The sequence below is a fragment of the Emydura macquarii genome, unplaced genomic scaffold (genome assembly GCF_026122565.2).
Source record: "Emydura macquarii macquarii isolate MOO-44397 ecotype Brisbane River unplaced genomic scaffold, CSIRO-AGI_Emac_v2 contig_1477, whole genome shotgun sequence".
In the NCBI taxonomy this organism is placed as follows: domain Eukaryota; kingdom Metazoa; phylum Chordata; order Testudines; family Chelidae; genus Emydura; species Emydura macquarii.
The window spans coordinates 15,285,648-15,410,624 of record NW_027131614.1 but is presented as its reverse complement, the minus strand read 5'-3'; the positions used below and the strand labels follow the sequence as shown (position 1 = coordinate 15,410,624).

Here is a 124,977-nt window from a genome sequence, read left to right as displayed (position 1 = left end):
CCTGCCTTATGCAAGGAGACTTAAAGAGCTTGGCTGATTTAGCCTAACGAAACGAAGGCTGAAGGGGGATACGATTGCTCTCTATAGATACATAAAAGAGATAAACACCAGGGATGAGGAAGAATTGTTTAAATTAAGGGCCAATGTTGGCACAAGAATAAATGGATATAAAATTGGCCGTCTACAAGTTTGGAGCAACTTTCCAAGGGGAGCAGTGGGAGCAAAAAAACCTAACTGGTTCCAAGACTGAGCTTGATACATTTATGATGAGGATGATATATGATGAGATTGCAAACAATGGCATATGACCCATCCGCAACTGCTATTAGCAAATATCTCCAACAACCAGAGATGGGACACTAGATGAGGAGGGCTCTGATTTACTACAGAGAATTCTTTACCAGGTGTCTTTCTGGTGGGTCTTGCTCATATGATCAGGGTCTACCTGATTGCCACATTGGGGTCAGGAAGGAATTTTCCCCCAGGTCAGACTGGCATAGGCCCTGGGGGTTTTCAACTGCCTCTGCAGCATTGGGCATGGGTCACTTGCTGGTTTTTACCAAAGTAACTGGTGGATTCTCTGTTACTTGGATCTTTAAATCAAGATTTGAGGACTTCAATAACGCATCTGGAGGATAAGGGACTACTACAAGAGTGGGTGGGTGAGGTTCTGTGGCCTGCAATGTGGAGCAGGTCAGACTAGATGATCATGATGGTCCTGTCTGGTGTTAAAGCCTATGAGTGAAAGTTCATCAGAGCTTCAGCTCAAAAAATCCCCCAAGAGTAATGGGGCCTCACTGAGCCAAATGCCTTCCAGACCTTCCCTAATTATTGAGCCCCCTTTAGGACCAGAGGTTTGTCTGTTTGTTGGCTTAGAAAGAAGGCCCTGAGTGAGTTTTAACTCAGGCTATTTAAATAAAAATCCTTTCTTTGTCTGTTGGTCCCTGGAGAATCAAGTTTGAACCAATGTATGCGAGCCTCTCTCCAGGTGTGGTAGCTCTATGAGGTGTTACAGCCTGGAGGAGAGAGGACTGTGTTCCTGGCTGTCTGAAAGAGCAGCAGGACCATAGACAGCTCAGTGCTGGCAGAGACAGGGAAGTGGGAGAGCTCCTGACTGGCTAATAGGATTGAGCCTAAGACAGTTGCTGGCAGGAAACAGGGGAGTAATGAAGGAGCTCCTGGCTGGTTGCTGGGACTGAGTAAGGACTGAGTCTGGAGAGGGCTGCAGGAAGATAGTGTCTCCAGGGAGGAAGCCCTAGGAGTATGGCCCTATACCAGAGCTGGAACTATTTAAAGAGTAAGCCTGTGGAGGGCTAAAGAGACGCCAACAGAGGCATACTGAGATAGGCCCCCTATACCTGAAAGGGGTTGTTCTATTTCACATACTGACAGTGTGTGTGATTTGGCTGGAGGGCCAAGTGACTGAAAAGCTGCTTGACAAACCACCAGCAGGGATCACCAGAACTGAAGGACTGTGGACATAGCTGACTATAAGGGGGTGATCGCGAGAGCTGGGTGCCGCCCCACTACAGCTTCAAAAATTGACTCATGGCCTGAAGCTTAGCTACAGTGGTGACATTATAATGACATTGGTTAAAACTGAAGGAAAAAAGAATATTGGTCCTTAATCAGAAATTTCTAAAAGAGACCCAGATTTTCCTATCAGTATTTTCATAGGCAAATTTCCATACTTGATGGCATCAAGTAAAAATACTTTACAGATGCATAATACAGCAGGGCTCAGTGAATCTGTGAGAACAGCAGATGTCTTATATACATCTGAGGAGCTTTTTAATATTAAACAAATAAATGAAGATTGGAGAGGAGTGTCACTCATGCATCTTGTCGGATGGTTAATCAGGCAGAAGAGACATCCCAAATTTTAATTGCCTCAGTTTTTTAGCACTCCAATCTAATTTAAAATTGCCTAAATGAAGCACTTTAGTTTTTCTTGTCTAGTTTAGAAGCCTCAGTATCTAGATTATAATTTAGCAATAAATTCTACAGTAACTACAGAATGAGGCAACTATCAAAAACACTGGTGGCAGTAAAACGATGGGATGGTGTTTATTTTTAATTACTTTTCCAATAGTTAATCATCCATCCGTCTGAGGTGTACTCTTCAATATGCCTTATATTACAGCCACGAGTAAAAAAATATGCCTTGAATTCATGCCAAGATCATTAAGAGAATAAGATGTGATACAACAGTAAAAGTGAAACTAATGCTGTTTGCTAGTGATCTGAAGATTACAGTACAACCCATATAGGCTTACATGGAAAACACAGGCTCACTCTTTCAGCTCCTCTGTGCTGAACAAAGCCGCCAACTCCTATTTTAAGGCAGTTTTTCCCAAATAGCTTTTTCTCAGTGTAAGCCCCAGGCCTGAAGAAATTGAGCAGACACTCGCTAACTCATCAACCTGATGGCAATTAATCCCATCAAGGCTCAGCCTAGTGCTATGCACAGCACTAAGTAGGCAGATATTTGTGACTTCAGAATGTACATGCCAGTTTTGTCAGCAAAGACACTCTTTGACTGAATATTCAGTTCTAATGAAATGCATGGAAGACTTGTCCTTGTTGCTGCCATGTTTTTATGGATAGAAGCAGTCCATAACTGTATTGGATATCCAAACAGAAAGAGACAGTTCAGGGGTCACATTACAGAAATGTGACAGTTCAGCTTCTTTACTGGTTGGCTGAGGCTGAAGATAGTGAAAAGGGGGTTAAAAGCTACGAAGATGGGAGGTGGAAGTTCACCTGACAAACCCCAAGCAGTGGGAGAGGAAGAAAACAACATTATTCTTGGCTGCAAAGCATAACTTCTAATTAAAACTATTGTACACTTCCCTGTGGCCATTTAGGTATAAATGTCAACATCTATTTAAATAGCCAGAAAAGAGACCGTTATAATCAACGCCTGTTTGAGCATCACCATAATTCCTCCATATTTGACATAGAAAGCTATAGCTAGAATGCTATGTGTATACATGCATGCACACTTATATAATGTTGTACATTGACTAGTCTATTTCAGATTTAAGTTTACTCTGTCCACTATGTAGGGAAAAAAACTAATTTAAAACAATACATAACATCCCGCAGGGTACAATCTGTACTGTTGAACCACTGTGTCCCTTTAACTCTCCAGCTGACGGTGCTTTTTACACCATTTTGCTAGTGACAAGCAGCATCTGTAGGCTCTGCTCATACACAGCAATTAGCATGTAGAGTCACTCCTAGTAAAGTTATATGAATGCTCTCCCAGTCACTCAGGAGCTACATACAGGGCAATACCCACAAATTCCCCAGCCTTGCACCTCAGGAATGTGCATCTTATACTGCTCAGTAGACCCCTGTGCTGTATAAGCTCACAATAGTCCGACATGCCAAGAAAGGGTAATTTTTATATGCACAAGTCTTGTTGTCCCAAGTGGAGTCCTCAAGCACTTCAATCCAAATACACACTGGATTAGGTAAAAGAATAAAACAAGTTTATTAATTAGAGAAAGATAGATTTTAAGTGATGATAAACTAATAAAAACATAAAAATCAGAATTGGTTACGAAAGAAATAAAAGATAAAATCACAATCTAATTCCTAAACTTTAGCAAGCTAGATAAGATTTGAAAGCAAAAAGGTTTCTCTCACCCAAAAGCTAACTGGAAAGCCTTCTACTTAGGACCACTACCCCCAGTTCAGTGATGGTTCCTTGTTTTTCTAACTATCTTGCTGCCATGAGTAGAAATGGTGGATGAGAGGTGGTCAGGGGCCTTTTCCCTCCTTCTTATATCCTGATCCTTTTTATTGGAAAGTCCTTGCAGGGTCAGCAATTCCATTGTGTGCATGAGCTGCCAGCTGTTCTTCAGGTGAATTGTAAATGTCTTTTTTACAACTACCCTGCTGGTGAGTCTCCATTTAAACAGGTGATGGCCTTTTAACACCTAGCTGGTGTGCCTTTGTCTTTGAGAAAATGGTCTGAGGGTATTACCCAGAACTACAGTATATTTCAGTAGCAATCATAAGTAAAATCTCATACGCCACTCGCAATGTTGATACACACATTTTAACAGGACAGTGATGTTCAGTAGATTATCCATTTTCAAATGCACTTCACAAGGCATATTTTGTACAAATTGTATCATAACCAAATAAAAGTGGTGAACATAGGGTACAGTATGTCACTATGACACATTAGGACTGATTTTTCACTGACATTTGTTATTGAAATGGTTTTGTGTACTTACTGTGACAAAATAGCAGTGTCAGAGCTAAACCACTGTAACTGGAATTGATCCACACTCTGCTTTGGTAGTGTAGAGAATTATATCCCTTTATGGTCCCTTTGCAAAGCCAGAGTGTTGTAAAGGGTCTCTAGTGTAAATGGGAATCAGGTCCATTGTTTCTAGAGCTATGAGAGTTAGACCTGGTCCTCACCTAAAACTTAGTTCAACTTAGCTACATGGCTCAGGGCTGTGAAAAATTTTGCACCCTGAGTACAATAGGTAGGTCAACTTAAGCCGATGTAGCTACATCAACATTGAGGGAAGGATTCTTCCGTCAACCTAGCTGCCACCTCTTGGAAAGATGCATTACTTCCCTCAATGGAAAAACCCCTTTCATTGACATAGAGAGTGACTATACTATGGTGCTACAGTAATTACTAATTCTCAGTTGATTGAATGAAACTTAGAAAGGTTCCACATAAATGACGAGAAAGGAGTTCTTAAATAATTATGAGAGTTATTCTCCCCTGTGTGTGCACACATATGTATGGAGTCTCCTTTAGTCTTACTGAGAGTTAAGCATCCACATCAAAGGTGAAATAAGCCCTATCTGTTCACTGCAGTGATTTCTCTTTTTTTATGGCTCTCCTTCATTCTCTAGACAGTACAAATCCAAGCAATTCTGAACTGGCCAACTGAGAGAACTTGTTTTTTCTATTACATGTCAGTTTATTCTACCAGAAAGGATGAAATCAAGTAAAGAATAATTTAGGCTGAACAGCTGGCAACGTTTTCTAAATGTGTGGATAAGTAAAACTGTGAAACAGCCTGAAGAAGGAAGTGATGGAAGCCACCTTGTTCAAGTAATTTAAAACAAGACTGAACACTTGTGTATACTGTATTATGAGACTGTTCTATATATGTAAATAGTTGCTAAATATGGTGCCAGTAGATGGTGCTCAAGAACACACATAGTTCCTTGGTTTTGCAGGATCACTACAACTTTTTGTTGTGTGTAATCCTGTTTTTGTTCTGATTTTTCATAGTTGGAGGTGCTGTCTCCCTTTAGTTCCTGCTGAGCAGAGCAGGCTAAGGGAGCAGACTGTTGTGATGGTTTAAAAACACCAACAAAGTAATGAGGGAAAGAATAGAAAAGTGGAGGGGACTGATGAGCTTGGCTGATGCCAAAAAGGTTCGTTAACTGTTCTCCAAGCCCTTGTCAAACTGGTCAAGCGAGAGCTGTGTAAAGCCAGATGCTCAGTCAGGAGTACTTATTGTCTGGGCTGGTCTTAGTGTAATTTTATTAAAATTTCATTTAAAAATGGATTAAATCATCTTATATAAATGCAACTACTTTTTCAAATACACTGGAATGTTTCTGCTCTTAAAGTGCATCTAAACATCACAGTTCTCATACTACAGCTGTGGTGTAACAATCCCACTTCCCTTTCAGCTGGGCAGACTGTTAAAAATGAGTCCAGCTTCACTATTAACTTGTCTCAGATCCTTTGGTACAAAAATCATAGTGAGCTGATCATGCAGAGGAAGGAGATGGCTGAGATTTTTTGAATAAGCCTACCACTTCTTCCTTAGCGGCTCCCCTCTTGCCAACCCCAAAAAGGTATGCTTGTTGATAGTTAAGAATATGAGACACAAAGAAGAACACTAAATCAAGTTTATATTAGAGTTTTGTCCCCAGATACAGGACAAAATCTTACCTCCGGCAGGTGAACTGGAGAAGAAGAGGGCACAGGCAGGTTCTCCTGTCCCCCATTGCTCTCTGCCCAGAATGAGCACCCGGTGCCCCCTTAAGCATTAGGCAGGATCCTATATTGCATATTGTGCTCTGCAGCCTCGGGATGTGGCATCTGGTGGTTTGGGGATATGGCTCCTCTGTGCATAAACTTCTGTTGGTAGCAGACACTTGAAGAGGAGCCGTTGACACTGCACCTTCCTGAAGGCTCAAGTAGTCCAGACGCCGGATTAGTCCAGCAACAGTCAGTGTTTGCTCGCCCAGGGAGAAGCCCGGCAGCCAGACCTCAACCCTATAGATGTCTGAAGATTTCACCAAAGGCCACATCTTCATGCCAGCTCATGGCTTCCTTTCAGCTCTATCTGACTCCTGGACAACATGGCTCTATTAGAGCTGTGCTGCTGGGATTTACTGCACTGCCGGTGGACCTCTGTGAAGGACATGTAGGTTCCCATAGTGTGCCGAGTGTTGCGGGCCTAGGGGGAAGGGCAGAGAGGTAATGCAGTCTAGGTCGTATCACCTTTACAGTGTCATTCTTGTGACTCTCCCATCCCTATGCACAGAGCCCAAAGCAATAGAGGGTGCTCCCTAGGGTTCAGTATAGGGGAAATAGGTTTATGGGGTGCACTGACACCATATTCTCCCACTGGGAGAAGTGAAAAATAGGCCCAGATCAAAAGAAATAATTCTCCCTTCCAAATGATGTTTTCCTTCGCTTGATAGTTTTAAATGATTAAGCCTTTGATAAAGCAGCTGTTTTTATGGATAACTAGGCCATATTCATCCACTGAGTTTGCCTTTACGCTATTATTTGTATTGAAGCCCTGTGATGGGGAGGTAGACCCCCCCATCCCTAGACTAGCAGGAAAGAGTTCATCCTTTTGGCCTAGTAAGGGCCACTGATGGTTGTAATTAGTGCAGACACTCAGGAGGGATCATGTGACTGTGGAACATATGACTGCCTATGAAGAATGTATAATGCCCTAGGCTACCTTGAGAGAGGTTCCAGTCTGGAATGACCTTGGGGTTTTGGTTTCCATGGAGACTGGCAAGGCAGCTGTCTAGGAATAGCGCAATGGCCATGGGTCTGGGGTGAGTTTGGAGAGCGCTAAATGGGCTGTAGTGAGCTGGGACAGGAGTAAGACGCATGAGCGACCTGACTAGAGAGACAGGGGAAAGCCTGATATACAAGTGTGACTGTGAACCTCTGGGGAAGGGCTAGTAAAAGCTATGAAACTGGAGCGGGTCTAAAAGTATTTGAGGAAAGTGGTTACAAGCATGAGGGGCTGAGTACACTTCTGTTCCACAGCATTGTATTTTCAGCTTCATGGCGTTGGACTCTGAAAAAAGGGAAACTGAATGCAGACGAGAATGTATGGCAATGCATTTAGAGGTCCCAAAGAAGGTGCAGGGGAGTATTGTGCTATGTCCTGTACCTACACATAGTAAGAAAAAGCTGCTGTCCCAAATAGCTTTCAGTCTTAACACACAAGAGAGACAAAGGGGGAGAATGAGGATAATGCTTCCTTAATACTGCTGAGAAACTGCGACAGAGAGATTAAGTGACATGCTCAAGGTTGCACAAGTATTTTGTGGCAGAGCTGGGAATCGGCATTCCAGCCCAGTGCCTTAGCCCTAAATCCATCCGTCCCTTCTTTATAGCTTACTTTGTGTGTTTTTTCTAACTTTTTTGTTTCACATACTGTATAATTATTTTGTACTTTGTACAATTTATTTTTGCTTTAGAAAAATGATATGAAATAAATTAATTGTATATTAAATCCCGTTTCTGCTAATGTAAAACACAGTGAAATACAGTGAGACTTCATATACACCCTAGAAACTTAAAGATGGGAAGCTACTATTGCTCCCCCAAAGTGCATACACTCATGCTAATTTTATTCAATCCACTTGCATTTAATTATCTAATGCTATGATTATTCTTGGTTAGAAATTACTGTTACATCCTTTTGTATTTGCTTTCTATTTTCACTTAGAGAACGCTTTGGATGTGAATAAAATGGTTTTATTCTTCTACCAATAACTACAAAGAAAAAGGAAATTGACTTTCTTAATTAAGTGTGGAGCAAACTCCTGCTCTATGGAGCACTTTCAAATTTTGATGAATATTTTCATGCAGTTTGAAATTTTTTGGATGAAAGGGTTTTACAGTTTTAGCTGCATAGAGACATGCAAGGAAAACTAGCTGCAGAAATGTACTTTATGTTGTGGAACAGAACTGAATTGGGTGAGGGAACCTGGACGCCACAACAAAATCCACCTGCTATTAAGGTCCCCTGTGCAAGGTTCTATCTACCACTGAACAAGCAAACCAGCTACAACTGCTGGAGTAGAAAACAAATAGTCCTTAAGATTTTGAGACCAAAAAACATAAAGGTCTTCCTTTAGCCTGAATGTCAGGCAGCTATCATGCTCACCAGCTTCAAAAAGATTTGTGACTGCCCATAGACTAATGATACACTCCCTGGGAGCCACTCAACCTCCATCATAACAGTATTAACTTTTCAGAACTGTAATTATTAGAAACAACTTCAAGACAAATTCTCTGCCCTGCTCTGCCAAGGGAGCAGAGACTGATGGAAGACCCCAACTCGAATTACCATAGATGTGAGATAGTCCCCAACAAGAGGGCAGCCAGAACAGTCTGCATCACCCTCTTCTGCCCCGTCATAGGTGAGCAAAAGATAGTGGCTGGAGAGCAATGAAGTCTGGAAATCCTCAGCTGTCAGTTGATCCTTGGGGACCATAGCCAATTGGTGCAAGTTAGATCAGTATCTGGACTGTTCTGTTCTGTGATTGCAGCAGGACTGGGCAGACAGTCAAGCTATAACTTTTTTTTAAAATAGTCTGTGTACACCTTGCAAAGAAGACACAAAACTGCTCATGTAAACTTTATTTCAAGTATTAAAGGAAATCATCAATCAGTTCAATGAAATGATGCTTTATAAAGCAGATCAAAGCAGCAAGGAAATAAACTTCCAAACTCATGAATAAATACACCGAGTTCTCATATTACACACACACACACACTCTTTGCATTTGCACACTTTGGCCTTGATCACTACCAGTAAAGTTAACAGAAATTCCACTTGTAGGATTGGTCTCCACTATATTAGGGATAAATCATGCATTCCTTACAGAGGCAAACTCTTATGGTATGTCTACACTACAAAAACTACAGTGGCACATCTTAACCACTGAAGCGTAGACACTATAGCAACAGAAAGGGCTTTTCTGTTACTGTAGTAAAACCACCCCTCAAGAGGTGGTAGCTGTGTCTACAGTGGTGTAAGGTCAACTTAACTTGATCGCATGGTGCATGAAATTTTTAACAGCCCAGAGCAATGTAGCTAGGTCAACCTGAGTTTTAGGTGTAGACAAGCCCTACCAGGCAAAACTACTGGGGATGTCTGAGTAAGCATTGCAGGACGTGGTCATCAATGTTTAAGCAGTGTAGCTGTATGTAGATACAGAGTCTCATTGTCTTCCTGTACTGGTGTAAGTCAAGAATCAGGAGTAACTTTATTGAAAACAGAGCTATGCTAATGTCACTTCTCACACTGGCAATCCAAGAATAGGAGTCACTCTATTGAACTCAAGACTATTCTAATGCAAAACTGGGATCAGAAGAGAATCGGGCTCACAGTATTCTATATAAGAGTCCAGGATTGTCACTCTGACTGTGTGTCACTCTGAAGCCTAGAATGTCCACTGAGTCAATGTGAAGTGATGGAAGCAACTACAAGCAGGGCTGAGAGTGCTTTTTGTTTAGAATATCAACAAGTTGAATCATCACTGGGATTCGTGCTCTGTTATCATCCAATTTTTAAGTTCTCAGCCACATGTCTTTACAAATTATACCTGTGCGACAGCATAGGCTTTCAGCTACTAGTAGATACATAATACAACACATAATTGTATTGCGCTGAATTGGGGTAGTCAAGCACTTGCAGAAGTAACCTAAAATGTCCTATGCCCACTAAGCTTTGCACAGTTTGACTGTAATAGTATCTAGAAACAATGAAATACAAATGCTGAATTTTACAGCCAAAATACACCACCCTTATGAGTATGCTGGGCTGGATTCTTGACAGTAACTACAGATCACAATTTTTGCTTTATAGAAATTAATGAACGCATTTCCAAACCTTTTTGTTAAGGGCTAAATTATAGCTGGCCTAGGTGGTCATGAGTAGTTAGGAAGGAATCTTCCACCCTCTTGAATGCCCTGAGAAATCCTGCACCTGTACTGCAGCCATGGTGCTGGAACTGCTGTGTGTTACTAACTTTCAGTTCTGAACACCTAAGGTTAAAAAGCTGCATTCCTCACACACCCAATATTCCCTCTGACTTCAGTGGGAAGTTTGGGCCTGTAGAAGAAAAGAGAAAAGAAAGTGATCGCCTCATCTTTGTCCCATTTTGACACATTACAAAACTACTGAACAAATTTTTCAGTAATTGAGAATTCAAATAAATAAATTCAAGTAAATTCAAATAAATGTGTTGCAAGGCAAAGCAAAAGGGAAAAGTACAGTAAATGCAGCTACATTACAATTATAATTACATTGTATCAGCATTAAAAGATTGGTCTTTGATATTCATTTTTGCTGTATAAGATCTCAGCTAGTAACTTTTCTGAAAGGCATCACATCAAAATGTTTAAAAACAAGAGATGAAATCCTGGCCCAATTGAAGTTAATGACAAAATTCCCCTTCAATGGAGTCAGGATTTCACAAATTTCACCAAAAATCAAATTATAGCATCATTAAAAACACTAAGCAATCATATTTGTTCAAAAAGCAAACTAACTCGGCGCCTATCCAAAATCTTTTCACTGACTTCATTGGGCTTTGGAACAGATTCTGTATGTGAAACTGAACGAGGGAGCAGGCGGTGAATCAATGTTTTAACTCAGGCCTCCAAATAGACTTACTTTAACTGATGTGTGCAATGCCTAAATTATACTGCACCTTAACTACTATGTAAATCCTACAAGGTACAGATGGTACTGCATACACACTTTTTTATGTCCGTTTGCAATAATGTTTCCCTATTATTTTGTCATGTTTCTAAAGGACAAATCCTTTTCTCTGCCAAAAGTTTGGTTATACAAGCACACATCTGTCAAGCTCAAGATCAAAAAATTATTTCATCCTTTAAATGTATTGTAATCTATTCAAGAGAACAGAATTATGCTAAAAGATTTGACTCAACTACCCAGCTGTTATCACAGAGCCCACAGTGTTTTGCAGAAGTAAACTCATTTCTTTCAAATATATGACCAGAGTATTGCTCAATTTATTTTTAATAAACCTGATTCTTTTCAAATTTATAAGTGCAATCAAGATGCCATCTCTAGAGGTAATCTGTATTACTCTGTAGCAGGTATTAAAATGAGATCCAGGACCATTATGATGTAATTGAATGGAAATCTGTCAGATTAATGAGCCAATCCTACAGAGGTAACATAGGATATATCACTGTAAGATAAACTAAGCATTCTGGCTTTCTGCCACTTGCAATGCACAACGTGAGTTTAATTATGAAACTTGCAGCAAATAACTCTGTTTACAGATATCTATCCTGCACCACGGGATGAATGTTCAATCAAAAAAATAGACTTGCTGAAATGAAGAAAATGTACCAGTAAAAACAGGGGTATAATTGTAAATCAATGCTTTGTTCTCTTCATCCTTACTGGGAAAATGGTGCAGGCTCTTCCGGGCTGTAAAACAGTTTAAAAGAACAAATTACTTCACTGTCATCATCCACGATAGTTTCTTTCTTGGTGAAATCAGTTATTCTACATAGGATTATAGAAACAGTGCTGTAATTATTTAAATTTGTGGGGAATATCATGGAACTAGCTTTTCAAAGGAATACTTTATTATCATGGAAGAATACATTAGTTTTTAAGAGCAATGACGGCTGCCAAAAATTTGATTCTTGCAGCACTGGAGACCTCTGCAGCACCAGTACTAATACATTGCAATACTAATCTATTAGAAATTGCAATGTTGGGAAAGATTGTATTTGCAAAGAAATCAAAATCCTACAATGCAGTTTTCCACATCTGGGACTAGGGACATGTTAAAATTAACATGCAGTCATAATAAATATCATTGATGAAAAATAAATTCTGTTTCAGCAGAATGTACTGGCTGTTAAATACTCATAGATCCTGAGTATAAGCATTGGTCAGCAAATATTTTGGGTTTCTTTTCCCACATTTTATTTTTATGGTAAGGAGGAATTAGGCAGGGATTCTGATATAAGAGTGTTCTGAAGGCAGTGTTGGTCTAAAGCATTGTGGTCAACCTGATCTGAGGACCCTTCTTGAGCTGCAGAAACGTTTTTAGCCAGCTGGAGTAATGGCTGTAAGAGAGGCTATGAGGATTAACTACTGTACCTTAAGGGACTAACACAGAAGAGTTTGTGATGTGACATAAGAGACAGAGAGATATAGCTAGGATGGACTGCACTGTTGCACTGCAAGAGGAAAGTGTACTGGTCTTTCTCTGAGCCTGGAGACAGTTTCTTACTTATTTTTGTCCATCCCTCTACTGGTCTACTGTAATTAACTGGAATAAAACAAAATTAAGGAAGCTTCTAGAAATAATGAATGGGAGATTTTATCTCATTCTACCTATTTTACCCAAGGGAGAGTGCGGCTGGAATGTGAATACGAGCTTTGCGTTCACTTAGAGTGCAGCCTTAATAATACCAAAGTTTCATCGGTTGTTGGTGTCCGTTCAAGAGTTTATGTCAAATTAAAAATTGACACTCTCCTGGCAAATTACTCTCTACTAAAAGGATTTTGTCTGCTTCTATCTGAATGCTTGACTTTTGTTGTTACTTTTGCTTAACCATTCTGTTTACAGTGTCCCTCCTTTTAATAAGGCTTTAAAGCTTGCATAGTATGTGTTCACAGATCAATCACAGGTATAATATTTTGACACTTTAAAAGAGAGCCCTTTCCCCCTCAAAGAACGTTCCACTGTTTCATCTCTCTGAAACTACATTTCATGTACATAAATGAAAAAAAGAACTATTTACCTTCATTCACTAAGAAGTCAGCTACGTAATAGGCAACTTTCATAGCTGATGGGGAATGTGGTATGCCTGATGAGTTCTTCCATTCAAAAGGATTTTTCTCTGGATGCCACTGCACACCATAAATTGGGTATTTATATGCTGTGTAAATAAATTTTCCATCAATGCATGTAACACCTAGACCTTTGCTTAAGTTGTGGCATGCACCATTTTATTACAATGAACACATTATTTGAGATCTCAGTATTTCTCACATATAATTCATGACTTCTATAATGGGACCAAAAAGCCTTAAACAGCTTGTAAAATGTATTCCTACCTAAAACTTCTCATACAAGGTTTCAGCCCAAGAACAATAATTATTTATATTTAAAAAATCATTTGACCAATTATACATTATGAGAAATTAAAAGTTACAGTATGATGTTAAATGAAAAAAGACTTAATTCTATGTCAACAAATTTCTGCAGGTCACTGTTCTGCCATTGTAATTTGATTGCTTTAGCTTCAATATTTAAAAAAATGAAAAAGAAATTGTTTCATTATAAAAAATAAGAAACTGCTAGGAGTGTTTTTATTGCAATTACTATCCACCTTCAATACTATACAATATATAATGTACATACACCATACATTTCACTTGCTGCATAGCTTCTAACAAAAAATGTAACAAAATCCTTTCTCTAGCACACTCTATTGAATCAAAACAGATGTTTCTGGAATTAACTATGCTAAGTGAAGGCACAGGTAATGCAAAAGTCTCTCGGAAGAAAGCAATTACCAGCACTGTGGCCAAAGGAATGGGTGGTACTGCAGGCACCTCACTACTATGAAGTCCTCCCTGTAATATAAGCACGGATAAAGAGAGCAACATGGAGAGGCAGTATCTGTAAGCAGTCAGCAGTGGAAGTGCAGAGTAGACACGTTGCACTGAGGAGTTGGAATGGGAATGGTGTTTGGGAATGGGAAAGCTACAGAAATGGGAATGATGTTTCCACGTCATGTCCCGCAGCTATGAAAATATTTCATGTGGTAAAGTGTGATAACATATCTGGGTATGGAGTAGTAGGATGAAAGAGAGACCAAACATATTCTGAGATGTGCACATCTAAAGCAAGTACTTCAGACAGAACACATTCTAATCAACTGGAAAACAGGCAGTGCTGACACACAATTCATTATCCTAATGTTAAATTTGTATTATAAATTAGTAAAACGACCACCATGCTCACTGAGATCTTCCATACAAAAGAACAAACACAAAACTTTATTTCATTACAATCACGTTACATATTAAACTGATCATTACCTTCCATTGTCGATATAAACTCCACATCTGCATGTGTGTTAGTTGTCAGAACCTTATAGAAATTGCGTAGTTTCTCATTCTGTGTGAAATTCTGCATTAAAAAGTGACAGAAAAAATGTTTTATTTCTAGATTTAACAGCATAAACTCATTTTGGTTCACTAAATCAAATGTTCAAATACCTGCATGGAGAGGCTCCAGTAGTGAAAGTTTGCTGTCAAAGGCTCAGTGGCAAGTTTTTGCAACAAGTCCTCTGGAAAATTCTTGAACATCTTGCTGTCTTTTGCAGCTTATACAAAAAAGACAAAGGAATATTCTCACTACTGTGATGCCACAGGAACATCATTATTCGGATGGGGATAAATCTGATAAAGTATTGGCTGAATTCATTTCAATTCCTTTTGATTCTGTACTTTCACTGAATTTTATTAATCAAAAACACAACACAAACATATCCCAGATATAAATCTGAAATACAGCTATGGCACAGTGCAGTCTAGCAATTCTTAATAGGACATATGTAGAGCTTAGCACAGATACAAAATTTGTATCCGCATCTGAGCCGCAATCCACAAACATGATATCTGCAGATTTTCAGGACTCCAACCATATTCTGCAGCCCTGAACCATTGAGGGTCCAATTCTGCCTCCTTTGTTCACATTGATTAGAACCATATTGTATCATTAATTTCAATGGTGTGATATGGTACTACTCTATGGAGTTAGGAACGGCAAAATTTGTCTAAATAAGGAAAGGCAATAGGATTTAGTCCATTGATTAATTGCTGGCAATCAATGGGAGAAATCGTATGTATTGCTGCTAAAGAAAAAGCCATAGAAAGCATCATTCAGAGCCAGTTTCTGCCACTTTTATGCTGAGCTGCATCTCATTCTGCAAGTAGTTCTACTGATTTCAATACTGTATGTTATAGCACCAAGCATCTGGACTTTTCATTTCGGCTCATTACAGAGTTAGGGAACTGGACATAAATTATGGATCTAGAACTAAACTTTTCCAAGACCTCTCTCTAATTGCCCATGACCTGCAATAGTTTGCTCTCAGACCTCTAATTTTTCAGTCATAGAATTTTATTGGCTTTCTTACAGAAGTAACAATATCAATATAATAAAAACAGAGTTATCTATTCCAAATCTTCAACCTTCTATGTTGGTTTATTATTAAAAAAAAAGAATCCTATGAATCCAGTGATATTAGCAGTGTAACAGGATTGTTCACCTGTAGTAAAGTTCAGTGGGAGTGCAAAATCCTCAGTATTAGTCCAAGCCAATAAAATCTCCCCACTGGTGAGGTATGTAAGTTCTTCATATCCCAGACATGTTCCCCATACAGGAAAATAGTCTCCTTTATCATTAGCCTTTAAAACAAGAAATAAAAAAGCCAAAGAAATGGGTCAACACATACAGGAAATTATGTACAGGTTAATATGCATTGAACCTTTCTAGGATATTGGCAGCTAATCTTGTGAGTGGCCTGGACATGAGAACCATGGAAGGAGGACATTCCTACCATAAGGCAACCTCAGCAATATACATTAACAAATTGTAAATCCTTTTACTTATATAGCATTTCTTCTGCAACATCTAGCCCTTTTATGTGCTTGATGCTTACATAGCCAGCAATTTTATGCCTCAGGTTCCTGGAGGAGAAATTTTGACTTTAAACAACATAAAATAGAAAGTGGCACTGTTATCTGAAAAACAACTAAACTGATGTTTGAAATCTGAGCTAAGGGCAAAACTGGGGGAAGGGAAGAAGGAGAGAAGAGCTAAGCAAAAGCAGAATGAAACCCACAACTTAAAGAAGCACATAAGGCTCCAAATAGAGAAGATCTGGACAGCGAGAAGGTGGTATTTTTACACAAGTAGTTTTTCTAACTGTAAGCACGGTTTAAAAGCTCTGTTGCTGCAGAACGTTATTTTTCGTTATGGCTGAGTGCATTTTCTTAATTTCTTTCTAAAACAAGTTCATTTCTGGGTTGTGACAAAGCTTCAGAACTTATTACTCAAAAGCTATTTTTCTGGAAAGCTCTAAGCAACTGAAACTAGGTGCCAGCTCCACCTTAATTATATCAATGATACTGTGACCCTAAAAACTCACATAGATCTTTACTCCGATAATAAAATATTGACATATAAAATATCTTTGCAAAGAAACTCCAATAACATTACAGTATCTTTATAGCCATCTGCCATGTAAGTGCTAGATATGTAAGGCTTGCTACTCTTCTCACTTACTCTGATGGAAATGAGGAGTAACTAATGTTAAAGGAGCTAGATCAGTTTCAGTGAAATTATAATCAAGCCTTTAACATATATTTATGCTGTGCCTAAAAATGCAGCCTAGAGGCTAACCATATATTTAGCAGCATTAAATTCCACAATTTTTTTATTTACTAATTTATAAGCTGAGGAAATAATCTTCAATTAAATCCTTGCCTCATTTAAAACAATGGCAAAACGCCCATTGACTTCAAAAGGACTACGATTTCACCCTTTGTGTACACATGTAATTTAAAAACACAATCACGCCAAGTAATCTCTTATTTTGAATTTGACAAGGCAAAGTGGGAAGAGACATTGACGTGAATATAAAAGAACAGTGGAAATTCCAGTCATTTTCGTACATGCATACATGGCCTTGACTTCTATAACTCGCTTTGCATTTATAAAATGTATCAGTATTTTATAATGCTAATTAAGTCTCAAAGGATGCAGTTCAGAGTATACGTTTATCAGGAGTAAAAGAGAGAAAAGCATGCCAGGAAGGGTTATCTATAAAAAACTGGAAATTACTTTCTAAATTTTCAATTATCTTAATTACATACAGCATGTCTAATAAGATTTTCTTTCAAATTCCGTATATGAAGTGATGACATGCAAGTTAATGAGTTGCTGTGAAATATTCATGCTATTTCATGATAACTATTGCTTATTGTAATGGTGCCCCCACCAGACACTGTGTCCTCAACCCTGCACTCTTACTTACATGCTTAAGAATACATCGTGTGTAGTTTCATAGCGGTATTTGGGGTTAAAGGTAAGCAAGTCTTTGCAATATCAGGGTCTATGATAACCAGATGGAAATGGCCATGAACAAACATGCAAGGTGAGAAAAACAAACTACACAGAAAAGTGACTCGTACCCTCAGTTTCATGTATACATCAGACCAAACACACATTGTACTGATCCCCAGTTATTTCATAGTGGCCTCCTGCGCAATGAAAAAGATCCAGCGCAAAGACAATCATACACAACACTATGCTCGGCAAAGCACCTACCATTTTGAAATAATCTCTATGAACAAATACCAGCAAGAAAATATCACTGTGTTTTCCTAGGCAGCTGAAGGCTATATTCTGCACAACAGGATATGTAGGAATACTGACTGCAAGTTATGTTCCCCCATGCAGCATTAGCTGATGCATTACTTTAGAGCTGGTCAATATTTTTTCTTCATTGAAATTTTGAATTTGGATGAAAATAATGCATAAAAATTGCATTTCTGACTAGCTCCACTATAAAGGTTCCCACCAAGTGAAAGAGAGACTGACCTCTGTAGATGTAAAAGATTAGTAAAATGAAAAGATTCACTGCCACCAGGAACTTGCAAGATCAGAGTTTTACTTCAAGATGGGCCAAGTGGGACACAACTAACCTTTAAAAAAACTGACACTTAGAAAAAAGAATTAATTATTTATCTTCAGTGATTAGTCAGAGTGTTGCTAACATATTCCAGAAGAAACAGCCTCATTATACATTCAAAATTATGTTATCAATATAAATCTAGATAATTCTTTATAAAGAGCCTTTTTCTACCCTGCTGCCTTACCGTGCAATGAATCAACCTCACTTCTAAGGTACAGTGTATTGATTTCATCCATTTGTAGTTGCTGGGTCAAATTCAAAGGAAATTTGTAAAATGAGTGACTCACATTAACTTAGACACCCACCCCATTCAGACACACTTAGACCTATTGACATCTATTTGCCTTATTGTGTAAGAATAAGTGGATTTAAGTTGGTGGCTGCCAAAAGAAGTTGTAAACAATACCACTTTAGACTGTCTTTACATTGCCTTCTCGATTTTACCCTTTAGCTCCATATAATGGTAAGACTTGAGCAAACTCTATATGTATAGAATTAATGTATTAAACGTTCAATTTTCTGCTCCAAATATTCCCTGGTTTTGAGTGGTATCCTTATTATTTATTATTTTTATTGCAGTTGTGCCTAGAAGCCCCAGTCAAGAATACAGGTTTCATTCTGCCAAGCCCTGTATACACATGTAACAAGACTGTTCCAACTCCCAGAGCTCAGAGTCTAGGACAATGAGGAAATGTAACAGGTGGAGGAAACAGGTAGGAAGAAGGATGAAACAGTAATATTCACACAGATAGAGTAAAGAGCAGTTTCAGCTTGCCATTGCACTGTTATGTATCATGCACCTAAACTTCTACTATAGGCACCTCTCCTTTCCCTGCTGGCTATGTCCCATTTTTGAAATACACAGCTTACTTCTTGCTGACTGATCTATTCCTGTTTTTTCCAGTGCCTTTCTTACAGTATCACCTTGTATGTCTTAGTCACTTTTTCTCATTGCGGTGTACTTACTATGCTATTTCCTTCATCACCGCTCATATCTGCCTTAATTAGGCATAGCAAACTCAAGAAGAGTGAGTAAAATGTCTATATTGCCAGGACAGATTTGTACAGTTAAATATACTGGGGGAAAGTATGTTAATCACAGTTAGCAAATAGTACAGCAAAGATTTTCAGAAGTGAACCATTATTTTGGGGTCCAACTTGAAACACTTCAAAAGGGCCTGATTTTCAGAAGGTGCTGAGCACTCACCCAGACCCCTGAAAATCTTGGCCTGAGTTAGTATTGTGCAGAACATAAAAACACCCACTCCTACTTTACAAAAAATACACTGGATACCAAGAAAGATTGTGTAAGTGTTGGCAGTAAGGGGAGGACCTAAGCTATATTTTACAAGTAATGCTGTACAAATAAAGAAATTAACAGTTGACTTCACTTAAATTATTTAGCGATAGGCATCAAATCTTGAAGTTGAGATTCTAATTTTCTGAAGTTTAGAGATATTCAGTTCAGACCTGCATCTAAAGCTGTTAGATTATTTGCTATACACACATACCAACAGTCAGCTGCTTATTAATAGACTAACAAAAATATACAGCACTCCAGTTGGAGATTGTCCAAATATAAGCCTCCCATGCCTTTGGTCCATGAACACTGACAATAACCAGAACAGTTTTTCCCTTATGTGGTTACCTCTAGTGCCTTGTTGTAAAACATCCTAGCAATCTTAGAATATTCTGAAGTCTTAAGATCAACACCACCTCCTGGGAAAAGTACCCTGAAAAACAACAATCAAAATATTATTACTCTTAGATAACTACAGGTCTAGGCATAATATATTGGGTAAACATGGACAGGACTGACAGAAGAACTCTGAGACCCACACTCACTAGAGGCATACACCAACCCACATGATCACAATGTCTATGTGATTCAGTAAATTTCAACGCTTAAACAAAAAAGAAAAAGGGCGGGGGGGAGGGAGGTAGGGTCTGCTAATAATTAAAGATAATATTTTCAGAGTGAGAAGACTCTGAAGCTAAAACATTCAAGCCTTACAGGTTAAAAGGCCATATATAGCTTTCTGACCCTAAACTTCCATATTACGATTCGGTGGATGCAGTTACATTCTTTTACTACTTTTATTTATTATTAATATAGGGGCAGATTCTCACAGCCCTTACTTAACAGAGCAGGGCAGTGATAAGGTGTGACCCGCCCTTACCCTCTTGTGAAGCCCTGCTCAGATTGCAACTTTGGTCACAGACAAGAAGGGATGAAAGGTAAGCAGCAGCTACTTGACCACTACTCCCCCTTGCAAGTATGTGGGTGGTGAAGGGATCAAGAGTGGGAAAAGACTTGGCTGTGCCCCCTCCAATAGCAGCCAGGTATGCTGGCTTGGTGACCAGCAGAGTCTTAACAAAAAAGGGTGAAGTAAGTTACTCCTCCTCCTCCTCCCCACAGGAGAGCAGGGAAGGAATTGTCATTCTGAGTCTTGCTCCTACCGATGGACAGCTACATGCCACCCTACTCAAGGCAGAAGGTGAAATTACCATCCAGGCCACAATGCATAAAGTGTGTTTGGCATTCTACAGAACATAATGACATTGTCCTTCTCACAAAGAGTCTGCAATCTAAGATCCCAGCACTGGCACCTTTGCTCACATAAGGTATAATTCAACATGAGCAAGGGGTGGCAGAATCAGACCCTCAGCTAACACAACATCATACGGGGTAAGTCGGGTGGAGCAAGGGAGAAGAAACTTCTAAGGGGAAGTGGGGAGAAAAAGGGGAAGTGACTAAGGGTAGAGGAAGCATGGAGAGGGTTAGAAGAGGATGCAGAGAAGGAATAAGGAGAGGAACAGTGAGTAGGCAAGCAGCAAGTGCTGGGAAATAGTGTTGGCAACATGAAGCTTGTCACTGAAAGGAGGTACAGACAACATGAGAAGAATGGAAGTGGGTTACTGGCTGAAAGTGGGTGACAAGATAAGTGCCTGTAGCCATGCAGCTATCTGATGGATACACATTTCTAAGGAATGGACACACATGATTTCCTCTTAAAGTAGAGGTGTGTGCATGTGCAGTACTCAGCACAACCTGCAAGAAAGATGAGGATTAGACTAACTGCATTTTTCTAAGTAGGGAATACAATTGAGTCTGGAATCACCGAAGGTAAAACCAAGAACTTAACAGTAAAACAACAGTGGCTCTGATAACATCTGTTTTAAAGAGTCTTTGTGTTAATGGATATTTCAAGAGGAGACTGGTGCACAAAACTTACCCATTAATAGACTGGAAAATCTTATCATACTCTTCTTCTGAGCGATTTAGTCTGAAATGCCAACAAAGATAGTTATAGGAGATATCTGAAACTTCAACACGTTTTACTATTAAATTACCAAAGATACTTAATACAAGCCATCTGCAACAGGAATGGAAAGTGTATAAGAAGCATGTATGAAAAGTAAGAAACAGAGTAATTCTAGGTCATTAAAAGGCAAAATCTGCCCCCCTTACTGCTATGAATGGTACCTTACTCTTCAGGTAGTCTACAAAAAGTGTATAGCTACAAAATGTGGAACAGCTGGCTAGACGGTAGCACTGCTGAAAAGGAGCTGGGGGTTACAGTGGACCAGAAATTGTCAACCTGATGCAGCTACGAAAAAAGCTAATATCATTCTGGGGTGTATTAATAGGATCGTCATACTTAAGACACAGGAGGTAATTGTCCTACTCTATTCAGTGCTGGTGAGACCTCAGCTGGAGTCCTGGGTCCAGTTCTGAGCGTTGCACTTTAGGAGAGAGATGGACAAACTGGAGAGAGTCCAAAGGAAAGCAACAAAAATGACAAAAGATTTAGAAAATCTGACCTAGGAGGACAGGTTAGAAAAACTGTGTATGTCTACTTGAGAAAAGAAGACTGAGTGGGGGACCCCTAATAATAGACTTCAAATATTCTAAAGGCCGTTATAAAGAGCACTGTGATCAATTGTTCTCCAGGGCCACTGAAGGTAGGACAAGAAGTAAGGGCCTTAATCTGTAGCAAGCAAGATTTAGGTTAGATATTAGGAAAAACTTTCTAACTATAAGAATAGTTAACAGGCTTCCAAGGAAGGTTGTGCAATCCCCATCACTGGACGTTTTTAAGAACAGATTGGATAAATACCTGTCAAGGATGATCTGGGTTTACCTAGTCCTGCCTCCCTGCAAGGGACTGGATAAGATGACCTTTTAAGGTCCCTTCCAGCCTTACATTTTTGATTCTATGAATGGACTTCAAGCGGTCTGACTGGGCCAGTTCATAACCCTAGAGCCAGGAACAGACAGGACTGTCTGCATGCAGAGCTCACCCTTTTCACCCAGAAGTGGGGGCTCCACCAACTTCTTGACTCCATCTCCTCACCTGTCAGCCTCAAAGAACTTAGTCGGAAAAGTCAATACAGACTGGGTGGCCCCCTCCCTCCAACCCAAGAGGCTTTGGGAACAAATCCTGTTAGTGTATCTCCTTGGCAGTCATGGTGCCAGAGCTAGGGCAGAGGCACAGGGCTGCCTTGCGAGTATGTCAAAAACAGTGATTTATAAACAAGGTCTTTATACCATTGTCACTCTGGTTTTACAGCTCACTTACTTCATTGTAGTTACTCCTGATTTACACCTGCATCAGCAAGGTCAGAATTGCCCCAATTGCTACACACACTCTCAGGCTATCGCCTGCCACATTCACAGTATTAGCTTTCTCAATTTGCCCCCCTCCACCTTTTTAGTTAAGAGCCAGTCTCTGGACATGGAGCACGTTTTGCCACAGGTTCTCAGAGCAAAGTCCTAAGGAGATTGTATGCAGACAGGTCCTTCATAACCAGTGTTTTGATGACCCCATTGGTCTTACACAGATTTCTCAATCTTAAATTGACCTAACCTAGGTTGACTTCAGCCACGGCAGTACTTACTACCCTCCTTCTGTCAGTGGCGAGTGTCCTCACCAGGAGCGCTTCTGCCAACTGAAGAGAGGCAGCGTGGCTCAGTCTCCTCTGCTGGGAACCCAGCTTCCTCCCCCCTACCCCCCGGGGCTTCTCGCTTCCAGCAGGGAACTGAGAGCCTGGGAGACAATCAGGCTCCATGCCGAGAGCCTTAGTGCAGCTTGGCTCTCTGCTGGGAGCAGGAAGCCAGGTCCCAGGGGGGCAGCAGAGCTGCCTGTGGGGAGCCCAGGTGGCTGCCTAAGCCTGGATGGCAGCTCCACTTGGAGCTGGGAGCCGGCTTTCTTGTCAATTTCACCAAAGCCCTGAAATTGCCAAGACAGCCAACAGCAGATGTGAGGAATGCAGTGTTTACACAGACACTGCCTCGCCCTAAGTACACTGACATAAGCCCTACACCTCTTGTGGAGGTGGCGTTATGATGTCGGTGTAGTAGGGCACTTATACCAGTGGGAGCAAGACTACAGTGTATACACTGACCTAATTAGGTCAACATAAGCTGCCTTATGTCAACCTAACTGTGTAGTGTAGACCAGGGCAAAGAGTGCTTTCATGCATGGTTGAAACTTGGTTGTGATTTTGTTTTGTAGCAACATTAAGGTACTATTTTAATCCCTAATAATACTGTATTTGCTGTTGTCATTTTACTGTTGGCCAAGAAGTGCTGTTTCTGGCATCAGCCCTGCTATTACCTGCAAAAGACCGAATGTTACTCTGATACAGTACCTGGAATAGTTGCAAAACACAGAGCTCGTTGTAGTAGTAGTTAGTGAGCCAGAGTATGAGAGGAATCAGTTCTGGACACTTCAAGTACTACTGGCTGTTTTCCTCCATTCCCTGAGTCCTAGCATTCTTTATGTACACATGGCAATATATGACACTGAAGGCAGTAGCATGCATTTGGAAACTCCACAGACCACAGCTAGCAATTGGCACATACGTTAAGTCTGAAGAAGAAGACACACTTTTAATGCACTTCATTGGCAGGTACCTGCTTGCAGTTAGTCTAGTCTCCATTCCTAAAGATCTTGCAAAGTGCTATACACCATGTACAGTCTGAGGAGTTACAAGCACAGAGTGACTTATGCATTCAGTACAAAAAGCCGGGAATTACCGCCTGCCTGTAACGATATGGGAGCCTACCGTATTGGCACAACGCGTGCACCAGCAGATTCTAGGAACTTCACATATGAAGCGACAATGTAGGAACTTCCAAATTCATGGCAACGTTTAAAGTCACACTCCTGTGTCAATATTCCTAAAATGTCCAGAAAAGAGAGACGATTGGTGTTATACAAATCACAATAATTATAGTCCAGAAGAAGGCAAATTAAATCAAAATCTCATTCCTTTCACCAACTGATTTGATTAATTCATTACATTGAGTAGTGTTATACTTAATGATTTACCACAAACTATGAGAAAATTGGAATAATAATAAGCTTGCTTAGAAATTTAGCGTCCAATAAAAACATTTTAACAGTTGGACTTTAAATTCCCTGCCTTAGTTGATTAGTGCCACAACTTCTTTAAAATATATTTTCTACATTTAATTTGTTTAGAGCTTAAATAAAGTATCCTTCTTTACCAGGGCACTTTAAAGACAAGGTCCCAGCTCCTTAAGGGTTTAAAATCAAAGCCCTGACCCTGAGGTCTAATCCCTGTAGTTGGACAACTGGCCCCACACAGAGTCCCACAGAATCAAGACAAGAGGATTCCATGAGAGTTCAGTCTCATCAGAGAGTGTAGGGCCCAAGCATAATTTTTTCCAGCCCTGTACAAACTTGTAACACAGGACCCCTCCCACACACATACCCATGGGGGTCGCAGTCTGGGCTGGGCCTCTGGGCCACGGTAAAGTGTACCCTTTCCCCCCGCCTCCCCATGTGGGGACCCTGAGAGACTGTCATCACTCCCACACTGGACTGCAAGATTGGGACCATACTTATCTGTAGCAGAGTTGAGATGGCAGGCAACACGGGTTATTTACTGTATGTTTAATGAATCTGTTGCAGGCTATTTTGTGGTGGCAGGCAGTGTTTTAAAATTTTCCATTTTCACCTTTTTATGGACTATTTCTATTTTCAAAAACAAACACACCTAACCAAGATACTAAAACTATATCTTATACATTAACCATACAAAAACCAACAGTAAAGTCTATTTGGAATTCTAGAATTAATACCATTTGGGGCTCTAATCCTTCAAACATTACTCCTGCCCTTCACTTTGAGAATGTGAATAGTCCCATTGCAATCACTATTTATGTGCTTCAAGTTAAGCACAGGCATGTCTGTGGGACTCGGGTCTTAGACAATACCTTTTCATGAGGATTTACACAAAGATATTTGGACATTTTCTAAATGTGCATTATGCCAGCCAAACCAGCCAAACCAGAACATTGCATTAGAACTTTTTCTAGACTGTTGTGTAACAGTGCCACATGACTCACGGCTTCTGAAAAAAGTGAAAGTGAAAAACTATTTTGCAGACTAATTTATCACTATTTACTTTAGACATGGAACGCAAAGCTAGCTGGGATCCTGACAGCAAGATCCGGTAACAAACATACCAGCTCTGGAAAAGGAAACTTTATTTTTTAAACAAAATCAAAACCTGCTCTTACTTCAAAAGGGGGCAGAGAGGCTTTTCTGAAAAGTTGTAGGGCTGGGAGGGTGGAGGGGAATCCTTAGTGTCTCTGTGCCTCAGTTCCTCATCCGTGAGATGGAGATAATTGTATGTCGTGATCTCTCCGGGGCGTTCTGAGGATGAATTCTCTAAAACATTATTTCTCAGGCTTTGTCTACACTGCGGCACAGCCAGCAGTGCAGAATAGATTTTGCGGGTTCAATTGAGCGGCAGTAAAGACTCAGCCTATCTCTTCACTGACAGCGGCAAATTCGCCGCCATCAGATCGACTTCTGGGGATCGACTGAGTGGTCAGTGAAGACCCACTCAATCAATCCAGAAATCGACGTATTAAGACCACCTTCTCAAGTGGTGTAGCGCTGCGTCGACAGGAACGTGGTTCCCGTCGGCACGGTGCAGTGAGGACAGCGCGCAGAAAAGAAGCAGAGCAGTCGACAGGAGTTATGCAAGTTTTTTGCATAGCTTGCGTAACTCCAGTCAACTGCTGCCGAATCTCAGAGGTAAGTGAAGGCAAGCCCTCACTCAATCAAACCCGGAAGTCGACTCCATAAATCCAGCCCGGCAAGTAGCATAGTGCTGCATCGATTGGAGGGCATTTCCCGTTGGCACAGCACAGTGGAGACGCCATGGTCAACAGATGCTAGGAAGTCGACGGGAGATACGTAAGGTACTGTACCTACCTTGCATATCTCCCGCCCATTGCCGCCGAAATCCACAGCCAGTGTAGACCAGGCCTCAACGACTGGTCCACGGACCGGCGCTCACCCCTGAGATCTCCCTGACACAGTTTAAGAAGGCAGCAAGCCAGTCCCTGGTATCAAAAAGGTTGAGAGACACGGCTCTAAGGATCCACGGTTTCTGAGCTGAGGAGGGGGAGAGGTTTTGGAGGGAGGAGAAGGTATTTTTACCTCATTTTAATGCATTGCCCCCAAGTGACCCTCTCCTGTTAGCATCTGCCCTGACTACCTTCTGCCCCCTAAAGTCTCCCTCTCTGCCTACGCCAGTGCGTCCACACAGGGCCAGGCCGGCACCAGCGCTGCGGCTGCTCCTCTTACCAATGATGGGTCTCTCGTTGCTGCCCGCCAGGCGGCTCCGCGGCCCCAAGGAGCTGGCCAGGGCATTGCCGCAGAGAAGGAGCAGCAAGAAGCAGGGGGCCGGCGAGGAGCGCGGCCCGGGGGAGCGCAGCATGGTCCCCTCCCCGCACGGGCTCGGCGCGGCGGCGGTGCGGGCGCTGCTGTACTGCAGTCGAGCGGCTGGTTCCTGCTGCGGCGGGCACCGCCTTCCTTCCCCGGGCAGCGGGCGGCACCCTGGGAAACGTAGTCCCGCTGCGGGGCTCGGCCGGGGAGGAGGGGACACGCCGGGATCGGAGGGGCCGGGTCTTGCAGGTGGTGCCCCCGGGGCCAGGAAAGAAAGGCAAGCTGGGGGTGGTGAGATGAGCCGGAGGCGGGTGTCAAGCTGGGAGCTGGAGCTGCACCCGCGCCCCCACCTCGCCGCTGTCCGGCTCCTCCCAGCTGTGCTCGGAGGGCCTGTCCTGCGGGAAGCTACGTCGCGGGCTCGCTCTGTTACTCGGGGAGCAAAAGCGGGAAATGTTTATTAGGTCAAAGGCGCCCTCACTTCCCTCACCCTGGGCTCTTCCGCCCAGCTTTGGGCCGTATTGTTTCTCTGCCTCAGGGCACGGATTTAGATCTGTGTTGGCGGGGGTTTCTTGGCAGACAAAACAAGGGCTTCGCAGGGATGCTGTCATTGGGGGGATGGGGGGACCTATCTAAGCCTTCTTGATGCTTTCCCAACTGGATGAGATGTTTAAACACAGCCCCAGCACTAAAAATAGCAGGTTCTTATTTAAAGGGTTGTGGTTTCTCTGTGTCTCTTTCCTGGCCGACCAGTGAGTGCAGTCAGATAAACTGCATGAAGTGGCTGGAACCTGGCACGCCTGCCCACCTAACGGCTCTTCACTTGTAGCTGAAAGTGCCATTGTTGTCTTTGTCGCCAACAAACCCTCAATGCAGCCTAAGAACACAGCCCTGAAATCTGCCGTGATGTTCTCCAGCCTCCGCTTTCACTTTGCCAGCTTATCTCTGTAAAAACTGATTAAAAGTGCTCCACGCCGAGCGACAGTGCGTGATACGCTAGCTGCTAATGCTGCGTGCACTGCCAGTGCCTCCAGGAAAGCTCGGGGCTACATTTGTTTACAATTTTTTCTTTTTTTCCTTTTGTGTTTTTTGTTTTTTTTTAAAGAGATTAAAGGTTTTGCCAATACAGATCTAAAACAATACACTCGCACAGAACAAAAGAAACAATACAAATATAGTACTAAGGCAAGTGGACTGATCCTGTGTCCTTTACAGTAAATGAAAAAACCACGGATAACAATAGGGATCAGTACTAATACCACACTGAAGAGCTGATACAATGCCCAGTGAACCTCTCAGTTCAACGGGTGCTATGGTTTCAATTCAGCAGTTCATGACTATTGACTTTAAATCAGATTTAGATCATATATTAAATGCTTTGCTGAACTGGGCCTGTGTCAAGGCCAGGAACATAGTTAATAAAACACTCACATGTTCCTCTCTCTACATCCCAGCCAGCTTGTGGGGGTTAGTTGCATCATGAGTCACTGCTACTCTCCCTTCCGTGCAGGTTGGCAGAAAGACTCTATCTCGTTCCTAATCTGCTGAGCTGGCATAAAGGGAGACATAATGTGTTCCAGGCAAAGGGCTTCCACAGATTACATCTCTCCCTGGAGCAAAGTGGGAATCAGGGATGGAATCTTGACTCTGAGACTCATTTCAATCTCTACGTAATATCCAGAGGAGTTGGGACCAATTAAACTCTGCCTTCCTGTTTTACTTTGCTGCTAGGAGATTAAGGAGTCACTAATGTTAAGTACTTAAAAGAAAATGAAATAATTCTTCACAGTTGTCCAAATGTTTGTCCTATGAGAACCTATGACACAATTCTGATTGACTTCAATGGGGTCCAGATTTGGCCTGCAGTACATACACAAAGTCAAATACTGTCGATGGAATTCCAAAGGGAGTTGATATTGTGTGACCAATAACAGCATTTGTAGCTTGTTAATGCTCTTACACTCAGCCCAAGGTCTATGATAGGAATGGAACAAATGGAAGGGTTCTATTAGAGACAGATGGCAAAAGGGAGAAGAGAGAGAGACTCGGGTATCTATGAAGCCAAAAAGACATGGCCATTGTCAACCCAGCCTCTCTGTATGTTGTAGCTCCTTTCCTCACCTTTCATCTGTCTTTTTAAATCTCTCTAGATTGCAAGATTTTGGGGACAGAGACTGCTTACCTTCTATGTCCATACAGCACATTTTGGATGCTATTGTAATGTCAGGGCTTGACTGTGGAGTCACTCCAAACCTTATGTAAAGAGCAGCACATACCTAAAGTGCCTCAGGAGCAAAGCAGAGACTGAAATGAGTCTCAGAGAGTCAAGATTCCATCCCTGATTCCCACTTTGCTCCAGGGAGAGATGTAATGTGTGGAAGCCCTTTACCTGGAACACATTATGTCTCCCTTTATGCCAGCTCAGCAGATTAGGAACGAGAGAGAGTCTTTCTGCCAACCTGCCTGGAAGGGAGAGTGGCAGTGACTCATGATGCAAGTAACTCACACAGGCAAGTAGTGGTGCTTAATGCTTCCTTGCTTCCCTGCTCAGATGCATCTGGAAACCCACAATCTTTCCCTAAATAAATAGGAAATGATGATAATACTTCCTGCAGTAAAATAAAGGTAACCAAGCCCCATGCTATCAGCTGACCTACCCAGATGACAAGGAGGAATTTCCCAGGGTCGATAATGCACGATTACCAGGGACAGCATTGCAACAAAGGGTATTTTGTTTTGTGTTATAATACTTTCTTCTGAAGCTTCATTTATAGGTCACTGCTGGAGATGGGTTACTGGACATTAGGAACTCTTGGTTCACTCCAATACTTTATTATTGACAAATGCTATGTTCCTATTTAATATTGGAATTTAATTCCTGTCCTGATTCATAAAGGAGAAAAGAAATCAGTAATTGGGATTTAATATTTATTCTTTCTCTATCTGTTAGACACTGCACGTAGTATATGGTTGGTCAAGTGACTGAAACTACTGTGAATTTGGTCAGATCAACAAAAATAAGAGCCAGCCAAGTAGCCAAATGCCTAAAGTCACTCACTGCATTAAGCAACTATGAGAAAAATGGTTTTGTGGTTGGACACTCACATTTAAATTTGCATTCTCTACAGAGGTGTTAGCCTCTCTTATGGTATTTACATATTTCTTCTTATTACTATATGTTGTTTGTATTAAAGCAGCTGATCTGGCATGTCCCAATATGCTTCGTACTGTACTAATATACCAAGAGATGTTAGTAAATATTAATCTTTATGATTCTTTTCTATACTGACCTCTCAACTTAGCCAAAAAATGCCAGAATCCTTTCTGTGTTAGCGAAAAGTGCCATCTAAATCCTAATATTAAAGAGTATTTTGTTTTGGACTAATGAATGTCTGTAATCATAGTAGGCTTGTTCTCAATTATCTGCTCTGTTTTTACTCTGAACTTTAGCTGATTCTAGTGTGTTATCAAGAAGCTAAATTTTAGCTGGACCTTAGTGTGTTATTAAATAATGGATTGTGTGTCCTTTTACTCTAACTATTGACCCTTAAGAAAATGTGTCCAGATGGCCAAAAAGGGACCATTTGTAATTAATGAAGACAGGTGTTCTCTGTGATTAATAAGATAATGATCTATTAAAAGATGCTTTTAGTTTATCAAAAACTACTCTAACAGATGCTTGTTGTCATAAATGAACCATAACTGATAAAATATTAGTAATTTACAAAAGGACAGGGAACATTTGGTATAGCAGATGTGTTCTATAATCGATATAACAGCAAACCATATATTGATTAATGTCTAAGAATTAAGAGCTAACTGAGATTACAGATGATCCCAGTAGTAATAAAATAGTTACAGATGTAATTGGCTTATTTGATTAGGTAAACTGAGAGATTTCAAAATAAGATCAAAGCATGAAAGAGAATGATTTTAAAGGATTTTCTTTGTCCTACACAATGTATACAGTGATGTAAATCTGAGAGCTAGTTAGAACAGTCCTATGCTGCTAACCTGCTCCCCAGACTGGTTTGGTAGCTATAATTTTCCTTTCCATATTGTGCGGTATTAGTCTTTGACTAATTACCTCTGATTAAATAATTCCAGTTGAACCAATTTTACTACAAACGAACAGCCCAACCTTTCAAATGCTTGTGAAGCTATGGAAGGGGCAGAGTGAAGCTTGCCCACCTCCTGGGATAATGCGATGGAGTCATAACTGCAGCACTGATATATCAAGGCGGGAAGCTAGGGTCCCACTGGCCAGCCTCAGCTTCTCACAGGGCAGGGGTGACAGATCAGAGCAGGGGTGCAGGAAGTAGGGGTGCTGGGGCCTGGAGGTGTGGCAGCACCTCCTAGCTTGAAGTGGTTTCTATCACATGCAGGGTTCCCAGTTTGGTTCAATGGCTCTAAGCAGCCTACTGTCCACATTGTTCCAGTGACCCGGGCCAAAAAGCACCAGGAACACCACCTCCGGTCTTGGAAAAGTGACGACGAAGGCCCTGCTGTGTCAGAGCCAGAACCAGAGCCGCGTGCTCAGGTCAAAAACAATTAACGCTGAGCTCTGGGCGGGCAGGGAACCCGTCTACAGGGTAAAAGGCTGTCCAGTGGGGCAAAAGGCCAGATAGCGCCCGCGGGGCTCGAACCCCCGAAGGGGCAAGGCTCTCAAGATATTGAACTCGCGAAGTAACCGCTGGGCTAAAGCCGGCCCGAAGATACATTGCGTCCGCAACCTATAAGAGATCTTGGGGGCGTGGCCATGTAAATGATCAAAATGATGTTTTAAACATCAGAGCTCACTTTATCTTCCCCTACTCCAGCTGGGTCCTGGCAGGAGAAAAGCGAAGCAGGCGCCTAGCGCAAGCGCCTGGCTGGAGGAGAGGAGGCATCCACTACTCAGCTGCCAGGACCAACCCGTGGCCCAGACATGCGAGCCAACAAGAAGTCCCGGCCCGGAAGGCAGGACTCCTCTCCCAGCAGGCACTGCTCAGACTCACACCGCGCCGCCTCCTCCTCCTCCTGTCACGGGCCGAGCTGCGGCCGCGCGCGCGCACGTTCACGTTCCCCACCGCCTCCGCTGCCTCGCCTCGCTGGGCCCGCGCCCCCAGGCGCCGTTGGGCTGGGTGGGCACTGGGGCACGCGGGCATTTGTACCAGCAGCGCCGGGAGTTAAACTGTAGCCGTGCGGGGCGCGTCCCCGACCCGATGTTCCCAGCCTGGCCCCACGGTCCCCAGCACTCCCGGGACCGCGACCCCCTCACGGCCAGCGGCCGGGGGCGATGCGCTTCGTTCGGTTTAAAAAACCGTCCATGGAAGTTGTTTACACGTACATCGCAGTGCAGTGACCTGATCCCTGAGGCATACCTCCATGCAGAGCTCCTTGTTGACATTTGTGCGTATAAACACAGAATTCTTTTGTCTTCATTGTCTGGGTTATTTAGCGGTGGTAAGCAGACAGCGATCATGCTTTATACAGCTTTTCATTTGACTAACCATTTTTCCCTTTGGTGTCTTTGTTTCATTTTGCAGAATGGTTTGTCCTAACCACTAACGAATTCTCTAGCATCTGATTCACTTGCACTACTTTAAACCAAATCAGAGTAGGAATTAGCTTTAGTCAAGCCTCACGTAATTGAGGGAGGAAAAGAAAGAAAATATTTTAAAAACCCCAACACATTTATTTTTGCTGCATAGTGTTTAATTAATTGCACAAATATTCACTGCCTCATTGAAGTAACATGTCCAAATTCATGAAGTAGGTCCGTGGAACAGGCAGAAATAAACCCCAGGTTAGAGTACATTCTCTCACCTGCCATACCCTCCCTGGAACTTGGCAATGTTAGCTCCGCTGAAGACACCACATGTTTCTTCAAGTCCAAGGTTGCTCTGAAGTCTGCCAACTGACCAAGGGCCCCATCACTAGCTAGGAACTGCCTGAGTGTGGTAGTAAGCTCAGTGCAAAGAAGCAGAACAAACTGCAGAAAAGATGGTCTGGAGACTGTAATTGTGACTGCCTATGCTGTGTATGACTCAAAAGTTGAATCATAGCTTGAGGCTTAGGTACAGTGGTGACATTACAAAGACATCAGCTAAAACTGAAAATCAAAAGAAGATTGGTCTTTTAATTAGAAATTTCTAAAAAGGACTCAGATTTTATTGCCGATACTTTTAATGCGTATATTTCCATTCTTGATGGCATCAAGTAAAAAGGCTTTGCACATACATAATACAGCAGGGCTCAGTGAATCTGTGAGAACAGCAGATGGCTTATCTACATCTGAGGAGTTTTTAAATATTAAACAAACGAAGGTTGGAGAGGAGTGTCACTCACGCATCTTGTTGGATGGTTAATCAGGCAGAGAAGAGGCATCCCAAAATTTAATTGACTCAATTTTTTTAGCACTCCAATCTAATTTAAAATTGCTTAAATGATGCACTTTTTTTTTCTGTCTGGTTAAGAAGCCTCAGGATCTTAGATAATAATTGATCAAAAAGTTCAACAGTAAGTACAGAATGAAGAAACTATCAAAAACACTGTTGGTAGTTAAACTATGAGATAGTGTTTATTTTTAATTACTTTTCATATAATTAATCATCCATCTGTCTGGGTCGTATTCCTCAATATATATTATAGCCATGAATAAAAAATATGCCTTGAATTCATGGCAAACTAACTAACCATATAAGCTATGATACAACAGTAAAAGTGTAGTTAGTGATGTTTGCTAGTGATTTGAAGATTGCAGTACAGTCCATGTAGGCTTAACTGAAAAATGCAGACTCCCCCCTTCAGTTACTGTCCACTGGACACCTGTCCATATTGGCGTGTTCCTCTGTACTGAACAAAGCCATCAATTCCCGTTTTAAGGCAGTTTTTCCCAAACTGCTTTTTCTCAGTGTAAGCCCTCGGCCTGAAAGAATTGAGCAGGCACTCTCTAACTCATGAACCTGATGATGATTAATCCCATGCACAGCACTTAGTAGGCTAATGTTTGTGACTTCAGAATGTATGCTCCAGATTTGTCACTAAAGAAGCTTATCGGCTGAATAGTCAGTTCTAATGAAATGCATGGAAGATTTGTCCTTGTTACTGCCATTCTTGTATGGACGGCAGTGATGGCAGAACTCAACCATAACTGGATTGGATGTCCAAACAGAAAAAGACAGTTAAGAAATCACACTATAGAAACCTGAGAGTTCAGCTTCTTTACAGGTTGGCTGGGGGAGAAGATAGTGAAATGAAGATGGGAGTTAAAAGCTGTGAAGGAGGGAGGTGCTGAAGTTTCAAACCTTGACAAACCTTGAGCAGTGGGAGAAAGTATTCTTGGCTACAAAGTGTAATTTTACCCTCTCCTATTGCTACACAGGTATAAAATTCAGTTTCTATTTAAATAGATAGGAGACCATTATAATCACTGTCTGTTAGAGCATCATCATAAATCCTTCCTATATGACATAGAAAACTATATTGTTTGCAGTATTGTTGTAGCTGTGTTGGTCCCAGGATATTAGAGAGATATGGTGGCTGAGGTAGTATCTTTTATTGGACCAACTTCCGCTGGTGAAAGAGACAAGCTTTTGAGCTACACAGAGCTTCTTCTTCAGGTCTGTGTATTTCAAAAGCTTGTCTCTTTCACCATCAGAAGTTGATCCAATAAAAGATATTACCTCACCCACCTTGTCTAATAGAAAACTATAGATTGATTGCTATGTATATATGTGCATGTGCATTTATATAATATACATTGAACAGTCTATTTCAGATTTAAGTTTACTTGTTCACTTTGTAGCGAAAAATAATTTAACAGTACATGACACATGGCTTAATTGTCACTGGCATTTGTTACTGACATGATTTTGTGTACTTACTGTTGTAAAGTAGTAATGTCAGAATTGAACCACTGTAACTGGAATTAGTGTTCACTTTATGGTCGCTTTACACATCTAGGTAAAGGGTCTCTAGTGTAAATGGGAATTAATATAATTGTTTCTAGAACTATGGGAGTTGGATACATTACTTAGTAATTCTCAGGTGATTGAAGAGATTTTCACAATTCACTACAGAAATCAGACCCTATTTTCATGCCTCAAGATACGAGTAATTGGGATCTCATTGGTATCAAAAGGAGTTATTTGTATCCTGCAGTGGAAGATTGGACCCCTGGATGTGTGCCATTCCAGCATTTTTACCATCAATGGACAATGAATACTTTAATGAAAAATAGGACTATGAAACAGAAAGGTTCCACATAGAAGCACAAGCTTCTCTCTTAATTATGAGAGCTGTTCTCCCATCTGCATGCACATGTGCGTACTGTGTCTCCTTTAGCCTTAGTGAGAGCTAAACATCCACATCAGGAGGTGAAAGAACCCCTGTCTCTTCACTGCAATGATTTCTCTTTTTCTGTGGAAATATTCTATTTCCATTCTTTGAAGAAATCATTTTATTACTGGTGTAGTCCACTGGAACCTCCCTTTTCTCTCATCTTGAAAGCTGGGACATTCTACTTCAATTCATGGATTTCAGAAGGAAACAACCAGTAAAAGAAAAAGAGCAAAGGATTTCTTGTTCTACCAGCATTTCCTTTTCTGACCAGGCTCTGATCAGTTTCACACTGCTCTGTCTTTTTGTACAGAAAGGAGACAAGACTCCAGACAGTACAAACCTAAACAGATCTGAAATAGCCAACTGAGACAATTTTTTCTTTCTGTGTCTTACATCCATCAGTTCATTCAACCCCAAAGGATGAAATCGAGCTAAGAAAAATGTAAGATGGACAACTGGCAACATTTCATAATTCTGTGGGTTAATAGATTGTGAAACAGTATCACAAAGGAAGTGATGGAAGCCGCATTGCTGAAGTGATTTAAAACTAGACTGAGCACTTGTGCATACTGTGTTGTGAGAGTGCGCTGTATTTGTAACTTACATAAATAGTTGATAAATACAGTGCCAGTAAATGGTGCTCAAAATGCACAGCATAGTACTCTGGTTTTGCAGGATCAATACAACTTTTTGTTGTGTGTAATCCTGTTTTTGTTCTGATTTTTTCATGGGTGGATGGTGCTCTCTCCCTTTAGTTCCTGCTAAGCAGACCAGGCTAAGGGAGCAGACTGTTGTGATCGTTTTAAACACACCAACAGAGCACTGAGGGAAAGAATGGAAAGGTGGAGGGGCCTGGTTAGATTGGCTGAAGGCAAAGAGGCTCATTAAAAGTTCTCCAGCCCCTTCTCAAACTGTTCGAATGAGAGCTGTGTAAGGCTGGAGGCTTCCAGAAAAAAACTGATGTTTGGTCAGGAATAGTTATTGTCTGGACTAGTGTTACCTGAATTTATATAAGATGATTCAATCAATTTTTCAATGAATTTTAAATAAAAATATAGTATTTTTTCAAATACACTAGAATTATTCTCCCTTTACTGCATTAAAGTGGGTCTAAAAACCACAGTTCTCATACTAGAGTTGTAGTGTAACAATCTCACTTCTCCTTCAGCCTAGCGACTGTTAAAAATGAGTCCAGCCTCACTGTTAACTTGTTTCAGCTCTCTTGGTGCAAAAATCACATTGAGCTGATCCTGCAGATGAAGGAGATGACTGACATTTTCATAGAATCACAGAAATGTAGGGCTGGAAGTCACCCTGAGAGGTCAGCAAGTCCAGCCCCCTGGACAGAGGCAGAACCAAGTAAACCTGGATCATCCCTGACAGGTGTTTGTCCAACCTGCTCATAAAAACCTCCAAGGACAAGGATTCTACAACCTCCCTTGGAAGCCCATTCCAGAGCTTAACTACTCTTATAGTTAGAAAGTTTTTTCCTAATACCTAACCTAATTTTCCCTTACTGCAGATTAAGCCCATTACTTCTTGTCCTATCTTCAGTGAACATGGAGAACAATTTTTCACTCTCCTCCTTACAACAGCCTTTGTGTAATGGAAGACTGTTAACAGGCGTCCCCTCAGTTTTCTTTCTTCAGGACTAAACATCCTCGGTTTCTTTAACTTTTTGTCACAGATCAGGTTTTCTAAAACTTTTATAATTTTTGTTGCTCTTCTCTGGACTCTCTCCAATTTATCTATGTCTCTCCTAAAGTGTGGCAACCAGAACTTGACACAATACTCCTACTGAGGTCTCCAAGATTTTCCTTAGGGGATATCCCTATATTCACACCAAAAAGATACAGTTGTTGATAGTTAAGAATATCAGACAAAAAGTAGGGCACCAAATCAAAGTTTTGTCCCCAGTGTGACCCGTCCGTGCCTAGGGTAGCCACCTGAAAATGCCAAGGTCAGGGCAGGCTGCAAAAGGAGAGCAGATTCTCCCAGCACTGGTGGCTGACACTGAAGTCAGACTTCCCAACCAGCCACAAACAGTGCTTCTGATTCCTCAAACTGGTTATCAAGAAGCTAAAATAAAAATATACACAGCCCCCTTTACTGCATTTTAGTCTCTGGCTCCCAATCAGCCACTAGGTCCAGTAAAGAGACCAGTTATTTAACTCTATGCTCTTTACCAAAAAGGTTTCTCTTGACCCCAAAGGGTCAGCCACAGTACCATATCAATATATGTTTAGGTCTTACCCAAAATACCACGCTGCCAGCTAATCCTTTAGTAACTAAAACTAAAGGTTTATTATAAAAGGAAAGAAACAAACTATAAGAGAAATGTTAAAGGATTAAAGCAATCAGATGCATACAAATGATTTGAAAGTCCATATATATCAGGTTTCTAGAAGAATTGTGGAGTTTGCAGGCTTGTACAGTCCCTCTGGTATACATCTAGTACCTGGATGGGTCTCAGTCCTTTATTTCACAGCTTCAGTTCAGTTGTAGATGAGCTGATCCAGAGGTAGGCTGAAGACTGGTGACTGAAGACAAAATGGATGTGCTGCAGCTGCCTTTTATGTCCTTTGGCCTTTGCCATGCTGCTTGTGGAAATTTACAAGAATAAGATGGAGTCCAGAGTCACATGAGTAAGTCCTGGTGACTCATCAGGTATATCCCTGGCTTCTCTACCTGGGCCCATTGTACCTGTGAATTTCTTTAATGGGCTATTAAGCAGGCTAGTGCTGCAGCCATCCTGTTTGGGGTGTCGCCCAGATACAGCACAATTTGAAATACAGATATATCAACCATATCCATAACTTCCATTACTCATATAATACATGAACATAAACATTATCATCTTACTTAGCACATTATAGCCTTTCTAACAGTACCTGACATGGCATATCTCACATGAATTATTATGATTCTGATGTATTGATGTTAAACACATAATAAATGGCCCCCCACAATCCAGCCAGCTTGACACCCAGATTCAGGGCAGCATCTTACCTCAGGCAGAAGCACTGGAGATGAAGAGGGCACAGGCAGCTTCTCCTGTCCGCCATAGCTCCCTGCCCAACACACCCACCTAGTGCTCCTTAGAGCACTAAGCAAAGTCCCATGTCGCATGTCTACTGTTCTTCCACAGACTCATGAGGTGGGGATATGGCTCGTCTGTACATAAATGTCAGATGACTGCGTGCACTTGAGGAGCAGCTGTTGACACTGCACCTCATGTAGTCCAGACTCCGGATTAGTCCATCATAAACCAGGGTTTGCTTCCCTTTGGTGCAACCCGGCAGCATGACCTCAACATTGTAGATCTCTGGAGATTCACCGTAGTTCGGATCACGGCTTTCTTGCTGTTCTAACTGGCTCTCTGACAGCATGGCTCCATTACAGCTGCGCTGCTGGGATTTATTCCACTTGTGGACCTCTGTGAAGGGCACTGGGAGAAGTGAAAAAGGTCCAGATCAAAATAAATAATTCTCCCTTCCAAATTATATTTTGCTTAGATAGACTATTTTAAACAATTAAGCCTTTGATAAGGCAGCTGTTTTTATGGATAACTAGGCCATATTCACCCCTGTGTAACTCCACTGAGTTTGCCTTTACGCTATTATTTTTATTGAAGCCCTGTGATGGGGAGGTAGACCCCCATCCCTAGACTAGCAGGAAAGAGTTTATCCTTTTGGCCTAGCAAAGGCCACAGTTGGTTGCAATTAGTGCAGACACTCCGGAGGGATCATGTGACTGGAACATATGACTGCCTGTGAGGACTGTACAAAGCAATGCCCTAGACTACCCTGAGAGAGGTTAGGGTCTGGAATGACCTTGGGGTTTTGGTTTTCAGGGAGACTGGCAGGAGGACAGCTGTCTTGGGAAAGATCAGTGGCTAAGGGTCTGGGGTGAGCTTGGGGACAGCTAAGTGGGCTGTAGTGAGCTGGGGCAAGGAGTACAGGAGGTGGGAGGCCTGGCTAGCAAGATGGAGGAAAGCCTGTTACAAGGCTGACCATGATACCCCAGGGAAGGGATAGAAAGAGCTATTGAGCCTAGAGCAGGACAAAAAGGATTTGAGGAATCTGGATCCAAGCATGAGGAAATTAGTACACTTTTATTCCATAACAGTGAGGGGAAACTTTCTTGTAAAATTCAACATTGTGTTTCCAGCTTCATCGAGTTGGGCCCAGAAAAAAAGATATACTGAGGCATCTGAACCCAGAAGGTTGAAATATTCCCCTCCACTAAAGGAAAAGGCAAAAGCAGGACAGGGAAAATTGTCTGAGTCCTCGTGATCCAACATTTCCCTTGCTGTAAAATACGCAAAGAGCAAGTTCCAGCTGAGACAAGTTTAACATGGCTTCTATTGGGTTGGCCTTTTGGCATCTCTGAAGGGGAGTTCTGGCAATGCACTTATAGGTCCCAAGTGAGGTGGTGGGGGAGCACTGTGTTATGTCCTGTGCAAACACTTAGTAAGAGAAAGCTCCTGCCCCAAAGATCTTACAGTCTAAACACACAAGAGCGACAAAAGGGGAGCATGGGGATCACACTTCCTTTCTATAGCTAAGGAACTGAGACAGAGAGAGATTAAAGGGCTTCCCTACATGAACAACTAGACTGCAGCAAGCTGGGGTATGAGTCTACGCCATGCTAACTGTCCATGTGGACCCTAATGATGCATGTTAGCATTTTGTTAATGTGCTTTCATCTAGTCCCGTTTCAGGGAGGACTAGATCAACAAATTGTTAATATGCATCAGCCTAGTGTACATGGACAGTTAAACCAGGATTGTTAGGCAAGATAGTGCAGAGTAGATTCACAGCAGCTTGCCGTGGTCCATTTGTTCATGTAAACAAGCCCTAAGTGACTTGCTCAAGGTTGCACAGGAATTTTGTGGCAGAGCTGGGAGATGGACTCAGACGATCTGAGTTTCAGCCCAGTGCCTCACCCCAAGCTCATTCTTCCTCTTTTTATAGCACACCTCTTTTGTTTTTTCTAACTTTTATCAAACACACAATGTATACTTATTTGGGATGTGTACAATTTCTTTTTGCTTTAGAAAAGTGGTAAGAAATGAATCATATATAATCTAGGACATCCAGTTCTCTGTTATCATACTAAACTACATAAAACACAATGAAATATAGTGAGACCTCATATACTATGTAGAATCTTAAAGAAGGGAAGCTTCTATTCCTCAGAGGTGCATATTCCATTCTAATTTTACTCAATCCAATTGTTTTAAATTATGTAATGCTACAATTATCCCTATTTAGAAATTTCTGTGTATATTCTTTTATATTTGCTTTGTTTTTCACGTAGAGAAAGAGAACACTTTTTTTTTTATTGCTCCTTCAGAGACTGGAAAGAGAAATTCTCTTTTAACTTTAAGTCTGGAAAAAACTCCTGGTTTAAGGAGCACTGTTAAATTTTGATTGATGTTTCATGTTGTTTGAAACTTTTTGGATGAAAGGGATTTTTTTTTTTTTTTTGGTAGTTTTTAGGAGCATAGGGACTTGCAAAGAAAACTAGCTCCAGAAATGCATTTTGTGTTGTGGAACAGAACTGAATTGGGTGAAGGAATGTGGAAAGCCAGAGCAAAATCCATTCCCCAGGAAGGTGCCATGGGTAAGACACAATCCACCACTTAGCAAGCAGATAGTTGCTGGAAAAGAAATCAAAATCTGAGACCAAAATCATAAAGGTTTTTATTACTCAAAATGAAAATTTAGAATTGTACCTGAAGCTGAATTGGAAGCCAGTGCAACTTTTGAAATAAAGGATCTAAGTTAGGGTTTGCTGTAGCACCCCTCATCATAGTATCTAAGCATTTATATTCTATATAAGAAAACATCTAAATCAGAAATCATTTTGGCTGGAATTTTCAAAATCTCCCTTATGAAGCCCACCCCAATTTACTTCTGACTAGTAGCAAGAAGGAAAACAAGAAGAACATATAGCTAAACACTTCAGAAGCAGGATGATGATTGTATTTAAGACTGTCTAATATCATCCCACCCCGTTTTTCACTCTGTATGCTTGAGAGCAAGGGAGAGGTATACGTGGGATTAGAGATATGCCCTCAGTGCAGAGGATATTGTGTCGTGCTGAACCTTATTAGCACTTGGGAATGGCCTCCATTCACACTTAGGAGAAAGTGCAGCCATTTTGTGCACCCTGCTGCATCAGTATTTCCCTCATAAGGACATGTTACCCTAGGTCCCATAGAGATGTGACCATGTGGTTTTCACGCAGTGTGGCTTCTTTAGGGATGGGAGAATGTTGTGGAAACACTGCTTCTCCTATGATATGTCCAAGACCTTTCCTCCTGATCCTCCTTCCTGTTGCTCTGTGCAGGGGATGGGAGCACGTCACTCTGTATATTTAATAAATTTAAGTCCCATTAATAACTATTAGCCAGGATGGGCAGGGATTGCTGTTTACCAGAAGCTGGGAACAGGCAACGGGATGGATGACTTGATGATTACCTGTTCTGTTAATTCCCTCTGAAGCACCTGGCATTGGCCACTGTCAGAAGACAGGATACTGGGCTAGATGGACCATTGAGAAAATGTGTCCAGATGGCCAAAAAGGGATCACTTGTAATTAATGAAGACAGGTGTTTTCTGTGATTAATAAGATAATGATCTATTAAAAGATGCTTTTAGTTTATCAAAAACTACTCTAACAGATGCTTGTTGTCATAAATGAACCATAACTGATAAAATATTAGTAATTTACAAAAGGACAGGGAACATTTGGTATAGCAGATGTGTTCTATAATCGATATAACAGCAAACCATCTATTGATTAATGTCTAAGAATTAAGAGCTAATTGAGATTACAGATGATCCCAGTAGTAATAAAATAGTTACAGATGTAATTGGCTTATTTGATTAGGTAAACTGAGAGATTTCAAAATAAGATCAAAGCATGACAGAGAATGATTTTAAAGGATTTTCTTTGTCCTACACAGTGTATACAGTGATGTAATCAGAGAGCTAGGTAGAACAGTCCAATGCTGCTAACCTGCTCCCCAGACTGGTTTGGTAGCTATAATTTTCCTTTCCATATTGTGCGGTATTAGTCTTTGACTAATTACCTCTGATTAAATAATTCCAGTTGAGCCAATTTTACTACAAACGAACAGCCCAACCTTTCAAATGTTTATGAAGCTATGGAAGGGGCAGAGTGAAGCTTGCCCACCTCCTGGGATAATGCGATGGAGTCATAACTGCAGCACTGATATGTCAAGGCGGGAAGCTAGGGTCCCACTGGCCAGCCTCAGCTTCTCACAGGGCAGGGGTGACGGACCAGAGCAGGGGTGCAGGAAGTAAGGGTGCTGGGGCCTGGAGGTGTGGCAGCACCTCCTAGCTTGAAGTGGTTTCCATCACAGGCAGGGTTCCCATGGCTCTGAGCAGCCTACTGTCCACATTGTTCCAGTGCCCCGGGCCAAAAAGCACCAGGACCACCACCTCCGGTCTTGGAAAAGTGACGACGAAGGCCCTGCTGTGTCAGAGCCAGAACCAGAGCCGCGTGCTCAGGTCAAAAGCAATTAACGCTGAGCTCTGGTCTACAGGGTAAAAGGCTGTCCAGTGGGGCAAAAGGCCAGATAGCGCCCGCGGGGCTCGAACCCCCGAAGGGGCAAGGCTCTCAAGATATTGAGCTCTCGAAGTAACCGCTGGGCTAAAGCCGGCCCGAAAATATTTTCCGTCCGCAACCTATAAGAGATCTTGGGGGCGTGGCCATGCAAATACTCAAAATGACGTTTTAAACATCAGAGCTCCCTTTATCTTCCCCTACTCCAGCTGGGTCCTGGCAGGAGAAAAGCGAAGCAGGCGCCTAGCGCAAGCGCAAGCGCCTGGCTGGAGGAGGGGAGGCATCCACTACTCAGCTGCCAGGACCAACCCGTGGCCCAGACATGCGAGCCAACAAGAAGTCCCGGCCCGGAAGGCAGGACTCCTCTCCCAGCAGGCACTGCTCAGACTCACACCGCGCCGCCTCCTCCTCCTCCTGTCACGGGCCGAGCTGCGCACGCGCACGTTCACGTTCACCACCGCCTCCGCTGCCTCGCCTCGCCGTGCCCCCGCCCCCAGGCGCCGTTAGGCGGGGTGGGCACTGGGGCACGCGGGCATTTGTACCAGCAGCGCCGGGAGTTAAACTGTAGCCGTGCGGGGCGCGTCCCCGACCCGATGTTCCCAGCCTGGCCCCACGGTCCCCAGCACTCCCGGGACCGCGACCCCCTCACGGCCAGCGGCCGGGGGCGATGCGCTTCGTTCGGTTTAAAAAACCGTCCATGGAAGGGATGGGAGAATGTTGTGGAAACACTGCTTCTCCTATGATATGTCCAAGACCTTTCCTCCTGATCCTCCTTCCTGTTGCTCTGTGCAGGGGATGGGAGCATGTCACTCTGTATATTTAATAAATTTAAGTCCCATTAATAACTATTAGCCAGGATGGGCAGGGATTGCTGTTTACCAGAAGCAGGGAACAGGCAACGGAACGGATGACTTGATGATTACCTGTTCTGTTAATTCCCTCTGAAGCACCTGGCATTGGCCACTGTCAGAAGACAGGATACTGGGCTAGATGGACCATTGGTCTGACCCAGTATAACATACTTAACTAGAAATGCCAAAAGCCTAATATACTCACTATAATTATTACTCACTACCTCATTCAGTCCCCCTTGGACTTAAATAAACATTTCACAGTACTATAACTATCCTGTCCAAACACTTTACGCTTTGGTATTAACCAGAAAGCAATGTTCAAACTTCAAAACTATCTGATGATACAAACTATACAATTGCATAAGAAATTGCAAGCTTAATAAACTGATCCTCTTAGGCCATCTAGTGTTAACAATGTAGTAGTACAACGTTAAAACCATTTATAAAATCTTGCTTACAAAGGTGTTGATGGAAAGAAGATCGATTTTCAAAATAGTGGGCCACTTTCTGATCTCAGTTACAACTGTCTGAACGAGATCAGAATCTGCCCATTCCCCTGCATCAATTCTGGAACACATTTTAACTGTATTTCAATAATGCAAATAGTGAGGTCCTTAAAACTGATTATTATATACACGTGCAAAGTAATTAAATAATAAAGTGATTAAGAGCCAACGCTATAGATTGGAAGATTTCTATTTTTAAAAATTACATCTTTTTTTCCTGAGCAGTTAGCCATTTCTCGGTCTTGAAGATTGTTTCCATTAAGTGGAGACATTAATGATAAAGCCTGGGATTTCTTAGATGAAATCCTGTTTATTTACAAAGAATGTGCACAAAGTCTTGTTTCCCCAAACACTAGGAATCAAATAACAGAAGACAGTTTCTTTGCTCACAGGTCGTAGCCTCTGTTCAGCTAGCAGTCAGCCCAATAAAAGCTCTCTTTTGGCTTTCTCTCAGAGATCCATTTTACCAGTGCTTCTGACACTCTGCTATTTCTGACTCACAAACACACACAGTTCCACCAAACAATGCCCAGCCCCTGTTCTTGCAATAAATCCCCAGTCAATTCCCCTGAGACTTCAAGGATCAGCTCCTACTTTGCCATATTGATCTGTGATTTGGGTAGTGGCTTCAGCTATCACTAAACAAATGGGCATTTAACCGCTCCTTCATTTAGTCTGAATGACAGGCAGCTATCTCATCCACCAGCTTCAGTGAAGTTTTTGACTGCCCATAGATGAAAGACACACTCCCTGTAAGTCACTCAACCTCTAGCATTACAATATTCATTTTTCAGAGCTGAGATTAGTTGTTAGAAACAAGGGAAATTCTCTGCCCTGCTCTGCTCCATTACACTGCCAGAAGGGTAAAAAGGGAGCAGAGACTGATGGCAACCCCCCACCTAAAATTATCACAGGTGTGGGACCATCCCTTGCAGGAGGGGAACCAGCACAGTCTTTGAACAAAGGGAGTGGCTGGAGATCAGTGTTTTCTGGCACTCCTCAAATGGTCACCAGGGATCATCATCAGCTGGTGCAGATTAGAGCAGCCTCCAGACTGCTGTGCTCTGTGATTGCATCAGGACAGAACAGGTCAGAGAATCACCTTTAACTTTTTTTTTTCTGGGTCTGTGTACACTTTGCAAGGAAGATACAAAACTGCTTGTAATAAACTGTATTTCAAGTATTAAAGGAAATCATTGACCAGTTCAAGCTTTATGAAGCAGAACAAAACAGCAAGGAAATAAACTTCCAAACTCGTGAATAAATACACTGATCTCTCTCATATTACATACACACACAATGTCACACTTTGGGCCTGATTACTACCATTAAAGTTAACAGGAATTCCACTTGCAGCTGGATGGGTCCCTGCTATGTTAGGGCCAAAACCTGCATTCTTTATCCAGGCAAAATCTTAGATCTTATCTACCTGGCAGCAGAGTTTGCACTATGGTGTGTGTGTGAATTGTAGAGGGCACTAACGTGTTGCACTCTACCTGCCCTGTATTGACCCAGAAAGCATGAATTAAAAGGTACCTATTTTGTGTTGAAGTAGTCCTGTTTAAAACAGGACTGTGTTAATGCAAATTAGGAACCTTTTAGTTCACAATAGCAGGGTCTACATGGGCATTTAGTTTGCAACACATTAGTGTGCTCTACAGCTCACACCCAATTAGTCTGGACTATGCTGCCATGTAGGAAAACCCTAAGAGACATTCCTAAGAGTTATGGCTGAGTCAGAACTGTAGGATTTTGTCCTTAGTGTGTAAAGAGTTTAGCTGCTGTGCTTGTATGCAGATATAGAGCCTGATTCTCTTCTCCCACTGGGGAGAGTCAGGACTCAGGACGAGTAACTTTATTGAAATCAGTGTTATACTAATGTAAAACTGGGATAAAAAGAGAATCAGGTTCACAGTATTCTGTATAAGAAGAGTCCAAGATTGTCACTCTGTCTGTGCATCACGCTGAAGCTTAGAATGTCTTTTGAGTCAGTGTGAAGCAATGGAAACAGCTGCAAGCACCATTGAGAGCTCTTTTTGTTTAGAATATCACCAGGTTGAACCATCACTGGGACTCATGGTCTGTTACTACCCAGGTTTTAAGTTCTCAGCCACATGATTTTATTAATTATACCTGTGTGATAGTATGGGCTTTCGGCTACCAGTAGCTATATAATATAATACAAAATTGCGTTGTGCTAAATGGAGATACTCAAACACTTGCAAAAGTAATCTACAATGTCCCATGTCAACTAAGCTTTGCTGAGTTTAAACTGTAATAGTATCCAGAAATAGTGAAATACAAACACTGAATTTTACAGCCAAACCACACCCATTCTTATGAGAGCACTGGACTGTATTCTTGAGAGTAGTTCCAGATAGCTATTACTGCTTTATAGAATGTTAATGAATGCATCTCAAGTCCTTTTTGTTAATGGCAAAACTGTAGTTGGCCAATGTGGCTGTGTGATCATGAGTAGTAAGGACACGTCGCCCTCTTGAATGACAAGAGAAATGCAGCACCTGTGATACAGATGTGGTGCCCAGAAGTACAGTATCTAACTAACTTTCAGTTCTGGAGACCTTAGGTTCAAAACCTGAATTCCTTATGCACGCAAAATGACTTCAATGAGGACCACATGGAATCTCCATCCTTAGAGGTTTTTAAGTTCCAGCTTCACAATGCCCTGGCAGGGATGATTGAGTTGGGGTTGGTCCTGCTTTGAGCAGGGGGTTGGACTAGATGACCCCCTCAGGTCCCTTCCATCCCTAATCTTCTATGATTCTATGACTATGGATTTCAATGAAAAAATGATAGGCAACAAAAGAGACCTAAACCTGAATTGCCTAAGCAGCTGAAGGGGGAAACCGCAAAGTCACATCAGAAACTAACCCACGATATTGCAGCACTGAAAGAAATCCTCACTGACTGACTGGATTGAATCTCAAAAGACATCTGTGGCCTCTCTCAAGATGTATGTGATATAAAATCCAAAATGGCTCACGTGGAAAATGAGCTACCAAAGACTGCCATTGAAACCAGGGAAATTAAAGAAGAAACTTCCTCCTTAAAACTAAGACTAGACAAAGTGGAAGAAAAACAGGATAACTTAAAAAACAGTTCTCAAAGAAACAGTCTTCACTTTTTGGGCATTTCTGAGGGTCTACAGGAGAAGGATATTATCAGCTTTCTTCAGAAGCTGCTCCTGACACATTTAAATTGGACCCACAGCTGTTCCCATTAGATATTGAAAGGGCTCATTGAATGCCTGGTACTAGAAGCCAGGAGTCTGATAAGCCCAGACCCATCATCTTCAAGCTGCTGAAAAAGCTTGAAATGAGAAAATAATGTTAATGAATGCTGCCAGAAAATTTATGTGCAAAGACCACAAAATGCCTCTGCCTTCTCAGCTGAGCTTAACAAAAAGAGGGAATTGAAGCCATCAGGGATTTGAACTTGCCCACACTGGCTTGTTTTGTTTGTATGTTTTCTGTTACAAATATACTTTGGAAGATACATGATATTTAACTATAGATCTTTTTGTATATCTGATACTGTTGAGACTCAATTGAAGGCATAAAGTCACTCAAAACTAACCAGTATCTAATATGTATCAATAGAGACGATATCCTAGAGACATAGTTTTACAATATCAGTGGGGAAATATGTATCTTAATATATCTTTTAAAACTTTGTCATGAATTTTCTTAAGAGTATGCTCCTGGAATATGAGGGAACTTAATCAATCTTCTAAGAGAATAAAAATCCTGTGACACTTCAGATCAAATAAGTGCCAAGTAGCTTTATTCCAGGAAACAGATATTGCAGAAATAGATGCTGATAGAATCAGGAAATGTGGGTAGCTGTTAAGTATCGTCAACGTTGAATTCTAAGAGCAGAGACACATCCATCTTAATTCATAAAAGTATAACTTTTCAATGTATTCAGTTTTGGTCTGATCCTCAAGGAATATACCTTTTTCTTGAAGGCTGTTTCAACTCAAAAAAAGTTAATTCGAGGAAGCATTTACAATCCAGGTGGAGATCATTCTGAATTTTTTGAAGACTTTGCAGACATTCTTTCTAACAAAAAAGACATTCCTGTAATATTGGGAGGCAATTCGACTACTATGCTAGATAGATATCCGGACAAATCCACTTACATGAGAGCTAGCTCTAAAAGCACAATCAGCCAATCCTCATTATTAATGAATGATTTTGATTTAAAAGATAAATGGAAATTGAGACTCCCATATTTCTCTACAGTACATTCATCTGACTCCAGAATTGAATTTTTTCTTGTGTCTTCGGAACTGATTCCAGCATGCCTAGAAGCAACTTTTGATAATATATTAATTTCAGAGCATGCTCCAGTTATACTTACCACAAATACTGGGTACACATCATTAAAATCATCTTGGTAGAAATTGAGCACTGTGCTACTAAAAGATGCAAAATTTTGTTCCACAATTGATTCAACCATCTCTAACATCATACAAGAAAATAAACACTCTGTTACCTCAGATGCCATCGTTTGGGATGCTCTGAAGGCTAACATAAGGAGTGAATGCATAAAGTATGCCTCCCAAAAGCATAGAGAAAAACTCAAATTACTAGGTTCTCTGGACAAGGACACAGATGAGTTGCAGAGAATGCACAAGACTGACAGTAGCAGGTTCATGCAGGCCCCCTTTCTGGTCAGGTCCTCTGCACCCACAAACCACACACAGTCCTCAGCTTCATGTTCCCACCAATGCTCTTTATTTGCAGGCTTCCCCACCACCAACTATATACAGCAACAGTCCCAGGCTAGGGCCATGCAGCCTCAGCTCCTTAATCAGGGTAGCTTTCCTCCAACTGTAGCTTGGCCCTTGCAGGCTGAGCACTCGCTCCTTCCCTTGCAGCTTCCCTACCACCCTGTTCCCCTGAGCCTTTATAGTGCTTGGCTGAGTAAGCCTCCCAGGTGCTCCTCGCTAGCCCCAATCCTGCAGGCTCTCCCAGCTGGCTCCACTCCCCTCTTAATTAGGGCTCTGGTGGCAGCAGGCTGTCTTAACCCCCAGGGTTCAGCCAGCACCCTGTTACACTGACTCAAATAATGAAAACCTTCTATGTTCTCTAATCAACACCAAATATAAATATAATGAATGTTCATCCAGCCAAGACAAATTTACACTTAACGGGGTTAAAGATATTATTAATGGGGAGATAAAGCAGGTAAGCTACTTGCCAGAAGACTTAAGATGGAACAAGCTAACAACAATATTTCTTCCTTATTACAAGAAGTTGGGAGTACCATCCTTAAATTAATAGCTATAAATAATCAATATAAGCAATTCTACCAAGCTTTATACAAAGCTGACTCTAATAAATTTGGGCATTTTGTTGAAGGCCTAACTTCAGAACAAGTGTTGTTTATGGACAAAGCTTTCACAACACATGAGATCAAACAGGGTATAAAAAATATGAATTCTGGCAAGGCCCCTGGGATGGATGGGTTCCTGGCACATTTCTACGAAACATTTTGTAATCAGCTCTCTTCTAGTCTTTCAAAAGTCTTCACTCAAACATTCCAAAAGGGAACCATGTCTTGTGACATGAGAACTGCTTTAATTACATTAATGTTAAAGAAGAACAAAGTTTATTGTAACCGTGACGACTTCAGCCTCATATCTCCATTGAACACAGATTGTAAAATAATTGGAAAAATTTTAATGACACAACTGAACACAATCAACTCATCAATTACGCACCCAGATCAGGTTGGTTTCATTAAAGGAAGATTGGCTGCTGATAATTCAAGAAAGATTACTCACTTGATCCAGCAAGCTCAGATGTCACATGTTCCCTCCATAGCCTTAGCTCTAGAAACAGAGAAAGTCTTTGATAGGATTGACTGGCCTTACCTCATAGCTATCCTTAAGAAAATTAGATTTGAACCAATATTTTTGAATTGGGTCAATGTATTATACAACTCTGCCCTCCCGTCAATATCAACTAATGGAATTATTTCTCCCCCATTTCAACTAGAAAGAGGGACAGGACAGGGCTGTCCCTTCTCACTCTTCCTTTTTAATCTTTTTCTTGAACCACTGTCAATATACATATGTCAGCACTCTGCCATTGAAGGTTTGACTACTGTAAGCCCCAGCACTGTGAGCACTGTGGTGTAGGCCTGAACCAGAGCAGGCCCGGACCATGGATATGTATTTGAAGCTTAAGGGTTAATCCTCACACTGGAAGAGAACAAAACTGGGCATTATAGATAAGGATGTTCCGGACACATTGATTGTTTGTTTACACCATCCCAGGCTCCACTATGATAATTGATTGCTTGAACATATAAGTGGGAACATCCTGCCTAAACAGTCTGTGATTTAACATTTATGACACATTGGGGCCCTGCTTGTAACCATCTATGAATGGAATGTTTGGGAACATCCTGAAATCTAATTGTAATCATTTACAAGTGAAGGAAAGTGCCTAATACGTATCAGGAATGTGGTTGATATGTAAATCATGGGGCAAAGAGAGGACAAAGAAGATTTCTTGTATTTCTTTTTCGTAGAATGGTATTAATAAAATTGGTGTAGATGTAAGGATTTTATTAAGTTAGTAAGTAAGTATAAGATAATTGTTACCAATGTAATGGAATAAGAATGTAATGATTTTTAGCAAGTATGAATGAGGAGTGAATGCAGTTTGAGTGCAGAGATAAGATGGCAAGAAAGTGATTGCTGAGGTAATGCTCTCAGCCTTCAAGGGCAGGAGAGAGAGAAGGTGTTTTTGTTTGAAGAACTTTTACAACCCAGATGGCCGAAGATCAAGATAACCTTGGAAAATAGGGGAGTTAACACCCAAGGACAAGAACAGAATAAAATGTAAAACAGGAATGAAAGAATAATGAGAAAGCTGTCACACTTGTGATGTCATACGTAATTGACGACTACATCAAACAAGGAGACCATCTGACATGACAAAATTCATAGACCCGAATGGGGATGGATAAGTATAAAAATGGAGAAAAGAAACCTGGACTTTGGGCTCGTTCTGCAAACCCCAAGGAGCATCGTATCGTGACCGACAGAGCCCGGCTCCATCCTCGTGTCTGAATCACCTGGCCAGTGATTCAGCTCGGGCAATAAGGGACTGGTAATTATATCCCTCCTGCAGAACTGTGTGTGTGTGAGTGAGAGTGTATTTTAGGCAATTGTTTTTTTGAAATGTTTTTTCTTTTTTCTTTTTTGTATTCATAATAAATGTGGCATACTGCCTTATCCCCTGAATAAGATCCTGCTGTTTATTTTATGAGTATAACACTACAAACAGGAAAGAATATAAAATCAGGTTTCATGCTGATGACATCTTTGTACTATTTAAGACTCCATCCTCATCAATCCCATCATTATTGAATGTAGCTGATATTTTTTGAAAGATCTCTGTTTTTTGCATTAATTGGAATAAATCACGCGCAATGGATCTATCCAAAAGACCAGTTCCTTCTCAGCTTCAGCATTTTCCATTTCAAATGTGCAAGGAAATAACTTATTTAGGTGTTAAGATTTATCGTAATCTTCCCAAAATTCTTTCTATAAATAGGGTCTATATATGAAAAGAAATGTTCAGTGGCACATAGAGGTGGCATCTCCTCCCTCTATCCTTAGTGGGGAGAATAGGAATAACCAAAATTAGTATCTGCCCCCAAGAATTATTTATTTCATTAGCCTATTTCCTTTTAAGATCTTTTCCTTGCTGTTTTCTCAAATAAATAGGCTTATCATGTAATTTATATGGGATTAAAAAATAGCCTCATTTGTCACACAAGACCTTTAAAAAAGTCCTGGGCAACTGGAGATATGGGGTTGCCAGAATTGTATGTACATTATCTACCATTCCAAATGCATCTTACTGCAAGGTGGCTCCCCTCCAGTGGTTCTGTATACACATCTGCCTGGGTGGGATCAAAAAAAGCTTAGCTATGCCATTTGGTTCCTTCTCATGTCTTTTATATACTTTATAAGGCTACCCAGACCCTTAAGGAAAACTCCTATCTTTGAATCTGCCTGGGGCATCCTGCAATGCCTGAAGGTGATTATAGCATCTGTAACAAGGGGGTGAGGCCTCCCTCGGACACAGACAGGGAGAAACCAGCACCCTGGTGAGTGGAGCCAGGACATCCACCTCTGTCCTGCCAGAAGCAGAGGGGTGGGACAGGAAATGGAAATATAAAAGGCAGGCCCTCTAACTCAGTTTGGCTGGAGTAGCTGAAGGAGAAGGACATCTCACTCCCACTGCTGGAGCTTGAGCCCAAGCTGCTTGGGACACTGAAAAGCTGCCAGAGCTGCATGGGACACTGAGGAACTACTGGGGCTGCCACTAGCTCTTTACCCTGGGGAGACCGATGATCCCGAACCACAGGTACCCGCCAGGGAGAAGGTAGGAAGTATCCCAGGGACAGCTGACCCAAGTCCAGTTGTGGTGTGGCCTGATTCTAGGTTAATGTGTTTCGGCTGGGACCCCACTGACCCAGTGGCAGAACCATCTGCTACTGATAGGACTCTAGGATGGGGTCCCTGGTGTAGGGTGGGTCCTGGGTCCCCTCCCGCCTTGCCAACCGCACCCCTGGGGTGGCAGCTATCCTCACCATAGGCCAGGAGGCCAATTGCTGGTTCGGCCCTGCCACAAGGCCAGAGCCTCCTAGACTGCTTGCTGGCTCTGCCCTGACACAAAGCCACAGCTTCTTAGACTGTTTGATGTTCTGCCCTTCCTGAGGGCCTGAGCCCCTAAACTATCTATGGTTCTGCCTGGCCCAAGGGCCTGAGCCCATAGACTGCCTACAAGCTCTGCTCTGCTTGAGGACCAGAGCCCTGAGCTGGCTAATTCCTTATTTTCAAGCCTGTATCTTTAGGTGCAAAAGTGAGGGGGCGTGGCCTCCGGCCCAAATGGAGAAAGAGCAGTGGCCCCAATCTCCTACACCATCCCATAATTCTCTTCTTGAACCACTGTGGAATAATCCATGCCTCAGGATCATGGCCAACTCTTTGCTTAATACAATTTAGATAGAAAAAGGATTAACAATAATTAAAGATATAATACAAGAGGATAGACTGGCCTCCTTCGATTGCATGTGTAAAAAGTATCAGCTACCATTGTCTCCCAGTTCCTTCTTTCAGCAGATATTTTCATAGATTCATGCCAGGATAGGGAACAAGTGGTCTGTTTCAATTCTCTCACCTGTAGAAGAACATACTGAGAAATTTGGAAACTTTGTGTGACTTCACTTTGTAGGAATTATTTATAGGTGGCTTAATGCTTTGCATTTCCCTCTCAGTCTCAAAGACAAATGGAGAAAAGTACTTAGCCTTACTATCAGAACAGAAACCTGGGAGGGTATCTGGCTTATTGTGAAAGATACTGTAAGTTCTTTATCCTTGTGATCCTTCCCGAACAAGATATTAGACTGGTACTACTGGACTCCAGAATGTTTGTTTAAGGCTAGATTGGCAACACACAGTGGATGTTGGAGATGCGAATAGTTCCATGCCAACCTTTCACACATTCTCTATACCTGTCAAAAATGCATGTGTCCTGGAACATCATATTCAGTGCTCACTCAAAAACTTTAAATGTCAATATCTTTCCTTCTCCAAGCTTGGGTATTTTAGTGGTGCTGGATCCGTTGGTATTACCAGTTAACATTTAAAAATGGATTGTAGTAACTATTTTATTGGCCAAAAGACTTATTTTGAGAAAATGGAAATCTGCAATTCCACCCTTGTACACAGACTTAATGAACTGTCTGCTGCTGCATAAATGGAAAAATGATTGTCTAATAGAAATGCTTGGAAAAAATATCAGGATGTCTGGTCACACATGTAACTATTGCATACTCTGCAGTTTAGTATTTATTAGTCCCTGATGTTATGTTCTCACTTATTTAGCTATTTAGTCACTTAATAATTGATGCACTGCATGACCTCTATTGGTTCAAGTTCTTTGTGTGTTTGCTTTCAGTTTGTTTTTGCCAGGTTTTGCAAATAATAAACATTGAATTTCGTTATGTATATGGTGTTTCCATCTTGTGCACATATTTATATATGTTTTGTTCCATTATGTGTTTATATTTTTATAAAACAAAGTTTCAGAAAAACCCAAAATGACTTCAATAGGAGGTTTGGGCCTGTGGAGGAAAGGGGAAATGAAATTGATTGCCCCATCTTAGTGCCATTTTGGCACATCACAAAACTATTGAACAAACTTTTCAGGAATTGAGAAGATCCACTTAAATGTAAGTAAAGGTATTGTAAGGCAAAGCAAAAGCAAACAGTACAGTAAATGCAGCTGCCTACCAATTACAAGCATTACATTACATAACAGGACACATTCTTATCACAGAGAATTTCCATCAACTCCCTCCATTTGCAGTAACTGCTCTTCTTGCGACTCCTAACATCCTCATCCACATTCCCATCATGGCTCAACACTGACCTAAACTCTTTAAATTGTTGCACAGAATTTAACTCTGTTTCATCTAGCTTTACTAACTTCTCATTGTCCCTCTCAATGAAGCAGCGCATAGGTTTCATCTTTTGTGGCATCAGCATTAAAAGATTGGTCTTTGACATTCATCTTTGCAGTATAGATCCCAGCAAGTAACTTTTCTGAAAGGCATCACATCAAAATGTTTAAAAGCAAGGGGTGAAATCATGACCCCCTTAATCATGAAGTCAATGGTAAAACTCCCCTTAATTTCGAAAGGGTCAGGATTTTACCCAATAGCTACAGAAAAAAAAATCACATTATAGCGTCATTGAAAACACTAAGCAGTCATATTCTTTTTAAAAGCAGACAAATTCAGGGCCTGATCCAAAATCTGCCCACTGACTTCAGTGGGCTTTGGATCAGGTGCTTAAGAAAGATATAAGAATGACCATGAAGTAGGGAGCAGGAGGTGAATCAATGTTTTAACTATGCCTTCAAAACGGATTTACTTTAACTGATGTGTGCAATGCCTAAATTATACTGCACATTCACTATTATGTAAATTCTACAAGGTATAGGCTCCCCAGACACAGATACTTAATGTATAGCAGATACTGTTTCACAAATAGTACTGCATGCACTTTTGTATGTCATTTTGCAATCATGTTTCTATATTATTTTGTTGTGGTTCTAAAGGACAAATCATTTTCTCAGCCAAGATCTTGGTTACACAGGCACACATATGTCAAGATCAAGATCAAAATATTGTTTCATTCTGTTGATACTAATGGGTTCAATTCTTTTATTGATAATACATCAGATTACCAAGGCTCAATCTGTTTATTAATCAAAGGTAGATAAATCCGCACAATCCAGAAAGTTAATAAATCACCAGTCTGGAGAGCAGTCTTGCAACATTCAGTCTGTCCCAAAGTATTAGTTCCCTTTGACTTATATTTGTATCCCACTTGTTTACAACAGATAGAAAATCTTCATACCCACTGTATTAACAAAGCCGTATATCTCTTTTCTTATCTAGTCTTATACCTGTTTTGCAAGACAAAGACCAACCAGAACCAGCTCATATTACCAGTCGTACCTGGTAGATGGTGCTTATTTCACAAGCCTCAGGAGAACATAGATCTCATTTTCTGATACCTTCCACGGATACAAAGAACAGAGCTACATATACAAAAACAGGGACTGCAACAGTTTAGCTGCTAGTAGACTGCCACCATAAATTTAACCTGAGTACAGTTCATAGTTCTAAACCTGGCATAAGTTATATATAAATCATTCCAAAATATATGATATTCCTTTCTTGTTTATTGTTGGTTACTGTCTTATTTTAGTTACAAAACACATCTTATCCAATTACCTATATAGTTACAGTAATAAAACAATGTATATATTTTGGTTAATATGTTTATTTATGATAATTGATTTCATAGTCCTTAATACAATTCCAGTCCTTACTTGGTGTAACTACCACTGTAGCATCAGCAGTATAGCTTCTCAGACAATAGTTTTCCACATCACCTTTGGTCTAGCCAGCGAGTATTGTGGGGCTCTTGTTAAGTTCAATAAAAAATTCTTTAAATGTTTTGAAATTTTCCAGGAGAACAGAATTATGCTGAAAGATCTGACTAAACAACACAGCTGCTATCAAAGAGCCCATCGCGTTTTGCAGAAGAAAACTAATTTCTTTCACATATATTACCAGAAGATTGCTCAATATTTTTTAAATAAACCTGATTCTTTTCAAATGTATAAACACCATCAAGATGCCATGTTTGGAGGTAAAATGTATTTCCCTGTAAGAAATTAAAGGTATTAAAATGTGATCTAGGGCAATTATTATGCCATTGAATGGAAATTTGTCAGATTAATGAGCCAATTCTACAGAAGTAACAGAATAAATCACTGTAAAGTAAGCTGAGTAGTCTGGCTTTCTGCCACTTGCAATGCACAACATGAGTTTAACTATGTTTATGAGTTTGTTACAAGAAGTGGAAGCTTGGTCAGATGACTAGGGAGGATTATAAAAATACTGCTCGAACATGCAGGAATGAAATCAGGAAGGCCAAAGCGCAATTGGAGTTGCAGCTAGCAAAGGACTTGAGGGGAACAAGAAGGGTTTCTACAGGTATGTTACCAACAAGAGGAAAATTAGGGAAAGTGTGGGACCCTTACAGAATGGGGGAGGCAACCTCATGACAGAGGATGTGGAGAAAGCTGAGGTATTCAATGCCTTTTTTGCCTCTGTCTTCACAGACAAGGTCAGCTCCCAGACTACTGCACTGGGCAGCACAGAATGGGGAGAACGTGAACATCCCTCAGTGCTAAAAGAACAGGTTCAGGACTATTTAGAAAGATTGGACATACACAAGTCCATGGGGAAGATGCAATGCACCCAAGGGTGCTGAGGGAGTTGGCTGATATGATTTCAGAGCCATTGGCTATTATCTTTGAAAACTTGTGGCAACTGGGGGAGGTCCCTGATGATTGGAAAAAGGCAAATATAGTGTCCATCTTCAAGAAAGGGAAGAAAGAGGATCCAGGGAACTACAGACCGGTCAGCCTCACCTCAATCATGGAGCAGGTCCTCAAGGATTCCATTTTAAGGCACTTGGAAGAGAGGAAGGTGATCAGGAACAGTCAACATGGATTCACCAAGGGCAAGTCATGCCTAACCAACCTGATTACTTTCTATGAAGAGGTGACTGGCTCTTTGGATGTGGGGAAAGTGGTGGGCCATGACTTTAGCAAAGCTTTTGATACAGTCTCCCACAGTATTCCTATCAGCAAGTTAAAGAAGTATGTGTTGGATGAATGGACTATAAAATGGATAGAGAGCTGGCTAGATAATCGGGCTCAACGGGTAGTGATCAATGGCTCGATATCTAGCTGGCAGCTGGTCACAAGCGGAGTGCCCCAGGGGTCGGTCCTGGGGTTGGTTTTGTTCAACATCTTCATTAATGATCTGGAGGATGGGGTAGATTGCACCCTCAGCAAGTTTGCAGATGACACTAAGCTAGGGGGAGTGGTAGAGACCCTGGAAGGTAGGGATAGGATACAGAGTGACCTAGACAAATTAGAGGATTGGGCCAAAAGAAATCTGATGAGGTTCAACAAGGACAAGTGCAAAGTCCTCCACTTAGCATGGAAGAATCCCATGAACAGCTACAGACTGAGGACTGATGAGCGAGGCACATAGACGTGCACAGCACATTTAATTAGGGGGTGCACCCAGGTAAGTTCCATTAGGGTGTGCACCCAGGGAATTTCCATTAGGGTGTGCACCTAGGATCTTTGAAAGGGATGTAAAACTGAATTCCACCGGTGGGCCACATTTGAATTGCCCGACGGCGGAATTCTCGCCGTCGAGAAATCTCGTGCGGAACGGGATTTTGGCAGCAGATCACGGCATGTTGCCATCCACCGCAACATCGCGCGGCTCCTCCTTTTGTGGGGGCAGCTCGTTTTCTCTGGCCATCCGCCAAGAAATCACGTGCGCCCTCTGCTCTTTCGGCGGCAGCTCTACCGGCCCTCATCAAAAAGGTTCACAGGCAGGATAAAAAAGGTTTGACTCCCCTGCATTAAGGTATTCCTGGGCACACCCGGCACACCCTGTGCACATGCCTATGGCTAGGCAGCAGTTCTGCAGAAAAGGACCTGGGGGTTACAGTGGATAAGAAACTGGATATGAGTCAGCAGTGTGCCCTGGTTGCCAAGAAGGCTAATAGCATATTGGGCTGCATTAGTAGGAGCATTGCCAGCAGATCGAGGGAAGTGATTATTCCCCTCTATTCAGCATTGGTGAAGCTGCATTTGGAGTATTGTGTCCAGTTTTGGTCCACCCACTACAAAAAGGATGTGGACAAGTTGTAGAGAGTCCAGCAGAGAGTAACAAAAATGATTAGGGGGCTGGAGCACATGACTTATGAGCAAAAACAACGAGAGTCCTGTAGTACCTTAAAGACTAACAAATTTCTGCAGGCATAAGCTTTTGTGGGCTGCAACCCACTTTGTCAGATGCATGAAGTGGAAGCCACAGATATGAGGTATATATATACATCAAAGGGTGAGAAACATAACAATGGGGAGGGCAAGGCAAGGCAAGACTCCCATTGACTTCAAAGGGACTAAGATTTTGCCCCTTGTGTACATATGTAATTTAAAAACACTGTCATGCCAAGTAATCTCTTATTTTGAATTTGGTGAGGCTAAGTGGGAAGAGACATTGACGTGAATTTAAAAGAACAGTAGAAATTCCAGTCATCTTCATACATGCATATATGGCCTTGACTTCTGTAACTCACTTTGCACTTATAAAATGGATCAGTATTTTATAGTGCTAATTAAGTCTTAAAAGATACAGTTCAGAGCACACAATTATCAGGAGTAAAATAGAGAAAAGCAGGCCAGGAAGGGTTATCCATAAAAAACTGGAAATTACTTTCTAAATTTTCAATTATCTTGATTACATAGACCATGTCTAAAAAGATTTTCTCTCAAACTCTGTATATGAAGTATTGACACAGGCAATTTAATGAGTTGCTGTGAAATGTCCATGTTATTTCATGATACCTGTAGTTACTGTAATGGTGCCCTCACCAGACACTGTGGCCCCAATCTTTCATGCTTACTCACATAGTTAACTTAACTCATTGTGTGTAGTTTCATTGAGGTATATGGGGTTACTCACACTGCGTAACAGTAAGCAAGTCTTGGCAATATCAGGGTCTATGATAACCAGATGGCAATGGCCATGAACAAACATGGAGGGAAAGAAAAACAAACTACACAGAAAAGTGACTCATACCCTCAGATTCATGTATACATCAGACCAAACACACATTGTACTGACCCCCAGTTATTTCACAGTGGCCTCCTGTGTAGTGAGAAAGATCCAGAGCAAAGATAATCATACACAACACTATCCAAGTCAAAGCACCTACCGTTTTGAAATAATCTCTATAAACAAATACCAGCAAGAAAAAATCACTGTGTTTCCCCAGACGGCTGTAAGCTATATTCTGCACAACAGGGTATGTAAGTATGCTGATTGCAAGCTAATGTTCCCCGATGTAGCATTAGCTAATGCATTACTTTAGAGCTGGACAATTTTTTTTTTATTGAAATTTTGAATTTGGATGAAAATAATGAGTAAAAATCACATTTCTGACCAGCTCCACTATAAAGGTTCCCACCAAGTGAGAGAGAGACCGATATCTGTAGATGTAAAAGATTAGTAAAATGAAGAGATTCACTGCGCCAAGTGGGACACAACTAACCTTCCAAAAAACTGACTCTTAGAAAACAGAATTGTTTTTCTTCAGTGATGAGTCAGAGAGTGTCGCTGGCATATTCCAGAAGAAACAGCCTCACTATACATTCAGAATTATGTTATTAATATAAATCAAGATAATTCTCTGTAAAGAGCTTCTTTCTACCCTGCTGCCTTACCGTGTGATGAATCAACCTCACTTCTAAGGTACAGTGTATTGATTTGTTCCATTTGTAGTTGCTGGGTCAAATTCAAAGGAAATTTGTAAAATGAGTGACTCACATTAACTTAGACACCCACCCCACTCAGACACACTTAGACCTATTGACATCTATTTGCCTTATTGTGTAAGAATAAGCAGATTTAAGTGGGTGGGTGCCAAAGGAAGTTGTAAACAATACCACTTTAGACTGTATTTACACTCCTTTCTCAGTTTTACCCTTTAGCTCCGTATAATGGTAAAACTTGAGCAAACTGTATATGTATAGAATTAATGTATTTAACATTGAATTTTCTGCTCCAAATGTTCCCTGATTTTGGATGGTATCCTTATTATTTATTATTTTTATTGCAGTTGTGCCTAGAAGCCCCAGTCAAGAATACAGGTTTCATTCTGCCAAGCCCTGTATACACATGTAACAAGACTGTCCCAACTCCCAGAGCTCAGAGTCTAGGACAATGGGGAAATTTAACAGGTGGAGGAAACAGGTAGGAAGAAGGATGAAACAGTAATATTCACACAGATAGAGTAAAGAGCAGTCCCAATTTGCCATCTGTATTATTATGTATCATGCAGTACAGTTAAATATATTGGGGGAAAGTATGTTAATCACAGTTAGCAAATAGTGTAGCCAAGATTTTCAGAAGTGACCCATTATTTTCAGGTCCTGAATTTTCGGGGACTCAATTTGAAACACTTTAAAGGGGGCCTGATTTTTAGAAAGTTCTGAGCACTCACTCAAACCCCTGAAAATCTTGGCCTGAGTTAGTATTGTGCAGAACATAAAAACACCCACTCCTACTTTACAAAAAATACACTGGATACCAAGAAAGATTGTGTAAGTGTTGGCAGTAAGGGGAGGACTAAGCTATATTTTACAAGTAATATTGTACAAATAAAGAAATTAATAGTTGACTACACTTAAATTATTTAGCGATAGGCCTCAAACCTTGAAGTTGAGATTCTAATTTTTTTAAGTTTGGAGGTGTGCAGGTCAGATCTGTATCTAAATATCTGTTAGAATATCTGTATCTAAAGTTGTTAGAATATTTGTTACACACACATACATACTTATTAACAGGCTAAGAGGAATACAGAATGATAGAATAATAGGATTGGACCTCGAGAGGTGTTCTAATCCCAATCCCCTGCACTCATGGCAGGACTAAGCATTATTCTAGAGCATCCCTGACAGGTGTTTGTCTAATCTGCTATTAAAAATCTCCAATCTTCCACAACCTCCCTAGGCAATTTATTCCAGTTCTTAACCATGCTGACAGTTAGGAAGTTTTTCCTAATCTCCAACCTAAACCTCCCTTGTTGCAATTTAAGCCCAGTGCTTCTTGTCCTATCCTCAGAGGTTAAAGAGAATAATCTTTCTCCCTCCTCTTTGTAACTTTTATGTACTTGAAAACTGTTATCATATCCCCCCTCAATCTTCTTTTCTCCAGACTAAACTAACCCAATTTTTTTTCAATCTTCCCTCGTCAGTCATGTTTTCTTTTTCTTTAATCATCTTTGTTGCTTTTCGCTGGACTTTCTCCCATTTGTCCACATCTTTCCTGAAATGTGGCACTCAGAACTGGACACACTACTCCAACTGAGGTCTAGTCAGCGCGGAGTAGAGTGGAAGAATTACTTCTTGCGTTTTGCTAATACACCCCAAAATGATGTTCGATTTTCTTTGCAACAGGATTACACTGTTGACTCATATTTAGCTTGTGATGCACTATAACCCCCAAATCCATTTCCACAGTACTCCTTCCTAGGCAGTCATTTCCCATTTTGTACATATGCAGCTAATTGTTCCTTCCTAAATGGAGTACTTTGCATTTGTCCTTATTGAATTTCATCCTATTTACTTCAGACTATTTCTCCAGTTTGTCCAGATCATTCTGAATGTTAGTCCTATCCTTCAAAGCACTTACAACCCCTTCCAGCTTGGTATCATCGGCAAACTTTATAAGTGTACTCTCTGTCCCATTATCTATATCATTGATAAAGATATTGAACAGAACCAGACCCAGAACTGATCCATGCGGGACTCCATTTGATATCCCCTTCCAGCTTGACTATGAACTACTGAACACTACTCTCTGGGAACAATGTACCAACCAGTTATGCACCCACCTTATAGTAGCTCCATGTAGGGTGTATTTCCCTAGTTTGTTTATGAAGTCATGTGAGACAGTATCAAAAGCCTTACTCAAGTCAAGATATACCACATCTACTGCTTTCACCCTATCCCCAGGCTTGTTACCCTGTCAAAGAAAGTTATTAGGTTGGTTTGACACAATTTGTTCTTGACAATTCCATGTTGGCTGATACTTTTCACCTTATTATCTTGAGTATTATAGGATGTATTTCATCATGCCCTGGTGACTTGAAAACATCTAACTTGTCTAGATATATATTAAGTGTTTCAAGCTGAGCACCCAAAAATTCAGGACCCCAAAATATTTGGTCACTTCTGAAAATCGTGGCTACTCTATTAGCTAACTGTGGTTAACATACTTTCCCCAATATATATTGCATTTCAGTTGGAGACTGTCCAAATATAAGCCTCCCGTGGTTTTGGTCCCTGAATACTGACAATAATTAAAAAAGTTTTCCCTTTAAGTGGTTACCTCTAATACCTTGTTGTAAAATATTCCAGCAATCCTAGAATATTCTGAAATTTTAAGATTAACACCACCTCCTGGGAAAAGTACCCTGCAAAACAACAATCAAAGTATTATAATATGTAGATAACTACAAATTTAGGAATAATATAATGGGGAAACATGGACAGGACTGATAGAATAATAATTAAAGATAGTATTTTCAGATTGAGAAGACCCTGAAGCTAAAACATTCAAGCCTGATGAGATAAAAAGCCATATATATCTTGGTGAACCCAAACTTCCATATTATGATTCAGTGGATGCAGATACTTTCTTTTACTGTTTTTATTTATATAGTATATTTTATATATATATACTGCGTCAGGCTGGATAGATGAGGGGAGAACATTTAGTATATTGTTTGACATCAGTATGTCAAAATCATAATAATCCATGTGGGACATGCCATGTCAGGTACCATTAGAAAGGTTATAATATACTAAGATGATAATACTTATATTCATGTATTATATGGGAAATGGAAGTTATGGATATATTTGAGATATCTGTATTTCAAATTGTGCTGCCTGGGACACACCCCAGACAGGGTGGCTGCAGAACAATAGCCTTCTTAATGGCCCATTAAGACATTCCCAGGTGCCAGGGGCCCATGGTGAGAAGCCAGCATCACCAATGAGTCACCAGAACTTGCTCATGTGACTCTGGACTCCATTTTGGTTCCTGTAAAATTCCACGAGCAGCATGCCTGATGAGGCACCAGGTCTGACCCGTGTGGCTGTGGACTCCATTTTAGTTCCTGTAAAACTCTACAGACTGCATGGCCAGGTCCAGAGGGTATATAAGGCAGAGACCTTGGAAATCCATTTTGTTGTCAGTCATCAGTCTTCAGCCAGGACTCAGCTTCAGGCACCAACTTACCTCTGGATCAGCTCATCTACAACTGAACTGAAGCTGTGAAACAAAGGACTGAGACCCACCCAGAGATTGGGTGCACACCAGAGGAACTATACAAGCCTGCAACTCCACAATTCTTCTAGAAACCTGATGTATATGGACTTTCAATCATTTGTATGTATCTGATTGCTCTAATCCTTTAACATTTCTCTTATGGTTTCTTTCTTTCTTTTTACAATACACCTTTAGTTTTAGTTAATAAAGGATTGGCTGGCAGCATGGTATTTTGGGTAAGATCCAAACTCATATTGATCTGGTACTGTGGCTGACCCTTTAGGGTCAGAGGGAACCTTTGTAGTAAACAGCATAGAGTTTAAACAATTGGTGTCTTTACTGGACCTAGTGCTGATTTGTGAGCCAGAAGCTGAAATGCAGTAAAGGGGCTGTGTGTATTTGTATACTGGCTTCTGTGGGGATTCAGAAGCGCAGTTTGTGGCTGGTTGGGAAGTCTGGCTTTAGTGCCACCCACCAGTGCTGGGAGAATCTGCTCTCCATTTGCAGCCTGACTTGACCTTGGCATTTTCAGTGGGCTACCCTGGGCATGGGACAGGTCACATATACTATATATTTTATACATATATAACAGAGCAGAGCAGTGAGATGGGGTATGGCCCACCCTTAACTCCCTTGTCCACCCTGCTCAGATTGCAACTGTGGTCACAGACGAGAATAGATGAAAGCAGCTACTTAACCACTACTCCCCTTTGCAAGTATGTGGATGGTGAGGGGATCAAGAATAGGAAAAACTTGGCTTTGCCCCCTCAGATAGCAGCCAGATACATTGGCCTGGTGGACAGCAGAGTCCTCACAAAAAGGGGTGAAGTAAGTTTCTACCCCCCACCCACCCGGAAAGCATGGAAGGAATTGTCACTCTCTGAGTCTTGCTCCTACCACTGGATATCAATGTGCCACCCCACTCAAGACAGAAGGTGAAGTTACCTTCTAGGCCACACTGAATAAAATGTATTTGGCATTCTACAGAACATAAAGACATGGTCCTTCTCACAAAGAGTCTGCCATCTAAGATCCTAGCACTGCCACCTTTACTCATGTTGAGTCACATCTTACTCCTTGAGAAATCCCATGGAAACTATTAATGGAGAAAGGTACCTTTCAACATGAGTAAGGGATGGCAGAATCAGACCCTCAATTGACACAATATCGTAAGGGGTGAGTTGGGTGGAGCAAGAAACAAAGGAGAAGAAGTTTCAAGGAAGAAGTGAGGGAGTAATAGGGGGAGACAGGAAGAAGAGTAGAGGAAACATGGAGAGGGTTGGAAGAGGATGTGGAGAAGGAATAAGGAGAGGAACAGTGAGTAGGCAAGCAGCAAGTGCTGTGAAATAGCTTTGGCAAAATGAAAGCCATCACTGAAAGGAGGTACAGACAACATGAGAAGAGTGAAAGTTGGTTGCTGGCTTCCATTCAAATGCTGCTTCTATCATTCTGCACACAGGCATAAAGGGATGCCAAGATAAGTGCTTGCAGCCATGCAGCTATCTGATGATTACACATGTCTAAGGAATGAACACACATGATTTCCTCTTTTAGCAGAAGTGTGTGCATGTGCAGTACTTGGCAGAAACCTGCAAGAAAAAAGAAGATTAGACTAGAATTCCCTACTTAATGAAGTACTGAGTCTGGAATCACCAAAGGTAAAACCAAATACTTCACAGTAAACACCAGTGGCTCTGATAACATGTAGCCTTTTTAAAACAGATGTTAATGGACATTTCAAGAGGAGACTGATGCATAAAACTTACCCATTAATAGACTGGAAAATCTTATCATACTTTTCTGAATAATTTAGTCTGAAATCTCAATAAAAATAGTTATAGGGGATATCTGGAACTTGACCACATTTTACCATTAAAATACCAAAGATACTTAATACAAGCCATCTGCAATGGGCATGGCAAGTGTATAAGAAGCATGTACAAAAAGTAAAGAAGAGAGTAATTTAAGTCATTAAAGGCCAAAATCTGCCACCATTACTGCAATGAATGGTACCTTACTTTTCCGGTAGTCTATGAAGAGTGCACAACTACAAAATGTGGAATAACTGTCTAGGCAGTGCTACTGCTAAAAAGAATCTCGGGGTCCCAATGGGCCACAAATTAAATATGAATCAACAATGGGATGCAGTTGCATAAACGACTGATACCATTCTAGGGTCTATTAAGTGGAATGTCATATGTAAGACACAGGAGATAATTTTTCCACTCTAGTAGGCACTGGTGAGGCCTCAGCAGGAATACTGTGTCCAATTCTGGGTGCCACATTTTAGGAAAAATATGGACGAATTGGAGCATCCAAAGGAGAGCAAAAAAAATGATCAGAGGTTCAGAAAAACCTGACCAATTCCAGGTTAAAAAAATCTGGGACTGTCTAGTCTTGAGCAAAGAAGACTGAGGAGAGACAAACCTACAGTCTTCAAATATGCTATAGGCTGTTATAAAGAGATCAGTGATTAATTGTTCTCCATGTCTGCTAAAGATAGGACAAGAAGTAATGGGCTTAATCTGAAGCAAGGGAGATTTAGGTTACATATTAGATTAAGGTATTAGTTTAGATAGTATGAAAACTATAAGAGTAGTTAAGTTCTGGAATAGACTTCCATGAGAAGTTGTGGAATTCCCATCACTGGAGGTTTTTGAGAACTGGTTGGATAAACACCTATCAGTGACGATATAAATTTACCTAATTCTGCCTCAGCATAGGCAGCTGACCTAGATCATCTCTCGAAGTCTCTTCCTTTCCCTACATTTCTATGATTTCATGAATGGTACCTTACTCTTCAGAGAGTCTGACAGGGCCAATTCACAGCCCTAGAGCAGTGGTGGGCAATAATTTTTGCAGCGGGGCCATTCTACGAATTCTGGTAAGACATCATGGGCCTGGGCCACAGCCGGTTTCCGGTCACATGACCGGAAACAGGCAGTTCAGAAAGCAACTGGCTGAAAGCTGCTTGATGCTTCAGGATAGCATTCCTGAATGGCAGGCTGGCGGGCCGGACAGAAATGTTAGATGGGCCGGATTTGGCCCACAGGCTGTATTTTGTCCACCCTTCCCTATTGCCATGCACAGACAGGACTGTCTGCATGCAGAGCTTACCTTTTTCACACAGAAGTGGGGGCTCCACCAACTTCTTGACCCTGTTTCCACACGTGTCAGCCTCAAAGAACTTAGTCAGACAAGGCAGTACAGTCTGCATGGCCCCTCTCTTCAACCCATGAGGCTTTGGGAACAACCCCTGGTATTGTCTCCCCAATGGAGTCATGGTGCCAGAGATGATGCAGAAGCACAGACTGCCATGTGTATGTTCCTGTTCTCCTATGGATCCCCTAGGATCTTCCAGATCCCTGGGGATTCATGAGATTTGAGGAAAGGACCTACAACAAGAGTGTGGGACGACTTCTACATGGATATCCTGGTAATGATTTCCTCCCCCAGGAAACTTCCCATGGACTTATTTGGATGACTTTGGCCCTTGATTTTAAAGAGATCATTTATGGAGCATGTTGCTACCCAACATGAGTAAGGGTGACAATATACATGAGATCTTATACCATTCTCATACTGGTTTTACACTTCACTGACTTCAGTAGAGCTACTACTGATTTACATCTGGGTCAGCAAGGTCAGAATTGCCCCATTTGCTACACACACATTCAGGCTATCCCCTGCCACCATCACAGTCCTAGCATTCTCAATTTGTCCCATCCACCTTTTTAGTTAAGAGCCAGTCTCTGGACAAGGATCATGTTTTGCCACAGGTTCTCAGATCAAAGTCCCAGGGAGATTGAGGACTCAGAGGAAGACCAATGGGATCATCAAAACATTGTCTATGAAGAGTGATTTCGTGCATAGTTGAATCTTGATTGTAATTTTGTTTTGTAGCAACATCAAGGTACTATTTTAATCCCTACTAATAATGTATTTGCTGTTATCATTTACATTTTACTGTTGGCCAAGATGTGCTGTTTCTGGCATCAGCCCTGCTATTGCCTGCAGAAGTCAGAATGTTACTCTGATCCAGTACTGGAATAGTTGCAAAACACAGAGCTCATTGTATAGTCATTAATGAGCCAGAATATGAGAGGAATAAGATCTGGACACTTCAAGCACTACTGGCAGTTTCCCTTCATTCCCTAAGTCTTAGCATTATTTATGTACATGTGGCAATATATGACACTGAAAGCAATAGCGTGTATTTGGAAACTCCCCAGATCGCAGATAGCAACTGGCACGTACGTTAATTCTGAAAATGAAGACACCCTTTTAATGCATTGCATTGGCAGGTACCTGCTTGCTGTGAGTCTAGTCTCCATTCCTAAAGACCTTGCCAAGTGCTGTGCATGGTGAACAGTCTGTGAAGAGTTGCAAGTACAGACTTAGCATTTATGTATTCAGAACCTTTCTAGGTTAGGCCCATATTATGCAGTACAAAAAGCCGGAATTACACCACCCACTTGTATATGGGAGTCTATCTTATTGGCACAACTCATGCACCAGCAGATTCTATAAACCTCACATACGAGGCAGCAATGTAGCATCTTCCAAACTTATTAAACGTTTTGCAGCGACTTTTCTGTGCCAGTATCCCTAAAGGGTCCAGAAAATAGAAAAGATTGGTACTGTACAAATTAGAATACTTATAGTCCAGAAGAAGGCAGATTAAATCAAAATCTCTCATTCCCTTCACTACCTGATTTGAGTCATACATCACATTAAGTAGGGTTATATTTAATGACATACAATGAACTATGAGAAAATTGGAATAATAAATGAACAAGCTTATTTAGTAATTTGGTGTCCAATAAAACCCTTTTAATAGTTTGGACTTTAAATTCTCTGCCTTATTTGACTGATTAGTGCCACAACTTTCATTAAATATATTTTCTACATTTAAATTTGTTTAGAGCTTAAATAAAATATCTTTAATATACCATTATTTATTATTTGTGTAACACTATTTGCCAACAGAGCACTTTAATGCAAGATGCCATTTCCAAAGATTTTAAAATCAAATGCCCTGGTCCCATAGTTGAAGCCCTGCAGTTGGACCATGATCTCACACAAAGTCCCATAGAATTAACAGAATTCCATATGAGTTCAGGGGTCTGCCCGCATGAACTGGATTGCAGATTAGGGCCATAGTTCTACGTATCAGAGGTGAGATGACGGACAACATACATTACTTACTGTATGTTCTATGAATCCGTTGTAGGTTATTTTGTGGTGGCAGGCAGTATTTTAGAACTTTCCATTTTTACCTTTTTTGTACGCTATTTTTATTTTCAAAATTCAAAAATACTTAACTGAAATATTAAAAGCTTATCTTAAACATTAGCCATATGAAAACCTTCAACGAAGCCAATTTGACTTCTAGAACGAATACTGTTTTAGGCCCTATTCCTTCAAACAGTTACGGATGCACTTAACTTTAAGAGTGTGAGTAGTCCCAGTGAAACCAGGACTACTTGTGAGCTTCAAATAAAGCCTGGTCGCCATCCTTACTTCTGCCCTGCTGCTGGTGGCAGCACTGCCTTCAGAGCAGGGCAGCTGAGAGCCCAGAGGTGCCAGGGCTATGAACAACCACACCGAGAGGCGCCAGGGCTTAGCCCTAGCTAGCTCGGCACAAATTAAGCACGGCGTACTGGATCTTAAGTTCTCATGATAGCATTGGCTACAACCGAGTCTCTTTTTTTCATTAGCGATGGAAGCAGAGCCAAAAATTAATGCGAGTGGGAGTAAACGTCACTAAGTCGACACCGAAAACCAAGCTTTTAATTCAAACTGGACAGAGGATTTTCTTTTTATTATGCTGCCCCATGTAAACGCAAAACCTTTGTGTTTAATATGCCAAACAACTGTATCCATCTGGAAGGTCATCAGTGATGTGCCACTTTGAATCAAAGCACAGTAACTTCAACACGGCTTATTCTTCTGCCGATGTTGCAGGACGTGACAGAATTGAAAACATGAAATCTTTCTTTCACACTTCAAATGTCATTCTCACGCTGCCACGGTACAGAAAAAAGCAGCAGCTGCTTCTCTTTGGATATTGTTGGTACTAGCTAAAAGGAAAAAGCCTTTCCTGGATGCCGACTTTGTGAAGGAGTGCACACTGGAAATGCTAGAGGAGCTTTGTGCCAGAGATAACAACAAAGATGACATTGTGAACCATGTGAAGCAAGTTCTCCTGCCTGATTCCATGTGGAGGTAATTTATGAGGATTGTTTTTAAACACTGCTTTCTGATTTAAAAATTGCCAAACATATGTCTCCTGCAGAGGACGAGTCAAGCGATTTAAGAGACACTGCCAGCTATCGCTGTTTGTTAGATTTTATGACGGTGAAATTTTCAAGGAAGAATTTTTGTGCTTAATACCATTAGAAACACACACCACAGGAGAGATCATTTTTTAAAAGGTAAACGTCTTTTCTGAAAAAAATGGTTTAGATCTGCAGAAAGTAAACTTGCTTGTTACAGAGAGAGGTCCCTCCATGACAGGGGAAAAGAAACGCTTTTCTTCATGTTTGGCAGAAATACACAATTCATTAAATAGACTTCACCGGACTGTCATGTGTCGTAAATCGTCTGGGGACTTGAAAAAAACAACAAGTATTGTGATGAGATTAGTGAACTACATATGCTCAATTTCTAGCTTGCAACATTGTCTTTTTAAAGTCCCTTTACAAGACATTGCAGCCAAATACAGAGACCTGTTACAGCACAATGATGCTCACTGGTTAAGTACAGAGCATGTGTTAGAGTGGCTTTGTGCACTTCAAAAAGAAATAATAGAATTTCTTTCAAACCAAAAGACCAACAAGACTTGTGAGTTCCTGGAATTTATGAATGATGTCCTTTCTCTGTCACAGGTAGCTTTTCTGTGTGATATTACTGGTCACTTGAATTCCCTCAACTTGCATCTTCAAGGCCGTGCAAGCAGCGTCAGGGATCTGTTTGAAAAAGTGTGTGCCTTTCAGAGGAATCTTGAAATCTTTCAGTTAGACTTAACAGGAAAGATGTTGCACTATGTTGGGTTTTTTTTATGTTGCGGGTTGTTGCTACAGATGAAACTTCGATGAAAACAATGCAAGAATTCCTAAACAATCTGATAAAAAATGTTAAAATTTGATTTGAGAATCTTAAAATTTCAAAGGATTGACTTCTATTTGTTCATGATCCGTTTTTGTCTCTGCCAATGGCCCTGGCACCTTCTGAACCAAAGAACATTCTTGAAGGTGCCTTTCAATTAGAAATTGTAACGCTCCAGAGCTCAGATGTCTTGAAGGCAAAATTCAAAGAAGTGGGACTCTGTGATTTCTGGACTCAGCAGGCTGCCCAACTTCAGACTAGCCAGAATCTAGCCATCTATCTTTTAACAATGTTCCGATCAATGTACCTCTGCAAAGCTGGCTTTTCTGTTATGAACATTATAAAAAACGAACACCACAATCACCTGACAGATAACCATCTTCACCAATGCAGGCGCCTTGCTCTGACCTCCGACAAACACCTCTTCACAAAGCTTGCCAGAGAGCATCAGTGTCACCTCTCCCATTAGCAATCGCCACAGACACAGATAATAATGTTGATTTATAAACTTTGTTAAACGATAGAAACACTAATGCTTATGTTGCAATCAAGGTCTTTATTTACTGGCAGCTGAAGTTGGGGTTTTTTTTATTATTACTTTGTCAGCCTTCTGCGCAAATAGCCCACCTCTTGTCATAAAATTCTCAAATTGGCCCATGGGTAGCTCTAATTGAGTATCATCGCTTTACTCTTTCTATTGGTGCCAACCCAATGCAGCAAAATAAACTAGCCAAAGTGAGTCTGCTAGAGCTTGACCAGGCCCTTCTGGAAGGACGCTGGTGTCTGCACCAATCCTCAGAGCTGCCATTTGGTATAACTGGCACAACTTCGCCAGCAGAGAACTCAAGAGCTGAGTGGGCATTATTCTGCTCCTAGAGAAGGAACTTTGGCCAGGGCTGAGGCAGGGCAGGGAAGCTGGCATTGCTGAATGTTACATACCGGCAAAATTTCACTCTTTAAGTGTAAAAAATACACATTTCAGCTTGCCTTCCACCAGTGCCATTGGCTCTTCAGCAGTTGCTTTTGGTACCATTGATCATACACTCCTCGTTGAAATCTTGTCCTTTCTCAGGCTCCCATAGATAGAGAGACGGACTGAAACCTGAATGGCATTGTGATCCCCTGTGCAAAGTGCGCCAATCAAATTTGGCCTCCCACTCCTCAGTCTCCATCGACAGAGGGACGGACGCATCTAACATGAGTGATGCTGTAACCACATGCACCAGAATGCAACATCTGGAGTGGAGAGCCAGGCCCAGGCCCCCCGCTCCCCCAAGGACAGTAACCACTGCTGTGGGGTGAGTGTGGGATGGGCTTCTCATAGACTTTATTCCCATTCATGATTACCATGAACTCCATGCCAAAATTATAGCCCTAATCATAGCATCTGTACCGCATGTCCCAACTGCAAAGGGAAATACTTGGTTAAGAGATACAGTCTCCATAACCATGACTGCAAAGGTAAAGAAGCAGGATATAAAAACCCACCGAATTGTAATTACCTTGGAACAGAATGTAAGCTGCAAAATCTGTCCTCTGAACTGGGTAAAATATGAGCCCTTTCTGTACAGGGCTGACCTATCTTTGACTAATAAACACCAGTAGAGCAGAGTTATCTGCTGTTTCATTAATCAATAATCTAAATAGAACTCTAACAGCAGTCATAAAACAACGAACCAGCTGCTAGGATGAACATTTCTCAGCACTTTCCAGATAAAAGACTAAATCTGTATTTCTTGCCTGGATTTCTTTTAATGTTTTTCATCTACCACATTGTCAGTGATCTTTTCCTAGCCTGTCCTTAATATTCCATTTCTTTTTCCATGTTTGAAGTCAATCTTTTGGTGGGGGATTACTTACCTGTTCATATGGAATTTACACAAAGCTCCTCTAAATTTGGAGTATTGAATTAATCCAGGAGATGGATCCCCACTACACCTGCTGCTGTGAGATTTTCCTCATGAAGCTTCAGTAGAAGGAGACCGGCAGGAGTTTAAAGGCAGAACTGTAGGCTCCTCCTCTTGTCCTTCCAAAGCCAACCAGAGCAACCTATTCTGGATACCCTGTGGACAGCTTGGCATTGGTGTCTGAAAGTTTGGGAGGTTTACACTGAGGGCTGCAAAGTCAGACTACAGTAGATCTTCTATGCTTGCTAGTTGTAGGTTTAGGTGAGACTGACCAACCCAAAGGATAAGGTGCTTTAGGAATGAGGTGATCTGAAAGGGTACAGTTGAACAATTGGAATTTCCCAGGTGGGACGTGGAGACTGAAGGTCCTAAAATTATATTAAACAATCTTCTCATGAGGGAAGAGGATAGTCTATATGCCTGCAGAAATGGGTGTACCCTGCCACTAACTGGAGTTAGGGAGCTGATGAGCATGTGTCAATGGAGGGGTCAGGCGGAGAGATGTCCAGCACAGAGATGGTCTCAGCTTGTAAGGATGAGACTTTGAAAAGTACCTAAGGCACTTTTGAAAATCCTATCCTAGTGCTCTAATGAATCATGCCAAGGCAGACCCCTAGTCTAAGCCGCAGTCAGGTGGGGAGTCCAGAAACAATATTAAGCAGCCAACAGGGCATGGCCTGTCCCAGGTTGTTGTGAGGAAGGAAGTTTGAGCGGCTGGCTGTCAGAGCATCAGGTTTTAAATAAAAGCAGTGAAAGGCAAACCTTAATTCTAAGGGACCTCAATTACTTCAGCTGGGGTGTGGAAGTTATCTCTGTTCTCTTGATGCCATTTGAAGGGGCAGTTGAAAGCACCATAATTGAAACGACAGCTTTATTCCTCAGCTAATGTGTTACAATAGTTGGAGGAGACTTTTCAGTTTCCCACCTACATTTTGCTAGAAGCTGTACTGACAACCTACTTTGGCTGTTAACATTGCAAGCAATAGCTAGACAGAGAAGCTTCTTGGGAAAGAAATGCTTATACTATTCCATAATAATTTCTGCATATTTAAAGACAGACAAACAAGTGGAGGGTTGTGGGAAAAGGGGACATGTGGTGGCAGGAATTAGACAGTTTTCAGAGGAAATTCTTAAAGAGATTCATCTTATAGCAAAATGCCAGCTTCCCAGAGCTGACCTGCTTCCTTAATGCTCCAGTAGAGGCTCTACATTTCAAACAGAGCAACAATTTTTTTTTTAATTGTTAGCAGCATCACTTTGTATTGCACATTATTGAAAAAGTATGACTTCTCCTCCTCTGCAACTGTATATTGTAAAATAAGGATTGTCTTTGTAATGCAAAAGCTTTCACACGAAGTACATACCCAAGAGAAGCATCAAAAAGAGGATAGGTAATCAGAAATGTCACCCATTTTGGCATACTTAGAGGAGGAGGGCTCTCCAGCCAGCAAGCCAGAATCTTTAGCTAGGTTCTTTGAATATTAACCTGATCCTGAATTAATAAGTAATGTTAACATAGTGTGTTAATCTTTTATTGTAAATTTGTCTTACTAAAAAGTTAAAGACAGACAGACAAACAAGATTGCATGGTTCACCTAAAATGTTTATTAAGTTTACTTCTTTTTTAATATAAAGATATTATAATATGTACAAAATTATAAAACAATGTACATTACAGTGTGTTGACAGTCAGTAGCAAATTCTATTTGCATTAGCATTTTATAGAAAGTTATTTTTTTAAAAAGGCACTCCTGGTTCAATTGCAGTGGAATAAGATTTGTGTACTGTGTAGTTCAAAGCTGCCTTATCTTCTTTCTGTGGGTGTAAAATAATAGCCCTTCCACCCATATTACAAAATTCACTGGTGAGGTAAGACCCAAATCAAGTTACTCCTAAGTACAGTTCACTCTGTTATGCAATAGGTGTAATCATTAAAAAACAAGTAAGAGTCCCATAAAGAAAGTAAATCACACCTACACTACAGTGAATGTGTCAATACCTGTAATTACCAACATGAGGGGGTTTTTTTTGTTTTTAACCTGAAAGGTTACAATTTTAGTTCAGCATTCTAGTGTTAACCAAAACCAAATCCCCACACCTTTGACAGCCACATTTTACTTTCATTTACAGGCACACAATCCAAATGAATTAAGCAGGGCTGTATATTTATAATTAAGAATAGATTTTGTCTCTGCAAGGTAAAATAGCTACAATACAAAGTTTTATTTTCATAGGATAGCACTGACTTCTCAGTTAATTCAAACAAATTTCTTGATGGAGTTTCTTTCCAAGGGACTAATATTTTAAGCAATATACTATAAAACATTAGCTTCCAATTCTCATTAGAAAAACATTTTTCCCAGTAGTTTAGAATTTGAGTTGAGTAGCTGTGCAGTGTACAAGTTGCCAGGTATATGATTATTCTATTTACCTATAAACAAGAAGAAATATATTTCAAGAGTTCCTTCCTCTGAGGATATTATTGTATCATGCCACAGGCTGATTCTCTGGCAAGCAGAAAGAGAAATTATTTTGCCCATCATTTGAAGGTTAAAATGTTTTCAAACTTATACTTTAGATGAAAGGTGTCCAGGACAACAAGAAAAATTGTGCACTAGGGTGTGAGGAAACTGAAAGATTCTTATTTCCATGTAGGCTTTGCAGTTTTAAAAGGATTCTGTTCATTGGCACTGACAATGTATCACAGCAGAGGAAGAAGCCACCAATGTAACTACCTGCATGCTTTTAAGAGCATTCTTTCTGCTGATGAAAAAGCCTCCATAAGAACTATAACAAAACAGCCTGAGCAGTACCACTGATCATCTTATATAAGACTTCACTGATATGTTAATAGGATACTCTTACTTTCTCCCTCATTCTTCCTTTAAATAGCAAGCTCGTATAAATATCAAATCTACTGATGATTCCAAGAGAAGCAAATAAACATATCAGTCAGCTTTACAAAAGACATCATTCCTATAAATGCTTTAACATTAGGGTTCATAAGGAATCATTAAGAGCTGTTTAGTACATAGGTCAGACAATTCCTGCCGTGTCAAAAACCATACAAAATAAGAGCTAGGAAGTTCATTTGCTAAAAACAAAAATCAAAGTGAAAATTACATTCATTATTAAAATTGAAAGGATTCAAACAATCTGTGATGTTATTTCTATTTAACACAGGGAAGAACAATTTATCATTTGCATCTGGTTAGTGTTCCTTTATAAACTACTTTTAGTAAAGACATCAGGAAAGTTTTCAATTGCCCGTAATGGCTAAAGAAGAATCGGGGTCAACATAAAATACATTTAAGTAAAAAAATTTCTGCCAGTGCCTAGCAAAATGCCTAGGTATGGAAGGTGTTAAATATCCTTAGCACCTCTTGGAATAAAAGGAAGGTGCTAGGGTATCTCACAAGAGCAAGCCCACAGTGAGTTACAGAAAATACGGAGACCACATGACAAATTTATTTCTATGAACAAGTCCATGCAGCAAAACTACTTTCTTCCCCTCAAACGAACAGCCCAGTCTTGGGCGTTGCTAAGCACCCTTTATTTCCACAGAACTCCAGTTTGTTTGGCACCTCACAGGAGCTGCCTTGTAACTTAACTCAACAGAACATCTGCTGTCAGGGGAAGAAAAATCATTTTTCAAAGTTAGGTTAATCCATTTATCCCCCTCTTTTGGATTCACATTATCTTTTAATAGCTTGCAAGTTGAATGTCCCTTTGCAATGTTAGCAGTTTACCATTTTAAATGCCCACATGGATATGCACTGCTCATAGCAGCAGCAGCTGGCACAGCATTTTTCTACCACTGCTGACCAGTTTTCATCCAAACTGCAAGCTCAGCTATGTGAACTGACTGAAAATCCATTTCCCTGAGAATCAGACCCATTTCCTGTTAACATTAGACCTAAGAAAATCCCTGCTTTGTACAATTCCAAGCAAAATGACTGTGATTCCAAATCAAGCTTGCCCTGCAGCTCTCAAAATTATTTGGCTCTTTATGTCAGCCCCTCATCAACTTGAGCAGTCACAATGCAAAAACCGAGCATATGGTCTGTAGTGAGTCATCACAGATTAGAGCTCCATGTGAACATATCTAGAGGAATATTGATCTCTGCATTATCCTACATACAACATTATCCAGCCTTTGGGCACATACATAATCTGTTACAAACAGTACTGTTATATTATCCCTGTAAATATGAAAATCAGGAATCTATCTCTCCTTTAGCTCTGAGATGCAACTACTACCTGATCTCCTATTCAAGCTAATATAAAAATGCAGCAATTGGGTCATTTCTTCCCTCAACAATGATCTATTATAACTTTTACACTGGTCCCTTTGAAAGTAATTTCAAATCTAAATGAAACATTTCTGATTGAAGTTCATTCTGCTTGCAGTCATAACACAAGGAATTAACTGCAGCTCTCTGTTTTAATGAATTGCCTCAATACAGAGATGTTACTTTTTAATAGGATTGCTTCACTGGAAAATCAGAGAAATACTCTGAAGATAATCTGCAGATTCCATTATGAAGTCAGTCCACTCTTGGGAAAGGTCTTCAATAGAGACTGTCTCACCACCATATTCCTGTGGGAGAATGCTGGCTGGAAAGTGTTGCGTCAGACTCTGGATATAACTATTCCCATGCATATACACCTGAAACAAGAAAATCTGTTTTAAAATGGCTTTCCAGTTTTCATAATAAAAACACACATATTCACCTCTCTCTGAATCCCAGAGTGGTTTGTTAAGACAGTAGGAAAGGCAAGATCCTCATCTGAGGGAACTGAAGCACAAGCTAGATTTCACAATCACACTGTATCTTCACTATTTTTATTGTAAATTCACTCTGTGCAAATAAGCTTCACCTAGGCTCTCTTAAAGCTCCCAAACTCTCTGCTATTTGCTGCTTAGTTCAAGATGAAATGCAACCCTGACAGCTGTTGAAATTCCAGTGAACTGTGTTTTATGCTGCTGCAAACATAGCAACCAAGGCCTGGTTTACATGATTTAACTATTTCAGATAGGGGTATGCATTGTATACCCTATATAAACACTGTGCTTAGACCAGCCCTCAGGGTCTGATGGTACAAGGTACTGTGCTCTCTCACTTCCTATTCAATATGTTAAGGGCTGTTATAAAAAATACAGAGATCAATTCTTCTCCGTGTCCACTGAAGGAAGGACAAGTAGTAATGGGCTTAATCTGCAGCAAGGTAGATTTAGGTTAGATATTAGGAAAAGTTTTCTAGCTTAAGGGTATTTAGGATTTGGATTAGCCTTCCAAGGGTGGTTGTGGAATCCCCATCACTGGAGGTTTTTAAAAACCGGTTGGGCAAACACCTGTCAGAGATGTCTGGGTTTACTTGGTCCTCTGTCAATGCAGGGAGCTGGACTTGATGACTTCTTGAGGTCCCCTCCCTCCTGACATTTCTACATTCTAGGATATTAACACATTTCTGGTTTTGCAACTCTTAAGACAAAACATTTCTAAATGGGGTAATTGTCTGGACCACTCAAAGGCTTTTTCTGTGGTTAGAAACAACAAATGGAGAGACTGTACTTCTAAGAACATCAGCTATTTTAAACTTCTATTACAGCAGGAAAGCTTTGTTGTTGTTGTTTCTCCAATGCCTTATTACAGTTGTTTTGAAGCCTCATGCACTACTTCCAGCCAAATGCTTGTTTAATTTCCAGTCTCTACTTCTTAACATTTAAATAGGTTTTTCTGCAAACGTGTATGACACAAAGACTTACTGTATCAAAGCACAATAAAATGAACATGTGATTAACTGCCTTTGTGCTCGGAACTCCTTGATCAAGATCAGAGAGAGAGAGTGAAAAAGCAGCAACGCCTCCTCTTGAAGCCAATGGGAAGCCAGTCCAGCTAGTCTCTTCCCAGACCGCCTGCCCTAGCCTTAACTAGTAACCCCACACTTCTTCATCAGCCTTGAGGTTTTCTCTATTTCTTCAGTCACTCTCCTCTCATTCACTTTTTTCTCCTTTTCCTCAGTTTAGTCCTGTCATTAACCAGAGTCTCTCCTACCAGCTTCACCTGTTATCATTGCCACTCTTCTTGCCATGCAAGAGCAGTTCTGCTGGAATTCCTGATGTGTCATTTCATCCAAACATAACAAGGATTTTAAGTTAAAAAACCAACAACTATGAATTCTATGACAACAACTATGAATGTGGTGGGGCCTCCCCACTACAGAAAGGATGTGGACAAATTGGAGAGAGTCCAGCAAAGGGCAACAAAAATGATTAGGGGGCTGGAGCACATGACTTATGAGAGGCTGAGGGAACTAGGTCTTTTAGTCCGCAGAAGAGAAGAATGAAGGATTTGATAGCAGTCTGTAACTACCTGAAAGTGAGTTCCAGGGAGGATGGAGTTAGGCTGTTTTTAGTGGTCATAGATGACAGAACAAGGAGCAATGGTCTCAAGTTGCAGTGGGGAAGGTCTAGGTTGGATATTAGGAAAAGCTTTTTCCTTAGGCAGGTAGTGAAGCACTGGAATGGGCTACCTAGGTAGGTGGTGGAATTTCCGTCCTTCAAGGTTTTTAAAGTGCGGTTTGACAAAGGCCTGACTCGGATGATTGAGTTGGGCTGGGTCCTGCTTTGAGCAGGGGGTTGGACTAGATGACCTCCTGAGCTCCCTTCCAACCCATATCTTCTATAATTCTATGAATTCATTTGAAGTTATTCAAAAGTTATTTTAAAAAGCAACCTTGCATCAGCTGAAATTTGAACCTTTAGCCTGACCCGTGAGTCTGTGTTCAGGTTACAGTGTAGGCTCTTGGAGCAAGACTAGTGCCTTCCAGTATGTTTGTGGAGAAGTGCCAGTGCTCACTGAGTAATAATGATCGTTTGAAGGCACAGTCAGGAGATCTGGGTTTTATTCCCAGCTCTACTGCAGACTTGGTGTCTGTGACAGTGATGGCAAGTGATTTAGCCTCTTGGTACTCCAATGTTCCTTACCTGTAAAAATGGTGAGAAGACCAACCTCACAGGTGTGTTGCAACTCTTAGATCATTAATATTTGTTCAGTGCTTGAAGATTCCCCTACGGAAAGTTCTATAGCAGTGGAAAGTATAAAACTGATTTATCCTACTCAGTGCTCAGGCACCAGAGAATCCAGATCCAAATGGAAGTTATTACTGTGGAAGAAATGAAATATGTATTTATGTTCACTCACCCGTTCCTTTATTTTGTCAGTGAGAAAGGGCTTAATTAGAGCGAAGACCGGGTGGAAGAATAAAGGCTCATTAATCAAGTGGATGCCACGAACTTTTAGTGGAAAGGAATCCTGCCAACAAAACAAACAAGTGAAGTCATTCGTGCATTTTGGAGTATTTACCATTTACACTTCATTGCCACTGAATTTAAGGAAATACATCTAAAACTTGTTCCTCTCATTACATTAGGAGGAAGTCATTTCAGTACAAAGGAATGCATAACTGTGGGCATGGATGGACCACAAAAATCTATGCTTAGAGGTAATGCACAGGAAGCATTTGTTTTAGGATTAGATTCTGCCTTGCCACAGGCCTCCAGTTCTGTGCAACAAGGGATTGAACTACAAAGTTACACAACAGCCAGCCAGGCGGCTCTTTTGATTGGCAATTCACATGGCAGATTCTCAAAGAAGGTACTGAAAGCTAATCTATTGGAGAGGAGGGGAAGATCAACCAAAGCTTGAGTTTGCAAGCGGCTTATTTTTAAAATAATGAGTCCAAAGTTATGCTGGAACGATGCTGGGGTTTTTTTGTTTTTTTTTAAATATTTTGAACAAAATATTTTCTTTAAAAACAATGTAAAGAAATAGGAAAATAAGTCTTAAAAATCAGTTATAAGCAATTGAAACTTTACTAACAGAAAATTAAATGCACAAGGTTTGTAATTCAGAGCCCAAACCTGGAGTCAGTGGGAATTTTGCTTAAGTCAGGAATATAGGGTCAGCTTTAGGGAGAAACTTTTTTTACGCTTAGGGGAACTGAAAAAATTACAGCTGCTCTAGAATATTGAATGTTACTTGAATTGAAAATTCATTAGATAAGTTCCATAGCTTCAGAGGCTAAAAGGAAACATGGCCAGCACTCAGAAACACAATTGTATGCACTAGAAGGAGAAGAGTCTCCATTCATGCCCCATTTCACTGCTACATCTCTACTCCACAATGTTTCTATTTCTTACAGAGGTGAACCACAGAAATGGATTATAAATGCTTTTCCCATGAATGTCACACTAGCCTTTCTTTTTGTATCATGTTGGGTAAGGCCAGACTGATGGGTTCTTATCTGAATTTTAAAAAAATAGCTTGCTAAATGTAACTGTTTTTAGGAACATTTTAAAACAGTGGGATAAAAACATTAAGCATCAGATTCTAACCCTGTAAAATGTATGTAGAGAACACTGCTATGTAATCTCAGAAAAAAATACCTGCTTTTGCCCAAATCTGTGGTAACGGATTTTTTCAAGAGTCACAGCAAAGGGCACTGCACATGTCAGATGAGGCTATGGTCTATAACAATTAAATGCTCTTCAAAACTCTTTGCTCTTGGGGCTCAATCCTGCCAGATGCTGAGCACTCTGACCTGATCCGACAAAGCATTTAAGCATGTGCTTAACTTTAAGCATTGAAGAAATCCGATTGAGTTCAACAGAACTACTCTCATGCTTAAAGTTAAGCACACATTTTAAGTGCTTTGCCAGATCAGCTAGGAGTTCTCAGCAACTGGCAGGATTGAGCCCATAATTACTGTTGTTGTGAGCTGGTTATGAGTTGGTTAAATCCTTGTTCAAACTTAAGATAGTTGTAAGAAAAACTTTGAGACCACACCTTAAACCAGGCCTAACAGAATCTGGCCAGAAAATAGTATCAGGTGGGGTAGAGGTTCCATTGGTATTCACACATCCTGCGTGGGGAAATACATCCTCACTCATACTGTGCGAGGAAATACATATAAAATGAAAACAGATAAGAACAGAGAGTGAGCCTGAGGCAAAAGACCAAGAAAGTCAACAGTGTGATCCTGGGACAGGACTTAAATTCTCATAGTATTCCCAGAGCCACCCTATTTGAGGCTCCAGGCTTCAGCTGTGGGGCAGTGGGGTCTTGGGGCTTCAGCCCTGCGGGCCGCACTGGGTCTCATTGAAAATATTTACTGGAGCTCCACTCCGGACTTCTCTGGCTGAATTTAAACCCTGTGGGAAAAGCTAGAGAGAGCGCACTTTTGGTTCTGCTGGCTAACGCGGCTTGGGGCTGTAAGCTAATACACTGTTCCTCTTTTTCTTAGGTCCTCCTGTGATCAGAGAAGCGGGACTTTGTACATTTCTTGTAAATAAACAAGATTGCAACAAAGAGAATACCAGATTCTTATCAATTATTGCTTCCAACTGGAACATCCCCAAGGCCCTGAAATTGGACTAGCTGCATGGGTCAAAAAGAGGCAACACTATTATTATGATGCTATCTTTCCCTTTTTACATTGCAATTAACCTCTGTCTCTCTCACTCTCTGTTCCTTCATGCTTGTCCATGCAATGAAAGATCATATTTTTACAAGAGATATTTACTGTTATATTTATAAAAAAAAAAAGGAGCTAAAAGTTAGGCCCCTAAATCTAAATGTTCCTAAATATGGATTTAGGAACTTAACTTTTAAAATCTTGGCCAACAATGTGTTACTTTAAGATGTCACAGTGACAAAAAGGGTCTTGAATTGCCTGAACTGCCAAGCAAGAGCAGAAAACCTCTGTGTGAAAAATGTTAGCCCAACTTAGAAAATGATGAGAGGAATATATAGAGAATTGCAATAAATAAGTTTATAAATTTTAAGAAGCACTACATGCAATTTATAGTTTTGATTTATTTTCTCTGCTTCCTTATTTGTAGTACTTTTAGAAGTTTGAAAAACAAAGGATAAATCTCAGACACCTCACATTCAAAAAATTTCTGGCGTGAGGGTACTGGATTCAAAGCCCCAGATTTAACCATGCACCCTATTTCCCTGCAAAAAGCAAAACAAAAATCACCCCTCACACCAAGTTCTGAAGTTACCAGGGACCAGTTTACTGGTTCAGATGCAGCTGAAACATCTCACAATAGCCATTCTAGTGAGATTTTTGCCCAAGATGGCAGAATTGTCAAAAGAGTAACTGACCATCTGAGAATTCCCCTATTCAAAATGGCAGAAGTGTGTGATGCCTGTTAGTTTCATGAAATTCTCAGGTAGAAATATTATGGTAAAAGTGGAGATTGCTGCACCAAAAGATCAGTGATCTACTTCTGCTGCAGCCTCAAACCCAAACCCTTGCCAGTCCAGAGTCAGACATCACCTAGTTGGTTCATCTCCACATCATACTAGCAATTGGCTTTATTATTATTGATTTCCTATGGCAGTTTAGTGACATTTTTAAACTACTGGATATTCACTACTAGATTATAACAAATTGAAGACAAATCAAATAAAGTTTAGGTTTAAATTGCTTAAGTGCGGGTCTCACTTTTAATAGACCTAAAGAACACTGTTTTGTTCTTTCAAGCTGTGTTACCATTGCAAGGACCTACAAAAAAGAAAAAAGAGTTCCATAATTTAGAGTAGAAACATTTTGGCTATTGCAATAAAAAAACTAAAATTAACCATTAAACCTACTGTGAGCACGGCAGCAATCCTCTTGGCCACGGTAGGACTGATTTGAAATGCATGAGCAAATCGCCATCCTTGAAGATCAAAGATAGCCTTGACTCCATTCCGTTGTGTCTCTATTTCTTTTACAATGAGCTCTGATGTGATAAGACTTACACGAAACACATCATATGCTGTAAACATCTTTGGATCCCATCGTCCTGAATAACAAATAGTATCTGTGTGGTAATGCAGTACAATCTGTGTATACACATATACTCCTACTGGCTACTGTTTCTAATGCACTCCTCAAATACAAATGAGTAAACAACAATAGTGTGTGAAGTCATCTCCTTTACCTTCTTCAGCCCTCTCCTATTCTGTAATAGGTAATTTTGTCTGTACTGAAAAGACTTACTGTACACCCATCTGGCTCATCTTCCACCCTGCATGATCACTTACACTCTCTGCAATTCATTTCCACTATCAGTAGGGAACCTGCTGAGAAGTTTTCAGAAAACAATCTTGCAATGTTTGCTTCAGGAATCCTCTAGGTTTGGCAATGACAGCAGTAATTAAATTGGAAAGTCCCTGGGCAAAGCTCCACTATACAATATGTAGGAGGGAACCCCCTAGCATTTATTTCAACCAACGATTTAAAATGAGAAATTGCATTGTCTGCACTACAATTTGAATACGTTTTAGCTAACACATTAAAAATACACCTTTTTCCTAATAAAGACAAAGCTTGGGTTACTTGGGTCTCTAGTACCTAGCACAAATCTGGCCCTGATTCTTGTGAGGGGTTTTCTAGAAACTACTAAATACAATAGTTAACATGGCAGACAGCACTCACAGAGAGAGCAAGGTCAACAGCAAGAGAACAACTACTTTATCCAGCTATGTTAAATGTGATAGATATACATAAGTAAATAGTGAAAAATTAAAGAGGTTTATGGCTATCACTAGAGAGTGCACTTAATCAAGTGCTTCAGGAGTTCAGTTTCCCAACTGAGTACTTCTCTGCAATACACACTACTCTTGACAGCCCTCAAAAAATCTTGTTTGCTTTCTCTGTCTAGCTCTCAAAGGGTATGTGACAGTTCTTAATCTGCATGCTATCTATTTTAAGGGTGCACAGAGTAGTCAATGAGGAGCTGTTGCTTGAGCACGCTAACTTTCACCTCCTGTCTTAGGTATGTCACTGACATAACTAACTGTAGAGCAGGTCCTTCTGAAAGGACCATTTGAGAACCCAACCACCAGATCACATGGCCTCAGAGTGTTCTTGATAAGAGTATTCAGACAACTTGAGTGTGGCCAAACATCTTTGAAAATCCTACCTGTGTCTGTCATTTGGACTCTTATGTAGGCATCTAAATAACTATGTGTATCTACCCAACATTACAAAAATGGTGGGTTTAACGCTGAACCTGAATGCCTCTCTAACCCTTGCCACAGAAATTGGCACTTAATCCAGATGAAATTTGTTTTCATCCAGCCAGTGAGAATAAGGACTGGGCTACACACAAAAGTTGTACCCATCTAACCTGGAATAGCTAAAGCAATACAACCTCTTCTCCTCTCTTGGTGTGAGCACGATTATACTGATATGAAGATGGTGCTTTACTAGCATACCTATGCCTGTAGGGGAGGGGAATAAGCTTTACCAGTTTTAGAGGTTGTACTGTTTAATTATTTCAGTAGAAAAATCACACCCCTAACCAAAATAGTTAGACCGGTGCACAAAACAGTGTGTAGATGAGGCTTAAGCAATAAAGAAGAGTTGTTACTTACCAATTCTATAAATAAGAACTTTGCTGCCACCTGGGTCCCTTGATCTCAGGACTCCATGGTAACCAGCGCGCAGGAGATTGAGAACAGAGGAAGGCTGTAAATTTGCACTTAATTCTGGGCACTCAGCTCTCCACTTGTGATAGTTCTTCAATAACTGGGGAGAAAAGAAACACTCGTCAGGTAAATAACAGTAAAAATGGGAAGCAAAATCTAGTAAAAAGGGGAAAAAAGGATCTTGGACAGGTGATTTGGAGTCATAAAATTAACACGTTAGAATTTCCATCATTTCAGTGCTTCCTTGTTTTATTTTTACTTTCAACAAATTAATTTTAGGAGCAGAGAAATTGCCAGGCTGGATCACACCAGTGGACCAGATTTTTTCTGACAGTGGCCAATACCAGATGTTTCAGAGGAAGAAGCAACAAACCCTACAATAGTTAGTTGAGAAGCAGTCCAGGAGGAAACTTTCTTCCTAACCGCCCATCAGTTAGAAGAAGTATCAGGCATTAGATACTTTTTTGTCTTGGATGGAAAGGGAAACACCTCAATGTAATTTGAACAGAAGTTTTCATTGAGCAATCCACAATGATGCCTAGGTCTTTCTCTGTTCTGAGTTATTACAGTGAATTTAGAACCCAATCAGTTTGTTAATGGGCTGTAATCACCATTCAGTGGCAGGTGGTAGAACAGCAAAATACCCTATTTCCAGTATTTTCTACACAAAATAAACAGAAATGCACTTCTAAACTGAATCCTTGTTATTATTTAACTTGATATTGTGTCAGGTTCATCCAGGGGCATGTTGAACTAAGTGGAAATACACATCTCATAAGAGGAACTCCCAAACAAAAGTATATGAAGCAATCTTATTGGACACAATCTTCTATTAATTATTACACTGGACTGATCGTTGTATCATTGCAACAGACGTGACCAGCCTAAGGGAGTTAGGAAGTTTCAGTGGGAGTTGGGGGCCTAATTTCACAAATAACTGAAGAAAAACTCAGATAGCCAGCTTTAAATCCTAATGATAGCAAGGATAGGGCCTAGCATAATTATTAATAATGTTTTTTATTTTGTTATTAGTGCTCTCAGACCAGCAAGACAAATCTAATTATCAGCATATTTTCAAAGACATCGAACACTTTCTCCATAGGAAAGTAAAATTGTGACTGAGGAAACTGGATCCTCTAGTTACCCCATTTTTCAAGAGCTCAAGTAACAAAGCTAGAAAGAAATAGTTACCAGCTCTAATAACTAATAAAATAGAACAAAGTATCAGCTTTCCAACTTCTCATTTCTATGCAAGGCTCTAACTGTTCTAACCAGTTTTTCCAGGGTCTTTAATTGCAGACTATGAAAGAGTCAAAGTGAAATCAAATCCTCATCTTCTATTATCAGGTGGCAAGCTACAGATGGATATTTACTGTGACTGTTGACCTCTTATCGGATCTTCTACTTTAAAGTTGCTCTTCGTCTTTTTAAACAAAGTATTTTTGCAGCATATTTTCCTCCACTCTTCTCGCATAAAGTTATAGGCTATTTGAAGGGTGTCTTAAATAAATTGTCAAGAAGGAAACTGGTGAAAAAGACCCAAACGTGTCAATTCTACTTGTAAAACAGATAGGACGAGTGAGAGAGATATTGATGACTAGTTATGTACATCTCCGCTTTTCACATACCCTATAATTACTTTTTTGGTAGTGGCTAAAGACCTCAGCCAGGTTAGAGCCCCATTGTTCTTGAACGCTGTATAAAAGTATAAATGGTATATTACTACCATTTCTGAATCAAACAGTTTGCTATCAAACCAGTTTTGTCTGTTAAGAGTTTTAATTAATTAAATAAATTAGCTCTTAATCTAGGCTAATAATATTTAGAGAGCTTCCTGAGGGATGTTTTTAATGTTCTTGGTATGTAAGAAAATGCAAGAATATAAATTATTGATAATTGATAAGAGTAACGGGATTAGAAATGTACTGTGCTAGTAAACAGCGGTCCATAATTTGGTATTATATTCATTTTACTTCATATTTGGCCCCTTGCAAAGTGCACTGATTGGCACAAAGTGTTCAGGATTGCATAAACAGACAGCATGAACTGGCAATGCTATTGTGCACTTTTTCTGTTATCCTTCATATATAGAAGCTGAATCAGCAACAAATATTTACTCTGCAAAAAACTTCCCATAATATACAGTTTTTATTTCTGCCCTTTTCCTCTATTAGGAGTTGTGCCCACATTTTCAATAATCTAAGTATTCTATTAGAAGAAAACCACTATATATATATAACTAGTGGATTCTGCTGGTGAGAGAATCAAACTTGGAAAAGCAGGGTGCTACTGATAGAAACCAAGATGTGGACAAAAAAAATCCTGTCCATCATCTAGTTAATACCGCTACCAGTGCAGAACTGTTCCCACTGGTGCATATTTTTAGTTACCACAGACAGCTGTGATTTAAAAATCAGCAGTATTTGTGTCTGCAATGTTACATGCACATAAGGGAGGTCATATGACACCTGGACTTAACATTTGCTTCTAAATCACTAAAGATAATTAAAAAAGAGAGATTAATTATGCCATCTTGAGATATATAGCCTGCCATGAGATTGTGTCAAATGCAATTTTCATCTATTCCTACCAAGGGTAACAACTCATAGCTAAAAATTACCAAGCAATCAGTTCTACTGCCTTTGTTCACACTGACTATTGTCTTATTCCGTAAGATTTTAATGAGACTACTTGTAGAATATGACACTACTGACTGTGAGAAAGGGGTGCAAAATTGAGCCTAAATGCTTGAAATATTTATTTCCTGTTCTAAAACTCATGTAAGCTTGGCTTTAAAGGACTTTCTGGGGCACCTCCAGCAGGCATTTAAGACTCAATCCTGCAAACTTTGCTCAAGCAAATTAATCCTTATTCTACTGAATAGTTCCACTGAAGTTACATGGGACTGCCTGTACATTAAAAGATTACTCATGTGAATAAGGCCTGAAAAAATCAGACCCTTCTTATTGAACAAGCTCTGAAAATCAGCTCTCTGTTATCTTTAAAATAAAGCTCTAGTTTAACATGGTATAAAGTAGCTCAGAGTCTCACATACTAGGATTATTTGCTGACAGTTTTGAAAGGAATATGTCTGTTCTGTTAAAGGAGTCAAGGAAAGGTGCACTGAGTCTATATATTTGCTATAAAGAGCTATAGGTGTTACTGTGGGAATAAGAATAAAAGGGCTAAGCAACCTGAAAATACCAGGTTCCCATCTAGTTTGTAGGAAAAAACAGGTGGGATCATGATAGATGTAATGGCTTCTAATAGTTCAGGACAATGGAACAGTTTAAGTAAGGGGAAAAACAATTCAGTACATAATTACACTGGTTTATTAATTGAATAAGCTACTGTGCGTCTGTTTAGCAACTGATGATGGATGTAAGTGAACTTGGTAAGTGGAGTAAGTTTAATCAGAAACTTAATCCAATGCCTGTGGAATCAGCCATTTCATTAGGAGCGTCTTCCTTAGGTTTGACGGGGATACAGTCCAGGATTTCTGAATGTCAGAGAAGGAGGGTGTTATTAATTAATCCCAGAGAGCATGAATTCAGTGTCTGACCTAGAACTGATTTAAAGAAAACAATGTATTTATAAATGAGAAATGACTGAATCAATAATTATGAAAGCATATTGCGAAAGGCACCAATCAGAACAAGGCATTCACTGTGGTAGGAACTATACAAACACATGCTGTAAGAAGAAACTGCCCCGCCCCTGAATTTACAATATGAAAATAATAATTAAAAGATCCAGAAGAGAAAATAAAAAGGAAATGGTATTCCTCTAGTTTCTCAGATCAGTCCACACACATGGGGCTTATTTCTTTGTCACATAGTTATTACTTGAAACCAACAGTATGCTCAGCCCTGGACAAAACAGAAGTCGTCTCTGTCCTTACCCCAGGCCCAAAAAGCATACGTTCTAAAATAGACAATGCAGACCCACAGTCATGTCCTGGTGAACCTGAAGATGGTGTTCTCTCAAAATGGTCTCTCCTCAAATTGCTTTTGTAAAGATAACACTGATGGATTGGTGCCAGGCTATGGAGAGTGTGTCTTAAGGAGGGAGTTGAATGAGGAAAGAGTGGTCAGTTGACATACCTGGAGAAGGACAGAGTTCTAGAAGCAAGGAGTGGTCTGGAAGAAGGTACAAAAAGAAAGGAGTGGATTAAGGGCACTTTGGAATATTCTGCTATAGGTGTCACTAAATCTCTCCTATTGAAGTTGTTCCACTTTAATTAAACAAGTGAATAATAATATTAATTGGGCCAGAGAAAGCGTTAGAATGACTCTTTAGATCACTGGTTAGGGCACTCACCTAAGAGGTGGCAGTTCCCTGTTCACATCTGCTCTCCCCCTCAAGATGAGGGGGGATTTCAATGGGGCTGGGGGATTCCCCTGTCCACTAGGCTATAAGTTATCAGGGGGCACTTCCCCTCACCCTGGATGGGTGTTTTTGGGTCCCACACACAACTTAGCTGGCTGAATGTTTGTCTAACCTCCCCTGCCCTCTTCCCCGCCTCCCTTCATGAATTGCAAGCCGAGCTAGGCACTTCCCTGCAGCCCAGACTTAGGCACCTATCACTGAGGAAGGGGCAGGACTTAGCACATCCTCCTTTGGTTGGTGACTCCCATTGGCTAGCTAAGGCAGCTCCCTGCATAGCATGCTGGCTTTATGGATCGCAGTCTAAGGCACCTATCTTTGCCCACGCACTGTTTAGGGAGCATAGTCACCTAATACAGGCTTTGTTGATCACAGTGTTGTTCCTGTGACTTTTCTAGGCACCTAAAAGTCTGGTGTTGTGACACTTGGGTGTTGCAACACCCAAGTCCCTTTGTGGATCCCACCAACAAGGTATTCCATTTGAACACTAAAATATATCCAGGTAGGAGTTAATGTGCCTGTCTGTGCCTCAGTTTCCCTCATCTGTAAATTGGAGATACTGATACTGATCTTCTTTGTAAAGCAGTTTGAGACATACTGATGAAAAACACTGTAAGAGCTACATATTGGTGTTATTAACATCTGATCCCTGTCTCCATTTCCCTCAGGGTGGAGGGAGATTTGTTACCGCACAGGTGTCAACAAAGTCAATGACAGCACAACTCCCTTCCTTCCCAGGGTCATTCCCCAGAAGTGAGCATTCTGCTATCATGTCTCTCTCAAGTTGCATAAGAGAAGAAACTTCTTTGTTTGTGTATTCCAGCCCTGTTGCACAGTCAGTGCCCTGGCTGTGCTTAATCTTTTCTATGTCAAAGGACTTCTCTGTTCAGCCCAGGGAAGACAAATCTCTGCCAATATTCCATTTAGACTGAACTAACCCTTTCCTACTGGATGCATGTTTACCCTTGCAATCCTTTACAGAAAGCTATTCAGTTAACTTCTCTCTACTTTTGGAATCTGTGTTTAAATTGTCAAGGCATACAATCCCACCACCATTTCAAGATTAAGGTTTTGGGAGTCAGCCAGGTTGCTTAATTCAATGTTGTAATAGTAAAAGTAAAAATGTAAAAAAGTGTATGCTGTGAGTGTTTGTTCCTGCTTTCTCTGTCATTTGGAAATGGTGAGTCTTACAGAGATGGAAGAAAAGAAGATACAGGTAGCAAAAAAGAATATACTCTGACGAATGGCAGGCAAGCAGAGTGTAGACAGAGTGTGCATGGAAGAAATTGGGGAGAGAAACTTGGAGCGCTCAGTGATAGATAGGCTGGACAGAACACATTTGAGGTGGGCTGGACATGTGATAAGAATAGGAGAGTGACCTGCAAAGAAAGCATGGGAGGAAGAAGACAGCAAGAAAGGATGTGGAAGACTACGCATATGATGAAAGGACTCAATCAAGAGAAGTTTGAAGAGAAAAGGACTGGAACTACAAGACCTATAAACCCATGCTATGGACCAAAAGGAGTGGTGAAGAATCATGGGCATCTCTGATCCCTTATAAATGGGGAAAGGAGTTGAAAAAGAAAGAGTTTTGTAATAACCACGCAGGACCACATATAAAATAGTTGGTGTCAGGCTTAATAGGATGCACTTCTGGATTTTTTAACATCTCTAATCCTTGACATGGGTTTTTCCACCAAAAATTAAATGCTTCAAGGCTGGGTTTTCTCCAATTAAAAACATAGCAGCAGCCCAGCACTCCTGAGCAACCCTACAATAGCCAGTGAACACAGAGTATGGAAGAATAATTGGTATCAAAAGTTTTTTTGTTCCAACTTTCCAATGAGTTATTATAAACAGTTATTTTAAAAATATAGTACCTAGCCAATGTCTAAATGATCATCCTTCCTCAAGTAATATTTCCATAATGTGTTAGGCCAAAATTTTCAGACATGCTGAGTGTGACAGAGTAAGATATTTCTGACCCGAATTATGACTCCCATTTTGTGTACTGACTATCATTTTGTGCTGTGTTGAAAAAACAGCCTAACCTTAACAAGCCATTATGCTCCATTCTAGGGTATGTCTTCACTGATGGTGGCAAATTTGCCGCCGTCAGATTGATCTATCTGGATCGATTGAGCAGTCAGTGAAGACCCGCTCAATCGATCCGGAAGTCGACGCATTAAAACCACGCCCTCAAGTGGCGTAGCGCTGCGTCGACGGGAACACATTTCCCATCAGTGCAGCAAAGACGCTGCATAGAAGAGGGGTTACGAAGTCGACAGGAGTTATGCAAGCTACGCTGCATAGCTTGCATAACTCCCATCAACTGCCGCCGAATTCCCAGGTAAGTGTAGACCTGGCTCTAGACAGCCTGGCACCACCTAACTGAATGTTTATGGACAAGTCTAGGCTATAAACTTACATTGGTGTAATTACATTGCTCAGAGATATCCAAAATCCACACCCTTGAGTGACGCAATTACACTGATTTAACCCCCAGTGTAGACAGAGCTACATCAAAGGGAGGATTTCTCCCGTCGACATAGCTACCACCTCTCATAGAGGTGGATTAACAAGTACTGTCTTCACTGAAGTGCTACAGTGTAGACCTGCCATATAACTGAGACGCCATCACAAAGCATCTAGGGCCATCAATTTTGGGTTCTCTGTCAACTGCTATCCCAACACCATGAAACAACAAACTCACTACACAGAAATCTGTCTGGTGGAAGAAGCTGAAGTTACTCAGCCTAGGCACATGGACAAAGGGGATAGAGACTGTATTTAAGAAGGGGTCCTTCCCTGGGGGGGTGGAGGGGCATCCACCAACACATGCAAGACAGAGGGAAGGCAAGAGGGGCTCTGCCTAGCCTGAAATACTGACAAGACCTCACACTCACGTAAGGAGTGAGATCAGGCTTGGGGAGGGGGAACTTTTGTGTAATTCTCTAGTGCTTCTTATGACTAAAAGGGACTGTGGTTAAGAAATTCCTTTGCAAAGTCTGTGTTCCTTGTCTTCCTACCACATTGTTCCCAAAGGGGTTAAATTAGAAGTCAGAGAGGCGAAGCATGTTGTGACCCAGGGACCCCTTGATGCCAATTGGCAGAGAGGACAGTGGTTTACAGGATTTTACAGAGCTCCCCAAAGTCAGATATATATTACATAGTTCATCAAACAGTGGCATGTGAGGTTTTTACTGAGAGCCATTAGCCCTCTGGTTGTCATAATTGTTGCAAAATGTATGAACAGATAATACGTAATGAGTTACGTATCTATATTAAATATTATTTATCTATGTTCTTAAGGTCTTGGAGTTAAGGCAGATCATTAAGGTGATATACCATGGAAATGTTCCTTTCTGGCAGGAAGTAACACATATCTATCTCCCTGTCTGGTCATTTGTGCACTGTATGCATTAAAATGTATGGACATGTGCATTCTGAGCCATGGCTGAACTAAGGTTATGAAATCTATAAGAGAGGAAATCTACAAGATGAAACAAAAGCGGGAGGGTGTCCTGTTTATGAATAAAGACAAAGGATTATTTTAGTATATATTAGTATGCAAGGAAACACACAGGGTTCTTCACCAAGAAAGCAAGCTGACAGTTTGCTAGATCATGAAAAGAGGGTCCCAACCAACCTGGCTGTAAAGCATTGTAAGGATCTGGGGTGAGCATTACTCTACAAGGCATGAGAGATAATTAAGTCTAGGCCCTAGGATGCATGTTATGATTTTATTTTATATGTAACCATGTTCCCAATACTTCTACTTGCTGTTACTTGAAACTCTGTGTTCTGTTAAATAAACTCATACTTGGTATCACTGTAAACATATCTAAGTGCTGTGAGTTAAGTGGAGCAGTGATCTGAGTGGAACTGGTAAGCTGGGGTGTATTGCTTCTTTGGAAGCAGCAAATCTGGGAATATGATGGTCCAGGAGACCAACGGCTGGACACTCCAGAGAGATGGTCAGAGGGCTCAAGGGTTGCCAATCTGTAGAGTAACAGCAGGGCCTGAGAGGCCTAGAGGGGAGTGTGTGTTGCCAGTGGAGCTGGGGAGCTGACCTATAGCAGGTGCAGACAAGGCTTCCTCATTCTAAGGGCAGGTGTTCGTGAGGTGTCTTACAACCCTGGGTACTCATGGGAGCGTCACACATGTCAACACTGCTGAGAGCTTGGGAGGTCTGAGGAATTGGTTTTGGAATCTAGGACAGGGAAGTTGGACCGAGGAGTCTTATGACCCAAGGAAGAGCTCAGACAAGAGATCTGTGCCTGGGAGTGTGCCCTAGAATCCCAGATCTATAAACAATAAATAGACCAGGGGTCTTAGAAGCATTTGGGGTCCAGGACTGGGTCTGCTTACAACAGACTGGTGACTGTCCAGAAGAGAGGACTGGGCCAGTTTATAACATTAAGTATCTCTCCCACTGACTTGGAAGTGTTCGGCATCTATCAAGATTGGGCCTTTAGTACAACACATGGTTTGGGACAAACTAATCACAGAAAGTGCACAAATTGTGAGCTAAATTCTGACACGCTGTCTGCGGTGTTGTCAGTTCTCGATTTTATCTGAAGTCTTGCCATATTTGTTGTTTATAATGCCCCTTAACAATGTCAAGAAATTACATGAGAATTTTAGTTTTCAGTTTAAAAAATAATAAATAAAGGTAAGGCTCCAATCCTGCAATGGCTTCTGCACTTGTGCTTGACTTTACTACTGTGAGCAATCCCATTGACTTCAAGTAATGGTAAAGTTAAGCATATGCATAAGTGTATGCAGGATCAGAGCCTAAGTTTCTAGGCCTTGTGGTTGCACAGCAAAGGTTCAGAGTATGGCCCAAGCACACTCCAGAGGCTCAAAATCCAGATGGCAAATAGAGTGCAAAATATTATTTTGAAGACTCAATTTTGGCAGGCTTGTCTCATGACTTTTGAGCACTCAGTGTTGGCCATACTGATTCTCAGATATATTAATAAGTGAAAAATCCTAGGCTAAAGCAGTATTACATGTGGAAAATATAAATATAATGTTTGCTGGGCAACGCTAACTCACCCACATACATTTCAATTAAAATAGAACACATATGCAATGCAGGTGACTTAATGTTGCCCAGAGAAACTTAGGACACATGACTTGAACTGTTAATTTTAAAAAAATCTTTTAAATAGTTACCACATAAACAATCCAGGAAATGATATACTAAATGCATTCAAATGTACTAAATGAACAAATTCAGAAAGAGAGGAAAATAGTTTTCCCTTTAATTGCTTTGAATTATAGTAATTCCAGGAGTCACCTTTAAGACAAGAATATGATTTTTAATATTAATGGAATCCTTTTAAGTTTTTCATTTCCTGACTTTTGAGTGTTTCAATCTGTATGCCGAGTGCTACATAAATAAGATTACAGAAAGTTAATAGTCATACTGTGCACTTCTATGGCATCATCCTGGAAACGTGCATCTAACTACTGCATCGTATGGTTACAATGTGGCTTCGCTACCAAAACAGCTACCCCAGCCCAATCCCTACTAAAGGCAACAGCCATTTCATTTATTCCAGTTATTACACCACCAAGACCCTGATCCTGTACTGGGAATAGTCGATTGACTTCAGCAGTATGCCCTGTAGCCACAAGAATCTGCCTATACAGAGGTCTTGGCAGAAGCAGGGCCTAAACCTTTGTTTGGGTGCTATCTTTATTTCTCCTGGAACACATCAGCCCAATTTCTCCCATAAAATGCAGGTGTGTGGTTTCAGGAGCTGCCTCACCCATTCCTCTACTGCTGGGGACTGGTACAGGGACACCATTTATGGGGGAATGGGAGGGGCTTTTGCCCTCTGGAAATTTTGGCACATGTCCTAGCCCCAGGTGAAGCTCCTAATATTAATTGCAATACAGCCTGAGGGTGGGAGTTCTGCAGAGGCGAGGTGCTGCTCCCAGCTTGTGCCCCTAAAGCAGGGAGTTAGTATTTTGTTTATTAACAGAGGCAGAGTGATTAAGATAAGAAAGGGCTGGTAATTAATTAAGGATCTGTTAGATGAGCCTGTAAAGCAGGAATCCCTTCAGGGGTAAGGGTTTGAAGACAGAACACAGGGCACTCAGAAGAAATACAGCTCAGGTTACATTCAGAAAAGAGAGAGATGTGAAGGGGATAGCTGAAAAGAAGGGGCCAAAACCAAGGAAAGGGATAACATGGCACCATCACTGCAGTACCTGAGTGCCTCCCAATGTCTAACCTATTTCTCCTCACAACACCTCTGTGAGGTACAGCAGTGCTGTTATCCCCATTGTACAGATGTGGCACTGAGGCACAGAGAGATTAAGGGCCAGTTTTCCAAATGTATTTAGGGACCTAGTGATTTTCAAAAATGTTTAGAAAGTTAGGTGCTTTCTAAACTCCACTACATACCTAGCTCCATCTTTAGCTACCTGAAAACCTTTGAAACTATGTCCCTAAGGTACTGGCTTGAGGTCATACAGGAATTCCAGGGGGAAGTATAAACCTAGGTCTCTCGAGGCATCTCCCTATCCACTGGACTAGCCCCTCTCTCTGCTGTATTCGGGGGAGAGAAAAAAAAAGGGGAGTGTTATAGATGGGAGCAAAACCAAGAAGACCAGTTCTCAAACTCCAGCAAACAGTCCCAGATAGTTGGGAAGGATGTCATGGTTGCCAGCATGGAAAGCTGCAGCGATATCAGGAAGGATGAAGAAAGCAAGAGAATGAGAGAGTCAGATGAGAGATCACTTAACCCCCAAGAGGTGGCAGGTTCTGCGCCATGCTGGGCTGTAGAGCAATAGCTGCTGGGCAATTTTACATTTTAACTAAAAACCACTTTGTTTTGTCACTTTTTGTTCTGAGCTTGAGAAAAGGAAGGAATGAGGAAGTGTTGCATGAGTATCAGATGTTTTTATGCCTCAGATTCTTAGGGTTTCAGCTTGTATTCAGGCCAATTCCAGAACAAAGAACAGAAATTGCATCCACAGAGTCCATAAACTCAACGATCATTGTCATGATTTGTATTATTCACTGGGCACCATCTGTGTTCTCAGCACTGTTCAGAATATGCCAGAAAATGTAATCCCTGAGCCAAGGCGTATAAAATGTCTAGCCATGGATAAGATGGCTCAGATATTTAAGTATGACAAGTATAGTTATGTTGACGGCATAGGTGCTGATGGCAATAGAAGTTTTATTTGATTAAGGACAGGAAGATTTCACCCTCCAACTTTTTTTCAAGAGGAAGAGCTGCCCAGACCTCTGGTGCCTGTTTATTTTCCTTTCCTGCTTGCACTGGGCCTGATATACCTCAGCAGACTCAATTTTTTTCTCAACTTTAAAATGTGGAATTTTCTTGGTGTTTGGTTGTAAATATTCCCCTGGGAGAACTGCAACTCATTCACTGTAGTGTTGTGTTTATGAGCTTTCTGGAAAGTAACTAGCCTTTAAACAGATTTGCAGTGTTGCCAACTCTCATGATTTTTATCGTGAATCTCATGATTATTTTTTCCTTAAAGCTCTAGCTCCTGGAGCCAAGTGGCTATGTGATGATTTCAGCCTTCATTCTTGAAGAAAAAGTAAGTTTCTAGCCCTTCTGGCTGTGGAGAAAGTGCCCCCTAAAGGCTCAAAAAGCAGAAGGCAAAGAAAAAGAACGCCAAATATATTATTTTGACATAATTTGATGGTTTTCGATGAGCCTGACTCATGATTTTTGAAAATTTGGGGTTGGCAGTACTGTGAAACTGACTTGAAAGTGTCAGTATCACCCCCTGTTTAAAGTCAGTTTCTAGTCTATTATTTGTAATAGGTTAATATTCCTAGAGTCCCAGACAGGTGCAGTATAAACTCATGGGGCCTTGCCTTTGTAGGATGTTTCCAAAAGTTAAAGAATCTATCCCGGCTTGATGAACTGCAGAAGGTAAGTAGCCTAAATGACAGAAAGTCATTTAGATTTCTCTACAATTGTTGTCTTCAAGAGTAAGAATATACATTACAATTTTAAACCTACACAGTGCCCCTTAAGTCACTTGACACAAGATGTCAGAACGTGTTAGTTCCAGCTGAATGGGTCTAATATTTCTTTAATTTTCCTTCTTTATATAGGAATTAGATAAAGTGCACCTGTCAGTTAATTTCTAACTTATCTGCAAAAAAACCCTAGAGTTTTCAGTAGCCTCTCCTCCCCCCTGTGAAATAGCACCCCTGGATTAGCATCCCCCTATTTTCATTATTGTGTGTTACTGATAGGGTGCCTACACAAGGTATTAGGCACATGACAGACAGACACACCAACAGCGCAGCCCAAAGGGGCTCACACACTGCAGGGAATGTCAGGGCTTTCTTGCAGCACCGCTGGCTCCCCACACCTGAGAGGAGCGAGTGCTTGAGAGAGCGATCACAGCCTCGGGACCGTGCACTTCCCGGCTCGTCCGAGAGCGGCGGCCGGAGTCTCGGACCGGCCGCACGGAGCCCGTGCAGCCCTACAATGAACCTGGCAGCCCTGCCTGCGCGGACAGAGGGAAAGGGCCCCTGCAGGCCCAGGGAGACCAGCCGGCCGCTGTCCCCCCTGCCCACTCCGTCCGTACCTTCCAGGCTAGGGGCAGGTCGAAGTCTCGGGCTCGCAGGAACCTGAGCAGGAAGGAGTCGGTGAGAGCCAGCGGCCAGCACTGGCCGCGCTCAGCCTCGGCTCGGCGCCGGAGCTCCGCCACGGCGGCCCCCACCAGCGGCGAGTGGTCGGGCAGCTCGCTGAGGTTCCCCGGCGGGGCGGGCGGCCTCTCCTGAGACATGGGGCGGGCTACGCAGCCGGGGACCCGCTGTTCTGCTGCTGCTGCTGCTGCTGCTGCGCAATGCAACGGAGGCGATCGGCGGCAGCCAAAGGCCACCCGCGCACGGCTGGGGCGGACACGCCGCTCCCCATTGCACCGGCAGCGAGTCAGGGAAATCGCCCTCCTCCAGTCCACCCCGCCCCCGGGAGCGCGACCCGGCCCGGCCCGGCCCGGGCTTAACCCCTGCAGGGCCTGCGAATTGCCGGGCATCCGCTTTTGGGAGGGGGCTACCTGGAGCCCAGGCTTGCCCCCCAGCGCTGCTGGCTTATCAGATCCTGGTTCAGTGCCTGACTGGGCCGGGCCGGGCCGGGCTTCCACCGCGGGGAGATTTCCTCGTGGGGTGCCTGCCGCAGGCTGCCGTTGTTTGGCCTGCTTCGGTTTCCCTTTACACCTGTCCGCCGGTGGTGAGAAGCAGGTTGGGGGCAAACGCCTCGTTACCATCGTTTTCTCGAGAAGCTGCAGGGGGCGGAAGCGCCCTGCTTATGCAAGGGGCAGAGGGATGGGAGGAGGAGTGAGGGGAGGTGGGGAGCTGGCTGGGAAGGAGAGTCCCAGCAGGGTATCCTACCCGTTCCCTGGCCTGTCCCACTCCCAGCCCCTCTGGATTCTGCGTCTGGTCTAATCCGAGGCCCCATGGTGACCACGCTGGCCTGGGGCTCCCAGACATGCATGAATACATGCAGGTGCAGAGCCCCCCCAATATCTCTGTTGCAGGGTGCTAGCCCTCTTCCCCTCCCACCATCTCCGACAGCAATACCTTCATGCTTTAGAGCAGGTACTTGACATTTGGTGCGTGGGGGGTGGGTGCCCTGTGCCTTTTGCTGTTCCTGTGAAAAACTCCCCTAATTCGGCCAGGTTATGAGTCTTTCCAAAAATCCAGTTTGCACTGCTCATTAGAGATCTGTTGGAGTTGGACAGCTAAATTCTTGGACGATTCCCTCTGCTGTCCCCTCTCTGCTTCTGGGTGTGACTGGACTCCACCACCCCATGGAGCATGCTCCATCCTGGGGATGAGCTGGGACTTTCCTGCTCCAACTGCTGCTCCCAGCAGCTGGGGCTCGCTGTGGCCATCATCAATAGGCACAGGAACTGAGCGAAGTGAGTCTGTCTCTCCTGTGCCTTCTGGAGAGAAGGAGGAACAGCCTAATTAGATATAGGGAGTAAGGAAAGGTGGAGGGGATGTTAGGGAAAATGAATGCAGGAGGAGGGATTGGGGCAGGAGCTATGGGGAAAGAGGAGGCAGGATAGGAAGGATTAGGAACAGGACAGGAGCTAGGAGTGGGGGACAGAAGCAGGAGTAGAGGGGGCCAGAAATGGTGGGATAGAAGGGGAGGGAGATAGGAGCGGTTTGGGGACATGGATAAGAGCTAAGGACAGAGGGAGGGAAGAGTGCAGGTGCAGGAACCAGGGGGACAGTCAGAGTCAGCGTTACGGGTGGGTGATGTGGGTGACTGCCCAGGGCGCCATGGTCAGGGGGTGCCATGGTCAAGAGGCAAGAGGGCCAGCCTGGGGTGTGAGGCCATGGAAGGGAGCTTGTGACAATGAGGGGAGAGGCAGCGGGGCCTGGCGGTTATGAGGGGGGAGCCTGGGGGAGTATGTGGAGGCCAGGAGGTTTGGGGGAGGAGTGGGAGGTCGGGGGAGGGGGTGGAGCCCTGGGGGTGATGGGGGGGATGAGGAGCTGGAGGAGGCAACAGGAGCCAAGAGCAATGTGGGTGATTGTGTGTGGGGGGGGCGGGGGCCGGTGGAGAGATAAGGGAGACAGCTGGGTCCAGGGATGATGGGGAGAGGGGGTGAGCCCAGGGAAGCAGTGGGGGCCAGGGGCACTAAAATATAAGTTTGCCCAAGGCACCATTTTCCCTAAGGCCGACTCTGGGGACAGTGACAGGAGTCAGACATGGGGGAATGAGCAGGAACCGCGGAGGTGGGGACGGGAACAGGGGCAGAGGGTTCTGTAACCACTAAAGTATATTCCCCTACAGAACCAGGCAGGGCACCTGGGAAAAAATAGTATGTGATTAAAGATTATTATAATGTATATATGCACAAAGGGGGAAATGAGATTGCACGGTCACCGTAAGTGGCATTTCCTGACTTTTGAGCGCTTGACTTTGCTATCCAGCATTCTTATAACACAGGGCTTTTGGCTGTAATATATAAAGAAAAAGAGCTGTATAATAACAGTACTTCTCATTTCTATTGCATCCTTCATCTGGGCAGCTCAAAGCTTTGAGCTACCATTGCCACAATAGTCAGGTGGTAAACTCTAGTTCAGGATTAGTGATGAGGCTGAAGTAGGTCTCTTGTTCCCTGTTCTTTGTTCCTAGTTCTCAATTCCTTATACAAAGGCTGAATTTAAAAAAAAAAATTAATCAATGTAAATAGATTTTTTTAGAAATGTCAGCAAAATAAATGATTGAAATTTATAACACTATTTTTTTTTTCAAACAAACAATGAATATATACACTTCTGAGATGCAAGCAAAGACCAAAATCCCACTTGATACAACTCCTCTTAATTTGAAAAAGTAACTAAGATTTGAGTATGTGAAAATGACATAGTACCTCTTAGGTCACCCCAAGTGACATATCCTTGCAGCCATTCAATCTTTCCGAAGTAGCTGGAACATGCCTTGAACCAGAAGCTTTATTTCTGAGCAATATCCTGCCACAAGTTACACCCCCAAGCTTCCACTTTGCAAATGCTCCTTGAATAAGTTTGACTGGCTGTAAATGACAAAATACCATTAGGGTCACATTAGATGACCCTCATCTACACAACCATTGTGAAGACTCCAGAAGATACCACTCCCTGACCCAAAGTTTCATTTCTGCACAGAGGGCTGGCCTGTGTCATGCCCTTTCAACCCACCCTCAACTTTAGTTTTGCAAATGATCCTTCAATGGGGAACTGTGGTTTCAACCCACATAAATAACAAGAGACCTCTCAAGTCAAGTGGCATACTAGTTCTGAAAAGGATTGAAGTTGAACATGATGTTCCCTGATCCCAGTCTTTTTTTCTGTGCAAAGCACTATCCTGTCTCACTACACCCTTCTTCCATTTTGCAACTTGAAGAAGCAATTGGGTTTGATAGATGGGGTACAACAAGGACAGATGAAGGGAAGAGAATGTATAAATATTACCCATTACTTTTCTATTTTACAGTTATACATGTTTTCTATATTAACATACCCCCCCCCCAAAAAAACCAACCCTTTGTTGTCAAGCAATTATGTTTTCTACACAGTTAACATACCTGATGCAAAACTAAAAAAACCCAAGGAAATGAAAAGTTAAAACATCAAACAGTACATATCCTCTAATCTATTCCTCCCCTTCACAGGCACACATCTTACCGCTGTGACAATTACCAAACACAGACCATGCTCTGTAGCCTTAACTATGCCCCCTTGAGTTGCCAGACTTCTATCACCACTTTTACTGGCCCTTCTGCACCCAAAGATTTGATCTTCTACCACTTCCACCAGAGATTTCTCTGCATGACAGCAAGTAAACTGGAAAACCAACATGCATTTTGGTTGTTCTATCAAAATACTCAGTTGCATCAGTTTAAATACCATTCATTGACTATTCAGAGAAGATTTTAGGAGCATTTCCCTTCACCAGCCCTCTCTGTAGCTCTTTTCTCCATGTAATGTGAATGTAGTAATATTTAATATAATATTTCAAATATTAAATAGTTTAATAGAAGACATCAAAGAATTTGGCCTGAAAAGTAAGAATTTATTAAAGCAAAACTTCTGTCATTACAGGTATAAAGTTATTGTGTAGGCCCCAGCACTGTAAACACTGTGATATAAGCCTGAACCAAAGCAGGCCGGACCATGGACGCATAGTTGAAGCTTAAGGGTTACATCCTCACACTGGAAGAGAACAAAACTAGACATTATAGATAAGGATGTTCCGTACACATTGATTGTTTGTTTATGCCACCCCAGGCTCCGCTATGATAATTGATTGCTTGAACATATAAGTGAGAACATCCTGGCTAAACATTCTGTGATTTAACATTTATGACACATTGGGGCCCTGCTTGTAAATACCTACGAATGAATGTTTGGAAACATCCTAAAATCTAATTGTAATAATTTACATGTGAAAAAAAGGTGCCCAATGTGTATCAGGAATGTGGTTGATGTGTAAATCATGGGGCAATTAAAAAAACAAATAAAATTTCTTGTATTTCTTTTTAGTAAAATAGTATTAATAAAATTGGTGTAGGTGTAAGAATTTTATTAAGTTAGTAAGTAAGTATAAAATAATTGTTACCAATGTAATAAAATAAAAATGTAATGATTTTTAGCAAGTATAAATACGGAGTAAATGCAGTTTGAGTCTGTTGAAATAAGACAGCGAGGAAATAACTGCTGAGATAATGGTTCTCAGCCTCCAAGAACAGGAGAAAGAAAAGATGCTTTTGTTTAAAAAACGTTTACAATCCAGATAGCCGAAGATCAAAATAACCCCAAAAAAACAGAGGAGTTAACACCCAAAGACAAAAAGAAAACAAAGTGTAAAACAAAAACAAAAAAGTAATAAAAAAGCTGTCACACGTGCGATATTGCGATATCGAACGTAATTGACGATTGCATCAAACAAGGAAACTATCTGACACAACAAAATCCATAGACCCAAATAAAAATAAATAAGTATAAAAACTACCTAGACTTTGGGCTCGTTCTGCAAATCCGAAGGAGCATCGTGTCGCGACTGACAGAGTCTGGCTCCACCCTCGTGTCTGAATCACCTGGCCAGTGATTCAGCTCAGGCAACAAGGAACTGGTAATTATATCCATCCTGCAGAACTGTGTGTATGTGTGTGTAAGTAAAAGTGTGCTTTAGGCAATTGCTTTTTTAATTTTTTTCTTTTTGTATTCATAATAAACACAGCATACTGCCTTATCCCCTGAATAAAATCCTGCTGTTTATTTTATAACAGTTGGAATAATCTGCAGTATTGGAAGCCATTCAGTATGTTTCCACAAACTTGGAAAAGTTCAGAGCTGTCATTTCTATGATGGCATTTTTTAATTCTAAAGCAAAGGAAGTGGAGATATTTCAGCCACAAAAGAGATGTTCTCCAAATATCACCTAAAGAAAAGTGGCCTCAGTCACATTGCTGCTGTACCAGGGTGTTGAATGAACTACACTATTTTGAAAATTGTTGGATGTGAGTTGCTGTCATAGGATAAATGTTAAGTGAAATTATATGGTGAGGTATGTTATGGGCTGAAGATCAAAAAGAACACACACCAGTGGGTGGATGGAGACATAGGGTATGTCTGCACTGCATCTGGTAGTGAGCTTCCATGCCCAGGTCCACAGTCTTGTGCTGGTTGGACTTGCGCTAGTCAGGGTCACCATTTGGGCAGGGGGCACATGTCCTAGCCAGGTGGAGCTCTTAACTGCAATACAGCCTGTGTGTAATGTGAGTTCTGCAGAGAGGTGCTGCTCCCAGCTTGTGCCCCTGGAGCAGGGAGTCAGCATTTTGTTGTAAACAGAGGCAGGATGATTAGGATAAGACAGGGCTGGTAATTAAATTAAGGATCTGAAAGTCCTTAGATGAGCTTGTAAAACAGGAATCCCTGTGGGGGGAGGGGTTTGAAGACAGAACACATTGGACTCAGAAGAAATATAGCCCAGGTTACATTAAAAAAGAGAAAGATGTGAAGGGGATAGGTGAAAAAAGGGTCCAGGGAAGGGATAACAAATGGCACCATCACTGCAGTACCTGAGTGCCTTATAATGTCTAACCTATTTCTCCTCAAAGCCCCTCTCTGAGGTAGAGCAGTGCTGTCATCCCCATTGTACAGATGGGGCTCTGAGGCACAGAGAGACTAAGGGCCAGATTTTCAAATGTATTTAGGGACCTAGTGAGATTTTCAAAAGTGTTTAGAAGTTTAGGTGCTTTGTAAACCCGACTAGATGCATAGCTGCATCTTTGGGTGCCTGGAAACTTTTGAAACTCTGTCCCTAAGGCACTGGCTTGAGGTCATACGGGGGGAGAAGTAGAACCAAGGTCTCTCAGGGCTATCTCCCTATCCATTAGAAAAGCCTATCTCTCTGCTGCATGCCAAAAAAAAAAAGGAGAGTCTGATAGATGGGAGAAAACCAAAAAGGCTTGTTCTCTGAGACTCCAGCAAACAGTCCCAGGTGATTGGGATGGAAGTCCTGGTTGACAGCATGAAAAGCAGCAAAGAGGTCAAGAAGGATGGAGAATGAAAGTCAGATGAGAGGAGATAACTTGACCCCCAAAGGGTGGCAGGTTCTGCCCCAGGCTGGGTTGTGAAGCACTGGCTGCTAAGCAATTTTACATTTCAGCTGAAAACCTTTTTTGTCATTTTTTGTTCTGAGTTTGAGAAAAGGAAGGAATGAGGAAGTGTTGTATGGGTATCAGATGTTTTTATGCCTCAAATTCTTAGGGTTTCAGCTTGTATTCAGGCCAATTCCAGAACAAAGAACAGAAATTGCATCCACAGAGTCCATAAACTCAACGATCATTGTCATGATTTGTACTATTCACTGGGCACCATCTGTGTACTCAGCACTGTTCAGAATATTCCAGAAAATGTAATGCCTGAGCCAAGGCGTATAAAATGTGTAGCTCTGGATAAAATGGCTCAGATATTTAAGTATGACATGTAGAGTTACATTGACGGCATAGGTGCTGACAGCAATAGAAGTTTTATTTAATTAAGGACAGGAAGATTTCGCCCTCCAACTTTTTTTCAAGAGGAAGAGCTGCCCAGACCTCTGGTGCCTGTTTATTTTCTTTTCCTGCTTGCACTGGGCCTGATATACCTCAGCAGACTCAATTTTTTTCTCAACTTTAAAATGTGGAATTTTCTTGGTGTTTGGTTGTAAATATTCCCCTGGGAGAACTGCAACTCATTCACTGTAGTGTTGTGTTTATGAGTCTTCTGGAAAGTAACTAGCCTTTAAACAGATTTGCAGTGTTGTCAACTCTCATGATTTTTATCATGAATCTCATGATCATTATTTTTTCCTTAAAGCCCTAGCTCCTGGAGTCAAGTGGCTATGTGATGATTTCAGCCTTCATTCTTGAAGAAAAAGTAAGTTTCTAGCCCTTGTGGCTGTGCAGAAAGCTTCAAAATGTGACCTCACTGTGACCCGTCCCATGCCCAGGGTAGCCAACTGATAATGCCAAGGTCAGGGCAGGCTGCAGACGGAGAGCACATTCTCCCAGCACTGGTGGGTGGCACTGAAGCCAGACTTCCCAACCAGCCACAAGCTGCGCTTCTGAATCCCCACAGATGCCAGTATACAAATGCACACAGCCCCCTTTACTGCATTTCAGCTTCTGGCTCCCAGTCAGCCACTAGGTCCAGTAAAGAGACCAGTTATTTAAACTCTATGCTCTTTACTAAAAAGGTTCCCTCTTACCCCAAAGGGTCTGCCACAGTACCAGTTCAATATAAGTTTGGATCTTACCTAAGATACCATGCTGCCAGCCAATCCTTTAGTAACTAAAACTAAAGAAATAAACCATAAGAGAAATGTTAAAGGATTAGAGCAATCAGATACATACAAATGATTGAAAGTCCATATACATCAGGTTTCTAGAAGAATTGTGGAGTTGCAGGCTTGTATAGTTCCTCTGGTATACATCTAACACCTGGATGGGTCTAAGTCCTTCGGTTCAGTTGCAAACTGAATTGATCCAGAGGCAAGTATGTGTCTGTAGCTGAACAGGAACTAAGACAAAATGGTTTATGTGGCTTGGCCTTGTATACCCTCTGGCCTTGGCCATGCTGTCTTGTGGAATGTTACAAGAATTAAAATGGAGTCTAGAGCCACATGGGCCAATCCTGGTAACTCTTCAGGTATGCCTTTAGTTTCTTCCTGGGCCTCTTGCATCCCTGAGTGTCTTAATGGGCCATTAAGCAGGCTATTGTCCTGCCGCCATCCTATCTGGGGTGTTGACCAGGCAGCACAATTTGAAATACAGATATCTCAAATATATCTATAACTTCCATTTCACATATTACACATAAACATAAGTATTATCATCTGACTTAGCATATTATAATCTTTCCAACAGTACCTGACATGGCATATCTCACATGGATTATTATGATGTTAACCAATATGACAAATGCTCTCCCCCCATCTACCCAGCATGACACCCACTGCCCTCTAAAGGCTCAAAAAGCAGGATTGGCAATACTGTGAAAGTGACTTGAAAGTGTTAGGTTCCCCTCCGGTTAAAATCAGTTTTTAGTCTATTATTTATAGTATGGCAACTCTCCTGATCCTGAGGCAGGTGCAGTATAAACTCACAAGCCTTGTCCTAATAGGATGTTTCCAAAAGTTAAATGATCTATTCCAAGCTTGGAGAACTGCAAAAAATAAGTAGCCTAAAAGATAGAAAGTCATCTAGATTTCTCTACAATTGTTTTAATTGTTGTATTCAAGAGTAAGAATATACATTAAAATTTTAAACCTAACCAGTGTCCCTTAAGTGACTAGACACAAGATGTCGGAACATCTTAGTATTGGAGTTGAATGGGTCTAATATTTATTTAATTTTCTTTCTCTATATAGGAATTAGATACAGTGCTCCTGTCAGCTAACTTCTAAATTATATCTGCAAAAAACCTAGAGTTTTCAGGTGCCTAAGTAGCCACTGGAATCTGGTTATAATCTTCTCCTCCTCCCCCCCCCCCAAAAAAAATCTGACATGGCGCCTCTGGTACTAGTACACTAAAATAGCTGTGTAGATGTTGTGACTCAGGCTGGAGCTCAATCTCAAGTCCACCTCCACGCAGCTTCAGAGCCAAGGCTCCATCACGAGTCCCAATGTCTACACAGCTATTTTTAGCATGCCAGGTCAGGGGCCAGAAGCTGGAGCCAGGCAATGTGCTGGCTGGTGCCCTGGGATGGGTGGCCGAGGCGTTCCTCCGTCTCCTCCTTGTGTTGCTGCTGGTGCCCGAGGCTGTGGCTGCTCCTCAGTTCTCCGCCACCCTTCCACTATTCGCAGCTGGTAACAGCCACTTGGGGGTTCCAGGTTCCAGGGCTGGCAGAGCCCTTGGGGAGCAGTGACCATGGGGGGTGGGGCCCAGAAGCCTGGGCCAGAGCAGGTCAGTCACTCCACCTGCCCTGGGCAGTGCACCCCAGCAAGTGGGACATGAACCAAGGGCTGCTCTCGGGCAACCCTCCCAGACTTACTCCTGCACTGCTGCTGCTGGTGCTGCCTTCAGAGCTCGGTGCCCAGCAGTCGTCGCTCTCTCCGCTCTGTCTTCAGAGCTGGGCAGCAGGAGAGCAGTGGCTGCTGGAGGGGGGGCTAAGGCAAATTTTGGGGAGACTGTAGCCTACGCATGCCCGCACATCACCACCCTATTAAAGGGGTTTCTACTCTTTTCCCCCCCTAAAGTTTCCAAGTGTTCTACTTCCTGTGTAACTCCACCAGTGGTAGACTGGTCACTGGCATTTTTTAATTACCATATCATGTAACCTTGCTCTGTATTCCTTCCATCCTTCCACTGCACAGGCCATTGCTTTCAGAACTTCAGCAAATCTTCTTACTGTTCACTGGGCCTTGAAGCTTAACATACTTTCTGGAGGAAGAAATGGATGATGCAACAGATTGGTAAGAGACCCTAAAAATCTCTCTCTGTGACGTAATTGCCTGAGGTCAACTGCAGGTATACTGTTGATCTTATCTAGCTATATTGAGGTAAAAACTACAGAGTATTGTGTCCTGTAAGATTTTACAGCAAGATAGTTAATGCACATTAATATCTCTGTGAGAGAAGCTGGGCAAAATCTTTTCTGACCGATAGCAAAGTCTCTCAGAAATGCAGTTCCGTGGAGATCAGAACTATTCACAAATTCAGATCAAATTCAGCAAATAGTTTTAGCCCAATCAAAAATGAGGAAAAATTTTTTTGAAAAAGTTGAAATGGTTTGTTTTGACATTGTTGAAATAAACCATTTTGTTTCAAAATGTGGTTTTTAAAATATCCATTTTAATCAGGCTGGTTATTCTTTCTCTCTTTTTCTTTTTCTCACTTGATTTTCGCAAGAAGGTGCAGCAATCCAACCACACCTAGGGTATGTCTTCGCCATCAGATCGACCTATCTGGATCAATTGAGCGTCAGTGAAGACCGGCTCAATCGATCCGGAAGTCGATTCAATTAAACCACCTCCTCAAAAGGCGTAGCACTGCGTCGATGGGTACACAGTTCCTGTCGGCACAGCATAGTGGAGATAGCACGCAGAAGAGGATTTAGGAAGTCAATGTAAGTTACACAAGCTACTCTGCATAGCTTGCGTAACTCCTGTTGCCTGCAGCCGAATTTCCCAGTAAGTATAGACCAGACCTCAGTCTACTTTCTCAGTTCTACAGGCAGTCCTTCCAGCTGAGGGGTGAGGCAAGCAGGTGATGCAATATGGGGAAACTTACACTGCTGCTATCTGTTCTATAAAAGACATCAGGCTCCAATTTAGTACCTTTCATACAAAATGAATTCCTTCAGTGGTTTATCCTGCACTCAATTCCTTTGTTTAGTTTTTATTTAATTAATACGATAGGTTTTCATTCAAGAGCTGCTGTTTTCCAGAAAACATGGGTAGTGATGGAGAGTAAAAGAGACCAAACAACAACCTCTCAGCAAGTTTCTCATTATCCTCTGCATCTATGCATTGCATAACTCCTGTTTATGAGTGTGTGCTCAATATGGTTCTCTTTAGCATACACCCCTGGGATCCCTGCTCAGAAGTCTCTGCTGCTTTGCAGCTTGTCAAGATTTCCACTATGCAAGCACACAAGTGATAAAGAACCAAGAGCAAAAAAAAAACAAATAAGCAGAATCAGGTGGGTGAGTATTTGTGTATTTATAGACATTTATTTGCTTTGAGTTCAGTTATGTAATCCTTACCTTTGGTATTGTTGCTTCTGCTGTTGTGGTGCAAGACTTGCAATTGCAAATTCTAATGGTGTTTGATATTAAAGTCAGCGGCTGATAAAGCATGTAATTTCTGTGAGGCTCCATGCATGGTTCTTCACTGCTTTGGACCTGATTTGGTAGCATTTTACACCCTTCTAATTCAGATATAAATGAAGACAGAAAATGCAAGGCTGTGGAGAATCAGGCCCTAACAAAGTGTGGACTAACCAGGTTTGAAATGAGCAATGTTTTCCTGTCCTTTTCAGCAAACACTAATTGATCATCCACCATTATGTTAACAAGTGGATCACATGGTTGAAAACTGATGCAACATGTTAATTTGCTCCTATTTGCTATCTAGAGCATAGTCTGCAGGAGAATAAAATGCAAGATCCCTGTTGTCCGTCTCCCCCTATTTCCATACATTTGGTGGAAGAGATTGCATTATATTTCCTCATATTATGTTCTACAAGACAAAAACTTAACTTCAGTTTAGCATGCGAACAATCTCTGTTGAACTTTGACAGGCCAGTACAGCCTGGTACAGCCAGTTTGTGTTAGAAAACTGCATTAGTCTAAATCCAACACTATTATAAGTACACATGTTGTGATACATGAGACGAGCAAACTTCAGAGAACTTACAGTTATGTTTCTCAAAAGCATTGTATGTTTCATATATATCTACGATGGCATACAGGTTACCCCAATGAACGCTCTTTTAGTCAGATGAAGCACTCCAGGTGAGCCCTGCCTCATTTCCTTTCACCCAGCTTATAAAGAGGTCCAGACAGAGCCTTTTAATCAAAGAGCAACTCCTTTCAAAGGGTCTCATTTATTAACAAGAGCCATAAACATAAATAGGAGCTTACTCAGCTACTCCCAGGGACATTCATCAACTCTGGCTTAATCCAACATGCAATCTCTAGGTCCTTCCTTCCAGAGACTCTTCTTTCCTGTGCCTATAAACAGTGTCTATTTCTGGAACCCTTCTCAGTTCCTTCTCTGGGTTATGCCTTTCAGTCCTTCCTTAGGCAGGAATCCCCAGCTCTCCTGTCTGGAACTGAGCAGTAGTATTAGTTAGTCCCCTCACGGTCTTCTTAAGCAGGAACCATCACCTCTTCTCTCTCGAGCTGAGTTTTGTTTTAGCCAGTGTTAAGGCCTTTGCCAGCTTCTCCCTCAGCTGGGTCCTTTTCCTTTATCAGTAGGGCCCTACCAAACTCATGGTCCATTCTACTCAATTTCATAGGCATACGATTTGATAATTGGTCAATTTCACGATTTCAGATGTCTTCATCTGAAATTTCATGGCATTGTAACCATGGGAGTCCTGTCCCAAAATGGAGTTGTTGGGTAGGGGGGTCACAAGCCTGTTGTAGGGTGATGGCAGGATTGCCACCTCACTACTGTGCTGTTTTCAGAGCAGGGAGGTGAGTCTGATCTCCCTAGGGTGATCAGAAGTCCGGATAAAATCGAGACTGTCCTGATATTTACTGGATACTTTGTCCATGTCCCGATCGATGTAGGATCGGGATGCCATTTGCTTTGATATTCAAGTAAAAATTCAGTTCCTAGCTGCCGTGGGGGGACCCAGAGCTCCCAGCTGCTGTGGTTGGCCCCACAGCTCCAGATCCCCCAATGATAGTAGGGATCCCCAGATTTCCCCAGTGACGGCTGGGAGCTCTGGATCCCCCTTCTGCCTGCAGTAGCTGGGTTCTCCAGTTCCCCTGCGGCCCGCGGCTGCTGGGATCTCCAGGTCCCCCCACTGTCTGCCCCCATGTGTTCCCATATTTTACTGTTGCGATTTGGTCACCCTAGATCTCCTCTGTTCTTGTGGGAGTGCCCCAGCCTGTCTGGGACCAGCAACTAGGGACTCCCGGCTGGGGCACTCCCAGCAGCATGGGGAGATCAGATTTCATGGGGAAGAGCCAATTTCATGGTCCGTGACGCGTTTTTCACGGCCGCGAAATTGGTAGGGCCCTATTTATCAGAGTTCAGGATAGCTTTTCCCTGCTGGTATCTACTCTGCTATGATGAGAGAGGAGGCAGCCTTTACGCTGGTTCCCTTTTCCCAGCTAATCCCCAACTAGTTGGATGAGACAGGGGTCTTGCACTGCTCTCTCTGCTAGGCTCCTGGCAGAAAGCATCCATGACAAAATTTCTTCCCAAAGATGTCCTTGGACTGCTTCCTCTCTCCCAGGTCATTGTATATATAATCAGACCTTTCGATCTCTTAAAGGGCCATGCCACATGCAGGGGTGGGCTGACCATTAGGCACCATTACCCTTAAGGAACAGACTACCCCATCACAATATCGGAATAAGTAAACACTGAATTACTGCACTCATACATAATTTTGCAACTATAGGACCAAATCCTATTCCCATTGAAATCAATAAGGAACACCCTAAGAACACAGGGCCAATATTTTGTTAATAACTATAACATAGATGTTATACTTGGAACCTGATCCTGCAAACAGATACTATCCTCTGGTGTCCTACTGACTTCCTAAGAATTTCATGCAGTAGTTAGAATCCTAATATGCCGATCTTGTTCAGAGACTAAAATTTGTAAAATTACAAGCATTCCTTTTAAAACACTTGTAGCTGAGACAAATTTTTTAGCAAATATATTTTAAAGGTTTTTTTACCCTGCTAAATCCTGAAAAATGAAAATTGTGTTTAAGTGATTTAGTTAACAAATGTTTTGTTTATAATGGAAAAAGAGATCTGCAATACATGCCTGAGTGCTTATACTGGATAATTAAAGTTCCCTGTGTGCTAAACAAACACACTAGCATGTACAGCATCAAGAAAAGGCTCCATATTTCTTTTCCACAGAACAGGTTATATTTTCAACATTTTATTTCCCCAGGTTCAACTTTAGAACTTGTGGTGTCCCAGCTGGTACTAGATTATAGTGTCTATTTTGGGGTGAGACATGCGGAGAATTTTCAACAGGGTTTTTCAGTGACAGACTGAACCTTTCAGGATTTCATTTCAAAGAAAAGATGCCAGTGGATGCATTATTAAGAGGAAAGCATATGGAGTCAGAGGGGAGAACTTTGCTTCTGAAATGCATCATATAATTATATTTCAGGGGAATCCAGAGCAGAGCTGGCGCTAGGCATAAGCAGATTGCTTAGGGCCCCAAGCAACTCAAGGGGCCCCCCTATTTGCTTTAGTATATGTTGTGGGGAGGACGAACAAAAATATTTCAGTTTAAGGCCCCCAATAGGCTAGCACTGCCTCTGATCCAGAGCCTGCTATTACTGAAAAGCCTACATAAAGTGACATCATATTTTATCTTGGATGTGGCCAGGTTGGAGTTCAAACTGTATATCTGATGAGATTGAACTGCCTAGACAAAGGCTTGTGGCTGACAATGCCCTTCACCAGGCTCTGTCAAACTTCTTCCTGACACAGTCACGGAGGCAGGCGGAGGCACAGAGGAAGGCAGTTTTTGAGATAGCTAGGGTGCAGATCATTTAAGTGTCACCAAATCTCAACACACTTTGGTTTGATGGACATTCTGCTCTTAAGAAACGCTGTGAATTGGGATCGCAGAAATGCCATGATCACACAGGAAAGCTATGTGTGGAATTTTGTACAAAACCTATTGCATTATGCTTGGATCAAACCAGGGGCATTAAATGCTCACTTTCCTAAGAATTTTCACTTTAAAGAATGACAGTGTAGCACATTTCCCCACTCTCAGATTTACCGCTATAATTGACCTGCACAGTTTTGTGATGGGGATAGGAAGATATTGTGTAGCGTTATGGCCTTTGAAGAAGCAGAATAAAAATTAATTTCCATCATGCAATATTTATTTTGCAATTATTGGGGCACTGTACATAGGAACCAGGCATTAGCACTTGGTCTCAAGAGTAAGCAGTCTCATTCAATGTCATTAAGCGTAGCACTATTCACTATGCTCAATAATCATTCTCTTAATAGCTGAGCTAATCAAACTGTTCCTCTACCACACCCTTGCTTCTGGAATGGAAGATGCTAAATTAAAAAGCTGGTCTGTGCTGCCTCCTTTTGGTATTGTCTATATATGAAGCCACCAATTTTTTAAGGTAAGCACTTGACAGTTGGTTTTAATCTTGTTGAGCACCCTGATTCTCTGCTTTTAGCTGAAATATCATCTGTCATGAATAGGCTTTATAATGATTGTGTTGACATGCATGCATTATCACTGCCCTCTGTGTCCATGACACAGTTTGGACACAAAAGACACTGAGCTGCCTTTCTGGGATACCAAATTAGAGCAAGGGGTCATGGATATGAATTCCATTGCTTCCTGTTGATACCATATATGTCCTGCTGGCCGACGACTAATAACCCCAGATCAAGATGATGAATATACTAACCTTGGAGGCACAGAAATGCTATCCAATGCAAACTAAGAATAGGTTGCAATTCATCTCATCTTGGGTGGCATGTCATAGAACAGATTTAGCATGGGGAGTTTTGTACAGAGTAGTTGCTGAAGTAAACCTTTCAGTACAGCTGCTGCAATATTTTCACCATTCAGAGTGGCAAACTGGAGAGGTCCAAAGAATAGCAACAGAACTTGCTAATACTGAAGAAATTATCTGGAAGCAATAAGAGGAAACTCATCCCTCATGGTTTAAAACAGATTTATTTTTCAGAAGCCCTGCTTATAAACTACTGTTCCCTGTTGACCTATTGGAAGTTAGTAAGTGATTGCTAGTACAGTACTGATGCATACTCAAAAACCTAAGGCATTGTCTGATGAATTATGATTTTTTCCCCAAAATATTTGGTAAGCAACTCATTTGGTCTGTCTTCTGATCTATCTAGAAAGCAATTTTGTCAGTGGTATAGTCCCCATTGGAGATATAAAAAAAAAAAAATAAATCATGTGAGAGACCAAGACTCAAATGTTGATTGTGGGATTTTTCAGAAGTCCCTAAGTCACTTTCAATGGGAAGTCCCTAAGTCACTTTCAATGTGCTCCTAAGGGACTTGGGCCCAGATCCCCAAAGGTATTTAGGCACCTAAGTCCCATATTAGTGCCTAATCACCTTGAAGAACTGGGCCTTAAGCAATTTTAAAAATCCCACCCAGGGCATTTAAAATGATAAATGATGGAGATTTCCGTAAAGACTTAAGGGTAAAATTTTTCAAAAGCACCTAAATAATTTAGGAGCACAATCCTACTGATTAAGTGAATAACCTGCAAGGCCTTTCCTATTACTGAATCAGATCCTGTCATTTCAAACCACTTCATAATAACAAAGGGCAATGATGGTGTCAACAATGCTTTCACACTGTGATTTATACAGAGATTCTAATTTTTCATTCCAAAGAGATTATATTGTGATGTGCTGATCCACTGGGATAAAGAATGCACATATAGGGTGCAATGCTGGTGTCCCACTGAAGATACTGGGAGTTTTTCCATTGACTTCAATGGGGCAGCATTTCACCCAGTCTTTCCAAATTGCCAGTTAAGTTGTTTTTAAGAACAAGATAAAATAGGTCTGGAATTTTCTTAATTAAGGCCAAAGTTTTAAAAAATGGTGCCTAAGATAGGCTCCTGAATGCATCTGCAGTTAACTGTCTAAATTAATGGCCTGATTTTCAAAAGTGCTCATATTCATCAGCCAGGGCCCAAGCATAATTTTTTCGGGCCTAGTACAAACTTGTAACACTGGCCCTCTCCCACACACATACCACAATCCCTCATCCCATACATACAATCTCATGAGCCATGAATTTTTTTTCCTCATGGTAATGGGGGTTGCAGCTGGGGCCGGGCCCCCCAGGGCCTCCAGGCCCTGGTAAAGTGTACCCTTTCCCCACCTCATGTGGAGGTCCTGTCACCAGCTGCCACTGACTTCAGAGGGTGTTAAGCACTTCTGAAAATCATGTCATTTTTTCAGGAGCCTAGGCATCCATTTTGTGGGATTTTTTTCCCCCCCATTTTGGGTTTTTTTTTGTTTTGTAAATCTTGGCTTAAAGTTTTATTTTAATCTGCTTTTAAATTAATTTAGAATTAATGGCTATATTATGTTAAAGAACAACAGAGAGTGATTTCAGTGCAGAGCAAGCATTTACTGGCTGGCATCATTAGAAACTCTGTCTTATACTGCATTAGTCTCCAGCAGTGGTTATTTTTTCATGTTTTCTCAGTAAAGCAAGAGGAAGTCAAACAACCAGCCTGGCAATCATTTCTAGTTAATACCACTGACTGGAGACTTAATACAGTATTTGCTCATCTCTCAACACAGCAAAACCAAAGCTAATAAATGACCCTGATTGCATCATCCCTTCTGGCAGTCTTTAGGGATATCCTGTTTACTTGTACCTTTGCTCCACCATCTGGAATATGAAAGAAGTATTTGGGTCCATGAATGTTGTGCCAACTTGTAACCAAAATTTATACTTGTTGGGTTTTTAACTGCTGATTCATCTGATTTCATAAAAAGTGAATTAAGCAACTGGTGCTGTTGGTTATTAATTTTTTTTTTAAGATTCCTTAATTGAGTTCAACTTAAAAAAATTAATGAAGGTGCCTTAAGTACTTACTTTGTGATTCTCAGAGTTCTGATTCCCATCTTTGCAGCTTATGGTACGGCAATATTCAAGGAGATGTACTAAATGGCCTAATGTCCTCATCTCTAACTTCTATAAACATTTTACTTTCTTTTAGATTGTAAAGCTAACTAGAGACCAAAAGTGGTCACACATGTCAATCTGTTCCCTGGCACATACTCTTTGCCACCAGAGCACTGGAACTAGGTGTGATGGCAATGAAATAAGAAAATGAAAGGAGAATAGCAGGAGCCTCATGGAGGGGAAGGGAGAAGGCGAATTAAAGAAATTGGCTCAACCCAGAAATATTTCTTGTACTTCCACAAAGATTAGCACTAGCTGGCAGTCCAGTGTAATTAGAATACATATTCATATTGTAGTCTTTAAGCATTTCTCAGATGAATATATCTTGTTGTGGAGTAATACGATGTTTTCCAATGGAAACTAGACCTGAAATAGTTTTGGCTTCTAACAGATGTCTTCCCATTTCATATACACCTATTTTTTAGAATAAGTCAATAATTAGTTTTGCTAAAATAAGAAAAACATATCGTCTTAATGCAGACCCCTGAATGGTCCATTATTAACCTCTAACCTTATTAGAGAAGCAGCCATTCACTCTAGCTTTTCGTTTTCCAATCAATAATATGGGTTTAAGTCATGGCAAGACCCAGTGGTTATTTATTTTCCTTAATAACCTTTTCCAAAACCTGTTGGAAAATTGAATAAATTATGCTGGGTCATCTTTAACTTCTGCTTCATTAAATTTTTTCAAAAGCCAGCTAGAAAAGCACAACTTTTCTCTTATAGAAGCAGTGTTGGTCTGGCCATTTATCAAGTTATCCTTATTCAGTTCTGTGCTTTATATAGACTCTCCATCAGATTACTCAGTTCTTCTTTTTACTATGCCATTCAAAGAGGTTGTTTCACTATGGCCTAATATCTGTGATACATGGTGGAAAACCTACTGGAGTTGCACCAGGAATTAATATGGCCCATTTTAAAACTAATAGCAATTCCTGTACATACGGGTGGGAAAACTTGTTGCTTAGTGCTAACCAGGAAGAAAATGGAAACATTTTTAGTCTCTCTTCTTGTCTTCCACATCTTGTTTCTTTTCAGCATTCTGAAAGTAGTAAGAGAGCAAGGTTTCCTTCTTTATTCTAGGCACCAACTCGCTGCTATATTAGTTTTTATTTCTTTTAGCAACAAACCAAGTGTGTAAGCTGGCTTACACCAATTAATGCTTGTGTTCACTTCTGTGAGTGAAATATAAATGCAGCTTTTCCATGATACTCAGTTGGGATCCTGTGGGAACTATAGCAATCAATTGCTGAATTTCTAAAGAACTACCCAGAAATTAAATATAAGGCAAGCACATTTTACTTGATCCTTTTTTGTCCTCTGGCTAACACAAACTTGAATTATCTAGAATTCTCACTAGTCAAAGTAAATTGCAGCTGATGACAGTAAGTGTGATTCTGGGAGAAGCAGGCAGGAGAAATAGCCTGGTCAGAAGGTATTCCTTCTGAATTACCCCTGGGGATTTGGAGAAGTTGTGTCTAGTGGTCGGGTATAGCCAATAGCCCCTTTCTCCTTGTAGAGACTCACAAATCTGAGATGTTCCTCTCTTGAGCTCCCCCTATGCTCTGTCCACCATAAACTCTGGTTTCTGTGGTAGAGAGACATAAATTCCCCCTCCCACAAGGCAGAGACACATATTGCAGAGGCTAGGATTCTACCTGGCTGCTGCTGTGATGCTTTTGCTGCAGATGTCACCATAACAGTGCTCTCCCACTCCGTTCCTCACCCAGGAAGTTGAAGTGATGCTCTAAAAGAGCAAACTAGATCTTAAAATAATGAATAAACCCCATCAAACCCAGCTGAGATTTTTGTTACACAGACTTCAATTTTAGGCAAAGTATGGAAAAGCATCAGGACACTCACACAGTAATATACAATTTTTTATTATATTATCGCAATAGCAACATATACTGAAGAAAGAAAACATTTATATACATATTATAGACATATTTTGTCCAAGAGAGGGGGTGGATGGAAAATACTGAACCATAGCTTTATATTAATGGAGTTGAAGTCTTTATATAGTCTAAACCTGCATATCAACATTGTTCCAAAAATGTGTTACAGATATAGTCAAACTTGTCCACCCTCTCCTGTAGTCTATAAATCCCATTTTCATGTGATACCATCTGAGTTAATGATTCATTTCTTCTCTATAGGTGGTTATCTTTCCAAAACCCTAAATAAACTTTTTTTTTAAATCAATATTCTCGGGCAGTTTTTTCAAAGAAAATGTCTTAACCATAAAAATGGGAACCTGAATGTTCTAGCAGCATATAAGTAATTTCTCATATATGTATAATCTTAACTCGGAATTTACATATTTTATTCTGCTTCCGTATTTATATGGGAAAAAGAGCGTATGTGCTTCAGAGACCTTCAACACAAGCTCTTAATCCTAAATGACACATTTTATACGGTGTCAGTACATGTGTTTATAATTCTGAGTTTCGATTTACATGGTCTCTGGACTTTTCTAATTGTCTATCTGCAGTCTGTCCCACTGCCAGCTTGTACACAATTTTTCCTGCATACCCTTCTCCAACATTTGTTCTAAAAGAGGAGGAGAAGCAGAGCAGGTGTGCTTGTGCGAAGATACTTTTGCTAATTACATAAGCCAGTGTGAAGAGTTTCAGAGAGGTAGCTGTGCTAGTCTGTATACAGCAAAAACAACGAGAGTTCTGTGGCACTTTAAAGACTAACACATTTAATTTTTGTAGGCATAAGCTTTCGTGAGACTCAGCTCACTTAGTCAGATGCAGAGGTAGAATGATACAGTAAATAGGAAACATAGATATACAAGTGCATAGAGAACAATGGGGGAGGTGGATGAAAGCTGGGTACTTGAGGGCTAATGACAGTCATTGATTAGGAGGTGAGAATGGGTGAGCAAAGCAATTACCTCTTGTAATGAGAGAGCCATTCCAAATCTGAATGAAAAGTCTGCTGCTACTCTCTTCTACTATACAAGCAGGAAATGGTGTCGGTGAATGTTCTGCTGGTGCTTGTGTAATATATGCCTGCTTAGTGTGGTGCTCTGTCCTCTAGTGGCCCCTAGCCCAGCTAGAGATTGATGACTCTGCTACAGCCTTAGCTAAGAGCCATAGGACATTTAGTTCATCCAGTACAGGCTCATACGCTAAGCTTCAGAGATCCCTGGTTTGATTCTACCCCCAGACAATTAGGATCCATCAGCATTGCACTTGTGCTTAAACCCCAGTCAGATTACCCTGATGCTTCAAGAAGGGTGGGAGCATGGAGCTAGGGTACAAATTCTCTCTCTTCTTCAACACCTAAAATGCAGATTGGAGAGGCCTGATTCCTTGAGTTGTTTCAGCACCGGCAAATGCATTTTAAGGGACATTGTCACAGCTATGCATGTATTTGTGGGTTTAGAGCAAAATCCTGGCCCCACTGAAGTCACTGTGAGTTTTTTCCATTGTCTTTAATCGGACCAAGATTTTAGAATCAGAAATGGAGCAATATAGATCTTTAAAGGCTTAATTTTATTATTAATTATTATTATTTAGCATCAAAATCAATTTACTATTGATTATAATTGATAGGTTTCTGAGTTGGGCCTGGTAATTTGAAACAAGCAGAGCTAGAGTAGCTACCTTCAAGCACCACTTAGTGTATCTGTTTAAGAAAATAAAGAATTGGTATAAAAAAATCTTGTTACTTTTTAAAGCCTATCATAGAAGCTGCCAGTTTCTTATCTCTAAATATTATTATAATTAATGTATTGCTATCCTCAGCTAGTGTGCTCAGCCCTATGAAAGATATCAAGCCAGTCCTTGCAAATAGTAGTAAAAGACCAATAATATGAGTATTTTAGATGTTCCATGCACCAAATATTTGCAATATTTCATACTGGACCTCAAAATAAAATATACTCCTTCCCACTCAGCATCCCAAACATTAAGAATATGTGAAATTTAATGAGCAGTTTTTAATTAATCTAAAATTGTTCAATTAATGCAAACATGTATATGCAGGAAGCTAGCAAAAAGTTCTTTTAAAACTAGAGACAGCAAGAGATATTGGGATCTCTGGATTTTATGAATGAAAAGCTTATAAGCAAGCAAAGAAAGTGCATTAGTCAGTAATAAAAGAAAACCTGCACAAATAGCTTGAATAGAGGGGCCTGACACACCAATCATTTGAGCAATGTCTCTAACATACATAAAGAGTGTTGTAATTGGTTTTATTTAAACGGGGAAGTTGCTGTTTGTTTTAAATTAAGTATTTCATTTTAATAGTATTGATCATACAGTACCCATACACGAAATATTTTACTTCTGAGAACTTTTGTGCATGCGTGTGACACTGTCCTTGAAATATTTGAAATTGCTATGATGGGAGTTGAGGTTTAGAAGGGGGTGTGATTGAAAATGTTGAACCATCTAAAAAGATTGTGAACTGATAGGCAGACAGCACTTGTTCTGGATATCCCAAAACTAAATGCTTTACTAGCAAACTGTCTTGTCCCTTCTATCCTCCCAATGGACTGGGATCGAACCACAAATACATCAGTAGATATAGCTTGGGTAATTAAGAGCTAGGCAATATTCCTTATAATCAAGATCTAAAGAAATGAAAGTGATCTCAGGCTTTTAAAAATAAAAAAATGGCGTGATGTAAGTCTAGAATGTGGAAGGTATTGTAATGTCAGAGTCAGTGTAGCCACTTTTAAGATAAAACTATCAAAGCCTGGAGGATCAAAATAGTGGCAACCAAAAATTAATGAATTGAGAGGAGAAACCAACAGAGGGACAAGATCTTTGGATTGTGAAGCCTGTACAAAGTGAACCAAAATTTCTGGTGTTGATAAGCAATTGACCAGAACTCAGTAAAATAGATTAATGAAAGGGTTCAGAGCACCTGTGTCTGATTTAACACTAAAGAGAGAAGTAAGTATCCTAGAAGAGACTGTACATAGCCCAGTGAGAATATGTAGAAATGGGTTTTGGATAAAAATGTGTTGCATAATAACCAATAACACTGGTAGGTTCACTGAACTTAATTGGGCATTTATTTAAAAGGTTTATGTCTATTTAGAAAGCAATCAGTTCTCTTAGTTGCTTTTATTGTATTTTTGAAGTATTATTCACATACTTGTAGCAGAGATATATGATTTTGGTTACAGTTTTATAACACCTAATTGCATTAAATCAGATCTCATTTGTCAGTAAGGTATAGCTAAATGTAGTAATAATTCTAAATCATAGTCCATCAAAGGAAAAACAGGTAGGTATTTTTACTTGGTTGAGCAGTAATAACTAAAGGACATTTCTATTAAGTGTATGGTTACTTTTAAATTTTAATCACTAGTTTTCCCTCTTTATTTTGATATTATAATAGGAGGCTTTGTGTTTGGGTGTGTGCGTTAAAGTACTTTAAAGTAAAGTAAAACAGAATTCAAGCTGTACTCTTATTATTACCAAAAGGAAAAATCTTATTTTGATGTCCATTTGCTCATGATAATCTCTTGTAAGTATGTAAATGTCAAATTCCCACCCAAAAGTCTCTCTTTATTTAGTGGCTAAAAATATTATGTTAACGATCATATTGTGGGAAGCACTGGATCTATGCCACTGAATAGATAAAGGTCACAGGATTCAAGGCTAAAAAGCTGCGCCCCTTCCCTAGGTTTGTACTTTTGTATTATTGTTAAGTGACTCAAATAAAAATACCAAAACCCTGAGTCATAAGCTATAGTCTCCCACACACAGAGGTCCAGAGAAATAGTTTCATATTTTCTAGCCATGCAAGATTCTATGTACCCAGAGTGATTAATTCCCATCCCCCCACCCCCCATCATCATAATGATGAAAGTGTGGGTGGACAGATTTTGTGCATGGGCTGGTATATTTTAATTATAGCTTTGGAACATTTAGCCCATATATAAAGTGATAAAACTCCTTACTCTATCTCCCATGCTTTGAGGGCCAAATTCAGCCCTAGTGTTAATGGGCACATGTCCATTAATGTTGTGCACTGATGGGGGACAAGACGTCCCACTTTTATAGGGACAGTCCCAATACTTGGGCTTTGTCTTATATAGGCACCCATTACCCCATCGCCTGTCCTAATTTTTCACACGTGCTATCTGGTCACCCTAACTGACACCAGAGCTAGATTTGGTCCTTAGTTCACTAAGACAGGGAGCTGGAAGGAGCAGCTGAATGCATCGTTTTTGACCCTGGAAGAAACCCCGGGAGAGGTGTTTGGATCAGGGTGCAGGCTGAAATGAGTTCTTGGTATTGTAAGCAAAAAAAAAATGTCTCCTGCTATGTGATTCCTTCTGTGGGTAGAGATACAGTACTTCATACATTTCTTGTAAACAAACAAGATTGCATCAAAGAAATACCTGACTATCACCAGTTTTCTCCTTCTCACAGGAACATCCCCAGAGCACTGACCTTTGACTAGCTCCTTGGGTCAAAAAAGGGGAAACAGGCCCTTAAAGGTACAATGACAGAACTTCCCAGTCCATGTCAAACTACAGAGGGACAAACACCTGCCCATCTGGGACAAACACCTGCCCATCTGCTCTGCAAGAATCGTGCTCCCAAGGACTCAGCAACACTGCTTAGAATCCAGATCAGGATTTATTATCAAAACCTCAACTTCCCTGGGAGTAGTAGCTGTCAGTTGGATCTGCATATTCCATCATGTTCTCCAAAACAAGATTTGCCATAGTGCTCTGCAGAGAAATTGGGTGGTGCTGGGCCTAAGATCGTTTCCCTGTTGAGCCAGAAGGGTTTGTACATTACATCACATACATTTTATCTTTATATGTATACACACGTGTGTGTATACGCTTAAGTATCTGATGAGGGCAGTACAAATGCGTAGAGAATGGTGGATAACAAATATTTTCAAGGACATACTCCAATAGGAAACATTTTTCTAGATTTTTTTTTTCACTTGAATGACCAATATTTCTAACATCTCCTTTCCTCTCTCAAAAAAGCAACTATGACTGCAAAAAAAAAAAAAAAAAAAAATTGCTTCTGGGCTGGGATTTATCTGATTTTTAGGTTGGAATGAATTTTTATGGAGGTCTTAAGATATTATATACTTCTATAAATAAGGTATTATAAACCTCTAAAAGGAATTATGAGGTAATCCTGACGTAGCCTTAACAACAAGGTTCTAAACACTAGCCCTATAATTACAAAAAAGGTTTGACTTATTCAGAACTTTAATAGAACACCCATTTAAAGTCAGAGTGCCAGCACAGATAAGTGTCTATAAATAGGGAGAAAGGGTGGAATGAGAAATTATTTTTACTTTTCAAGTATTAGTCACAGCAAGGTAATTCAGAGCTTGCGTTAGAACTGGTGTCTTTCCAGTTACCTGATAGGTTATTTTATATAGCACATCTAGTACAATATATGACCTCTGAATCTGACCACTAACAAACTAAAGTACCTAGCAAAGAAAGCCATAAGAAAAAGAGAAGCATCGGGGCAGCACCTTTTTCCAAGTTTAAAAAGGTTAAAAAACTGAGAACTTTTCCAAGTTTAGAAATCAGCTTAATGTAATAAGCAGGTGGAATAGATGCTGGGAACTGAGCCAAAAACATTATTCCACCAATGACTGTCTTCTAGGACTCAAGGGCAAGAATGGACAAAGGAGGCATAAATGGAAAAGAATGGTAGCCTGTTGCACAGTGAAAATAATCAGTAATTATTTTTGAAAAAATGTCCCACAAGTCAGTACTGGGACACTGATGCTGGGACGATTTAATTGGGGTTGGTCCTGCTTTGAGCAGGGGGTTGGACTAGATGACCTCCTGAGGTCCCTTCCAACCCTAATCTTCTATGATTCTATGACATGGCAACTGCCACAAAATAAGAGTATTTTTTTGTCCAGATGTGAACATGAACCAAAAGAATGCAGAAAGAGAGAAGCCATTACATTTAAAGCATCACCTAGGAACTGTTTTTTGGCTATTGTTAGCCTGCCTGATCGTGCACAATGAGGAACTCCTCTTCTATTAAGGGTAGAAACTTTTGTCTGTTCACTAATTTTTGAGCCCTCTTTCTATAATAATCACCACAGTAAATTTATGGATTAGGTGGTTAAGTGACACTGTTGTCTAGTTTTATGTAGCAAATAGGAGTATAACTATGAGATTATCCTTGATTCAGAGGTCAGGGGGAGAGTTCAGACAGCTCTTCTTTGAGCTTATCATGAAATTTGACATCTGACATTTTTCATGAGTAACAAAGGAAATAAAAAATTCAGGTCATGCTTCTCTGTGTGCTGGGACTGTCATCTCTAACCTTTTTCCTCAAGAAAATACATTACCACCTAAGGCTGAGATTTTCAAAGTAACCTAAAGAACTAGCTGCCCAAATGGGACCAGACCTACCCATGGTTACCCATAATTCCTCAAACAAAATGTTACTGAAACAGGAATTGAAACCCTTAGCTGCTGTGCAGGAATGCCAAATGTCACAGACCAAACAGTACTAAAGAAGCTTTTGCTACTAAAAGGTACAATATGTAGGCAAATAATGTAGTACATTACTTGCCTAAAATAAAGTATCTGCATTAAATTCTGCACTGCTTTCTCCAATCTAGTTTTCAAGGTGACCTGCCGCACAAAGTATGGGCGGAAAAGGGCTCTTTTGCCTTCTTTTGTTTCTTTATAAAGAGAGCCAGAAAATTGTGGGTGCTTTAAAAAAAAAAATCTGCCTTTTTGCAAAAAATAAAATAAATCAGTACTTCTGGAATACTGAGTGGCTGGCTGAGGAACAGGTAGGATTGTGGCATCAGAACTACCAAGGATGTAAAACCTCAGTAATTAAGAGGGGAATTAAACTCTGGGGCCAAGATTTGAAGAAGTGCCTAGAGTTAGGCTCCTAAACCCATTATGTATTGCTGGATAATCAGTACTTTTGAAAATCAGGGCACTTATTTAGAAGCCTAAATTTAGACATTCCGTTTTTAAAATCATGCCCTTTCTTTTTGTTAACACCTATTTAACTAAAAGATTTGGGAGAAAAGTTACTAGAAGCTTAACAATGCACCCCTTCACTTAACAACAGAGGAACCCCTGGACA

General features: G+C 41.2%; 2 protein-coding genes and 1 long non-coding RNA gene across 4 annotated transcripts; 1 reads left to right on the top strand and 2 right to left on the bottom strand.

Annotated features, from left to right (window-relative positions):
* Positions 1 to 8,881: 8,881 nt before the first annotated feature.
* GGH (gamma-glutamyl hydrolase) lies at positions 8,882 to 26,852 on the bottom strand. Of its 2 annotated transcripts, XM_067553696.1 has the most exons (10): positions 26,665 to 26,852; positions 24,104 to 24,218; positions 21,268 to 21,318; positions 19,680 to 19,764; positions 15,602 to 15,740; positions 14,547 to 14,653; positions 14,367 to 14,457; positions 13,061 to 13,198; positions 11,703 to 11,729; positions 8,882 to 10,373 (listed from the first exon to the last, which is right to left on the bottom strand). In XM_067553696.1, exons 1-10 carry the CDS (start codon positions 26,795 to 26,797, stop codon positions 10,330 to 10,332), a joined length of 930 nt encoding a protein of 309 aa, XP_067409797.1. In that variant the 5' UTR covers positions 26,798 to 26,852; the 3' UTR covers positions 8,882 to 10,329. The 2 variants fall into 2 exon arrangements, with proteins under 2 accessions (XP_067409797.1, XP_067409796.1); XM_067553695.1 differs by having other exon boundaries at positions 8,882 to 11,729; positions 26,665 to 26,848.
* Positions 26,853 to 74,192: 47,340 nt separating this feature from the next.
* On the bottom strand, positions 74,193 to 98,677 carry TTPA (alpha tocopherol transfer protein). The gene is made up of 5 exons (XM_067553694.1): positions 98,076 to 98,677; positions 85,041 to 85,194; positions 83,271 to 83,464; positions 79,812 to 79,922; positions 74,193 to 77,272 (listed from the first exon to the last, which is right to left on the bottom strand). Exons 1-5 carry the CDS (start codon positions 98,523 to 98,525, stop codon positions 77,096 to 77,098), a joined length of 1,086 nt encoding a protein of 361 aa, XP_067409795.1. The 5' UTR covers positions 98,526 to 98,677; the 3' UTR covers positions 74,193 to 77,095.
* A 10,146-nt stretch (positions 98,678 to 108,823) lies between these two features.
* On the top strand, positions 108,824 to 122,904 carry LOC137156844 (uncharacterized). The gene is made up of 3 exons (XR_010920926.1): positions 108,824 to 109,170; positions 113,204 to 113,328; positions 122,302 to 122,904. It is a non-coding gene; the product is annotated as an uncharacterized lncRNA (long non-coding RNA).
* The last annotated feature ends 2,073 nt before the right edge of the window (positions 122,905 to 124,977 follow it).

Coding starts and splice junctions, on each gene's coding strand:
- GGH (XM_067553695.1), bottom strand. CDS start 26,797: ATGCTGCGCTCCCCCGGGCCGCGCTCCTCGCCGGCCCCCTGCTTCTTG. Junction 24,219..26,664: donor CAACGAGAGACCCATCATTG/GTAAGAGGAGCA, acceptor TGGACATTTTAG/GAATATTGACACAGGAGTGT. Junction 15,741..19,679: donor TTTACAACAAGGCACTAGAG/GTAACCACATAA, acceptor CTTGTTTTAAAG/GCTAATGATAAAGGAGACTA.
- TTPA (XM_067553694.1), bottom strand. CDS start 98,525: ATGCCCGGCAATTCGCAGGCCCTGCAGGGGTTAAGCCCGGGCCGGGCC. Junction 85,195..98,075: donor ACCTGCCCCTAGCCTGGAAG/GTACGGACGGAG, acceptor TTTTCTCCCCAG/TTATTGAAGAACTATCACAA. Junction 79,923..83,270: donor GGATTGCTGCCGTGCTCACA/GTAGGTTTAATG, acceptor TTTTGTTGGCAG/GATTCCTTTCCACTAAAAGT.